Source organism: Lagopus leucura, unplaced genomic scaffold (assembly GCF_019238085.1).
Source record: "Lagopus leucura isolate 7727_CA_CO unplaced genomic scaffold, USGS_WTPT01 Super-Scaffold_1, whole genome shotgun sequence".
In the NCBI taxonomy this organism is placed as follows: domain Eukaryota; kingdom Metazoa; phylum Chordata; class Aves; order Galliformes; family Phasianidae; genus Lagopus; species Lagopus leucura.
In genome coordinates, this window is record NW_024962250.1 from 26,671,691 (window position 1) to 26,776,059 (window position 104,369).

The 104,369-nt window shown below is 36.4% G+C and overlaps 2 protein-coding genes across 2 annotated transcripts; one reads left to right on the forward strand and one right to left on the reverse strand.

The window, feature by feature from the left end:
* Positions 1–6,996: 6,996 nt before the first annotated feature.
* Positions 6,997–63,785, reverse strand: EFCAB11 (EF-hand calcium binding domain 11). Its single transcript, XM_042863283.1, has 7 exons — positions 63,613–63,785; positions 63,021–63,240; positions 62,059–62,154; positions 58,411–58,456; positions 56,095–56,196; positions 54,717–54,807; positions 6,997–7,508 (listed from the first exon to the last, which is right to left on the reverse strand). The coding sequence occupies exons 1-7, from the start codon at positions 63,783–63,785 to the stop codon at positions 7,409–7,411; spliced, it is 828 nt and encodes a 275-aa protein (XP_042719217.1). The 3' UTR covers positions 6,997–7,408.
* Positions 63,101–99,065, forward strand: TDP1 (tyrosyl-DNA phosphodiesterase 1). The gene is made up of 16 exons (XM_042868334.1): positions 63,101–63,218; positions 63,780–64,318; positions 65,819–65,862; positions 66,563–66,618; positions 67,396–67,492; positions 68,509–68,543; positions 69,367–69,459; positions 70,201–70,371; positions 71,202–71,280; positions 72,706–72,891; positions 73,079–73,127; positions 74,845–74,911; positions 78,704–78,811; positions 81,528–81,630; positions 93,036–93,150; positions 98,598–99,065. The coding sequence occupies exons 2-16, from the start codon at positions 63,784–63,786 to the stop codon at positions 98,669–98,671; spliced, it is 1,812 nt and encodes a 603-aa protein (XP_042724268.1). The 5' UTR covers positions 63,101–63,218; positions 63,780–63,783; the 3' UTR covers positions 98,672–99,065.
* Positions 99,066–104,369: the final 5,304 nt, after the last annotated feature.

Sequence of the window (104,369 nt, forward strand, 5' to 3'; positions counted from 1 at the left end):
ACACCCTAACTAAGTTGTTGTGTTTTTTTTTTTTTACACTTCCATACTGTAGCTAGAGAACTGCCACAGCAAACTGCGATAGCGAATCACTGCAGAGGAGAACCAGCACCTAATAAGTTTCAGTATTAAATGATATATTTTTTTAAAATAAATCCATATGACTCACTTTTCTTAAGCTCCACTAAATTTAGATGATTGCTAAGTTTAGAAACCTACAGCTGTTCTCATGGGTTGCCATGAATGGAGAAAAATCTCTCCAAGAAGCAGTCTCTGCCTGATCACAATACACCCAGGCTGTGGCCCTGCATCAAAACAGCCTCCCAAGGCCGCAGAGGGTGCTGTGAGGGCTCCCAGCAGGTGCTGAGTGCAGCTTTAGCCTCAGAACAGCACCACTGTGTCAGCACAGCAGAGTTCAGGACCTGAGTCACACTCCCAGGCAGCATCCTGCACAACACTGCCCTGCAGAGTACAAATGCACCAGCTGTCAAGGACCAGCCCAAGGATCTCTGCACTACAGCTCATGCTCTCAGCGAGCTCTGGAAGCAAGGTTGTCACTGTAAGGAGTGACAGATTTCTGCAGCCAACAGTTAGCTGCCCCAGTAGTTTTGCAGATTGCAAGAGTCATCTTCCTATTCACATGTGGGTGCTTAAATAAGTCAAAAATATCACTTTTTATTTGTTATTGTTACATATATATTATTTCCAAGTTGCAGATATATTTTATGATGTAAAGTTACATGATGTATGAATGAAGATAATGGAAAAAATGAACTCTAACTGATTCCTAATGCCATTTCTGAATTAGCTGTACTTCCATTTCACTACTGAATTGTCAAGTTATTGTTATGAAAGCTATAGAACATAAAAAGGGAAATATCTTTATGCCATTATATAAAGCCATGGTTATTTCCTCAATTTCAGTAGCGAGTGGAGTTCTGATCATCTGAAAAAGATTATGGAAGGACTGAAGAAATACAAAGAAAAGAGCAAGTGTGATTCAAGATGAAATCACCTGTATAATACAGGATGTAATAGCAATGAGATGTAAACCTCTTATTGCTGGACACACAGCATGCTGGAGAAGCATCACTCTCTTGTGTGACTCTTGCTGTATGGTTAGCCATCACTACTGCCAATTGAGGCTGGGCTTTAAACAGGTCCATCCTGTACAACAGATGCAATCTTCTGGCATTCAGCTTAACCTTCAGAATTCTGCTTTCCATCTTTAGGTGGTGAAATCCTGAGGCTCTGACCAGATGGGGCTTCTGCGCACCATCATCTGCACTGTTTTGCAGATGTCCCAGTAGGCCTGACTTTGGGGCACTGCTAACATCTCCAGTAAATGCTGTTCATTTTCAAAAGCTAACTATGGGAAAAGACAAAGCAAAAACAAACCCCCAAACAAAAAACCCCCACCACCATAGAAGCCTCCCACTCCCCCAACTCAATTAATTAATTCAGATGAAGAGTACCTCAGAGAAAAGATGGTTTTAAACATGCTGATAATACATTTGCTAGTTTATCAAGTGGTGACTAGGGTCAAATGGACTTAAAAACAATCTGCAACACTTAGGATCTTTCTACAGGGCTGCTCTATTTAGGCACAGCATATCAGCTCTGGAATAGTGCTTGCTTCTTCCTAAACAACATGAATTACAGAATTTCAAGTTCTCCATCTGAGGTCTTCTGAGACAGCTAAATGCATCCATGCGCTGCTTCCCCAACAGAGTAGGCGAGCAGAACTTCAACTGACGTGTTATTTGTATTCTTTTAACACTAGCATTTTATGTTACTAACTCTCAAAATTGTCCTTTGCCAGGAAATATGTGGCACTTACAAAATTAGTACAATGTTTGACTATGACATGATTCCATAGCATCTGTTACATCTCAATATGTCACTGAATATTTCACAATTATTTAACATCTATCACAGTCTTCTACTCCAAGAAAGACTAAGTATTTCAAAGTTCTTTCTTCTCTAGCATAAATGTTCTGCAGCTGCCAAGGTTTTCTCAGTGCATTTACCTTAGGCCTCCTAATGAGGCAGCTCAACCCAAGAGGTGCAGTTCTAGGTGTCTTACTTTTCAAAGCTAGTTTGTAAGGCAGATTTATCTATGCTTTTTAAAGCTTTCTTGTATTTAGTAAGTCAATAGTTTATTAAAAAAAAAACAAAAAACAAAAAACAATCACCTTACATATTAAATCATTTTAACTTGGAATGTCTCTAACAGAATTAGGTAACTAAACACAAACTTGACTGGACATTTTGCAGAGCATATAGGAGTGCTCCTCCTTATTGTCAGTGAGATTTCATCTAACTGAGACTGAGATTCTCAATGCAGCACAGATAGCAAAGAATTCTGAAGACCAAACCCTTTCTGGTTAACCCTACCTAGCAAATATCTCAGTGACAAAGCAGCTGTTCAGTATTTTGATGGCACTGGTGTTGAGGCTTGTACAGAAAGAAATTTGTCGGGTTTACTATGAACTGGAATCAGTTTGACTCACTAGATGAGGTATTCTCAGCATACATTTCATTCAAAGTTTTTGAATAGAAACTGCCACAGAACCATTCTTCCTTGTCCAGAGATCCATTTGCCCTGGGGAATCCCATGCCATCCTTCTGTCTGTCCCAGTCAGAAGATAGCAGCGTGTCACTGCTCTGCCTCTGTAACAACTCACATTGAAAAGTTTTATTTCTGATTCTGCACATTGCTATCTGACACCATGATTGCTGATTGCTAAAGTGACCCCAAACTCAGTTTGATCTACATTCAAAAGTTCACGACTTGGACAGAAGGACTGGAGCCATTGAAAACAGCTCCAAGAGGACACTGTGATGGCAGTAGCATTGGCTTTTATTTCAAATTAAAAAATAAAAGTTAAAAAAAAATAAAAAAAATCAGACATGGAGAATGGGATGCCTTGTTGCTGTGTTGTTTTTGCTGATAGCCAGCTGGAAGTTCTGGGCCCAGGAGATGAGCTCAGACCATCGCCTTTACAACAGCATATATAGAGAAGAGCATTCATAGCCCTTGAAGTGTGAGTTTTTTCCTTTACTCCAGTAGAACTGCAAGCTGTTTTGGCATCCGTTTGCCATGTTGAAAAGGGACTATCTTCCCACGGAGCCTCACAACCCCTGTCTGCTAAACCTTTCCTCCTACTCCTACAACACCACAAAGGCTCAGCAAACTGGACCAATACACAGGAAGTGAAGAAGATCAAGGGATTCACTTCAGAACTACTCAATGCTTTGAGCCAAAATGTTAATACATGTGCAACCTATATGGGCTCTTTCAAAACTCATCACTAATTTTAATTTTCTTGCAAGAAAGAGACTCAGATACGTGCCTTTAAAGAGCTGTGATTAAAATAACTTGTTTCCTCACACTTATTGCCATAAAATGGTGCACTTATTTTCTCACATTGTTATCGGCAATCAGTACACAAAAAGTTATAAAAACAAGTCTTTTTTTTTTTTCCATTAGGGTAGCTTTCCATTCAAAGAACAGTGTTAAGTACTCAAAGCAGGAACGCAGCTATAATTCATACTAATTTTAAGATGGTATTTCACTGCCAGAGACTGTAAAACTGATGTGATAGTCGTGCCAAAGTCATGCCAAAGCTTTTCTTTGAACTGTGACATTTTGTGTGTCAGTTAGTTACTGAGTGTGACTTATCAGCCACCACCCACCCAGCTGATTAAAGATAGAAGACACAGTAACACTGCCACAAAGCTAAGGTACTAAGTTTTATTTTGGGAACCTCACAGGGACACACTTGACATTCTACAATGTTGTGCACGTATTTACTTTGGATTCTTCTGATTACTGAGTACATGGATGAAATACTCATTTTCTGATACACCAGGAAAAAAAGGAAACAAAACATTCCAGTGAGGAAAGTCCTGATATTGGGCTGAGTCCTCTGAACCCTTTTTCAGTCAAAGCTGTCCTGGATTTCACAATACTAACACTGTGAAAGCTACCAGGGATATCAGGTTACCCAAAGAACACAATTTAACAACTGCTCATTCCATCCATGATATCATTCAAGTCATTTAAAAGGAAATAACACATAACTAGATTCTGAGAGCTTTAGTGAATTACAGAAGTTCCAGGAGAACAAAGCAAATACATTTTGAAAGTATGGTTATATAATCTATTTGCTTTAAAGTAGCTGCAATGAGCTAAGCATACAAAGTATCCACACGAAAATAATTTGAGCAGATTATCACTCATTTGAAAACTCAAATGTAAATATGCTTTTCACAGGTATTTCTTAACAAGCAAATCCAGCTTGTTAAGTAATAGGCATCAGAAAACAAGACAAAAAAATTGACACAACGGGAAAGCAAACATGCTCTTAAACCTGAAAAAGTCAGTATAACAGTAAAACCTGAAGACTCACCTCTGTACTGTTCCACGGGACGTATCAGTAATAACTTGCTCTTATGTTCAGCTTTCCATTTGTAGAGGTTCAGACCCAATTTGGCTCCCAAGATTCTGCCAAAGATTGTTGTTGTCAAACTAAACTTTTTTTTTTTTCTCCTGACCTTCTATTATTGTTGCTAGGAAGTATTACAAGTAAGAACATAACCTGTTGATGAGTGTATATTCCCCTTTAAGGAAGTAGCATTACAGCTGGTGAACTATGCTGATCACAGCTCTACCAGTCCTTTCCTGTTGAACAAAAAGGAAGCTGTTACATCAGCAACAGAACATATACAAAAATGAAAAGCATCTTTCATCTAATCCTTGGGTAGCTGCTGTTTTTGTTTCCCAAATCATTAGTGAGAATAATCTTCCATTTCACCCACCCCACTACATGTCATTTGTAATTTTATCAATTTGCAATGATAGCTGAAGTGTTCTGCAGTTTGCTAACTAAACTCCGACAAACATTAGCTAGTCATTAGCTTTTATACAGCTGTACAGCAGGGACTGAATCACCTGAGCCTACTCAGTTCCACTCAGCTGTGGTCATCTGCAATTTCTTTCCAGAAGGCCTCATGGGAGGGGAAGCAAGAATGCTTAAGAATAGAACTTCTCTAAAAAATCATGTTTAAAAACAACAACAACAAACCTTTACAACATGGTAAAACAATTTCATTCACCTCTCTTGGATTTTCTATTCTCAATAATTCAAGTTCATACTTTTAAAGTCTCTCAGAAATCGAGGAATGAGAGTGTATAGAAGTAAAGGAAATAGAGGGCATTTTCCTCTCTGAAGTTCCTTGCTACAAATACAAAATATTTATTTCTTAGAAGGAAAAGTATACAGAGACCTTTCTGTCTGTAATAATCTTCAACAGAAGGTTATTGTTGTACAGAGTCTGTAAAGTGCAGATATTGTCAGACATTTAGACAGAAAACTACAGTCAGGTTAGAAATATTAACAAGACATCACAGACTTTTTAATGGCTAAATGGAAGCTAATAGTGAAAGTGAGATTTCTGTAAGATAGAAACTTCACATCAGTTGCTCCTTAATAAATAATTCATTTGAAATAAATAAAATAAAACTGCACGGAATCAGTGTTTGGGACAGGTATAAGGACTGGACACCTGTGTCAGTAGACTGAAGTACACTGACCAAAAAAATGTAGTGTAAGTAATGGCACAGCAACTCATCATACATTTTTTTTCATGAATGTGTCTAGACCTGTAGCAACTTTCCCTGTGGAATAATAATTTAATCTTCTGTGTCTCAGCAGAGACTGTGATGATGTTGCTAATTAACATCCATGATGATGACTCTCTTATGAAAACATTCATCTGTTGGGAAATACCATTTCTAAGGCTAACCATCTATCTATTAGCAGGTCTTTCCATCACCTTTCAAAGGTAACACCATTTCTCTTGCACTGATTAGCATGCTATTTGAGTTACAGCTCATTTCATCTAATGGATACCTGGTTCTTGAACATAGAATCGAATATATCTGCTCATGTATTCAGTGCCTCCAATTTCATTCCATTATTTATGTACTATCTGCCTGGGAAGTAAAGAAGATTTCACTTTTTGTGTGTCTAGTAAAGTACAATTTCCAAGGAAATTGGAATAGAAAACAGATGTTATTTTATTAACAATTTGCCCATGCATTATATTTTGGAATGCCTCACTAAAGTTAGGAAGATGCTGAAGATTTCTCTTTTGATTTAACAGTAGAACTGATACTCTTTTCGTCCTATGTGATCATTATTCTTGGTTTATTTATTTACAGTAGCATTAAGTGTGTGCTACAGTCTCTAAGTTCACATGAGGAGGGCATTGCTTCTGCACAACTTCAGAAGGAATCTCTAATTCAAGCAGCTCAACAACTAGCAAGAAAACAGAAATGGAGCAACAGAATGAAAAATGATCAGAGATCAATGCCCATAATGAAATCTCTATCATCTATTACTACTAATATGAACACACAAAGGCAGTAGGAAATCAGGGATCACTGATAAAATACATTGAATAAGAGGATTTATCTCACTACAGCACTGCTTGAATGAGTGTATATAAAGTTACAGGGGGCAAGAACATCTCCATAAGCAGTAACCCAATGAAAGAGTGGGGAGGGAAGGAAGAAGAAAAAGGAAAGAGAGGAGAAGGTAGATGTGTCCATAGTGATAAATGCTACCTTTTTCTTCTTCTCAACAATTGGAAAATTCCTTGATGCTGCTAAAGCACATCCATACAAATTCTTCACTAAAAGTCAGTGGTAGGCTTGAATAGTATTTTCAGTATGCCAAATTGAAGCTCATGAAGCAGACCAAGTTTTATTCTTAACTCAATTTAGAAAATTGTTTCAAAAGGAAATAACTAATTATTCACGTTCATTTTATCTTCTTTTTTTTTTTTTACTATAAACACACAGTTCTCAATTGTTCAGAATTAAATCTGGTAGATAATTAACTAAAAACTGTTAAATTAAAAATAATTTGCAATATAAAAAAGAACACTATATGAAAGTGAAACCATAAAGGAAAGACAAATATACTATTAATTTCTAAAAAGCAAGCATTATCCACCATAATTTTAATCAGTTTCTACATATGTGAGATATTTTGGTCAGCCAACAAAAGGCTGTTGAAATATCAAATGAGTACATTTCACAATAACTGCAAATCAGAGTCAGTTCTTTTCTTTCTCAGCCAAAAAGTACAGCATTGCATTTCCTAACTAGGATGACTGGGAATCAACAGAGTTTTCAAATATTTTAAGTATTCTATGCACACATACACATGTAAATTAATACACCCAACTTGTCAACAGTAAAGCTTCAAAGGCTGTTCTTCAGAGCTACACTTACAGTCAAAGTTCTTAAAATTCTGGCTGAAACAAATGAAGTATCATTGATTTTTAAATAACTTGAGATCTAAAGTTTCCACTTTGTCTTTTCACCAGAGAGCATACTTCAGGCAAAGTACAATGGTGATACTTCATCTTGTCCGTGCTTCATTGCACATTCAAACTCTTTGAAGCTGATGCGCCCATCAGAATCCTGATCAACCTCTCTATAAGAGAAAAGAGATCTGGTTTTTAAAACCCAAAAGACATTACGTGAAACAGACATACTTATTGTAGGTATTCAACACCGACATTGTTTTGAAGAGCTCAACTTCTACACACTTGAATTCTATGCCATGAACTGAAATACACTTTTTGCATAGCACATCTCACTTGAGGAGTTAAAAGATTTTTAAAAAGAAGTATTGTTCTGTCTATTCAAGAGGAAGCAGAAGTGAATTACAAGATGAAAATTTGAATTCTACAAATTTAGCACTTTTAGCACAAATTTAGTTCTTCTACATTGTCCCTAGTTCCCCAAATTCAGTTATCTGGGGTGGAGATCCTCAGAGTTCCACAACACAGCATAAAATCCAAGACTTCTAGGTCATAAGATATCATAAGCTTACATTTAAATTTCCCCAAATTGTCCTATAACCTTTTGCATACCTCAAGCAGCTTATTTTGAAGCAAATATTGTGTTAACAAGCCTAATACTTGTAGCTGTAAGAGAAAAATGCTCTTTTGCATACGAGTATATGCTAAAGTGCATATTCTAATGCTCAAAGAAACACCTCTGAGAAGAAAAACAATTTTACTTATTTTTATCCCCATGATATAAGCTGATAGAAGACAGCAATTCAGTTAATGTCACTAACGTACAGGTCTAGGCTTTGTCAAACAAGGTTTACAAAATTTGATGTAGTGACAGATAAGGCTGACAGAATAGTCTTCTGTAAAGTATTTATCATAGTTCTGTCTACCTTTCTTACTAGAAACTAAGAATTATATAGAAGTTAACATTAAATAATTAAAAAGCTGATGAACTCTTGGAGCTCAAAATCTGCTTGTTGTCTCAGAAAATATTTTGTTTATAACAATATGCAGTCCAGCATTCCACTACTGATCTAGAATCACATTTTTAATTATTACTGATAAAATTTGCAGATGACAAAAATTGGTGGTATTATAGTTCTGCAAACTTTGCCATCACAATTAGTGTTCAATTGCAGCATTCCTACTGAACTGCAGCATGCAAAATGTGATGCATATTCTACATAGATTAAAAAGAAAACTTCAAAATAATCCAGGCTGTTTAGCAGTAGCCTCTGCTAAACAGCTTTTGAATGCCCTGGAAATTTCAAAGGGATTCTAGATCCTGCAGAGGTAGTACAGCATCTCAGTATTAAAGAAAGCCTCACACAAAGAGACAGGATGTACTACTCTATGCACATATGCTTAAACATATGCTAGAAATGAACTTCTTGTGACATGAAACATTTTCTGAACTTGGTCAGATGAACTTCAGACCTCATGGTGCAATAGTGAACCCTATAGCTCCACAAACCTATGAAATGGCACACTATCAATGCAGAAATATGTAAATGAAAGTAGTTCTTTCGGTTTATTGTTGGCTCTCAATCAAGACTAAATCATATTCATATTCTGCTGCTTTTCAGGTAATGACAGGTTTGGGATGATGATCACCCATGTGTCTTGGTGGACAACATGACAACTGATAACGGATCCTCTCAAATATCTTATGCTGTAATAGCAACAAACAAACATTCACCAGCAAGGGACAAACACAGGTCATAATTACAAAATGGAGATGCTGTCTTGGAAAGCAGTAACTGAAAAGGGCTGAGGAGTCATAAGAAGTAATCAAATGAAGATTACTTCCTACTGTGATGCTTTACATAAGAGGGGAAATATGATCCTTGAATGTGTAAGCAGGATAATATCTAAAACAAATACAACTGATTTTATTTCAGAATACAGCATTAGGAAAATTCTGAAGAAAATATTGCGTTTAGTTTCTGCTGCCCACACTTCAAGAACGATACTGAGCAACTAAAAAGAACTGAGAATAACTGCTGTAAATTACATGAGTTCTGGAAACGATGCCTTATAATGAGACATTAAATACTCAGTTTAAAAAAGGATTAGTGAACTGATTCTATCAAATCAAGTCCACAGGTATCTCCTAGGGAAAATATTTCAGATAGTAAATATCTTTTAAAGGAATAAGGAAAGACATGATGGTAGACACCAGTTGGAAACCAAAGCTAGAAAGATTTACATCTTAAATTAGGTTTGTTTATTTATTTATTTTATGAAGCTGAGAAGCTAAACTATGGGTGTATAACCAAGATGTTATAATCACAATATAATTGTGTATAATCAATAGATATCAAGATGTTATAATCTCAATATAATCAAGAGAGTAAGGCAGAGCAGACAACGATAACAAAAAGAGAATAAGTGGAAGAGCTTACCCTTGGGTTGAGCTCACCAGAAGACACCAAAAGAGGGGATCTCCAGAACAGATCCTTCCCCTCTGGTAGCCAGCTCTTCAATAGGTCCAGGAGGGGTGCAGCCTGGCTCCACCCCTTCCGGCAGCACAGGTGAATTGCCTTCAGCTGTGCTCCTCTGGCTGACTCATGGCTCACCTCAGGTGATCAATCGGAGGTTCAGGCCGTGACTCAGCAGTTCCCATACATATGGGTTATGAGACAATTTCTCTCTCTTGAAAATCAAGACTATGTAACTTTCTACAACATATATTCTAGTCAAAAGGAATACTAGGTTTAATTTCTTCAGGACAGACTCACTCTGTGGTGGAAATCGTTATTCTTTGATTTGTATTGTATGTACCTTAATTATCTATTAAATTATTTAAGCATCCTCCATCAGTATCAGAACAAAATAGGCATTTCTAGAGAATATTCATATTCATGGTTACAGATAAGTGAAACGAAGCCATCCATAAAATTCTAAGCTAGGCTTAAAAACCTGATGAGTTTTGTGATTGAATAATACCACCAGACTTATCCACTGATACATTCTTACACAAAAGACATTGAAGATGATGAATGATGGTCCACGCTTGTCTTGTTTTTACCTATACGTCCCTATTTGTATACTGGTACTTTTCAGACAAGCAGAAACTCTGTAAGAAGGTATTTGAACCTGCTCAGAGGATCTGTTCTGGACTTCTAGCTGTGGTGCGCCTGTTCGTTGCAGGGGAGTTGGACTAAATGGCCTTCTGAGGTCCCTTCCAACTCTAAGGATTCAATGATTCCATGAACAGTTTAACCATCCCAGGCCAGTTCATCCTCTTGCCTCTGACAGCAGCCATCAGTTGGGTATGTATGGAAGAAAGGGGAATGTCTAGTAACATTCCCTTGATGTATTCTCTGTACATTCATGACTTTCCTAAACCAGACATGCATGTGTGTATGTAAATATTCTTGATGCATTTTTCTTGCATGATTTTTTCTAGCAGCTTTTCAAATCCCTGTGAAACCCACAGCTTGAACACCTGTTCTATGAATAAGTACCTCATCTTATTTGAACCTGCAAGTGATTTGACATTCCCATATTTTCAAGGGTTAACTGCCACTGAAGAATACCCTGTTCTCCACACAAATCAATTCCAGTTCTCTCAGCACTCCAAACAAGACTTGTGCTCCAGACCTCTCACCAGCCTCACTGCCCTTCTCTGAACATGCTCCAGGGCCTCAATGTCTTTCTTGCAGTGAGGGGCCCAAAAATGAACACAGTACTCAAGATGTAGTAGCCTCACCAGAGGTGAATACAGGGGGATGATCACCTTCCTGCTCCTGCTGGTAACGCTATTTCTGAACCAAGCCAGGATGCCATTGACATTCTTGGCCACCTGGGCACACTGCTGGCTCATGTTCAGCCGAGCATCAACCAACACTCCCAGCTCCCTTTCCTCTGCACAGTCTTCCAGCCACTCTGTCCCAGGCCTGCCGAATTGCCTGGGGTTGTTGTGGCCAAAGCGCAGGACCTGGCACTTGATCTTGTTGAACTTCATCCCATTGGCCTCAGCCCAGCTATCCAGCCTGTCCAGATTGCTCTCTAGAGCCTTTTCTACCCCATTTATGTTCACTATGTATGTCCTCAAATGAGCTTCATTTGGAAGCTCATCTTGAAAAATTGCCCTCTTCTTTATATAGTGTTTGCTCTACATTCCAAAAGCCATCAAATGACTCTTAGAATTAAGTATCACTTTCTGAACAACCTTTCAGCAGAGATTATCAAGATATGCTGGCTGATATATGACTAATAAACCAGTAAGTAGTTAGCTTTTGTGACCTGAAGAAATGCTGTCTTTATTTAAATCTTATGGATTTTTGAAACCTTGCCAGAAGTAACCTAAAAGCTGGAATGGCCTTGGAGTGTTAAATTTTCCTTTTTTTTCCAGTTGAAACCAATGACACATTCACTCTTATGATTATGAAAATACTTTGTCACAGCATATTGATCTTTATTTCACAAACTACTAATCATTTAACAATTTTAGTACAGAGATGTTTCAAGGTATGTGGTGCTGTGGGTAGATTGTGTGATCTTTCATTGAAAATTGAGTAATAATCACCATCACAAGTTGCTGACTGTGAGATATAAATTATTCTCTTATACAATTAGGTAGTTGAAGACTCCCCAAATCACCTAAGTGTATTTTCATAGCAAACTGGATTAGATAAATGGCACTTCCCATCTGACAGGAATATTTTAACATGAATCTAAGTAGAGTAAATGAATAGCTTAAAAGACTAATGTCGGTATAAATTGCCTCTTGAAGTTTCATGTTTATTAATTCACGGAAATTAGTACTTATCAGAAAAGTATCCACATGCAAATACTGCTTACTCGTTTATAAATAATTGTATGTATTAAGCAGGCACTCCAGCTTTTTCCCCATCATACCTGAAACAATTCATACACGGTCAGATTTTACAGTTCCTAAAACAAAAACACTAAGAACAAGAAATACAGTATGCCTTCTTTTTGTACGGACTATCACAAAAACAGAACCCTTCAAGTAGGCACAAAATTTGAAATATTCTTTATCTGGTTTATACACAGTTTCTCATTAACCCATCATATTTATCTAAAACACGTAAAAGTAAAGATTAAAGATTTTAATTCTGCTCTTTGTCCCCTAGATAATACAGTATCTGACCTAAGGGGTAAATCAAGAAATTGAGAAAGCATTTCTATTACTCAAAAGGAAGAGTAGGGAATGCACATCAAAACCAGCACATACTGCCACTGAGCTGGCTTTCAACTCATTAGTTAGTAAAACAAGCCCCAGAAGTCACATAAGAGCCAGGATAAATTAAACTCTATTCAGATCACTGATGCTGTGGCCATACATCATATATATGCAAGTGAGTAAGGTGGCTTAAAACTTGCTTGGATTTCTCCACTATGAAAACATAGTTAAAGATCATTAATTATACAGCAAAGGGTAGATGGTCCTTGCTTCGACTTTGAAAGAATTGAAGTTAAACCATGGGGAGAAAGTTTTCATTTACTCTATTTTTCGGAGACAGTAGTTTACATAGATCATTATTTATTGCTAACATACAACTTTAAAATGCTTGTGATACATTTAAATGAGTAAAATAGCATAAGCAGTTACCACAACTAAGTATGAAGAGACAACTTTTTGTTCACAAATAAATGTAAAATTAGAAAATTGAGAAAGCTTACCCACTTATTTGCTAACATGTTTTGGGAGTGCTCCTGGGTATAGTTCTTTCATGCTTAAAGCCCCAGCACCATTTAGGTCTTACAGCGTCTGCCTTAACTTCATTCTTCTGATGTGGGTGTGATAATACAAAGCTCTTTTTCTATTAAAATAACTTTTCTCATTTTCCTTTCTCTTTAAGGAATTCTAATATGAACATCATAGGGAACCTACCCAGGAAGTTCAGGAGAAAGCACTCTAATAATCCCATTGCCTTTTTCATTAATAACAAAATAAGTTCAATTTTGATCTAATTCATGTTTTCAAGAAAGTAGAAGCATTGAAGAAATGCAACTTGCAGTGTGATCCACAAATTTTCCTTTACAGCTCCTCTGCTATTTCTGACACTATCCTTCCTCTGTCACAGACAGAAAATCTGTAATAAGTTTCCAAGGGAACCTGTTTCCCATTAAAATATAATCACCGACTGCATGTGCCTTGGTGATAAAATTTTACAAATTATGTTGGTCTGTATGCAAATTATATTTAATTCTATTACTGACACCCTTTTTTACTACTTCCACTTGCTCTGTTCTCCCAGCCCTCGCTTGATTCACTGTGCTTCTAAAGCAGTTTGGGTAAGTGACATCTGGCTGTCATTCTGTTGGCTCTCATTCTAACTTATTCCTTGTGACTTAAAGAACACCAGAAGATCTGGAGGGTAACATGTTGCCTGTCTGCCATGAGTCAGAGATGACTGATTTACTGCCTTTTGCCTCAGATTCAATTTCAAGAGCACTGAGTTCAGAATTATCTATTTCTCCATTTCACTGACTGAAAACTTCAAGCCTCAGTTCTTCCTTCTGGAATGACAATACAAATAATAACTTCAAAACCTTAAAAATAAGGTAATTTACAAATATTGCTCTGTGAAATGCAGTTGCCTACTGTTTGGCCATGGGTTTACACATTAATATTGGCTCCAGTAGAGAAGGATCATAAAGTAGAAAAATATGTAACATTAACTGTAAAAAGATTTTTTTTTTCCTCCCTTGAAAACTGCCTATGGAAAGAATAATGAAATGAACAGAATATTTTTTTAAACTTTCCAAAGTACCAGCCTGTGATACAGATTCATGAAAATGTCCCACATTGATACAATATAATTCCAGAGTGTAAGCAGAAATTACTTGACAGTTATTTAAGAACGAAAAAATTGAAAACAAAGCTAGAAAATGCATAAACTGATCACAATTAATTTCAACTGTCACATGAAGAAGTTTCCTCAGCCAGAGTTTTAAATCAATTATTTCCTTTACATTCAGATTTTATTGCTATTTATTTAATATTTTAAAATAAAAACTATCAGGGAATAATTAAAATAAGAGTCAATACATTCACTGCATCAGAACCTAAGCTGTCCTAATGATTGAACAGTGAGAGTAAAACTTACACTTCTTGCAAGCAGTCCCTGCCAAGGATAAAATGACCCACCAACTGAAGATTCAAGGATGACAGCTTCTTCAAAAAGTTGCCCTCTCTTCTGCTTAACCAGCTGGTTCTTCCTGTTCATAGTGCCTGCTTCTTTGTTGATGGGATTCCTGCAGAGCTCCACAGCTGTTTGGTTACTAATGCATATTAATTTCACTTCCTTAAAAACCTGATGAGAAAAGCCATTCTGAAGCGCTGAAGAGTTATGAAGATACCTCTAGTTTTGCTTCCTGAAACAATGTGGTACTAGAGTACTAGTAATCAGAAGTTTCAGACAGATAGAAGAGTTTAAGGAATCCTTTAAATTGTTAGAATCACATTACTATTAAGGTAGAAATGTGCTTCCCTTCACCTTCAGTGCTGCTCAGTTTTTATAAACGTTTTAAAGTACAGAAAACAACAAATCACTAACTGTGGGGAGAACTGTTCCGGCAGTACGTTACATTCAGTTGTTTCTTCCCTGGAAGAAATACTGCCCTTTTTTTCCGAATGCACTGCTTGACCACTTCTCTCAGTAATTGTAACATACCTTACAGTATAGTAAAGTATAGTCTGTTGATGTCTGTTCTCTATCTGCAATATTTTTTATCCATTCTTGTACAGTTTCCCTGATTTTCTTCTCCCCGAACAGCAGATATAGTCTTGGACACAATAGTTTTGCCAATACTTGTTGCTTCTTTCTTAACCAGTTCTCTTTCCTTTCAGTCTGCAACTGCCACTGCAGCTTGTCTTTTTGTATCTTCTCACTCTAGTTCACTTGGAAAAAGATATGTATCCCTTGAATGTAAATGATTTTGCTTACATCATCTTTTTTACTGTTTTTTTCTGGTTCTTAAGCTTCTATCTCTTAGAAAAGATCTACTGAAACCTACAAGCATCTACTGATTTTGTAAGTGAAGTAAGAAATGCCCTGCAGAGCTCAAGAAATAACTACCGTTTGGAATTGCTATCAAATGCTTCCATTTCTAGTGGCATTACTAGTTAACAGCTGTAGAAACATAGTTAATAAATATTTTCATCCCTGACTTGAAATCAAGCATAATTCATTATATATGACACGTTTTAATAATATATACTATTATAATTCTACACTACATAAACTAAAACATAATAATATTTAACAAGCAATACACAACATGTAATCTGTAATCTATAAGGGTTATATAACGATACAGTACTACATAACATTATCACTTCAATTATTATAATATGTAATATACAATTGTGGATTATTCACAGAATGATGCAACCATATATAATGTGGAAGGCACAGTGTTTAGATACAATTGTCTGAACTGTGCATTAAGCTTGCAAGTTCAAACAAAATCAGGGTTTACAGAGCTAAAACTAGGAGCCTAGGAAAAAGAAATGCAGATAAAATTCCTAATGGGAGGCTTATCATAGAAAGGAGATCATAAAGAGCTTAATGGAAAATCTTAGTGGAAATCTTAGTGGAAGAGCAACCCAGTGTGAGCTTTTGAGGAGCAGTCAAGACATAAATAGTGAACTCTTTTTGTGATACATAAATAAGGGAGCAGCATTATTTACTCTGTAGATGTGAAATGCCATGGTTGACATCAGCACTGAAATACTACATTCAGCTCATGCCTGGTTTGTTGTTTTTTTTTGTTTGTTTTGTTTTAAAAAGAATACTTAAAATGTTAGATGCAGAAACCTAATGTGACAACAATTATTTGAAATGAGAAATTGCCTAAAGGAGTTCAGTTCCTCCATTTCCATCAGATGCTGTTGATACGACAAAAGGCTTCCTCCGTGCAGAGGATATTTCATAACAAAGAAGTGATGAACAAAAACAGTCATAAGGCTTAAAGAGAGATTAAATGAAGAATAAAACAAAAATGTATCGGAAAATATGAGGCAAATTGTATAGCCATATAACCTGTAATGTACAAAATAGGACAACATCTTTTTAAGATCTTTTAAAAACAACCATACTTATGTCAAAAGAGTTCAGATAAATTCCTCATCTCTTCCCATTTTACTAAGTATAACTACATTAAAACCATCATCCTTGCTGAGGACTAGATTCTTAATTCTAAAGCCTACTAATTTTGCCTTAGAGTGCCCAATGAAAGCACTGAAACTGACACAGAAAATGTCTATTATCCCCATTGCACTAACTCATCAGCAGAGAACAAAACGGAGTTTAAAAATCAAGTCTTTAGATAAATCTAATGCATTTCATGTTTTCATCCTTTTGTCTACTAGCAGGTCTGAACAAATTTAATTGAAAACATGAAATACTTTACGGCTGTTTTTGTCACTAATCTTCATCTTCTGCTGTTGCTTAAAAGCCCCACTTGGGCTTGAGGTCTCACTTAATGAGAAACTATAAAAAAAAAAAAAAAAAAACAAAGCCCAGAAAATGAGCCTATACCTAAAAAACCAAGACATTTAAAAAAAAAGCGCCAAATTATATGAGAACTGGTCCATTCAAATACTGCCTAAACTGGAACTTAGGTTAAAACTTTCCAAAACTCAACATGGCAAATGGACAGCCTTCTTTCCAGAGCTGCCAGGTCATTGAGATGTGTGACTAGGCATTGCCTTGCTAACCAAGGTCTCCGTGTATCAGATGCTTACCCGCATGTGCACCCAGAGATGGTAGATGCAGAGGAGGGCATGTATGCACCTAATGCCCAGCCACAAGATGCACTTTCCCCGTATTCCCATATTTAAATAGTTAAACACCATCAAGCAACTGAATTCAATATAACAAGATGGTATCACAAAGTTTGCCTCCTCCATATGATACCCTAACATTATTGCTGAAAAAGAACAATGCTAGTTCTCTAGTTAACTTGCAGACTGCAGGGGAAAAAAAAAAAAAAAAAAAAAAAAACAAACGCACAAATCCATGTATTTCATGTTTTTTTTCTTAGTACTTAGAGCTGTGCTCTCAGATATTGCAAGCTAGATAGGATCAGATCTAAAAAGTTTTATTTAAAAGGCATAGATTGAAAAAGTAGAGTAGTACTTGCATTCCAGTACTCATTCTTCTAAGTCATACTTCAAACAATCTTCTAGCATGGACAAAGCAGATACTCTGCAACTTGAGATCTTATCTTAACAAAAAGATTAAAAGTTGAGTATTGAAGTCATGGGCATATCAATAGGCTAAGAGGTGGCAAGTTAAGCTCTCCTATTTGTACAAAGCTGAAAACCCACAATATGAACTTGGAAAGTAGTAGTAAATGTCCTTCTTGATAAATGATGCAATTTTCTCATGCTCTCAGATGTCCAACTTTCATGAACAATCTGCTTGTTTCTTATGCTTTCCAATGCATATCCGCTCATTTGTGTGCAGCTGCCCCAGCACAGTTTGCTTCCTTGAGCTTGACAAGTAAAGATACACTTGATGGGGTAGCTCTAATTGCACAAAATTCAGTCCAACGTCACACTCATAAGATATTCTTACTCAATCTTGGTTACTATATACTTGTTCCCTACACTTTCAACTGGATACTAGCAATCACTTAAACCTCTCTGATAATAATCTGAATTTATTGCAGAACAAGGAATAGAAAGAGTATTCCTGCTTCTGCCACACAGTCCACTCTGCAAACGTGAGAGAAATCTTCATTCTTTCTTTTCAATCTCTCTACAGCATTTGACATAGCTAATTAATGAAGAACTGTATGTAAAAGAAGCTGACTGCTCAGAAACTGTTCATTTCAGGAGGGTGACAACCAGAGAGAAGAAAATTGTGCCTCAGTTTCTATTTTCTTCAATCCTGATTAAAAAACAGACATAGAAACTTAAAGAACTGGAAAGGTGTTGTGAACTCCAGGTAAAATACTATGTAGAGATTATAAAATTCCATCCTTTCATCATATTGTGTTGTATATGGTAACAGTGTCACCAAACTGCATTGGCACTTAAGCTCATGGATAAAAAGTAGAAGGTGAAAGCAAGAAAAAGAGAAGTTACATTGGTGGCAGGAAGAAACACCTTAAGGAGCTTGTGGCATTATGAAATACCTTCTGGCTGATGGTGAGTCGGTCAGTCATTTGGAACTGATCTTGGACTTCCCTCTGGCAATAATGCTAAACCAGGTACAAAAATTCATCCCATCTTTGCTGTTGATGATTTAGCCTTCATAATACATGCCTTTGTCACCTTTCAGCTGGACTACAGCAATGCTGTATCCTGGGCACAAAGCCATTAGCCCTTAGGAAGCTCAGAATAGCACAAAACACAGCAGCACATTTCCACTGCAACCCAGGGAACTTTAAGCACATCAAATCTGCGTTCATCTTTTGCACTAGCTCCTGTAAAATACTGAGCCAAGTTCTGCATCTTTATCATTATCCTTAAGCTGCCCAACAGTCCAGGCATAAAATACCTACATGACTAATTGAAAATCTGCAGCTCTGCCCCATTAAGGACAAAGCTTAGCTTATGCCGTATATAGAGCTTTGACAGAGAATAGCCTAAAGCAGTTGAACAAATTCTCCTTGAATCCAAAGCATCAGCACTTGCTATTGAGAACAAGACATACTCTTTGAATCTTAACCTCACTAACAACTTCTTTCATAATAATAACACAACAGTTTGAAATTAATTCATAAAATTCTAAGTTTTTTCTTTGCTGTAGAAGGAGACAATGAAGGAAAACAGAATCACACTGTGATGTTTCCCGTGTTTGTTCTGAAAACGAATAATCTACTACATGATAATAAAGAATATACAAATACATAAATAGAAGAGCACTTGCTGTTTTTTCCAAATGAGGGGCACTGCTTGCCTTGCATGAACCAAGATATTCAATGTTGCAACTAATCTAATTGTTAAAAAAATATATACATCAGAGCAATGTGTTTTAGAAACCTTTAGAAAAAAAAAGACAAAATATTAAGCAATAATCATTCAAAATGTTTGAGGATATAAGTGTAATTTATTTTCAGTAAGACAGACCTGTAAATACCTACCAGACACAAAAGTAAAACTTGGACACATTTAATGATTTTGTTTAAATTTCATTATACAGTAACATATTTAAGGTGATATGAGAAACTGAGTTTCTCATGCCACACCTCACTTGCAAAGATTAAATTTAAAAAAAAATCCAGAAACTCTATTCAGTAAAGGAAAATATAAGTGAAAATTTCTGCAGGGATATAATAAGCTTTCTCTCTCTTTAGAAATCATCAAAGTGGAATCCATATAATATTAACAAAAGTACCAGTTTTACCAACAGAATCTGTTCTGTCATCAGTTCACCCTTTGGAATATCACCTATATATAATATAATCACAGTGTAATAAAAGCTTTTGAGAACTTCTGACTTTTCAGAGGAAGGTCCAGCCTCCCATTTAGCTTTCTTTGAGGCATAATGTTCCCATTTTCAACACTGTTAGGTGTATTCTTTCTTAATTGTATTTATTAGCACCAAAGTAGATAAGAGTTTGAAATCTTATTTCCAGCATATCATTTCTTGGTATTCAGACTGATACTCTAAACGTCACTCAAATCTCCAAGTAAACAAACAGTTGCAAGGAACAACAAACACGTTACCATTAATGAAAAGAAATCCTTCTATCTTAAAAACTATGACACCAAAAAGAAATAAAACAATTTCTATTGCAAATATACAACCACTTCAACTGAGTTACTTACTACTATTTTGAAGCTGATTATGAAATGAAAGAAATGGGTCAGGGATGATAATCATTTTATCCTTTTAGAACAACTATTACGAAGGGCTTTTTACAATGCACCTAATAGTTTTTTTAGTTTGTTATGATCTGTCTAGAAAAGAACTATAAGGATGTGGAAAACCACGTTTCCAGCAACAGAACATTCTCAATAACAAGCAGTTGTATAAAAGGAATAATCAAGGAAAAGTGACTACTTCAACCGATGGTGTCACAGAAGAACGCACCAATGGAGTTAAGACAGGGATAAGTTCAGATTTTAAGATTTGGTAAGGGTTTGTAAACTTCAGAATTAACGTAGCAGAGGTTACATACATTTGCTAGTCATGGATGCTGAGCGTTTATTCACTACTGGATGAGATAGGAGACTCGTTCTTAAGAGTGGATGAGAGACTTTGTGGTTCCTCACTACACATTCACTGACATACTCCAAATGAAATCCTAGTCATTAACAAGCAAGGTGCCTGGACAGGTGACAAACAAATACCCAAGCAGCTTCTACATGGACTATCTGAAAAGGAGGGAATTTCAAGCACTGAACAAGTGCAACCGGTTTGTCAACGTGCTGCAGACAGGCTACTGTGGAACACAAAGATAAAAGAAAGAGGCACGTTTAGGATGCCCTGAGGTCTGTAAGAGCTGTGGTGTTTTTCCTACGGAACACTAATGCCATCTTCCTCTAGAAAGAGACCAAACCATTCTTTGGTCTCCATCAATGTTCAGCAAGTGTTGATGAATATCAATAGGTGCAATTTTTTTCATATACAGGAATTCAATTTCACACCTTTGCTTCATCTGCACTTCCACATCAGATGTCATTTGATCAGAGTGCCCCCCTGCTGCCATCTGCCACATGGCAACAGAGTATAACGGAATATTGGTGGAAAGGTTCAAACTCTATTGCCATACACCAATCCACCTCTGATGCTGTGGGCCAATATAATAAAATAGGAGGCATTACTTTCAGAGCAGCCCTCAAAAGGGCATGAAAAGGACCGTATAGCCCTACCATGAGGTAATTTTTGCTGAAACCCCTTTTACATTCTCAGTTACTGCAACATACTTTGAAGAATGTTGTCTCTTACTGCAAAATGTTTTGGAATGTTCTAAGCAGATGCTCCTTTGTGGCTGAGTAAACATAAAGTTAGCATTGCGTTGCAATATCAATCAAACTTAAATGTGGTCTAAATGACTAGTTTGAAAGAAGAAAACTAGTAAATACATCACTACAGCAGCTAGCACAGCAACATATGACTGAACTTGATATGTAAGATCTGCTCTGTATACAGGCTACCAAGTATTTTTTTAATATAGGTATATGTATGTACATATATTTAAATATTATGTGTGGTCTAGCAAGTGCAGCATCTAATACAATTTATTCTTTTCAAACCGTGGAACAACCTCCTTAAAAACAAAAGTGGGAAAAGAAACAGTTTAAGGAAATGCTTATTTTTAATAATTAAAGAAGTTCAGTAAACAGGAATAGAATCAGTCTGCTCTGATGATGCATGATAAAGCTGCACAGCAAGGAATTTCAGTGCTGAAGTAGCTATCATGTGATCACATACTGAGGTAGCCAAAGTTTTCAATATTGTAAGATTTGGAAATATCACTTCAGCCACTAAGAGATAAAGAAGTTACTTCAAAATTTATTTTGTTCCATTGTGACAAGATTTCAGAAAATTTGATGTCAGTTTTTGTTCCCATCAAAAATTTCTAAATGTTTGTTAGCACATAAAATTAAAATTTCAACAATTTTATGGAGATTCGAAGTCATATAATGTTATAGATTTGATTTGTAAAAAGAATACTTAGTTTTATGATTCAGTCATAATATGCGGTCAGTTAAGCTTCTTTAAAATTCCAATAAAAACTACCATCACCTCATTTGTATCTACATATAAACAAATCTAGTGCAATAAAAACAAAATCAAGAGCTCGGGAAACTGCAAAGTGGACAAATGTCTGGAAAAGCAGGAAGTTCCTGATCAAAATTTACAACCAACAGAAGTGATTCAAGAAGAAAAACAAATTGCCTCAGAAAAATAACTTTTATCATGCTCTGAGTAGAAGAAACAAACTTAGAAGCAACCTTTTTTTTCAGTTATTCATTAAAGTTGCAGAAAAAGCATAAATTCTTCCGTTGATATGCAATCATAATGAGCCAGAAACAAATGATGGCGCGCTATACACAAAGATACAAGTTTTTACATATTAGTATATATTACAGAGCTCTAGATCTTCACCGTAACATCACAGAATCACAGAATCACCCGGGTTGGAAGGGACCCCAAGGATCATGTAGTTCCAACCCCCCTGCCTGGCAGGGCCACCAAACATACACATTCAGATCAGGTTGCCCAGGACCCCGTCCAACCTGGCCTTAAACACGTCCAAGGACGGGGCATCCACAACCTCCCTGGGCAGCCCGTTCCAGGGCCTAACCACTCTCCTAGTAAAGAACTTCCCCCTAACATCCAACCTAAATCTTCCCTCCTTCAACTTAAAACCATTTCCCCTAGTCCTGCTGTTATCAGCCCTTTTGAAGAGTTTACTCCCCTCCTGGGTGTAGGTTCCCTTCAGGTATTGATAGGCTGCAATGAGGTCACCCCGCAGCCTTCTCTTCTCCAGGCTGAACAAGCCCAACTCCCTCAGCCTGTCCTCATAGGGGAGGTGCTCCAGCCCCCTGATCATCTTAGTCGCCCTCCTCTGGACCCTTTCCAAAATCTCAATGTCTTTCTTGTACTGAGGGCTCCACACCTGGACACAGTACTCCAGATGGGGCCTCACAAGAGCCGAGTAGAGAGGGACAATCACCTCCCTGTCCCTGCTGGCCACCCCTCTCCTGATGGAGCCCAGGATCCCATTTGCCTTTCGAGCTGCCAGAGCGCACTGCTGGCTCATGTTCAGTCTCTCGTCCATAATGTTTAAACATGTATAAACATGTTTAAAACATGTATGTATGTATAAACATGTTTAAACATGTATGAACATGTTTATAGCAACTTAAATCCATACTAAACCATTGACTTATAGAAGTACAGAGATACAGCCAAAACAGACTTTATTTTTAAATTAATACTTCACTAGGTAGAACTATTGCACTGCAGATTCATACAATTGATCTCTTAAATTATGCATGAGCTGTAACATTACTTTAAATTTTTGGCGTAAACTTGAGAAATGAAACTTTTCTATAATATTTTAATTGAAAAAAAAAATATATGGCCTTTTTGTTACATTTACTTCTGGAAAAAGTAAAATGTCAGCGAGACCTCTTTTGTAAACATTGGCATTCACATGAGATTTTGTACTTCATGTGGGTTTGGTTCTTAACAAAGCATTTCGACACTTCAGTGAAAAATGAATATCTCCCAATTCATTTTATTTTTGCCAGAATGTCTCATTGTGATCATCTATTGACATTACTAATAAATCAGAACAGACTTATCCCTTTGTGTACATGAAGAAATATAGGTACTCTGGTTTCTGCAACTAGCATCACCATGAAAAACAAATTCCTCATAAGATAAATCAGAATTACTGAGGCATGCAGTCAGCCCTATACTTCTGATTATTACATTCTGCCTGCCTGAACAACCCTCTAACACTGCACACGGTAAGCCTTATGTCTTGATTCCAACTTGTTTCTTGTGTTATCATACATTTCTGTCACATTTCTCCTCAGAAGCAGCTTAACTCAATGATGGGCTAATGAGTGTGCATACCTGATTCTGGAATATGTGAAGCGATGCAAAAAATGCAGCCTTCCAAGATTACTTGTATTCCATGCTGTAAATTGTATTTTTTTTTTCTCCAATGGGCCAGCTTATTTTTTTTAATATGCTTTTTTTTTTGTTGTTATTCTTTGCCTGTATTTTGAGTTTTTATTGTTTTTTTGTTGTTGTTGTTGTTTGTTTGTTTGTTTTGCAGAAATTAAGAAACTTTAGTTGGAGGTAACAGTAAATTCTAGAAATGGTATTAGGATTTTCCACTTTTCATTGATGTTATTTGCATTTTAGTAATTTCATGTCCAATGAAGGACATCTTAGCATCAAATATTTTTTTTCCCCACAGATTTGGTATAAAAAATACGAAATGTCTTACCCAGACTTTTCCTATATACATTAGTCTCCACTTCAGATCACAGCAAATTAATTTTTCTAGATATAAAGGTCATTCTTTATATCTTTATCGGGAATTCTTTTAGGAAGCTACTTTCAAAACAAGTGAATCATAAAATCTTAGTTAGATAGGTTGTTCCAAAAGTAATGCCTCCTATTTATTTCCATGAAAACTACAACAGGTGTGAAGAGTACAAGAACACTATTTCATAGAGCAAATTATCAGCTACAACAGACCAATTTTCAACACAATTGCCAGCATGGGCTATGCATTTTCACCAGCCATGTACAAGAGTCTGAATGCTACATTCAAAAAAATCTGACCAGTGAAGGTGACCCACTATTGCTGTCACCACTGCTGAAACACCACCCACTGCCTCACTGTGCTCACGTCCACTGTTCGGTCTCCATAAATGTTCAGCAATTATTGATGAATGCCAGTGAGTGCAATTGTTCCCTTATAGAGAATTCAATTCCACGCCTCTGTTTCATCCATACTTCTACACCAGATGCCAGACTGCCCCTTTGCTGACATCCATCACATGGCAACAAAATGGAACGGAATATTGGTGGGAAGGTTCAGCCTTTACTGCCATACCACCAACATCCCCCTCTGACATCGTGGGACAATGTAATAAAATAGGACACATTCCTTTCAAAGTAGCCTTCATATAATAAAACAAAGTGAATTTCTGCTGAGTGAATTTTCTGTTTGCTTATGTAAATATTATCCAAAAAATGTATGAGGTAAAAAATAGCATTAACTGCGCATCAAAAGTACCTCACTTTGATATTTTCAGATGTTTACATTGTCTAATTAATTATTCTCATTTTTCTCCCAGCTCAGCAACTTGATTCACCATCTGTTTCAGTACAAACAAGTACGTAATGGTAGTGGAGAACTGGATAACATTAACTGCCCCAAAAGCTGCCTTGATAAAAACAGATGGAATCATACATGCATAAGCTTTAAATGTGCAGTTGCTGAAATTATACTGTTTCTATAAAAAAAGAACTTTCTGTATTTATTTAAAGAAAACTAGGCCAGCTAGCTAGACTACTTCAGTAAAGGATGTGTTACGATAGATTTTAAACATTGACTAAACCATCATGAAACCTGCATGCATCATGTGATGTGCTCTTATTTAGTCGTACTGTATTCAGCAAGCAAAGATATGCATCAAGACATAAAAATACAAATATATGCTATAGGCAGAGTTATGAAGAAAACAGATTTCTAGATTTATAGGTATGAGATTAAGATGAAATCCTACTCATTTACTAAATTTATTGAATGTTTTATATAATTACTCCACTCTAGCCAAATTTTATTTTCATTAAACTGTATATTTATATACATAAAATAAATAATGTTTGTAGAAATACTAAAGAAGAACCTTCTTTAACAAGTGTATTACTCAAGTTCTTCCAACACGGACAGCATCAACACATGCAATATCTCAGCAACAGAAGCAACATTTATAGTCAATATTCTTCAAGTTAAAAGGCTGCTACTTACCAGCCCATGGAGCTAGGCTATCTCCACTACTCGCAAGAGCTATGTTGAAAGAAGTCATTTAACCAAGTGTTAATTCCAGCACGAATACTTAATTCCATAAAAGCTATGCTCCTTGCTGCCTTGGGGGACTTGCATAGATGAATTAATTAAAAAAAAAAAGTGAGAAAATCAGACAATTTACAATGAAATTCTTTTTTTGGTAAAACCTTCTTTTTCCATGAGAGGAATCAGTTTCCTCTCTGGCACTGAGATATAACTGTAATAGCTAAGAGGTAGCAGGAAAGGAAAAACAAGATTACATTTTCAAAACAAGAATCTGATTACATTTATGGATTACAAGTTTTAATTGGCACTTCACATTTTTTCAAAAAACTGTATCCTGCTCCAACAATCTATAGACAGTCACTTCATGTTTTATGGATAAATGCTTTGTACCAACAAATGCACCCTCTAACCCAGTAAGAAGATTTAACACAAAATCTAATGCATTTACATACCATCTGAAATGAACTGACTTCCTCTTTAACCTTACATTCTCTCACCTAAATGAATAAAGAATATGAACACAAAAATCACCAAGCTAGATCAGACCGTTGGTTATACATTGTACCCAGCCTTTGACAGTTATCAAGATATTTGCTATTGCTATTACTTGCCCATAGTCCTAAGTACCGAACTAAGGCATTCAGAGGAACATTCTCCCCAGTGATCTTTGCTTTGTAGCTGCCTTATGCTCTCAGAGTCCATATTTTGTCACTTTAAAAACCATCAACTTAATATAACTTGCTGTAATTTTAACCCACACATAAATGCTTAAGCCTTTTAAAAATACCATTGAATATTGGGATTTTTATGAAAGTTAGTGTTTATACAATCCTCACTGCATTTTTTTTCAGATGGTGTTTCTTCTTTCACTACAGTGTAAGTACTAGTTTGTAGTTTCTTTTTTTTTTTTTTTTTTTTTTTTTTTTTAAAATAACCATCTCTCTCTTTTGCTTCTTTCAATCGTGTACATTCTCATTCCTTCCAAGCTGATTCCAACCTATCAATTTTCTTTCACAACCAAGTTTGCCCTTACCTGTAAAACATTTTGCCTGTTTCTGGCATTTTCCCCATTAAAAACAAGGCCCTCTCAAGTCATGAGGTAGAATTAATTTAGGTGGTCTAACTTGTCATCTAAGAGCACCCTAACAAGTTAGCTTGTTTTCATCTCACCACTGGAGAGAGGGAGAGACACTTCTTAAAGCGTGGCATACCACCCTGTTACAGGGATCTAATACAGGTGAGATGAATCATCTCCTGTAAGAAATACTTTGCAGATGAGACTTTCAGTTTCCAATGATTCACAGAGTAAGCACGAGAAAGGAATACCAGTTGACAACCACATAATACAAATATACCAATATTGTCTTTTATCTTTCTCCCTTTACTTGCCAACCCTATTTCCATACGTTACTGACTATTGGTTAACATAAGCTGAGATATTCGTTGACATTCGTTGACATTCGTTTCATGGCAGTAATCAGTACTCCCTTGAGTAGTTGCTGAGCTAATTTAGAACTTGGAATGAACATGACTATTGAGAACCACTCCTTTGGATATATAAAGGCCACTCTGAAAGTAATGCTTCATATTTATTTTTATGGAATCTACAACAGATACAAACAGAACAAGAAAATGATTTGATAGAGCAAATTCTCAGCAACGGAACACTATTTTTCAACATGCATTTTTGCCAGTGATGAACAAGAACCTGCATGCCATTATTGTAAAAATCTGCACCAGTACAGGTGACACTTCATACCCTTAAATCCTAAGTAAATTAATGAGATTCCCTTAGTTAGCAGAGAAGGTGATTTTAAAAGATCATGGGGAAAAAGACAGCCAACCTTCAATGGCGAATGAGTACGTTAAAAAAAAAATCAGAAAGTCTGCTACCAAATGGTATTACTTCACATGTGAATGTACATACTATCACCCTTACTTCTTAGAATTCTATTTTTGTATGACAAAAAGAATTCTCTGTGATCAGGTGCAACTCTTCCTTTTACTCTGAAATACCACAAACTGTCATTGGCTTTACAAACAAAACAGAAAAACAAATGAAAACCAAGTCATAAGTAATATCTCACAATTTAGGTATAAATAGTATAGTCTTTCCCACAAAAGCTTGCAGTTGCTCTATAAAGAAGCAACATCTCTTTTTCTCAAAGGAAATTGTACAATCAGTGAATGTACAGATGTTATAGTTACAAGATGTACCAGAGAGCTTGGCTACGCAGTTATTGCACCAAAGCAGAAAAGATAAGATGCTTACCCATATCCTGGGCTAGCTTATAAAACTTCAGCAGAGCAGATCTCTGCAGCTGTTGTAAAAGAGTTAAATAAGGAATTTGTCATCTTTTGGGCCAAAATACAAGACTAAATCAATCCTCCTTCTTCTGGTAAGAAGCATAAAGATATTTCCCTTGTACTGAGGAACTCTTTTGTAGTTCCTGACAGACAGAAGCATTGAAAGGTAATTAACTAGCAACAGGAAAAGAAGTAATGGCCTGAAGTTGCACCAGGATGTTCAAGTTGGATACCAGGAAGAATTTATTCTCAGAAAAAACAGTTAAGCATTGGAATTGGTTGCCAAGGGAATGGTGAATTCACCATCTACGGAGGTGTTTAAGTACAGGGTTGATGGAGCACATAGTGACACAGTTTAGTGGGGAAATACCTGCGATAGGTGGATGGTTGGATTAGATTATCTTAGAGGTCTTTTCCAACCTTAATTATTTTGCGACCCCAGTTGAAGTCTGAAAAGTGACTGGACAACCACTTGGTGCATTACTCTGCAAAGCTGACTAGAAGGGATTTTAAAATACCTATGCTGCTCCAAAAGTAATGCCTCCTATTTATTTCCATGGAGACTGCAATAGATACAAGTACACAAATGCTATTAATAAAGCAAATTCTTAGCTACAAAACACTATTTTTAATCATAGTTACCGCCATTAAATATCATTTCCATAGAAAGCATTACATTCATATCAGCTCTTGTAGATCTGTCCTTGAAATAAACAAATACTACTAACTTGAAGTTCTTCCTACTAATGAAGTAGGAAGTTTCTGCCTCACCTGGTCTCTTTTTGTGTCTCATTAACCAGCTCTATCTTAACATTAAAAATGAGAGGAAAAACTGATGTTCTGAATCCCTTGGGCAAGTTGCCTACGGACAGAGAAGAACCTGCTCATCATATTTTCAGTGACAAATGGGAGATACTTAGAAAAGTAATTATAATGCAGCTTCCATGTATCCTGGTTTTTCTCTTCATTCCTGATCAGATGCTAAGAAGGTAGAAAAATGACATAACTGTTCAATTCTCTTATTCTGAACAGTAAAAGATAATTGTGAAGGGAATTTCATGTCTCTTTCTGTAGGAATAAGAATAGTCAGTTTCTCATCTATTTACTAATGAATAGATAGTGCTTTAATTTGGAGCTCCAACATCCAGTTTCTATAAAACAAAGAACATTATAGGTTCAAAAAACAATTATGACAAATTTAGTGTAATGCTTTCACAACTGAGACACTCTATACCTAATACTACTAATACCTGAAAAATTCCCTAGATAACTGGATAAAGCAGAGAAATGAATAAATCAAGCAAGATTTCAAGCATAAAAGTTCTTCAATTTTTCCATTTTTTAAGCTAATTATTTTTTGGTGGAAAAAATCCCTTAAATGCAATATTGTAATTGAAATGGCAGTACAGTAAATTTATTTTTTTAATAATAAAACCAAGATTTTGGAAAAATAAAAATAGTATATACCAGTAGCTCATCACATTTGGATGCTACCAAATTTGTGTCAAAAAAGCCAAGGTGTTCGTGTAGCTTACAGAAAATCAGTGAGAAATAATGGTCTAAATGTTAAAAGATCAGTATTTGACGTATTCTATTCTTACTAGAGCTGTTGAAGATACCAATACACAACTTCTATAAATAATTGCATTTACATTCTTATATTACCATAATCTGACAACAGAAATGGGATTTTAAAAGGAAAAATCTTCGCTGACCATCATTCTCCAAAAATAATTTTCTTTGCATCTGACCAGCTTTATCCATTTGTGCAGAACATAGTGCATTTGGTGTATTAGAAATTACACTTTCAATCATCAGCAATGCAATGGAACAAAATACTAAAGTTAAGTGCTGAAAAGTGTATCGTGGTGTTTGAAGTCCAGTGAGTAATTATGCAAGACAAGCACCATACACTTCTTGTAAGTGATATTTGCCCTTCTTATATCCAACTATTTTACCATTATAGAGGAAAGTCATGTTTTTAATTTGTAGCTTCTTACATTTTTACTATGCGAATCAATGAAGCAATAAATTTGTTTGTAATGAAGGAATATTGCTGCACATTGAAATTTTAATGATAGCAGCATTACAATACAGATTTAACCTGATAACTATGAAAAAGAACAATAGAACCAATTTTACGTACACTCTTACATCCACAAAGAAAACAGTTTTGATAGGTACAAAATACTATTACTCCTAAATATGACTTTACTGATTAGTAGATCGCGCTCAGATAAGTTTATCGTATTTTCAAAATAGATTACTCAATTTTGTGCAGATAACATTTTGTTTTAATAATCACCTTTGTGTTTTTCATTTTTTTCTATTAACTGTTTTAGAGAAAGTTAACTTTTCTCATGTGCAAATGGACCAGAAAGCAGATACGTAAACTAATAAAGAAGAAATCAGTTTTATAACTCAACATAGCGTGAACCTACTTGCTACCTGCTTCTCTTCTGTTAACGTAGTGGTGTTTACAACCTGATTCTCCTGCTTTCATTCTTGGAGTTTTTCCTTTCAGCTGAACTCTAAATACTTGTTCAACATTCCTGACTACCTTACTTTTCTTCCTATTGCTTAAAGCTTCAATGCTGGTAAAGAAAACAATCTCCTCTATTACTCTGTCTTTCGTACTACTCCTTCCTGAATTCATAACAATAAGTTTTTGTTCTCAGGAACAGCAGCATCTATATCCCCCCTCTTTTTTTTTTTTTCCTCTAGTTGAAAACGATTTAAAAAAACGGTCAATAAATCACTACTATGCTGGTTGGAATAAAAATAATCAAGTGATGAAAATTTGAAATGTACAGCAACAACATTCTTTATCAATATCCACAGGGTGTGAGACATTGTAGGAGTTTACGATTGCCATGAACACCACTCAAATTGCTACAGGAACAATACAGACTGGTATTTCGACACCAGAACATTCTTAGGATATTTTTAAAAGAATTTTAATTCTGGGAAAATTAACAGTTACTAATGACATTTGCAGCAACCATTAACACTTTTTACATTGCGTTATGTATCTGTCTGAGCAAGAAAAAAAGCTATGCTATTTCAGCCTAAAACACACTGCTACACCAGAACTGAGGTTTATAACACACACATATAGGATTGTGAAGAAGATGGAAGAGCAATTGAGAGCAGAACTAAGACTCGCAACCAGGAGGAATAAGGAATCATGTATTTAAAATGTTCAGATAGTAAACTGAGAAATCAAGTCATCTAGCCTTCCTGCCTCACTGCTGGAGTAGAGTATCTGACTTAACTGATTTGATATTGTATCTTTTGGTAGCTTTGAGCAAGTGATGAGGCTTCTTTGTCAGCTGTTGCTCTGCTTATTTCTTTGGATATTCTATTTAGAAAGTTCTATTTAGAAAGCTCACACTAAAAGAAACATCTACTTTGCAAAAATCCAGGAAAGCAAAGTGGTAACTACTTGATATTAAATAATAACATTGCTCAAATACAGTATCAGACTGAAAAGGAAGGTCTAATGATGATATTTTTGTCACTCAGAGGAGGACTTCTGGGACATTTCCACTGTTTAGGTTAATAAGTATGTAAAAACATTTGGCCAGGGTTGGAAGGGACCTCAAGGATCACGAATCTCCAGCCCCTCTGCCACATGCAGGGCCACCAACCTCCCCACTTAATACTAGACCAGGCTGCCCAGGGCCCCATCCAGTCTGGCCTTGAACACTTCCAGGGATGCGGCATCCACAACCTCTCTGGGCAGCCTGTTCCAGCACCTCACCACTCTCTTGGTAAAGAACTTCTCCCTGAGATCTAATCTAAATCTTCCCTCCCTCAACTCAAAACTATTTCCCCTTGCCCTGCTATTACCTACCCTTTCAAAGAGTTGATTCCCCCCCCGTTTGTAGGCTCCTTTTAATTAAGAGCACTGTTCATGGCTGGCTAGAAATCTTTTCTTAATATGTGAAGGCTTTAACTAGTGAAAAGAAAATAGAGCATTTTTTAAAGATTCAAAAATGTACTTTGTTTCAAATGAGTTTCTACTTGATAGCAATGAAATTATTCTTTTTCCTTATGTTGTCTCAGAAAGTCTAAAATTCATCTGATCTCAGGAAGATCATTAATAGGTTCATGGGATTAAAACTCAAAGGGGTTGCTATAACCATAGCCTTTATGAATGAGGCCCCAAAGTTTCCAATCAATAATACCTCTGATTAAGTAAATTATTCAGTTCTTCTTTACAACTAGTCCAACTATTTTTTTTTCTTTTAACTAAGATATAGATAAAACTGCTTTATTTTCAGCAGCCTATGGGGAAGTAAGACCTGCTTTCCACGGGATAGGTATCTATATATTCATTAAGTGTTTCAATGAGCTGACTTTAGATAAATGGATGAAAGCTAGCAGCTTTAATCATATACTATTTTACTCTTGAAAACAATCTCCTCTGTTATAACCTTGAATCATATATAATTATATATTATATTATATATATATATATATATGATATATGATACTCTATACAAGCAAAGGCTGAGTAACCCGAGTCTGTTCAGTCTGGGGAAAAGAAATCTGAGGGGGGATCTGATAAATAGGAACTGAGAGGCAAAAAGATGAGGCCAGACTCTTCTTGGCAGCTACATTTGACAGTTCTTCCCACCAGTCTTATATCCTAAAACCATGGAGGCAAGGTCCGTCAGAAAGATGCAAATGTTGCTATTGATTTAATTCAGCATGGAATCATACTTCTTGCATTATGTTTCTCCTATGGTAAACTGAAATGAAAATTATTTTGCCCGAATAACAATGAAAATAGAATAAATCATAAATACAAGAAAAAGTGTAAAGTTGTAAAAAAAACTACCACCAAGACTACTAAAGATCTGGCACAGTTCCAGATCATGCTAAGAATGAAGATAAATATGTACAAAGCAAACACATACAAAAAAAAGATTCCTAGAATAGCAGAAACTCACTAATCAAAAGATTTGCATAATAATCATCCATCTGTATGAAGCACCATATGGCAAACAAGACTATAATTTCACTAAATGTGCTTTCTAGGAGAAACATGTTGCTGGTGTTTTCAACTAAGTAAAAAGAAAAAAACTCATCATAAATGGCTGATACACTCAAGCAAGGGGAAACTTTTGATATAAATATGAGCAAGGCAATGGAGGCAGCACGCTGCAATAATCACACAGCTGAAAAATGTATTTCAAGCATGTAACAGAGTATGTAACAAAATAGTTTAGCGAAGAAAAGCAGTGGGCTACTGGTAATGATTAACATGTTCAAATCTTCATAAGATTTATTACATAATTTCAAGTTTCTAACAAACTAAAAGCTAAATTCCAGCCTAGCTTTCAAGAGTTGCATCTTTAAAAAGTAACACTTTCATATTATTTTCTTACACACATTAAATAACAGAAATTGTGATCAAAATTACAAGGTGGTAAGATTCAGAACTCTTCTGCCTATGTACATGATGAGAACATTAATGTTAACATGAGAGAAAACCAACTTTTGATCATTTATATGATACATGGATCACATGTGAAATTTCTTCCTGAACTCCCAACAAAGCTTCTAACAGCAAGAAAAGAATCAAATTGTAGCAGAACCGTATAAGCTATGCTCCAGTTTATCTTTGTAATATTTAGATAGCTGTATCTCAATTAGAAACATGAATTCACTGATTTTATAGTAAAAAAATTACTTTAGATAAGCATCTTCATTCGATAAAGATGTTAGGAATGTTGTGGAACTGCACACGCACTGGGAGGTTTTAATAAATAAGCTAGCACCTTGTTTCAACCACCGCTGAGGAAGCTTTTTTGGAAATATTTTAATTACACTGTGCTTACCATAATAGTATTTAAATAAATCATTGGACTTTTTAAAATTGAGTGGCATAGAGAAATGCCAAATCAAGGAAGAAACAATCTGTGTCTTATTGCTGAATGGGTCTGTTTTGTAGATTTATAAATATAGTAAATGTGGTGGAGAGTTTCAGTCTTTGAAGAGGAGGGTAGGCAATTTTATTTCAGTAGTCATATACTCTTAGCTCTCAGGATCTAGCTACATCAGCAGAAGGCCATTCAGTCAGAAGACACAGTAGAAGATAGGACTGATTTTCATGGAATACACTGATTAAATACACTTAAATACACTTAAGCAACTCATGGGAGAAAGGCAAATAGAAAAATGATAGAATAAAAGATGGGAGAAACTATATCAACTGATTGGAACTATACAGTAGAAATACATAGAATCTGTTTATTAATCTAGCCTTATATAAGTCAATGCCTAATGAAACTTTCACCACAAGGAAGTGTCATTTCACTTTAGAAATATCATTTTCACTTTTGTTAAATGAAAGTCCAGAAAATCCTCTGAAAGATTTTGTTTAGGACACAGCGTTTTTGACCTCCCTTTTGACCTCCTTCAATTTTCGATGTTCAATAATTGAAGAAAGTTTTTCTTGAATGGAAGACATTCTTTGTCAACTGACCTTTGAAGCAACAGAAACTGCCACAGAAATTAAAACAAAACTAAACTGGAAAATTAAAGTGGAATATCTTTTCAAATTAATCATAAGAGACGTTACTAAGAACAAGGTTGATCAAATTAAAGCTTCATTTTTCCTACTGGATAAAACCATCCCACAAGTCTGGGACAGTTACAGCTGTTTCTTAAAGAAAAGGGGTGGAAAGGATAATTAGTAATATAGTAGGTAGGGGCCTCTATTTAAAGAATCTCTTTACTGATGGAGTCTTCTCAACTTCCTACATAGTTGTGTCTATCTATCATATTCATTTTAATGAGCTCAACAGAGAAGTCACGTCTTTGACCTCCAGAGAGCAAAGATCAAGTTATCAGTTATACTTCTTTCCAAAACACTCTGAAATCTATTCACATCATGGGCATTACACGACCAATTGTTTTAATTAAACTTAGGCAAATACTGAAAGAAGAGTCAAAGTGACATGTTGCCTAGAACCACAGTGTCCATAATTGATTCATCTTTAAATAATTACCATCTCACCTATAAACCTGCCAAAGTATGTTTTAGGGCTCAGGACTCCCTGGAGAGAATAGTGTTTGATTACTAATTGGTGTTGCATTAGAGAAGATGGATGGAGAGGGAGGCTAGGTTTAATGCTACTTCTTCAATGTTGGCATAACAAGCTGGTAAATCTTTTTACACTAGTCTTCACTATTTCTATGTTTCTGCTCACCTATATAACTTGGTTGCTATTACGCAACTATAAGAAAGCTGTATGTAACTGCAGGCTGATGGTTCTCCAGTGACAAAGCTTTTCAAACTACAGTACAGCAGTAATATCAGTTTGCACTTCACCTTTTCTGAGGAGAGTTAATGCCACCAAGACACACACTGCAAATGGAACAAAATGCAAAGCAGAAATCAAAAAAAAAGTCTGCTTTCTTCACAATTATTTCAGAAAGACAGCAGTAGCCATGTCATGTCTCTGAGCCTTTTCTTTTGCAAAGGTAAATACACCCATACACAATCATCAAGATAACTAAGATACTGAATGCCTTTTAAGCAATAAGTTGAAACGGTTAGCACAACAGCTGCAGCTGCTTTTGGCCCACATGACACATGCATAATACTATGCTTAAAATAAAAATGCCATGTAAAGTCTGTCTCTAAACAATAATTGTCACCAAACCTCACGTCACAGAACAAAATGAAGCATTGTTCAAGTTTTGTGTCACTGGGGAAAACCAGTAAAGAGTGTATCACACCCCACTTCCACCGTACAAGGCACAAGGAACTCAAGTAATTTAGAAAATCACTGCTAGCAAAAGCTCCTGAGCTTGTGTGCATGACCTGCAAGCACAATACAAACTCAACCTTCCCTTAAAAGTAGTGTTTCTGAAAGGTGTTGAAATAAAAGACCACTTGATATAAAATACTCAAAAATAATAGATTTAAACATGACAGTGTGAATTTCAATATAATACTATCTTCATAAGATAACTATAGTAAAGCCAGTAAATCTCTGGGATCTTATATCATTTACAAAAAGAAAGTATATATAAGCACCTGTTTCATTAGAAATGGAAATTATCTATTCATTTTATATTATATTTATAGGATATTACTGAATTATATGGTTATAAAGACATTTCACCACTTCTGCTACATATCTTCAACTGCCAGTCATTCACTTTTAAACAATACAAGACAATACAATTTTAAAAGCTGGAGGACAAAAATACTGAGTTGAAGATCTTAAAAGCAAACCCTTTATCCTTTTGCAGAATCCACTCCATGTCTAGTGGAGGCAGGAGAATAGAGACCATTGAATATTAATGAGAAAAGCACTGTTGTGCAACAAGCAAAAATTAATGCTAAGCAAGGTAATGATACAAACAGCAGTGAGGTTGGAGTTAGTACTGTAACTGTTAAGCATAGAATTGATTTTGGGGTAAAAAAGTTGATCAGTTATAACCGCAATTAATTTATGGCCGTGCATCCCCCCTGTATAATTACATAACCCATGTACACAGTAGAGTTCTTTACAATACCACTAACTAAACACAAATGACTGTCAGTAACACGAAGTTGAGGTCCCATGCAAAACCCAACACCTCATGAGCTAGAATCCCACACAACTGCAGGCAAAGCAGTCATCGCTTCCAAGCTCCAGGGAAAGTTGCCCATAATGTTTATAGCAGTAGGTATGCTCTCCAGAAACATCACAGCTGTACCCATTCTGCCCTTGCTCAGAACTTTTATCAGCAGTTGCTACCACAGAACTGATTCACGTCTTACCAGCAAAGCACATGCCTGCGTCAACTTCAACAAAAACATTTTTAAAAAAGCTCTTTCTTCTCAGAGTAAATCTTCTCTATTCACAACAGGAAGTTTGCTACTATCAGGAAGATCTCTACTAGAAAAAAAAAATGTGTTATCAAGGATGTAGAATGAAATAGGCTGTGAAGATTTTGAAAGTGCTTTTCTCTTGTATGGACCAAAATGAATATCAAAAAGTATATATCTTCAGCAAAATGAAATTCTTTCCTCCAGTTCTCTTACTACTTTTTTGCTTTACTACTTCCAAGGGACAGCAAATAAAATTATTTTACTTCATAACAGGAACTAGTATCATGCATCCCAATACAATAATAATGCTTACTGAATTAGAGCTGCCCATTTTGCAGCCTCTTCTCATTTAATTCTAAAATATATTCAATAACCTTGGAAGCTTGAAATTAATATTTATGGAACATTTTGGTACTATAATCTTCCTTGAGAATGGGATCACCTATTCATCACCACAGAATTGCTAAAGTTGGATGGGACCTCTTGTGAACATTTTGCACTTGTTCAAGCAGTGCCAGCTAGAGAAGGCAGTTCAGGATCATCTTGAGTTCAATTTTGAAGATCTCCACAGCAATGTCCAGACTCCACAAAATCTCTGGGCAACTTGTTCTACTGTTTGAAAACTCATATATTAAACTGTTTCCTTGCCTTTTTATCAACTTCAGAGAAAGCAAAAATGCATATGAAAATAATTTTCCAGTAAAAAGAAACCCAAGGTAAAAGAGGAGACATACAAGCTAAGATTAATCTCAACATTATCGTGAAGCAGAATGCAATCATTTTCTCATGATAAATATTATGAAGCATGCTGAATCCTTGTTTTCTGTGCATTCTCATCTAGTCATTACGCAAGCCTGAGCTGTCTCCTCTGGGAGACATTTTGTTGCTGTGTTTATATACAGAGTTCATTGTTTCAAGTACTCTGCAAGTCAGATTAAAGTATTCATTTTGTTTATTTCACTGCTGCTGAATCAAGGCAGACCCACATCTTGTAAGAATAGAAGTTCTTTACACTTCTACTTTCAGAGCATACAAAGTATGTTATCACATATGAAGTAATTGATTTTCCACATAGGGACCAATTATAAAATGTGAAGGAAATTGACACTGATACCACATCTTCAAGAGGACCAAGCAGAAGTAGTAACAGAGCAAAGACACTTATTTTTGGCCCCTTGCAGAAGTCTTGAAGAATTATATGTTCACATTCTTGTTAGAATACTGATACACACTGAATAAAATTTAAATGTTTCCTTTCTCTCCATCAATTAGTGATTGTGACCAGAAGGTCCCAGACCTTCTCCAATTTGTTTATTTTGGGGGGGTTGGTTGGTTTTTTTTTTGTTGTTTTTTTTTTTTTTTACTCTTTTGCTTCTACTGTAGAAAAGAAGAAAAACCTTAGCATTGCTGGCCTGTTCTTGATAGGCTTACAGAATTGGTGTTTCATGTATAAAGGGATAGCAAAGATTTTTGTAGGCATTTACAAACAGGATTGCAGGAATTGACGTTATCACACACGAGAAATCACCAATAGCTATGCAAACAATATGAAAACTGAGGAAAGAAAGCAAGCAGTATTACTACTAACAAAGTTTTCTTTTGGTTTTAGGTAGTATTGTATTCTGGCAAACAGCAGTAGATTGATTTCTTCATTGTTTTTAGGAGGGCATTCGTTTTTACATAGAGTTCTTAAAGAATAGTGGCCAACTCAGCTTGGTATAGTAATACACTGCTTATCACTGGTTTTAGATAAAGCAGATTTTTGTTTCAGCATTAGTAATACAAAATTGTATAACTAAGTTTTATATAAAACTGTTTTGCTTAAATAAATATCATCTTCACACTTAAATATGTTACATTCTAAATATCCAGAGAATTTCCTATATGTCAGTACTCTAGAGAACTGTATATTGCTGCTCATCATGACCCTGCTAAGGTCGAGACAGACAGTGAGGTAAAGGCAAACACCACTGGAACCAGAACTAGAACCTATCAAGTAAATAAACTCCACATGCAACCTGTGATGAAGATTTTATATGGCTTCCCGAGTTAACAATGGGATTTTCCTGCAAATTTATACTTGAATATACACCTATTATATATCTTCAAAAATACATGTTAACCTGCATACCTTTTGCTTGTCACCAAGTTTCTGTCATAGTTGGTTTGTTGTTTTTATGGAAGACATACTTTTCACAGCCTATTAGTCTGGAAATCCCAATACTTATTGGTGGGGTAAGACTCAAAGACATTGTAACATGAAAACAGCTTACAGCTTGATTAATCACACATTGATTTTGCCGACAGTATACTTTGTATACAGAATGGACTGAACAAGGAATAAAGCCTCACACTCAAAATAAGGATAAAACAACTACTGAACAGATGCACATTAATCGGTTTCACTTGATGATTCTGAATGAAGCCATGAAACAGGAATTCTTCCTTGAAAACAGAAAGGAGAGCAATGTGTGATTGCATAACTAAAGTCTGTTACAAAACATATGATCTCAAAGCGTCTCAAACACAACCACACAGCACGTGCACCTTTGATTCTGCAGCCATAATATTCTTTTATAATAGATTTGATAAACATAGTTTTACAGGTTTTAAATCAAGTGAAGCTAATAGCATTCAAATAAATTATGATTAGTTTGAATTTACAGCTTCTTAACAAAATATGTATACATATATATTTAAATACATCAACAACTTATCCTTGTATGAGGAATTGGAGCATGCTAATGATGTTCTAAAATCCTGCTGGGATTAGGGAATATTGCATCTCAAGATTCTTGAGATTCCAAATTATTCTCTATTTCTTGGTGCAAATTTCCAGAAGAGTACATCAGAGTCCTTCCTATAAACTTTAGATTTCAGCACCTTGTTATGCCATACCTTTGATTCAAGTCATTGTTCAATTATCAGTCATAACAAATTTATAAAACTACAGCTGAGCAACAGGACAGAACTTAATTCAGACTGATTTCTTCTGCTTAGTTGCGTATTTTTTTAAATAACTCATTAGGTACTTCATAAGAATAAAATTCAGAGAATACCAGCATCACAGGGATTGGATGGGACTTTGGGATATCATCTAGTCCAATCCCCTGCTAAATACAGATTCCCAATACGAGGTTGCACAGGACAATGTCTAGGTGAGTTCTGAATATCTCCAGAGAATAAGACTCCACAATCTCCCTGGGCAGCCCGTTCCAGGGCTCTACCAACCTCATGTAATAACAGACATATAATGCAGTATTTTGCAGCAATTCATTATATACAAATAGTAAACTTTGTAAAAGCATTAATAATTACGATACGGAAGCACTCAGTGTGGCTGCTGAGGAATACCATTTTGTCACGAGGAAACTGAGGCACAAACAGCACAATTCACAGAAGAGTGTGCAACAACATTTGGCATGTATAAAAATCAGAGATCGTTTCACTACTCATACAAGACAATCATTATAAATATATTCAGTGATCTGTGTGTTAGGCACCTATAGCATAGCTTTCTAAATCATTAGTCCAGAGGAAAAAATTCAAAATCATATTTGAAGTCACAAGTGCAAAACTGTACTACACGGAATCTTATCTAAGCACTGGGAAATTAACCCTTAAAAGCAATAACAACACACTTTTGAGAACTGAGTCAGAAGTAGAATCTTTGGGCAAACAGGATTCTGGCTGAAAGAGAATGGTACTATTTCAGATGCTCATTTGAAATAATTAAAAATTTATGTTAATTCTACATCGTACATAAGTTTTATTATTTATATTTTAGTTGTCTTTTTTCCCCACATTTTTCTTTACAGTATTCACATTGGGAAAATCTTGTTTCCTTATGGAAATTTATATTAGGGCACTAACAGATAAAGTTGCTGCCTATTTTTTTTTTCAGCTATTGTTGTGGGGAAAAAAAGTCACCAGACAATAAAGGAACTTTAATATTTATCCTAACATTCTTTAAATCTGTTCTTTCTCCATCTTTGCTTTTTCATCTTTTTTTTTTTGCATTCCCAGTTATTATACTGTACCATGTCATGCACATGCCTCTTTCCTTTAATTACTTTTTGTACTTACTTGTTCATCCACATTTTTACTGCTAGTCGCTAAGCAACATGCATAACATTAAGACATACATTCATTTATCTTTTAACACATTCTACTTCCTATTTGTGTCATTCTTTTTCAATACTTTATCCCACTCAATTTTACTGGTTTCCACATTCTTTTATGCTTGTTAAGAGCAAGTTGACTAAAAATACCTGTACAATTCTTAATATAATTCCCAAACAGCCAATATAGAATGATTTCTCACTTTTATCACTACAAAAATTGAAAACAGTTGATAAAGAAATCATTGCATAATAAAAAAGAAAGGCATTAATAACTTATGCAGAGGTATGAAATCAAAAATAGGATAAAGGCTACCAGGAATGGACCTACTAGAAGGGCAAAAGACCACATAAGTTAATCTAAGTTTCTCCTGTTTTCATAAACATGACAGGGTCCTGGAGATAAATAAAGTGTAAGTTAGATACAGTTGTGAAGAAGAAGCTAACACGGGACTTAAAAAGCAGAGTATCTTTGATAAACCAATTAAACCAAGGATTAGGAATGGAAAGCTTTGATCCTGTAACTGTTTCTTGAAAGCTATACAGAATAGCCAACAGGTTGACTTTACTGAACTTTTTTTCTGAAAGATTTTTAAGAGTATATATGGACATTACAGGTGTCTACTTGTAAGAACTCATATTAAAAAAATCAACATCTTGGTTATAAATGAATACAGAATATAAAAGCAATTCAACCATCTGTCATGTTTCCAGTCGTGGAATACCCAAAAAACCCCACAAGGTTATGGCAGGCTAAGAAGTGGCTAACAGAACCCAGAGAATTTAGTCTTGCTAATAGATACTATTAGCATCAAAGCAATTTTTTCCCTTTGAAAAACAAAACTCTTGGAGAAGAAACAAGACACTTAATGTACAGAGAAATTATGCATTCTAGCCCTCTATAAATTTCCTGTATCTATCACAACAGCCAGATTCTCCAGCAATTTTTCTTTTTACAACACTTCCAATCTCCATACCCCTCAACCTCTTCCTTTTTCTTGCACAGTCTCCTCTTTGTTTGGCTAAGAGGCAGTATACATCACAATCAATTGAAGCTATTAATTGTAACCAAAACAGTATACGAAGAAATAAAAAACAGAGGTAGCATTGGTCAGAAGTCACAATATGGAATGAGGAATCAACATGTCTGCAGACTCCAGAGTAGGCAGTATTTTGCAATTTGCTTCAAAAATTCTTGTTATTAAATATTTATTCTACTTGCTAGCATACATATAGGCCCTTCAAAAGGCCTTTGATTAACTTTGAATTGAACTGTGCAACAGAGTGCCCTCTTCAGCCAAAAGTATGTTTGAGCACTGAAGGAGCTTTATTTCTATGTAGTTTTCCTGTTGACTCCAAAAACCTTGCTTCTTTCTTAGACCTTTACCAAACCCCATCTGTTTAAAAGGGGCACAGAAGAAGGGAGGAAAGATTGAGTTGTAGCAACATAACCATTTCTGCTAACACTTTCTTTAGTATATAACGCCATTCATCATACCATCAGCACGATTCATTCTATTCCAGTGTTAGATCAATTGCTCTCCATTCCCCAAATTTTTCAGTAAATATTTAATGTCAAACTTGGTTTAAAGTAAAGCATTCTACTTTCCCCATCTCATTTACATATCAAGCTTCTGGCACTTATTTATAAAGTGCAGGTGTAAATTTTGCTGTCTTTTTAATTAAAAATATATTTATCTATAATCATTTACATATGTACATTCCTTCACTGCTGCTGCCTGCAAAGCAGGCCCTGCAGAAAAAAAGCCAAAGTCCTACACCATCAGGAGCCACAGGCAGCACCAGCCTTGCAAACAAGGCAACCAGATCACAGAATCTGTATCTTTATGGTCAGCAACAAATAAAACAAAAGTATTCAATTTTTTAAAACCTATATGGAGAACATTTTCCATACTTATATTCTAACTACCAACACTGGTTAGGGAAATCTGTGATTTCTGAACACCAGTGACTTGGCATTAGAAGCTAGTCACTAAGAACTCTACCCAGTTCTGATATCTTTATGTGTATATGTGAGGCATGATCATTGTTTACTTTCCTCTAAATGAAGGACATGTGCAAATGCAAAGAACTTGACTCCCAGAAGGGGCTGTCTATGAAAAGCTTCCAGTCAGAACAGCCAGGATTTAAAGCATGAACAATTGAGAAATGAGCCTGTACAACAGCAGCTGTGCTATATATGCATGTGAAAATAAGTATAATACACATTAACTAAAAATCAATCTACAGGAAAAAGAAGAACAATACCTAGGCGAAGGCAGGAGAACAAGTTAGTTAACTACAGTCTTGTTAATTAAATGCATCAGTGACTCCTTATTGACCTTTTCCACTAGATGGCCCCAGATCAGACTGCATTTTTGAAGCACAGTTTGTCTGGATGAAAAAGTTATCTTAAAGAATTTATTAACATTCTGACACAAGAAACCATAAGAAATAGAGGAAATAGTTGATAAAATTCTTCCAAATAGAATTTTGAAATGCCTTTTTAATTATTCTATAATGTTTCTGGCTTTTTGTTTGTTCGTTTTTTTCCCCCCAGAATTATTGATTTACCAATATAGAATTATTGTAAGAAACAATTTATTAGGTTCTTCTACTGGAATAGCAGTCATGCTGAAAAATTCCAGTCACAGTATGTTATGTATGTTTATGTATAAATAGAAGACTGCCATTAAGTATTTATGTTTGCTTCCATAGGTAAAGAACCAACATTGCATTTGGCACTGTGCTGCATGTACCATGTTTGTGTTACTCATGGGGAAAATAACAGTAGGTAAAGAGGCATAAAAAGAAGAGAACCTTCTGTCAAGTCTACTATTTAGATATGAGAGACAAACAGCTTCTATTTATTAGAAGAATCAAGAGACACTGTCAGCAATAGCAGATGAGATTAATGAAAACTATCAATCAAGAGAACAAGCATTCTTCATTTACTCATTTCCTAAAATTCTTTGATTCAAAAGATGTTAACAACACTAGAAGTTTATAACTAGACATGCACATAGAACACAGCAGGCATAGCACCAGGTGACTAGGACTATTTGAAAAGATAAAATAAAACCCCAACACAAGATAAAACTGCATTCTTTGGCTTCATTCATGGCTTACTTTCAGCAAACTCATAACTCACCTGGAAAGTAAGACTTCAAGAAGGATTGAAATAATCTCTTTACCCATTTCTGCAGCCTATTTGACATCACGGAGTGATGTGTTTACCCAGTGAGGAAGACTTGAATTTGTTCCCATAAGCTTTTGAAATATAAGAAATATGAACCTCACTTCGTAAGCAATACGTTGTTGAACACATACTTTGATGCCTTCTACCTACTTAATTCTGACAACAGACTTTCAGTAGGTTGTCAATCAAGTAACTGAATCAAGTAATTGAATCAAGTAATTGAAATATAGCCCTGCAAAATTTTAGTCTTACTGAAATTGGTTTTCAGTTTCCAAACCAATTAATTTATACTTCCTTTAAGATCTAAACATTTAATCAAATTTTGTAAACACAGCAATTTAACTGGTATATAAGATTTCACAAGGGAAAAGAATAGCACCCTAATTAAATACAAAGAGTTGGTGATTGTCAGAAGAGACCTTGAATTGTGCAAGGAAAACGGGAGGAAATCCCTCCTCTGAGCCACCAACAACCTGGATCAGGAATGTGTGCTTCAAGGCTCTAAAGCCTACTGGCACAAGATTATTGACTTGGAGAAAAAAAATCCTGAATTAGGAAGAAGCATTTTCTAAACTGTCAGAAGTATTTTTCAAAGTTCAATATTCACTAAGCATATGTAAGGATTGGGAGTAGATTGAATTCTCTGGTAAAACTCATACAGGGTGTTACCATGGTATTGGTATGGTATTTCCCATATCAAGGTAGAGAGATTATGCCATGCCAGGTAGACCTAACACAGGACATAGTGCATTGATGGTACATCATATTTTGACAAAAGGAGTTTGTGCTCATTTTTTTCTTGTTAGTAACTGTCAGGCTGAATCCAGCCATACATAATAATGAAAAGATGTCACATCAGGTTACTGAGATGACGCATCACATTATGACAGATTTGGAAACTCTAAAATTCAATAGCCTTAGCTAGGCTGTGAAAACACCTAAAATAATTCAGTTAGAAGAGTCTGCATTCAATGCGAAGGTTAAAATTACAGTTGTACAATTCAAAGGTTCGGAACCTGGATTGGGATAGTTCATAGTTGAAATGCATCTGTGAGTTTTATATGGAAAACTGTAGCCTATATTAGTGAAAAGCTCCTAAGCAGTATGAGAAAATTCCTAGAGAAAAAGATTGTCATTCTAAGGAAACATGAGAATAAGAATAGAATATTTGACAAATAGACGTCTACCTCCCCCATCTCCTTGCCTATTACAGTGGTCATCATTGTGTTCAAAATAGTAATTACAAAGCACTTTAACCAATAACATCATTTTTTCCCCCCTATATCTTCTTAATAATCAACATAGACAAAAAAAGAAAAATAGGGGAAAAAAGCAGTGAAATAATAAGGATAGGGTGAGATGGAATGAAAGATTAGAAATTATAGGACTTAGTATTCTATGAATTAGTTACCAATAGAATAAAAAAGTCACTTTTTTTGCAAAGGAAAAGAATTTAGTGTGAATCCATTACCTTCTGTATTACTGCTACAGAACAGAAACACAGCATTGAGAAAACGTAAGTTGCAATTTCTGATCAGATTTGAGAGAAGGAAATGGGGCAACGAAGGCCTTTTCACAAAAAGCTCTTTTCAAGCAAAAATCACAAGAGGATATGTTTCTCCAGGTTATGTGGCAGGTAAGCACTGTGAGGATGTATTCAAGGATGATTATTAACAAAGGCTTGTAACTGACTATCATTTCATTGGGAATATCTAAAAACTGTTCTCAGTGGGAGGAAACCGAACCCTCATGACTCCACTGAACCAATGAATTGAATAAAGCTTTTATGGAGTACCAGCTCACTGGCAATGACACTGAAGTTTTGCGTGAAAGCCACATATGCTCATTCTTATATTTAGATGCACCGTATTTGTAAGTGAAAAAGTTAGGAAAGGCATAAAGACCTCAAAAACACAGAAAGAGATCATTAGAAGAACTGGTGATAAAGCTAACAACATTTGTTAATTCAAATTATCAATGAATTTTTATCTGCAGCAAAAATCAGTGAAGCGCTCTCAAGCATTGTCTTAGCTATATTCAATCACCAGACAGTCACATGAGATGAGTGTTTCCTGGTAGAAAAAAACCCACTATCATTATCTGTTTAGCACAGGACACATTTTACCCAACATGTACTCAGGCTTGATGCCAACTACTGAGCTACACAACAGCAGTAATCCAACTCTACCATTTCAGTTTGTGCTCTACAACAGGTGAACACATTTCTGAGTCTTACGATCATTCCCCAAACCATAAAGATAATCAGTTTCACATCTCCATGCAACAATGCATGCCATAGTTCTTAAGACTGTGGGGTGTTAGATGCTTGAAATATTTTTGTCACCTAGAAAAAGAGACCTCATTTATTTAAGATGAAGAGAACTCAGGTTTTGGAATCTATTATTTCATGTATTACATTTGTTCAGTAAAAATTTTGCTTACAAAATCTCTGTGAAAAAAACAGTATTCAGAGTACTGTATACTCAGAATGTGACCCTAGTGCTTAACTCAGTCTCTCAAGTGCTACTATGACTTCTGAGTTTGTTGTGTTGTAATAGAAATCTTAGAAGCATAAAACCATGTGGTCCAACATAATTTTGAAAGTAGGGCCTTAGATGAAGGTATCCGTGGCCCTGCGAAGCTGACCATTGAATATTTCCAGTGTTGGAGGAAAGGAGATTCTACTAACTTCTGTGGAACTTATTATAGACATAACTCCTCACAGTGAAGTTTTTTCCCCCCAGATTCAGACAATTTCCCCTGAAGCAACTGTGTATAATCAATGAATATTAAGATGTTATGATTACAAAATAAACAAGAGAGTTAGGCAAAGCAGATTATGATAACAAAAGAGAATAGATAGAAAGCTTACCCCTACCCTGGGCTCACCTACAAAACTCCAGCAGAGTGGATCTCCAGAAGAGATCCTTCCCCACTGGTAGCCAGCTAAATGGGTCTAGGAGAGGTGGCACCAGGCTCCACCGCTTCTGGCAGCACAGGTGAATTGCCTTCAGCTGTGCTCCTGTGGCTGACTCACGGCTCACCTCAGGTGATCAATCAGAGGTTCAGGCCATGATTCAGCAGTTCCCATACAAGCTGGTATATATTACTCTATACCATGGTACATTCTTGTGCTATGCTGGGGCCTTTTTACTGATTGAATCATTTTCAGTTATGAAGAATCATTTTCTGTAACATTATTAATCCACCAAAACACAAGACAGAGCACAGGTTTAGCGTTATCTATAATCTTTTTTCTAGGATTCCGTAAGTAAAAGGTGATAATCAGTTTTAATCAATCTTACTTTATACATAAGTTGAAAAAACTCAGTGGATAAATTTTAAACATCAAGAAACCACCTTAAATTTAGTCACTATTTAGAGCATAATATTTTTCAAACTCATGAGGGAAATGATACAAAAACCAAATACAATCGAAATGAATCTGCATAAACAAATAATTCTGTGAATGGTAGAAACAATAATGCCCGATCTCCCATAATTTGCATCTTATGATTGACTGACTTCAGAGTCTATTGTGGAATCTTTGTTTAAATCTTCTCCGCAGTTAGGTTTTATAGGGTCTTCCTTCCATGTTTGCTCTGCTGTTTCTTAAGATTCAATAGCTCATGTAATGGCCCTCTGCTTTATTGGGGGCACCTGTAGCATCTCTCTCTTCCTCTTTGTTCCTCTATTTTTATGAAATTTGGAAAAATCCTATTATTTCTTTGATCTCAGCTTTGATATTTTGCTGAAACCAGCCTGTAGGCTCAAAAGGTATCAGTGAGAGGACATGCATTATAATAGAAGCTTTATAAGAAATTAGTTTAAAAAAAATCACAACTTCTTACCAAGCTTGATCATGAAGACTATTACAACCTAGCCAAATTTAGAAATACAGGGATTGCTAAGAGTTATTTCAATGCTATTTTGTTTTTATCAATATTAAATTAATAGTGTTTAATTATTTAATAGTAATTAATTATTAAAATATTAATTTTATTGTAAATTTAAACACAATAGTGAAGATTAAATAAAGAGTCACACTGCAATTATTTAATATATTGTAAGCATCATCAATTAACATGTTAGCATTTACTAAATCAAAATATAACTCGGCCTGTTACATCAAAAACAAGCACTGACTTCAGGTATTTCTTGCTATTAAGTTCTGTCATCATGTAACTACACAAAAACTTTTCAGCTATGCAGCAATTCTGATGTTGATTAGCTTTCTCAAAATGCAGCAAGAAAAAGAACATCTAAAGCCAAAGAAAACTAGCTAACATTTTGACACTGCAGCATTTTCATGCTGCAGAATTCTGTCACAGTTTTTTCTACCATAAAGGGACCCTAGACTTTGCAAACACTTTCTTGCAAATCTGTTGTTGCTTTCATTACCTACTATTGGTTAAAGTTAAAAAGAAAAAAAAAACACCTGTTTTTCAGTCTGTCAGCATACTTCAAATAAAAAATGCCATTTATTTTGGTAAAAATCTTTTATTCTTAACTCTGGAGAAAAATCTACATTTAATAAAAAGCGCACTCAGAGCTGAAGGAACATTTTTGCCTATAGGCTAGAAGTGCTTGAAAATTAACAAGAATTTCTCTAATCTAATGGTGATTCAGTAGTTTATCTGAAATGAGTTTGGAAGGGTCAGTCTTTTTGAGGGTTTCTATCATCCAATGCAATTAAAAATAATCAGCAAATTGAATAAATACAAGCTACTGCTAAAAACTGTTTCACAGTTGAGGTGCGTTAGCAGGTGAGGCAAAAGATACCTATTATCTCAGTTGTTATTCATAAAAAAGTCTTTCACATTGTGAATTTGGTCTATTTTATAGCTGACATACTTTAATATTTTTAATTATATGTCACAGCTTTATCCTGTCTGAAAGAAACTGTCTAAAAACAGAGTCCTGAGGATATGACCAGCTAAGCACTCACTGTGGTATTAGTACATTTTAATAAGTTGCAATCCCATGAATGTAACTGCTGAGCAGTGCTTGTACAGCAGCCAGACTTCCTTTTTCCCCCACTCTGCCTGCCTTGTGTGAAGTCTGGAGGTGGGCAAGAAGCTGGGAGAGGACACAGCTGACTGACAATGACCAAAGGGATATTCTGTGCCACGTGGTACGCTGAGGCCCTACTTTCAATATGCCTGCTGGTAGAAAGCAGTGAATTAATGCCTTATTTTGCTCTGCTTGCAGACACAGCTTTGTTTCACTCGTTAAAATGTCTATCTCAACCAACAAGCTTTTTCAGTTTTGCTCCTCTAATTCTCTGTCCCATCCCACTGCCAGGGGAGCACTTGAACCATGGAGTGGGTGCTTAGCTGCTGGCCAGGTTCAACTAGCATTACAGAACTATTTTTTCAGATGTTTGTAGAGAGGGATACAAATCGGAAAACATTAATAATTACCCAAAGTACATATCAACTTTTAGGGTCACTTCTGCTTTAGTTAGCCCACTCAGAAATATAGTTTTGGAAAAGCAGACTTTTGCATCCTGTTAAGGAGAAACTCTGTAATGTAGACATGCATATTGAATATAGTCCAAGAAAAATTCTTGAGAGAAATAATTAAATGAATTGCTTTGTATAAAGTAACTCTCCCTCCTGAGATGAGCATTTCCTTTCTTTCTACTAGTTACTTATGAAGTGGAATTTCTGCACACAAACACACACTACAGCTGTGCTGTTATAAATATTAGGTCTTATCCGTTAAGCTCTGTTCTTCTGAATCAGATACAAGACATCTTCTGATTATTTTTTCCGTTTCAGATTCTGCTCTTTATGACAGCTGTTGAATTGCCTTCACTCCACAAGTACCAACAAAGGACAGGCAAGAATATGCTGGCTTACTCTTACTTCATGTCTTCCTGGAATCACATACTGATTATAGAAAAGTCGTCTTAACTCCACTCCCCGATAAAAGACTATGAAGATGCAAAGTCAGGCCTTTTACACCTCGATCTTCAATCTAGCTTACCATCTTTTTTTACAAGTTCTAAAGCAACTGTTAATTAGTAGTGGGTATGGAACAAGCTTTTTACCAATGAATTGAAAAAAAAGAAGTCTGCATACAGATATGCATGGGTAGACCAAAAAATTTCCTTTCTAGTAGAGATGGCTCTCAAGAGGTAAAGAAAAAAGACGCGTATAGGTGATGTGTGATAATATGAAAGGCTGCAAGACAGTTGCTTAAGAAACAAGAACAACAAAGGAATAAACTACTGCAGGCACCACCAGAGCTGGAATGACATTGTACTGTGTACTATGTTTCCATGGCAACTAGCCATAGGAAAATGAATGTTTCATATTCACTGTGCTCTGCAGTATGTGTCTATAAATCAAACTTGCATAAAAGAGCATAAGATTTCCTCCATGGGGTTGCTCTGAAAACCAGGTTATTTTTTTCATTATTAGATAATTACATGAAAGAAAAACACAACAATTAGGTCATTTTGTTGTATGGAAAGTACCAATGCATATAAGAATACTAGTATACCCCCAGTGTCAGTCATCCTATCAATCTAAGAATACAGCAGTGTAAAACGTTGATCACGAATGCCTTCATTTCTTCCTTTAGATCTGATTTATGCTTGTTAGCTTTAAAAACTGAATGAGACTTTTCTGCCCATTTTTGGGCTTTAGGACATTTTTCATCTTTTAGAGACGCACTCACATTCACATGCAATTGGTTTTCAGCTCTTTTCTGTTACTATTTCCATTATCATAGTCAGGATTTACCATGCAAACACCTATTTTCTCTAAACAGATGATAAAGCTAAGACGAATATTTTCTTACCAGTTTCAATTAATAATATTGTATAATTCTAATTCATACTCACATTACTTAAATATGTTTTCTAGAATTTGAATCTACTTTTAAAGACATGCTCACTTGCAGGCAGTAATTTAACACAAATTATTACTTCAAAGGATGTGTCACATTTCATATCAACACTGCTAAATGCACAACAACAGTGTTATTATAAAGAAATTATTTTCTCTGTTAAGCATCAAAAAGAGCCCCACTATGAAAGAACATATCATCCCATATCACCACATCATTTACCTTCGCAGGTACTTCTGCAGCTCAACAAAGAATGTTGAGCTTTCACTGCACAATGGCACTTTAATGAAGTGAATACTGGGCACGCAAGAATTAAGTCCATAGAAATGCAGTATCAGCTCAAAACCAAGAAACATGACACCACTGTTAATTTAAAATTGATGCAAGATTACAGTCAGTTAATAAAATCGAGATAAACTGAATTTCACCTACATTTTGTAAAACTTCAGCAACAATTGCAGTATACTACTGAAATTTGTAAGAAAACAATCCATCAGGAGAAAGAATGCCTATATTAAATATTATTTTACAGTAAGAGATGAAAATATATTTTGCCTATTCCCATTCCAGTTAAAAAAAAAAAAACACCAACAACCAAGGCCACTTACTGTATTTAGAAACACTACTGAATTGAAGTATCTTTTGTATTTTATAAAATAGAGCACTTAACATCCCAACCTGAAGCTCGATTACTAAGTCATACTAATTCACTACATCTTTTAACATTATACACCGTTAAAGTAAAGCAGAGGCATTAACTGTGTTTCATAGCCCAGCATTCTAATAAATACAGCACATAACAGGTCACAAACTCATGTATTGAGTTCACAAAGCCTGAAAACTGAAACTCTTCTGACATTGTCCGAGTTTGCCTGCCCTGCTTGAAGCTTTCTACTTGCTTTGTCTCTAACATCAGTTCTTTTAAGGGTCAGGATAGTATACCTAATTTGTTGTTCTTGTGTTTATACAGCACAAACATAAATTCTTGCTACTTCAGTCTATTTAAAACTATGTAAAATTAAATATTCATAAGTTTACGATAATGGTGTAGAGAAATATCAACCCAGCTTCACAGCAGAGACCTTCCATAAGAAGACACATTACTCACAGCAGAAGAGCACAGCATGGAACGTTAAGATGCAGGGCAGAGGCTAACACTGGAGGACCATGATTACAAACAACTCACCAAGAGTCAGAGAAATGCAGTCAGAGGACTGTACAAATCCAGCACTACGGATAAAGAGAGCAAAGAACAAGTATCTAAAACATAATATGTGCCACATGTAATAAATTTGAATACAACATGGGTTTGCAGACAAATGAAGAGAAGGGAAATGCATAAAGTATGTCAGTAGACGTGTTGAAATGACTGGATGATAAGAGCAAGAGAAAAGAATTCATCCACATGAATTCCAAACTCCTCAAGACAGGATAATGGCAATTCACCCAACCCTGCCCACCTGGAACCTGTCACAACAGGACATGAGAGGGGTAGTGAAAGACTTGGAATAACACCAGAAAGGAGTAGACATTGCAAAGGGTGTGCGATGTATTTAACTTTATTATTGAGACTTCTCTTTAATACAGTATTCTGTATTTTATTTTTATGTAAGCTTTGGATTTATATCAGTAATTTTTCTTTGACTAGACTGCTAAGATTTCAATTTATTAACAACAGAATTTGCTTTATATATCTGGTCTCCTTTTAGCCATAACAAGATTTCAAATTAACGGTTAAACAGGTAAGATAGGAAAATAATCCATTATTCTTTAGCTCTTTATTATATTATATAAAGAAGTTTTAAGACTGCTTTAGTATTCATGAATGTACATGAATGATAAATACAAGCATTTCATTTTCAAGCTTTACACTCGTTAAAATCAGTATAAGATGTATGGATTTCTCATTATGAGCATTTTGGATATCTATAAATCAAATTTACTTGACCTGAACAACTTCAGTGGGGTGGTTCTTCTTTAGTACCAAGTGCTACTGATGTTCTCCCGTCCCTGAGTCTTGCACAGCTAAAATACCCCTGCTTTCATTTTTATGAAAAAGTATATGTTGAGAATCACACCCTAGGAGAAGTTAATTCCCTGCTCTGTATGGTAAGGGGAGAAGTAAGTACTACACGTCTTTAACTTCTTTCCCGTCTCCTTTAAACCCTTATGACACAGACTTAATTTATAAAGTTTCATTTCATTTAAAGTATGGGAAAATAATACATGGAACAGTAGCTAACATGCCTTGTAGACAGCATGCCCATTAAAGTGAAAGTTCTATAAATAAACAGCTATATTCAAAGCTATATTGCAATATGAAGCTATGTCTGAATTTATTTGACAATTCTTCACATAAGAGAAATAAAGAAAAGAATATATTAAACATGACAGCATTAACAATAACTACATTTAAATTTCTTACATAAAGAGCCTTAATATTCAAGAAAGTTTCTAATCATTTCACAGAAATATTGGTTATTAGGGCCTTCATAAAAGTAGGCACTCAAGCCTATTCATTTCTTGGCAGTGTACCAAAAAGTGATAGCAGAAACACTTGGTTTTCAAGAAAATATACCTCGTCCCTTAGAGATTATTTTCACTTAATCTATTGCATGCTTATAAAGTTCAGGCTTGAACTGCCTACAATCTCATTCCTTATTATATGATGCGATATGACTTTGTTTTTGTTATTAATGAGTAATATGAAGATACTTGTTTATATGCACCCTACCAAATGAAATAAATCATTCAGCCCTCACAAAGTGATGAATTTCCAAGCACTGCAGTTGACTATATAGGTTCTTAATGTTTTTTTCAAACAAAGGGTAACATTCATCATGCAAACATATACTTGAAAACTGCACACAAAGTAACAGATATACATGAGTAAGTTTAAAAAAAAAAAAAAAGGTACCTAATGCCATGCCTCCAAAACTGAAGGACCTCTTTCAATGGCTGAGCTACTTCCAAACAAGTCATTCATTTCACAAAAAAAAGAAAGTTTTATTGCTTGGAACACACTGTTTTCCAAAATAGTTTTGAAGTAATATTTACTTACAGCTGCTAAATGAAATTGATTTTTTTTTTTAATGATCCATAAATCACTCTCAAAATTTAATCCTCTCACTCCGCAGGCAAATTTCACCTTATGAAAGATCCCACTAGTGCACTAATTTTAATTCTAAAGCTCACGAATGAAGATTTTGTGATTACAGGAGGAATATTTAAGAGTAAATAATAACAGGCTTCCTGAGAAACAGTTCAGTCAACAGTTTACTTTTTGTATTTAATATTATTGCCTTATATGTATTTTATGTATTTTTCTACTATATTTGTGTTGCCCATATTATTTACATGCATATTGTTCATATATATTGCATTCACTATTAAAGGCATTAACACAATAACGTGCTGAAGCTCATATCTTCAATTGTACAATAGAATATAATCATTTCAATTAACCGAAATATACAAAGAAAAGACTGCTATCCAGACTGAATAAGGATTTCTCTACTAGTCTTACCTGAAGGCTTCAATTATGATTCTTTCAGATAATTTTGGAAGAACAGAATTGAAGGTTTTCTTAAAGTCTTCAAAAGTCAAGAATCCTCTATCTTTTAAATCACAATTAGACAAGAGAAAAAGAACACAGGTTTATAAAACTTACTCATACAATTATGTTTGTATAGGGCTATTCACAGTTCTGAGATGATTAAACACTAAGTTATTTTATTTGCAAAATATTTTAGAATGGCTATGGTTATATGGAGTGAGCATATATATATCCTGACAGCTCCTTTGCACCACTGTGACCTCTATTTAATAGTCTAACATCCACAACTGTCTCATTTAAATTTTTTCATTTTAAAAGTAGGCATTTTAAATTGAAAATTTCAGACTTGTGAGATTTTGAAAACATATTTTCTAAAATACGTGAAATTACATTCCAAATCTGTCATCTTCATTGACACCTTAGCCATTATAAGCATTATATATCAGAAAAACTTTCTTCCATAAAAAAAAACTTTGTTTAATACTATTGAAGATCCTGAAACATACCAGTGTGATATCAATTGATCACTTAGGCTATGAATTCACTTCCAGAGCCAGCGAGAAAATAAAGCATTTCAAGCCAGGCTATCACAGATGGCGTGCAGCAAATAGCAAGACAAACAAAAGCTCAGTGCTTGAAACAGTTAAGTCCTTTGAAATAACTCACTAAAAATAACACTTCAAAAGCTACTTTTAGTTCAGAGCAAAAAGCTGCAGTGGATGCTTATCTGATCATCCCAACATCTGATCTACCATATGTTTCACTTTCACTCATTTCAAGGGCCTTAGTCCTATCTCAGGTCAGGAAGAAATCAAAAAAGATTGTCCCAATGTCTATTTAAAGAGAGGTTCTTGATGAATTTTTCCAGCACGGTGGCGGGAGATAGTCCTTGTTTTACTCTTTGTTTTCCAGCAAGAAAGAATCACTACATCAACTTCACAAAAAGTACATGAGAAAATTCACATTACTTTGGTTTCCATTCCTTCATCTACTATGAAGATGTAAAAGAAATATCTACAGCCACCAAAGACAGAAATCTCTAAAATATGTGGCAGGAATAAGTGCGTGGAGACACATGACTAGAAGTAACAAAAAATGATGAAGTCACTGGAGTTGGAATGGACCTTTAAAGGCCATCTAGTCCAACTCCCCTGCAATAAAAAGGGACACCACAGACAGACCATGTTGTCAGGGCCTGATCCAGCCTTACCTTAAAAGTCTCCAGGGACAGGGCATCTGAGGGCATCATCTCAGGGCATCTTAATCTCTTATTTCCTTCAGGTGTTCTGCTTTACCTTATTGTTTAAGAATTAACACTCAAAATATTTATTTAGGAGAAGAAACTTACCTTGCATGTCAAAAGCTGTGAATATTTCTCTTGTTTCATCACTACACAGTTGTGCAGATTTCTTTGCACTCATGAGATTTAAAAACTTTTCAAATAATATACCTAGAAAAATTGGAAGTTCAGATAAATCTTCCTGAAAAAAGAACTGTTTTATTTTCCTCCTTAAAAACTTGTATGACTGTCTAATAATTAGGAATCATTTGGATTATATATAAAGTGCAAAAAAAAAAACCAAACAAAAAAAGGAAAAAAAGGTCTTCAAAGTTTGCTCATGCAAACATTTCACTATCTTTTAAATTTTCTCATGTATTTTCTATACTTGAAAATAATGCATCAATTTATTTCTATTTTTCCTTCTAAGTTATCTGTTATCTCATCTTCCTTTGCATTGGAATGAAATGTGGACATTTCTAAGTCAATAGAACTTTCATGCCAAGGATAAAGATCCATAGATGCTGCATAAACAATGTATCTGGCATAATTCCCAGCAGGGACGGAACTCTGAAATAATCAGATACAGATTCCTGTGAGATTCACAATAAAATTAAGATTAAATATGAATTGGTGATTAATCCAATGAATTTACCTGTATATTTATCTTATCTTTTTAATGAATAGAAAAATGAAATAAAATCCACATCTCGTTTGCAAGTCCTGTTTTAACTGAGCATTTATTATAAAATCAAATAAAACCATAATATTAAGAAACAAAAATACACCCCCACAACCTTAGGCCTTCTCATGAAACATGCAAAATTTCTGACAGAAAAATTTCGGCCGACACATTTTATTCTGGCAAAGAGAGCACATATCAATTCAGAAAGCATGAGAAAGACTGTTAAAAATATGCCTTATGCTCCTTTTTAACAGCTGAATTTTCTTAAAAAGGTGGCAGTATCTGGTGTGAATGTTTATCAAATAACGTAACAAAAGCTCTGCACTTCTCTTTCTTTTGATTCATTCACCTTCTATTCTTCCTGCAGTGATTCAAAGGGGCAGCTCCTTCAGCTCCACCTGCTGTCTCAATTCAAATCTTAAACTCCAAGCTTACAGATTTCTGGTGTTTCTTTCCTTACTTCTTGAAAAATCATACATTAAGAACTATTATAGTCTCAATTTCCAGAATTACAAAGACATGTTGATTTCAAGTGCTAGGCTCTTTATGTCCACAATTTATTTAATAACAGAGGTTGCCAAAACATACTGAACTTGTCCGCATGAACAGCTTTCCATTCAATTGGATAAACAGGAAAATGAAACCATAAAAAGCAATATAGGATTTCCATCTATTTATTTTTCTCTTTCAGGGTATTTCAGAGGAACGTATGAGCCCAGAAAATTATAGTATACATTCTTCATTTTATGGAATGACTCCTACAATAGAGAGCCGCCTCTTCATTGATCGTGAGAGTTGGCAATCTATGAGCTACTGAATGGGTTGCAAAAGTATCTCAACACAAAAAGGTCACCTTAAAAAAAAAATACACAAAGCATCTAGATATTGACAGATCCATAGTCTACCTCCATATATTCGTTCACTAATTTTCACACAGACTTTATCTTAGGAGGGAGGGGGGAAGCAAAATCTTCTTAAGGATAAGGCTTAATGAATATAGGCTTTGACATCACAGTTAGAATAAACAGATAGCCTTTACAACACCCTTCAAATGCATTGATACAAGTGGGATTATATGGCAAATGAGAAAGGGGAACTTAATGACAAAAACACCCAAATTTTTGACATTTTTATTTTTCACATGAATCAGTTCTCTACTACAATTCACCGCACAGCCCCAGAAACAGTGGTACTGGCACCACTGATAAGGTCGAGGACAAGAGGAAAAACAAAACAAAAACAAGTAGAACTAGGTAAGTGGGTGTTGCTACAGACAGATATATTTATTGAACCGTGCTGTAAGACTCGTGTATTTGCCCAAATGAACAGTGAAGTGGTATCAAAAGAAAAAACATTTTTAATGAAAATCTTTCTCAACACTTATCAGCTTGAACACCAACATTTTCTAATTACTTTTCTCTATCACTGATCTGTATAATATTAAGAAATGCTACTCTGAGAAGCAAGAAAAAGTTCAAACGTGAATTCCAAGCTAAATTTATCATAAAAGCACTAGAAATATGCCAAAACTCAATGAAATCCTATAATCCTCTTTAATAGTTATGATCAGCTCATTTATCATTAATCTGCATCAAGTTTCTCAAAACACTTTAGAGATCAGGCTTCAGATTTTATTTATTTATAAGTTAATGAATGAAAAAGGAGTAGAGATCATTGATTGATTGATGTTTGCATATTACCTGAATTTTCTGGTCTCACAGAAGACATTATTGAATCCACCTCCACCTGGAACAGAGGAGACAGAACAGTGGTTTTCTACAGAAGTGCTCAATCTGAACTCTGTATGAGGTCCAAATATCAATGTTATGTCAATAATATGTGTCTTCACTAAATACTGATCTCATAATAGTACATATTATACTACAGTAACCTAACCTGTGCTATTTAAGCAAGCAAAGATTTGATTTTAATTTTAGAGAAACACGCTCTTCCTTGGTAAGTAAACTAAAAGCACACATGAACCTAACAAAATCCTCATCAAGATCCTAACCTTAAACAAAATAGAATTTAACAGGCATGGTTAAGTTTATGCAGACCAGAGTTCAACTACACAAAAAGGATGTAATGTGCAAAATAAATTTCTGGAGAGTCAGCCTCCGACATTTTTTTCCTGTAAACAAGGAAATAATTTTCCGATTCAGCATTCAGATTGAAGTATTTCCTAAAAACTATTTTTGATCAAATTCATTTGGTAAATCAGACTAAAGCAGTAAATGAAAAAAAAAAACCCAAAACTTTGCATCATTCAGCTTGAAAACTTATCCTGAAACCAATTCATTCCTCTTTCATTTTTCTTATTATATAAATCCTTTAGTGTCTTTCAATAGGATCTTATCTCACTATTTTTCTGATAGAAAGAAAGGAATGACAGATGTTGATTAGCATGTTACCAAAATTCTCATTAGTGTGTTGCCAAGATTCACTAACAGCACAAAGTCAAAAAGCTAAATGACCTGATAAATACGAGGATACTGACTTTCTAGAATAGTATTTGGAGCTGACAAAATAGTTACTGGCAAAGGTCTTTGAAAAATTTAAGGAAAGAAAAGGGTGTGTATATCTAAAAAAAAAAAAAATATGAGTGGTGTCTTTTGGGCTGTATTTGTATTGCTTTTTAGCATGACCGAGTGTCCATGAATGCATCCTCTTCCAACTATGCTATTAGAATACAAGACTGCACATACTGGCAACACTGAAACATTTCACACAGGAAGAGATAAGGTGCTGGCAGCTTTTACTGCAATCTGAGTACAGCCTACTCTGGAGAACAGACGTGCCAAACATGCTGTGACCAGTTAACCTAAGTCTACATGTCCCATTTGGCCTGCAAAGCTTTTTTCAGACTGAGTTGGGCAAATAGATGAGAGAGTTCTTTTTAGAATGCTTTAATAAGATGTGCCAAAGAGCAGCTGGAATTTGTAAGCAGCTCTGAGCTCAGACTGCTCTTCCATACTCCAGATGCTAAGGTGCCCTGCTGTTGGCATCTTGATCAGCAGCAGATGCTGAGCCACAGGTGTCCTGATGTGAAGGGATGGAGTTAGGTCAGGGAAAGGACTGGATGCCTCTTGGCCGCTGAACACCTAGGCAAAGTGGAGAATGCTCCTGTTTAGACCTAAGTGTAACATGTAGTACCAGGAATGAAACTTCAGCTGAGAAAACAAAATGTTCTCATGACAATTATTCCTGCAGTACCTTTTCATTTGAAAGTGTCTGAACGTGCATTTAACTATGAATGAGTGTTGAAATATGACAGTGCTTTAGATCAGTTGAAATATTCTAGGGGAATACATTTTCATGTATTCATAGCTACCTGTCTCAGAAGGTCTAATTTTGAGAGCAAAAAGTTTGGAATCTCTTTGAATAAACACACAATAACAATGTGTAAATAAGAGTTCTGTTAAACTTCAACAAATTATTTAGAAAAAAAGTAAGTAGGAATGAGATTCAATTTTTTAGGGTCTACTTCCTTCAGTAGAGTTCATTGGTGACATCTTGTGGGGAAAGTCAGCATAACTTTTAATTTATGGAATAAATGAAAACATGACCAAAAATAGACAGCAACAAATTACTGAAAGTGCAGTCAACCAATTGATTACAGTTGATGATGCTAGATAACCACCACTCCTACTGAAATAAAAATTAGGTTAGCATGCTGGGTAGTTGAGTAAAAGGTTTTGCCATAACTTAAGTAACATACACCCACTGTTGCCAGTTTCTTGTAAAGCTGTTAGAAGTACTCTAAGTGTCATTATTTTTAGTGACTCCAAAAAAATACAAGTATTTTTATTGTAATCCTTTATTTCAATAATTTTGACAACATGGAAAAATGCACAATAATACGCTCAAGAGCTGGATACCAAACAATTTTTAGGTCCACACCTTCTATGTTTAGTCCCTACCTGGCGTACCAAAAGCATTATGTTTTTTGAAACTATATAAAAGCAACCAAAAACACACTAAAACATTGAAGAGATCACTTACAATGCCTAACCACCAAGAAAAAGCAAAAGGGATGGCTGTGACATAAGCCACAGTTAATGTATGTTAGAGAGAGCCATGAAAAGAAGTATCTGTCTACACAGGGCTTTTAGTATTTCATCTTAGTAAGTGATTGCTGTATAAAGGGCAGCAGCTGCTAGAATTGTGACCACTTAAGGAAACAGCAAAATCATCAGAGAACAGAATAACTCCTGGAACAAATGTTTTCAATTAATTTTTGTGCAGCTGCACAGATAGAATAATCTGTGGCCAGGTGTTCACAGCACTGTCTAGAGACACAACAGGTATGACATGGCTCCCTTCCAGGAAGAAAGGACTAAACCTACATCTCCCTTCTTCCTAGGAGTCCTCCTCTTCTACTCTCTTCCCAAAAAGGAACCAACAGTGACTTATGCACAGAAACTGCTCTTGTTTGAATGCCTTGGCAAAAAAAAAACAAACCAAAACAAAAAATCCCACAACATTCAGGGAATGTAAAAAAAAAAAACAGCAAGTTTTTAAACAGGAAGACAGCTAAGGGGAAACTGAGAATTTGCAGATTAAGTCAGCAGTTAAGATTCACTTTAGTAACCTACATTATTTTTAGATCTGACTCTAGTTCATGAGGGAAACATTTGTTCATAACTGAAATGTAACAGATTACTCCTTTCAAAGTTAAATAAAATATTTATATGATTTTTACATTATTTGATTATATACAAAAAGTTGTCTATGATTGTCTTAGGCTATTTTCTGAAAATTCGTATGAAAGAAAGAAAAAAGTATAAAATTATTCACAAGTGGTCCCTGGGGAAGAAGACTGCTCAAACTGCAGAAGAAAGGTGAATCATAATTTCTGTACTAGATTTACAGTATAACATATCGCTCCAGTTTGTGCTGTCACACTATGAGAAAAATCTCACAGACATTTTGAATTTTGTGTGTATTCTTTATATTGCTTTTGAGATGACTTACCTTACTAGAATAGGAATGTAATTTCTGAAATTGCATAAAGCTTTAAAATTCATTGAATTCATTAGAATATTGATCAATAACAAGTCCAATATATCGCTTTTTTCATATGTCACACACAGATATGAAACACAATGCATACTTCTGCTCATCAGGGTGTACAGAATAACTTCTCAGCAAGAAAAGTTTGATCACATTCTTTTGAAATAATCTCCCTAGATAAAAAAAATACTTCAAAAATCTGTAGGTGTTTATGTTCACCAGTTCTAGACCAATCTACCCCAGTTAGCACAGATCATTTAGTAAATAGCATTCTTAACAGCAAGGCATCTATATAAGCTGGATATTCAGAATTTAAGAGAAGAAAAAACACATACCTCTGAGAGCTTATAACCAAACAACATTACTACAGCAACTTCAAAGTCCTCTCTGTTCAAATAGCCTTTGTTACCTTCATCACACACTTCAAAAACCTGCAGAAACAAAGCGATCTGCATTAAAAACAACAAATATGATGCAGTATTTTTCACTTAAAATAACTGCTATGGGAAAAATAAAACAAGCACTTAGTGAGCGAACTAAATGATTAAAAAATATACATACTGAAGCTTAGTCCCACCTCTGTAATAACTGTGTTCAACTACCGTTAAGGTAGCTGAGGGACTAAGAGTAGTCCGTTTTGGTCTTTTTTATTATTTAAAATATATTTTTCTTCTTCTAAAAGGTTCCCCTCACTCCCACCCAAACTTAGGAGATACAATACAGATTTCTAGAATCAAAATACACCGAGTTTGCTCCTTCCAGATGGCCTCAAAACTGTAGTAAAGCACAAAGAGACAGAAACGAGTGCAAGCGCCACAGCTAGCTTTCTAGCTGCACTTGCTTGTTTTATCACGGGACGATAACAGGTACTTAGTTGTTTAACTGCAGCCACAGCCCGTAGCAGAGAGGCACGACAGCCCCACGCTGTGGCATTTCGCTCTGCTAGATAGAGCACACTTTGATGACGCCCGTGCTCTAACTTATTTTACACCTGTTTCCCTCCCACACCCCCCCTTGAAGCTGCCATGCAGTTACCTCATTAGCAGGGCGCTGCCGCTGCGGTAATTAACACCGAGCTGAAAGAATCATTATGCAAATATCGCACCTGCCCTGAGTTAACACGGGGTCCGACGCCAGCATTTCGCATAAACTCAGTGAGGTAACGCGCGGCAGCTTCACTAATTACCAGAGGCACACGGGAGCTGCCCGAGCTCCTTGGAGGGGCGGGAAGGGCTCCGCTCCGCACGCCACGTTTCCCAGGGACACCGCCGCACCCCGCAGCAGCCCCGTCACGCACCCTGGCGCAGCGCTCCCGCAGCGAACCCATGGCGGCGGCTGCCCGGCAACGGCGCCGTTGTGCGGGGCGGAGCGAAGGCGGCACCGCCTCCCTCATCTCCTCCTCCTGAACTCGGTCCCCGGCCCGAGCGCTTGGGGAAGGTGCCGTCCTTCCGGAACGGGAAGAGGCGGGCGCAGGCTGGCGCGAAGAGGTGCTGGGGTGAGCGGTGGGCTTGGGGAGTCTTGGTACCGGCCGGTAATGTCGCTATGGCTGCTGCCGTGAGGGGTGGGACTGGCGGCTAGAGTCCCACCGCGGCGGTCCGGGCGGCACCTCGCACCTCCTCAGCTGGCCGCGGTTCCCGCGCGCTGCTGCTGCTGGCCCCGCCCGGCCGCGGTTCTGCCCGCCTCGGGGGCGGTGTTAAGGCGGGCGGTGGTTGGTGTGGCGGGTGTGCTCCGAGCTCTCGTTCTCAGTAGCAGTGTGGGCTGCGCCTCTGAGCGCTGGGTTCAGCGCGAGAAGTGCTGTGTGATGCAAATCCTGCTGAGTGCTTTGCTGCACGTGACCTTGCTCGAGCTGGTTTCTCACGTGCAGGTTTCCCTGTGCAGCTGCTTCCTACTTGGTAGCCGCTTCTGTTGCCCGCGTTTCTTTGTTTCTTGGGAGCAGCTTTGTTGTTATTGCATATTGTTTTGTATGTGAGGACCGTGTCAGATCTGGGGGGTGGAGGTCACTGTAAGAGGCAAGTGGAGGCTGGGAAGGGAAACAGTGTGGTCTCTTCGTTTGTAGCAACATGCTTCAGGAAGGCGCCCACGGGCGGTGGACTGTGTCTAGCAGTGAGGACAGCGCTGAAGAGAATTCTGACAGCGAAAAGCCCTCGACGTCCTCGCTGCCGTGTGCCCCGCGCAGTGAAGCGGGCGCGCCGCAGTACCCCTGCTCTGAGGCCAGGAGGGCTGCTCACAAGAGGAAGGCTTCTCCGCTGAAGTTCGTTGACACACCTGCTGCGCATACACCTCCTGTAGAAAAGCAGAGGCCTGGCCAGGAGGGCTTGGGATGGTGCCTTTCTAGTAGCGATGAAGAGCCTGAAGACCAGGTGAAGCACGCCAGCAAGGAAACACCGAAAAAGTGCGATGCACCCAGAGAGCAACCTCGGAGTCATTGCAAAGATGAACATTCAAAGGATGTGAAAGCAGAGGACTATAATGAAGCACCTGGTGAACCCCAAGATACCTGGGATTTGCTGAGTGGAGGGAACCCCTTTGGGTTTTTTCTCACCAAAGTTAGGGGAATTGAGCAGAGCTATAATTCTGGAGCCCTGCACATAAAAGGTGAGGAAGTGGCTCTTGCAGAAGTGGACTTTTGGATGGGAGGGTCTTGTGTGCAAGTGGACACTTAATTTTTAGTTTATGGGTTTTTTTAACGCAAAGATTCCTTGGTTTAAATGAGGCTTTGTACTCCAGGTATGAATATCGTAGGAACTGGTTCTGTTACCTCTTGTTTGTGCTTGTCTTTATGCTGCTAAGTGGTTTGGACCCAGTAAGTCACTGTTACTTGATGTAGTACACGGTACTGCCTTGTGAGTTTCTGTGGCTTGAGCTCACAGTCACGTGTCAGTGCAACTGAAAGTGAGCGTAAGTCAGAGGTGGAGTAGGATGTGGTGTATGACACTGGTGGTTTGGAAATGCCAGGTGACTGAAATTAATTTTACTTTATATAAGGGTAGAAAGCAGTGTGCATCTGTAGCCATTTCTACGTTCAGAGAAGCCTCTTGCATTGCAAGCCCTCAAGCCCAAAAGCAATCATTAATAGGTGATTTGTGCACAGATAGTAAAATGAAGTAGGAAACTTCTGTAGTTCCTTGTGTGGATCCTCAATCTGTTTTTGTCATGCAACTCACCCGGTAACTAACTGTTCCTCAATCTTGTGTGTCCCCTACAGCAATGGCTGTAGGCAGCCTTGTGTCTGAGGCCTTGGTTGCATTACTCCTGTACAGTTTTACCTACCTTGTGAACTCTCTGGCTTCTGGGCAGTCTTTCCATAAGAGTAATTATCTTGTTATGCGATTGCTTGAGCTGGTACAGAGGCTATTTCTTTGTTTTAACTTGCAGAACAGTTCCTATAGAGAAGTTCTAGTAAAGACACAGTATCTCATAACCTATTTGTCAGATATATTTTGTAGTTGCAGCTGTGCTTTCAGTTCATGAGGTTTTAAATCCTCAGTGTGATTAGTGTTCTATGTTCCCATTAATAAAATAGACTAAGGATACACATATCCTGCAATCATCCTGCAGCCTTCCCCACGTAGTTAAGTTTCTGGTCTGTGTATCTCTGAGTGACAGGGTGTCAAAGCAGTGGGTAGTTGTATTCTTCCTTTCTCTTTCCCTGAAAAGGAAAAAAAAAAAAAGCAAGGAGCTCTAGGACTGCTGTCAGTACTAGCACAAATGACCTGCAGCAGGTAACTCTTTAAGTGTTAACTATGCCCTTTCTGTTTCTAAGTTGCCACAGTTCTTCAAGACCGTCTATAGGGGAGAAAATAGCTTGTCCCTTTCTTTACTTGGTCTTGGTCTTTCTACTAGTAAGTTTTTGAACTTGGTGCTCTGCTTTGAAAGGGGTGATGCTATTTAAAACCATAAGACAATAAGCATAGAGTCATAGAATCCTTAGCATTTCATAGCAGAACCAGGGATTTGAATGTTCTACTCAGTAAACTTGTCAACATCTGTTACACTCAGTCTGTGAATCTAGCACTTGCAGTAATCGTGCTGTTCAAGGCAAAAAAGGTTCACTTAAGCTTTCTATACTCAATTGTGTCTTAATGTTTTTAATAGATATTTTGTCTCCTCTTTTTGGGACCCTTGTATCTTCTGCTCAGGTGAGTTTTCTATTTGCCAAATTGCCATTGCTTACTTATTTGCTCTATCCTCAAACCTGTACGTGATAATCCATTTTTTTGCCATGTAGCTGATTTCAGCAGGGAACTTCATTAAAGTACCAAGGGAGCCCTGAATGCTTTCAGCTGCACATCGATTTATTGAAAAATAAAAATGATCCTATGTTCTGCTTAGAAGTCAAGCAAATGTGAAACTTTCTCTCTTGCGCTCAGGAAATGCGCAACCGAAAAATGCATCTTCATGTAATTGAATGATAAAACAATGTGTTTTGCAATCTAAGCATGAGTTTTTTGTTACTGAATGGAAGCTTTTGCTTTTGTTCTTGGTGTAAACATGTGGCAGAGGGCACACTGCATTCAGCTTTTACATTATGTGCGTGCGGTTTTTTTTGTCTGCATTCTAAACTTTATGAACGCTACATGCTTTGGAGTAACTTAAATTTGTTCTTGAATGAAGAGATGTGAAAGAAAGCATTTGAAATTGAAAAATGAACCCACTGTTAAAACATGCTGATTGCAGTTTTGTAGTGTCATTGTGTGATGGAGCATCATTATGCGTTTGTATAATGTAAGTGATAATGAACAATAACTTTGTGTAGAAAGTATTTTTTTTCCCATACTCGATCGTTCTGACAAACTGCTGCTACTTTTTAATGAGCTTATTTTCCTTCTTATGTACAAGTTTAACTACTGTATAGACGTGGCATGGCTTGTACGACAGTATCCACAGGAGTACAGGTATGTTTACTTGTACAAAAATGAAATAATACAATTTCCAAATCACTCTGTTCATGTAAATTCATCTTATAATTGAATGATAAACCAGTGTTTCTTGCTTGTGTGCATATAGGCGTGTTCCACACTTATTGCACTATATTTCTCTACTAATTTATTGTCCTTTTATGAGTCAGTGTAAGGTGCTGACAGTTCAGTATGGCTGGTTTTGATTTTTTTTTTATTAGGTAATGTTTAAGTCACCCCATTGCAGGCCAAGACAGCAGTAGGTGAACTGTGAAAACAGAATGAAAATTTTTGTTGAGGAGCATGAGAGAAGTGTGTGAAAGAGATTGGAGTGATATTTAATGGGTAGAGTTGCTGTATATTGTTGTGGAAGCAGCTCTTATTTCCTTTAAATGACATTTTGACAATGGCAATTTATCACAGATGACGTACACTTATGATACTGAATTTTCTTTTCTATTTTGCATTTTACTGAAAATTCGGTAGAGCAGATTATGTGAAACTGCTGCTGGAGTAGACCTAGCCTTCTCCTTCACATCTTCTCTGTGAAGTAACATTGTCTTATAGATCCAAACTCTGTGTTCTTTTCCTATTTTCTGTCTTTCTGTTGAAGAAACCATTAAGATGTAGTTAATGTAGTTAGTATAGTCTTTAGTGCCATCTTTCTAATAGGTCATTGGATTTAGGGACCAGAAGTCATAGCTCCATCAAAGACTGTTTCGGATTGATTACTAATTCAGTTGATGCTTTCATAATAATCTTGTTTTATTTCAGGAAGAAGCCATTGCTGATAGTTCATGGTGAAAAGAGAGAGTCCAAAGCTGAACTGCTTGCACAAGCACGCCCTTTTGAGAACATTAGCTTCTGTCAGGTAACTGACATCTGTGTTATCCTTTGGTTGAAATTAAGCCATTTATTTTATTCAATCTTCTTGCAAGAGGAGAAACACCTTGTATGGAAAGTTGAGAATTTATTATTTTGCTTTAAGGAATATACTTGTTAGAACCGTAGGAACATGTAAACTATGGTCTAAAAGGTGTGTAATTGCACACCTGCCACCCACAACAAGTTTGCACAGAATTGCTGCCTTCAAAAAATGTCTTGGTTTACGGAAGAGGTGCCTGCTGTCTCCACTGACACACTGCACTGTAATTCCCAGTATTGCTGAAAAGGAAATACTGTTTGTCGAAGGCACAGAACATAATGCTTGTGTCACTGTGATCTTAAGTTTAATCTAAGAATTATTTTTAGTCCAGATAGGTCATAAAGAAGAAGATATTATTACACATAGCCTCCATCATAAAGTTGTTGGCTTCAGCCTGAGTGAGTGATATGGTTATAGCAGCTTGCTGGGAGAGCTACACAGTTGGTAATGGGGATATCTTCTTTGAAAACATGATATTGATCTTCCTTTTTTTTTCTCAGATGGTCTGGGAAATATGAGCTTACTGGAAATTGCAGTATTAATGCCATACTTAGTGAGTTCTCAAGGCTAAGTTTTCTGAGCTGCTGTGTGCTGTACTAACTGGGTGTTAATGCTAAATAGTAGACTAGAAACTAATTTTTTGATGAGATTAAGATTTCAAATATGCTACCAACAAACCTGGTTTTACATACAAAGCGTCTTTTTCACAAGCACACCAGAAATTGAATGTGATGCCCCTTATGATAGACTTGCTAGTTTAGTTCCTAGCAAGTGATAGGGACAAATTTCAAAGGTGTTGAGAGGAAAAATAATGTATTTTGTGATCTGTCCACTAGAGAGCAGTGAAATGAAACAAAATGAAGGTGAAGGACCCTTCCCTCTTTAATAATAATGTTACATACTAGAAGTACACAATAGGAATTTTTAACTAATTTGTAGTGATCAACTCTTTCATTTTATAGGCCAAGCTGGATATTGCATTTGGAACTCACCATACGTAAGTAACATTTATGAAGCAGAAAGCTCCCTTTTAAAGATGACACAGTTACTGGTATTTAATGTCTGAAAGTATTTAGAGGACAGGAAAATTACTGGATGTGAAGACATAATTTTGAAGGAATGCCTAATGTGTATTGATGAAATTTGAAAATAATCTCTATCTTGTTTTGTATGTGTCTATTTCAGGTGTGCAAATTGTTTTAAAGCTGTAAAACTGACTTTTATTGGAAAATTACTATTTTATTTTCTGTTTATAAATGATGAGATTTTTCTCCTTTGAGGAAACAAATGAAGTGTCAATTATGCAATTATGCAACTAGAGTCAGTGAACTGTAGGTACTAGCTCTTAATAACTCATCCCTTAATACCAAAACTATAGCGCAGGCTTTAGCAGATCAGTCAGAACACTGGTTTACAACTCTGTTCTTGGAGTTAATGTTAGCAGTCTGGAAACAATTACTGATAAATATATTTCTTTTTAGTCTTTTCAAAGCAGAACTTGGGTTTGATATTGTGGGAGTGTCATGAAGGGAATGTTGTAGATAGCAAGTAACTGCTAAGAACAGATTAGATCTTATGTTCTTTATAGAGAAGATCTTTGGTTTCAGGACAATGTAGTATTTATTTATCAATTAATCATTTTGTAGAACTTTTTTTTTTAATATGTGAGAGGATATCTTGTATCTGCAAAGGAGTGAGTGTATTTAAAAGAGCATAGCAAATAAAGTGTTCTGCAAGAGTTCCTGGTTGCTTCTGGAGGTTCGTCTCAAGATGATGAGCTGTGCTCTCGAATAAATCGTATTATATGTCCTATTTTTAAGGAAAATGATGTTGTTATTATATGAAGAAGGTTTTCGAGTTGTGATACATACATCCAATCTTATTGCTGAAGACTGGCACCAGAAAACTCAGGGGTAAGCAACAAGGCTTTAGTAGGTCTTTTGATTCTCTGCTATTAAATAGTGAGTCTGTATGGCTTGTTCTGTATTAGTCTGTTTTCTTGTTTGTGCTAGATACACAACTTTTCCTCTCTTTAAACGCTAATTTCAACAAATAATTTGAAAATCAGACTTTACGTGAGTAAAAGCTTAGTCACCTGGTTTTCACTGTTTTCTATGTGAATTAAATTGAGCACATATATTGTTTTCTAAGACAACCTGTGTGTCAAAATGTTTGAGAAAATACCGTTTGGGCCTCTTTACTGGAAAATAAACATTTAGACCATATTAACATTAGCTGAGCCGATAAAATGATAGATAAATGATAATCCTTGTGTGTATGTGAAAGTCTGTTACGTTGTAGGCAAAGTCTCCTCCCCCATGGAGTTCAGGGTGCGGAGAGGTGAAGGCTGTGGTTCTTATAGTCACTGGAGCATTTCTGATGATTTTAGAGGAGTACCTTTATGCCTGAGCCTGGCCTTTTCCACAGCAGTGAAACCTATAAGCATCTGCATGGATAAATGTGTTTAAATTGGTTATTTCACTTGAAGTCAACTAGTGTTGTGGTACTGGGTGAAAACTGGGTGAATCTGAAAAGTTGCTTCAGAGTTAGTAGCATCGCAGTAAAGTAAATATGTCAAGTCTTCACATCTACTTTTATCACTTAAACCTTTTGATAACATGTGGTGTCCTTGTTTTTGTGGCTTTGTTTTTTAGAATATGGCTAAGCCCTTTATATCCAAGGCTACCTCAGGGATCATCTGATTCTGCTGGTGAATCTGAAACTAATTTTAAATCTGACTTAATAAGTTACTTGATGGCTTACAATTCTCCTGTGCTCAAGGAATGGATAGATCTGATTCGAGAACATGATTTATCAGAGACAAGGTATAGCTTATGCTTATAATAACTTGCATGCTTCCCCCCCCGAGCTTATGGAATCTGCTGTTAAGAGCTGTTAGGCAATTGATCAGTTCTGTAAGATTGCTCTGTTTGACACTTAAGTGTTCTAATGTGTGTCTAACTTTAGGCAGTTTTCTCTGGGGCTGACAGATTTCCTGAGATGTTCATTCTGAAAACTAAGGAACACAAAGTGGTCCAAAGCAGATTTACTCCCACAAAGTTTGGGTTCTACTTAAATAGTTTAATTTCTGTGTTTTGTGTAGAACACATTTAGGTTATTTTTTTTTAAGTTTGAAGTTTTGAATCGTTGTATGTGGGTAAATTATCACTTCAGTATGCATGCATATTGTTTTTGTCATTCTTATTTGTAATAGTGAGTTCCATTTGAATCTCTTACTCAAACATGTTGAATTGATCAACTTCTAGTTTTATAAGCATATGTTTTAAAGAAATGAAAAAAAACTGAATCAGTAACTTGACAGAGATCTCCTTAAGTGATAGAGATGCAAAGTTTCTTTTAAGTCAGTCTGATGTTTGCTTCATAAAATTACTGGTAGAAGAGTCTGAGTTATAATTTCTCTTTTATAAGGAATATCTATGCAAAAGATATTATAATGAGGATTATATTAAGAATAGGCATTTTCACTTTATACAGAGCACTGCATGCAGATATGCTTCTGATGCTAATATAAGGCATGGCTTTCTGCTAAGAAGTGCGCTACCTTTGAATTCCTGCACGTAAAGTAGCTTTTCCCATTGATTTGATTTCCACTGTTGGCTGGTAAAGCTACAGATATTTTTTTTTCTTTCTATAGAGTGTATCTGCTTGGTTCTACCCCTGGACGATATCAAGGTATTGAGAAAGAGAAGTGGGGTCATCTTAGGCTCAGAAAGGTACTGGAATGTTTTTTATCAATACCGTTTTAACTGTAAATGTAATTTGAGAGCATTCATTAGTTCCTCCTAATTTTGCAGCTACACAACGATATTTTAATACGTTGATTTTAAGTTAGCAAAAGCATAAGCTTACAACAGTGTAGATCTTGCACATCATATTCCTCAGCCCCGTTACCCAGGTCAGCTTGCAGTCCAAAGTGTCATTTGCTTGTGTGAAGATTCACCATCATTCAGATGGCTTCCTATATTGCTATTTAAAAAATTGGACACCAGTCTTCTGTGAGTAGAAGTCCAATATCCGCACAAGTTTTCTTGCCAGTAAGATAAGGAGTGAATACAGAACAAAAAAAGTTGTAAAGGAAAAAATGTTCATATGGCATTGTTTCTGTGGTTTAAAAAGACTAATAACAATGTAGGTATATCTGGTAACACTACACTGACTAAGGCCCTTTAGTCATAAGCCTCTTCTATAGAGGAGGGGAAAGAGGTTTCTACTACACATAAGTTCATATGTGCTTATATCCATCTGTTTTTAATGTGATATTTAAATTCCATTCACAGCTTAACAACAACATAAAAACAAAACTGGTTAGTTTTCTTTTCAATTGTTCTGTTTTCCTCCCATTGTGGTGTGGGCGTTAGGGTATGAATAGAACTTTAAGATCAGCTATCACCAAATGTGAAAAGACTTGTAATTACAACTTCTGAAACTCTTGTTTCACAGTTATAGGAAGAGATCCTAGCATTCTTTTTACTGGTTACTTAAAGGTTGGCTTTAATGCTTTTGGATAAAATGTTAATGTTTCATCTTCTCCTAAAATAACAGTATGTTTATTTGGAGGTCATAGAATGGCTTAGGTTGGAAGAGACCTCACAGATCATCAGGTTCCAACCCCCTGTCACAGATAGGGTTGCCAGCCACTAGATCAAGTACTAGATCAGATTACCTATGGGGCCTCATCCAACCTGGCCTTAAACACTTCCAGGGACGAGACATCCGCAACCTCTCTGGGCAACCTGTTCCAGCACCTCACCACTAAATCAGTTAAAAACAAAAAACAACAGCAACAAAAACGAACAAACAACTCCTTCCCCCTAACATCTAATTAAATCTCCCTTTCTCTAATTTAAGACCATGTTCTGTCACAATTGTTCTGTCTTGTTCTGTCACAATCTACTCATGTAAAAAGTTGATTTCCCTCAAGTTTATAAACTCCCTTTAAACACTGGAAGGACACAATTAGGTCTCTCCACAGCCTTTCTCTTTTTCGAGGCTGAAAAGCCCAAGAACCTAATGGGTCTGACTTAATTACCAGGTTGTTGTCAGAAATGACTATGGAGGATATTGGAAAAAATATCAAACCCTTACTTAAGGTTTTCTTTGTTTGTTGAACGTCTTAATGTTTTACTTTTCCTCAATAGCTTTTGAAAGAGCATACTTCATCAATAGCAGCACAGGAATCTTGGCCTGTTGTAGGACAGTTCTCAAGCATTGGTTCCCTGGGAGCAGATGGGTCCAAATGGCTGTGCTCAGAATTCCAGGAGAGCCTGGTGGCTGCAGGCAGTGGTGTGGCAGCTCTTCTTAAATGTGATGTTCCAATTCATTTGGTATGTCTTTTAGGTACTACCTTTAAACTCCAGTGTGATTTTATTTTTGAAAAAAATGAAGCTTTTAATGGTTGGATTGATAACAAGTTTTCTTTAAGGTGATTTTTTTGTTGTTGTTGTTGTTTGAAAATTAATCTCATGTACATTTAAAGCTACGTTATTAAAGACAACTTTTTTCTCCATGAAGGTTTATCCTACTGTGAACAATGTGAGGCAAAGTCTGGAAGGCTATCCTGGTAAGCAGATGTGCAAAAGGAAATCCATTTTATTAGCTTTTCGTGGTAACAATGCCTTGCAAAGTCATTTCAGTGATTGCTGTTGAATGAACCTTAAGTTGCCAACTTGCTGACAACTTGGCTGAATAGGTGGCAGCAGAATTCTTCTATTTGTATTAATGGGATTCTGACTCCAGTGCTATTATGTTTGAATTAAAAAAAGTGTTCTTGGTATTGGTGTACATGTAACATGTAAATCTGTGTAATCACATTCATGTATAATCATATAGGAAAATGCAACTCTTGTCCAGTGTTTTAATTGCAGTCATACTTTGATTTTGGCAGAATGTTCAGGTTTTGTGAGTTTGTACTTATTCCAAGTTTATCTCCTGTTGTCTTCACAGTGTCACTGTGTACATCAGTTATAACAGAGTGTTTTTTATGGCTCATGAGCCATTTTTTTTTTTATAATGCAATGTGCAGTTGGTCTGTTCAGTCTTCCTACATTTATCTTCATTAAATCATTGCATTTGTGTAGAAAGCATGGTCTCAGTCAACCTGAAAGAGATACTGTAATGTTCTGTTTGATGCAGTAAAGGGAGCTGTCTAATGTCATTGCTGATGATTAGCCTTCAAAAGGTCATGGCAATTGGAAGTCTCCTGAAGACTGAAAGGAAGGAATTCTTTCTTGCCATCAGGAAGAGTAAGGATAAGGAGGGGAGGATCTGGGGAATCTCCCAGTCAGCCTTCAATTGATCCCTAGGAAGGTGATGCAGTAAGCAATCCTGGAATCCATGTCCAAATATGTGGATAAGAAAATAATAGGGAGTTGTCAGCATGGATTTTTTTATTTTAAATGAAAAATTGGACTTAGCCAAGCTTATGTCCTTCTGTGATGAGATTGACAAGCTTGATGAATGAGAGGAGTGCACTGGATCTAGATCTGAGTCGTTTCTAGATGAAGTATCTTCATGAAGGTTTTCAACATCATCAGATAAACTGATGAAATTCACACTAGATAAATGGGCTGGAAACTACCTGAACTGCCAGGCTTAAAATATTGTGATCAGTGGCATGAAGGCCTGCTGGAGATCCAGTGGTTGTGCCAAGAACTGATACTGGTGTCAGATGTTCAGTAACTTCTTACCAGGATAATGGGGTGAAGTACACTCTCAGTAAGCTTGCAAGTGATAGAAAATCAGAGGAGTGGTTGATGCAACAGCTGACTGGTGCTGCCGCTCAGAGGGACCTAAATACTGGCTGGAGAAATTGCAACATGTGCTAGCCTAAGACAAGGTACAAGACATGCAATTTCACCTAAAGAGTTCTTGCTTTTTAGAATGTTTGTTGTTTTTTTTTTTTTTTCTTAATGCTGCTTGTTTTATTCCCTCTAGTTTGTGTGAGTAGTGACTGCAATTTGTTAATTTTTAAAAAGCAGTGTCAAAACAAAAAATTACCCACATATTTATTTTAATAGGACTTAATTCTAGAGGCTCCATACCGGTTCTCTTTTTTTTCTAGTGTATATTTACTATTTAGTCTTTGGGGACTTGTTCCATTGTAAAAATACTTTAAATTCTTCTCTGTATATTCAGCTATATTCTACTTTATATTTCTGGAGCATTTAAGTTTTCAAAAAATGAATAATGGGGACAGTAGGGATAATGTTCGTGAGTCCCTTGCTTTCAGAATGTCTCTCAAAAAGCAAATACTGTATCTTTTTTTTCTTCTCCTTAAGCTGGTGGTTCCCTTCCATACAGCATACAGACAGCACAGAAACAGCTGTGGTTACATTCCTATTTTCAGTAAGTGAAACTTCTTTGATTTTTCTTAGGTAATGTGTTTAAACTTATGCTGTTGTAGTACTTGTGTGTTAAAAGCAAACGTGGTGAGAAGTTGAGGTAGCATTAAACTCCTTAAGATAAAAGCTTTTATTTCCTTATCTGTTTTTATCTCCAAAGTATAGTCAAAAGGTGCTTTTTTTTTTTATTCCAAACTGTAAAAATTACATGCAGTACTGTTGCTGATGGAAGACGCTGCCAGATTTTGCATTCCGTAAGCCTCTATTAATACTTTCCTTCTCTGAATTGGATTCATGTTACTTTTTTAAAATTCAGCTGAATTTCGCTTTTCTACTCGTGCTTCAGTCTTCTCAGAAGTTCAGCTGAGACACAGCAGGGTTGGGAAGGCTTTGTTTGTTTCAAGTGTTGCAGTTGTACTGCAAAATTCACAGCTAGTTATGGTAATACCGTCTTTTGTTAAAGGTGCCTGACATTTTCCATTAAAAGCTTCTATTTTCACTTACTACTAATTTTTGCCATATTCGAAACATCTGAAAAATTCCATGCCAGATGTTTCCCTCAGGCTGAATTTTTTAAAAAATGTGGCGTTGTTGTTTTTGAGAACAATAGGGAAAAATTGTTTTGCACAAACCAAAAAATAAAAATAAAGATCTGGTAACCTCTTACAAGACCACAGCTTTCCGTTCCTTTCACCAGAAACTGTGACTGTTCCAAGTGGAAGCTGCTCTGTTAAGATACTTTACCCACACTCGTGTACAGTCAGGGTTGGTAAAGATGCATATTGAGAAGGTTGAGAATACAATTGCTAGTTGCCCAGAGCATCTCCTATTCTGGAGCAAGCATGATTGCTGCTGTGAGTCTTGCTGGCCAATGCCCAGCCTTAATTTGTGTCTTCTGTGATAAGCACATATTTCGTGAGAATCTTACTGGAAAAAAATATATATTTTCAATAAGTCTCTTATGTAATGAATGATCTCATTAACAAGTTATGTTTTATTTCTGCTCAGTGAGAGCACTGCTCATTGACCATGTTCATATCCTGCTCTGACAACAAAAAGGCTGTATCAAAACCATCTGGTTGTGGATGACAAGTGACCTTGCATAATCTGCTCTTCAGTGACAGTCTAAGTGTATATTCTTATCCTGTAATAATACAAGACACTGCCCCTTGAGGAGAGCCTGCATGGAAGTTGTTAACATATCCTGTGTTTCTTATCTATGGTAGTCTGGGAGAGACAGACAATGGTTGGTCCTGTTTCAGTAGTATTAAATACAAGATGAGCTTGATACAGTAACAGGACTTCCAGAAGCAAAGAGAATAGAGGAATTTGTCTAGCTCGTTGGAAAATAATACAAAACTTCTAAGAAATGAGAGGGCCTGCCAGGGTTAAAAGAGGAAAAATATTTTATGCTTAAAGAAAGGGAGATGGGTGTCTCCTTTTCAGAAGGAGAGAGGGATTTACAGAGTAGGAAAATGGTGGTCTATATTCTCACCTAAAAAGGCAAAACCTCTTTCCCAGATATGTGAATCTTGTCCTGTCTGCAGGCTTTTTCTAACTCTACTGATAGTTGAGTGTATCTAACCTGGAGTGCAGCTCTGAATTGTGACTTCTTGGAAGTAATTTCTCAAAAGAATGAGAACCCAACTTAGTACTGATTTCATTTTTCTTACAATAGCAAATGAATAGCAATGTCTAGCAAACGAATGCTAGACTTCTTTGTTAAATTAGCTATTGTGTAAGTGGTATATATATTTTTTTTCTGTGGTAGAGCCACTTTTTTTCCTTTCAGTATTATCCATTGAAAAGGAGAGAAATATAATCATCAGTGATTTGTTAATTGTTACTTTTTTTGAAGCAGTTGATCAGTCTTAACAGTGCATAAACCATTGTATTTTTAATGCTTATTCTAATGATAGACATTTTTTAATGTTTATACAGTTTGCTTGTCAAGTCTTTATTTTCAAGACTTTGAAACTGCTCAGGGGGCCTGCAGTGCTATTATGGTGGGGATTAATGCTATGAGTTCTCATAACTGTAGTTAAGCCATCTTGTCAGTATCTTAAGGTAGAAAGTCAGTTAAGATGTATTAGTGATAAGGAGCTCTTGTCATAGAAGTGTAAAAGGATTTTAAAAAGCTAGCACATCTTACTGCTCAAGTAGTTGATTTTGTAACTCCTTTTCATCACTCCACACTTGGGTCACAGAATCACGTAAACCAAAGGCCCATCTGTCACTAGGATAACTGATGTAAGCTGTGGTTTTGCTCCATAAAATTTCTCAAAGCTAGTTTCATTTAACTTACTGTATTTATAGTGAACTGAACTTTGTGAGTCTGAACCCACTCAAAATTTACTGCAACATGAGCTCAGTACTTTGAAAATCCTCTGCTAACTACACTGATGAAAAGTTTACAGTTTTAAACACTTCAAGTCAGTTTGACTTGAACTAGCCTGGCTTTTGTTATTATGTGCTCTCTTCTACATTGTGCAAAACAACTGATCTTGTATCTTCAAGTCTTCTGTGATTTTTTTCTAAAACACACCTGGACAGTTTTGTAATGAAGTTGAAATTTAGCTTTATTAAATGTCGGATGTTATGCTTGTTTGAAACACCTAGTTTCTTTTGTCACTCTGTTACATAGTTCAGAGAGATGCTTTCTTTTAGGCTGAAGTGAAAAGATATCTTTAGCAGTTATTTTACTGAAAGCATCTGAATAATTATATTTGACAATTACATATATTAGTGAGACAAACATCAAACACATACACACATACATACATCCATATGAGCAATGTATACACGTGTGAATTAGTTCTTGAAGTCGGCCTCAGAAAATAAATAATTCCTCTTCTTGAATCTTCTTAGGCCTTTAGGTGAACACAGTTCACTCGATGTTTTCCAGAGCTGATAAACTCTTCTTGATCAACTTTTTAGAAAAGAAAGCTAAATTAGGGAAACGAGATTGGAACATAACATGCTCAGCCACAAATCCAGGGAAGGCAAGTCTCTGATTTGATGTAGGTGTATTTAGAAGTCCTCTCGCTTCCATATTTTTAAGCAAGGACTTAATGGTTGCAGGTAAAAGTGCTTATAGTTACCATGGTTACACACCTTCAGTTCTATACATTCATTTATTGTTTACTGATTGTTTGCAGTTTAGTTCAGTAACATTAATGTTGTAATACTCCAGCAATGGCGTGTTGTTTAAACTGGTTTATGTATGACCTCTGCTGCCTTAAGACCTCGAGTTTCTCTGTGGCTTAGGGGCACAGGAAAGGGAAGCGGAAGAGTAGTGTCAGCAGTCTGCTCTGTGCCTCTCCTTCATTTATAAATACATTGTAATAAGTTTGGGGAATTCTGGAAGGGTTAGTTTGGTGCCAAGACAAAGCTCATTTGCTTCAAGGCATAACCATTTATCATTTTCAAAGAAGAAAAATTGGTTGGAAGTTTGGACTTGGTTTCTTGAAAGCTGGAAAGGTGGAATGGAAAACTTGTTAGGGGTTCCTTATACACTGGGAATGTTTGTTTTTAAGAAGAAGAATTTTCTCTGGCTTCAAGTATTTAAATACATAAATTTAAATACTAAAAAATGAACTATTTTTAGCCTTTTTGTGGGGTACACAAGTATTAAATGTAGTATAGAAGTATAGCATTATCAGAGAACATGGCATTGTGTGCCATGTTCTTTGTGCACGGGGGGGGGAGGGGGAAGAAGGTTATTCTTGTTTTACATTTTATATATATATTGTTGTAGAACAAAGAAATCTGAAAAACTTTCCTTTTCTATTTCTAGCAAATGGTCAGCAGAAGTCTCTGGTCGAAGTCATGCCATGCCTCACATCAAGACATACATGAGACCTTCTCATGACTTCCAGAAGATTGCGTGGTTTTTAGTTACAAGGTAAATGACTAATTATACACTTCTCATTTTATGTTTAAAAGAAAGAAAAAGATCTCATCAATTGCAGGCACAGGTAAGTTACTGCCATAATCCTCACAATACTGTAAGTAGTGTAAAAAATTCGTCTACGTTTCCTGCTTCATTTCAGTTTTAGAGACCTTCTGTAGAAAGTCTTTAGATCTTTTTCCTGCAGATTTAAATGAAACTTTCAGTGGAAACTGAACAGACCTTAAAAAGTAGGGCCAAAAGAAGTGTGTGTACATATACATAATGTGTGTGTGCATATGCACATGTGTAAGCATGTATACACATACGCACGCACATCCATAGCTTAACAATAGAAATTTTCCATTAGAAAAATGCTTAATAAATAAAGCAGTCTAGCTTTTCTAAGTAGCACAAATAATTGTGGGAATTTAAATGTGGGAGATGTTTTGACTTTGGTCTTTCTTGGCAGAAAGTACTTAATTTTAAATATGTAGAAAGTCTGTAAGAAACACTTTAAATTAATTTCTTAATAGTAGATCAGCAGAAGAAAATAAATCTTATGCCTGTATCTTGGGTGCTACCTTTATTGTTTCTTTATCTTTCTGCAAGTCTGTATTTGAGCATGCAGGGTGACGTGATATGACCTTGTTCTGTGTGCTGCTGTGCTTTCAGAAACTCAAAGAAGAGAAAGGTGTAGAAGGGCAGGGGTAGGTAGGCTGAAGGAGTAGTTGTTTACTCCTATTACATGTAGTTCATTTTTTGGGGTTTATTTATCTCTTCAGTCAGGTGACCTTGTAATTACAAGTAAAAAAAATTGTTATCACAAAATAAGTGCGCTAAGTACACAAAGCAAATCCTTCTCTTCCTTTTGAGGAGGTGTTACAGTTTTTACAATTGAATTACCAAGTAACCTGGATGTGAGAGGGACTTCTGTTCTTCAGCTTCACAATTGGACTAACCCAGTAGAGTTCTTTCTCCTATGACAGCAAAAAGGAAGTGTTATTTGCAAAGAGCACCTGAGTTTAGCCATTTTTTGCAGTTTGTTGTGTTGCGTTTGCTCAGATTGGGGAAATACCAATTTTACTCTCATATCTGCTCCTTTAATGACTTCTGTCAACTTAAGCTCTACCTTAGTCCATTTTCCCCAAACTGAAGTTTCTGTTGCTTTAAACTTGGCTTCCTGAAAAAAATCAACCTCAACTTCTTAAACACTTCGGTTGCCTTTTTCTACTTCTAAACTCCATGTGTTCTTGTGAAGCTGTGTAAAACAGTACTGCGCACAGAACTTGAGACATGGATGCACCAGGGCTTGATATAGTGCAAAAATTGTTTTATCTTTTTTTATCAGTACCCTTAAGGCATCTCTTTTAGTCTTTTGGGGCTGCACATTGAAATTATGACCTCAAAAACCCTTGGCAATGGCTCCATAATCTTCTCTGGGCTTTAGCTTCCAATTTCAGGGTCCAGCATCAACTGAAGTAATAAAAACTTCCTAAACCTTTGGCTGATGTTCCTTAATACACGGTGTTTGTGGATTGATGTTGGATACACCAGTTTGTTCATTGACTGCAACAAAATAGAATAAGTTGAGGCTTAGTTTATGCTTGTGCTGCCTTTTTGCTATAAAACATATAGATAGCTGATATTTGGTGTCTGACCTTTTGTCAGATTAAGCTGTGCAGCAGTCTAGCTTGAAGTATGGATGTTTTCAGTCTATACTTCCATCTGCTAGTTTTCTTCTTCTTTTTTAAAGAAGTCGAAAGGATCAGCGAGTAATTCCTTGATACAAGGGAAGGTTTTGTTACTGTGAATGAAAAGGTAGATTTCAGTTCTATGAGCAGGGGTTTTTTGTATAACCCCAAAACAGTAGCTTATCGTGTTTGTATGTTTTCTTTAAATGTTCAGTTACTCAATCTTTTTTTACTTTGGTTTTTTAAATTTCATTGCTTGTTGATGCTGTTGTCTACAATAGTAGCAGTTAAGGTGATTGTTAAAGTATTTAATCATTCAAATGTGATGCTTCTTCACCTAATGCAGAAATTCATTGTTGGTTTGACTTTTTTCTCTCCCACCATATGCTACTATTAGAAAATATTCAGCATGCCTTTTGGTTAAAATGTATTGTTCAGACCTGATATTATTCCATAGAAGTCAGTTTTGAGAACTTTTGCATTTTTTGGTGTCAACTTTATCTACTTTGTAGCAGATAGTAATGAAGGATTAACAATGACATGGTGCTAATCCATCCGAAACAAAGATAAGCTTGTTTGATATTTATTTGTTTATAAATGTATCAAAATATCTCTTGCTCTTAGCCTTTTGTTCTGTTTAGCACTTGCAAAAATGTTCTATGCTAAATGTCTTATAACTAGTCATAATTTAGCTAGCCTTTTATTTTTTAATGTTATCACACTGAAGCATTTACCAATATTGAGTTTCTATCTGAAATGTGCAGAGTAGATTCAAAAGGCTGACCTTTTCTTTATAGATCTGTATGATATGAGCAAGCTTGTATAATTTTTCACGTGTTCTATCAATGTCCTTCTGAGTATTGCCTCTGCTGTTTCCAGTCTGCTGTAAAAATAACAGTTAGGAATAATACTCAAATTACTTTCATTAAAAACTAATGTGATTTGAAGTAAAATCCTCCTGCCAGAAGTGCATTGCTACAGCTTCAGTATTTTCTGCTGTGAAGGGTATGCCTTACTGAAATGCTTTCTCTTTGCAGTGCCAATCTATCTAAAGCAGCATGGGGAGCTCTGGAGAAAAATGGCACCCAACTGATGATCCGTTCATATGAACTTGGAGTCCTTTTCTTGCCTTCAGCATTTGTAAGTTCATAGCTCAAGTCAAATCCTGAGATAAGTTGAGAATCTCCAAGTACTGGCAAATATCAAACACGACTGAATAAATCTAGTTACTAATTCCTGTGTTTCTCTGTCAGAAAGCTTATAGTATTTCGAAGCCATGTGACATTTTCATATGCTTTCTGTTCCGAGAACAAGGTGGTCTTCTAGTTATTTTCTAATATTATTATGTGGATCTAAGAACTTCGTAAGTAAGAGTTTAAATGCTGAAGGAGTATACCATCCAAACTGGGGATAACACTCTCAGAACATTGAAGACAAGTTTTACCCCAAATATCCATTAGTTTAGCCTGTGGAGCTGAGAACATGAGGTTGATCTATCTTGCATCCAGTGTGAATGCAGCCCTTATACATTATGGGGTTTGCTGCAATAAACACTATGCAAGTGATTATCTCTTTAGCATGTGTTCCCAATGATGTATTTTGAGCATTTTTCAGATGTGTTTTTTTTTTTAACACATCAGGTTCATATCACTCTTGCTTTGTTTCAGTTGTCACAAAATCCTGTGATGCTGTTTTCTGTAGTTTAATCATGCATTGTACTTGAGGAAAGTGATCCATTTTTTGTGTAGGTTGTTTTTTCTTTAAACCTGCTGCTTAATATTGGGAAGATAAAAATCTCTTGTTCCTGCTGCTACTTGCTTCTTCCTTGTGAACCTACTGGCACCAAAACATTATGAACAGCAGATAGCTTAGGATCAGAAGCAATTCAAACTTTTTCCTCTGTAAAATTTTTTCTTTTTCAGAGGATTTGTTGCAAGTTTCTCTGAGAAAGTTTGTATGCCAAAAGTCATTTAGAATATTTTTCTAAAGGATACATCTTTCCTAGATTATGTTCACGAATACTCATACAATGTTTAGTCACATCTGTTGATCTGTAATGCAATCCTAAATGAATATTTACTAATTCTAGAGATTTGGCTGTGGCTGAAGAACTCTTATCTTCCTCTTGACACCATTCCTGTTGTAGTGTGGTCTCTGTAAGATTAACAGTGTCAGTCTCAGGCATCATTCTCCAGCCATGGTTTCTTTTCTCTGGGTGACAACTTTTAGAAATTGATTAATTAGAGACTGAAGCAAAAAAATCTGATGATTTCCTACAGTACGGAGCATTGGTGTTGATAGTGTTGCACCCTAACTCCAACACCACAGGAGTAAACATTTTATACAATTAGTAATACTTTAAACATTTAATAAGGCAGTAGTGAAGAATAGTGCAAAAATAATTTGTGGAAGGGCTTTTAAATCCTGCTGACCTAAAGGGACAAAACAACATACTAAGAAGTTGGCTGTGGTCATCTCCAGATGCTGCTGAGCAGAGAATTTATTGTAGTAGCGTAATTGTTTTTAGTGGATATATTTTTGTTGTTTTTTTAACAACCTTTACAGGTCAGATTGAGCAGCCATTTAGTATAAAAGCAGTATTTCTGTTCTGTGTCTGGTTTTTCTGTTGATTACTAGCTTTTGGAAAACGTACATCAAATGGGGAGAAAACAAGGAGTACTTGAGTTAACATAAATCTTTTTGCCAAGAGTTGCCTGTACCTGTTTCACATCTGAGTGATCTACAAGCTTTAAGAAGAAAATATGTATAACTGTGACAACATCAGGCTTACATTCCATTCTGAACCTTCTGTTCTATGTAGAATTTCTTGTACATGGAGCAGTATAGAGAGGATCACCAGAATTTCTCCCAGAAATAAAATTTATGGAAAAAAACTTGAACCTTCTTCCTCATTCCTAAAAATTAGGATCTCCCTTCTGTCAGGTTTCTCTATAAATAACTGTTTCATTATAGAATCGAGCTTTATTTTAATGAAGCGAAATATACTTTAAGGAGCATTTAATGATCAGAAAGATAAGATTCTTAAGCAGTCACAAAGTTTCAGCAATTTGAAGTTATTTGAATTTGAAGTGTTACATTCTTGAAATTAGTTTGACCCACCTGCCATTAAACACCTAGAATTACGAGTCGTCATTCTGATGAAAATTGTTAAAGCTTTTATTTCTGCTGGCACCAGTCTTAGCAGCTGAAACAAGATGTTTTTAGCCATTTTTCAGAAACTGAGTTACTAAAAATAGAAATATATTTTCATTCCTGTACTGCATCGAAAGGACACTGGATTTAAGTTTCAGTCAAAGCAAAGTTTACTGATGATTAAAAACACATTTAATACTTGTTAAGCATCTGCTCCAGCCTTTAGCAGAAGCCTGTAGGCTTGTTTACACAGAAAATTCAGTTATTCCACTACAAATCTTATGTGAACTGTAAAGAACTGTTTTGATAACTATTCATGGGTAAACAGTTCACAATGTAGCTCAAGCCTTCTGGTCATCAGGTGGAGAGGAGAAAAAGGCATTGGTTAGGACTACTTTTTTTCTTCTCTGTTTAGGGACTGCAGAGAATTCTGTTCCTTATGAAAGGGAGGTTATATTGCATTACATTTTCATTGAAGTTTTTACAGTAGTTTGGTTGCATTCTTTGTTCATGGGCACACTCTAAATTTGTTTATAAAGGGCTCTCTGGGGTTAATTTTATAATGTGTAAAAGCCATTTTTCTGCTAAATCAGTCTGTTTTTGGAGAAAATAGTCAAGGTATTCCTGTTCCTTCTGTTCCAATCCCTGCTATGTTCAGAAGATCAGTATCTCCTATTGTTGTGTTGCTCTGCTATTTTTGCCATTAGTTGAAGTAGCAAGCAGTGTAAACCCTTCCTGCAATATGGAAGAGCCATTGTTGAAAATTCAGTTTGGATGAGTAAATAATGGGATGTAAAATGTTTGTTTTGTAATGTTTGTAGTGGCAAAAGGGAAGAAAAAATGGTGATTTTTCTATGCACAGTATCTCCTGGTATGCCTGTAAGTTTGTATCATATTGAATAGACAAGTGTAGGCTGTCCACTGAAGCTACTCCACTGCTCCTGGTATCTGCTGGGGCTTTCCTGTATAAAAACAGGCTTCAAGTCTGTGGTAGTTGGTCATGCTGTCTTACCTAACACTTGGAATTTTGTCAGTCTTCAATAGTGAAGTTCTAGTTCTCATCTTAGGAGTGTCCACCTCTCAAGAAAAAATTCTGTCATGAAAAAACACAGTTTCTGTGCATTGTTGTCATTTATTTTTGAAGTGGAAAATAAATGTTGTATTTAATATTGACAGCTTCAAGTGTGAGACCCGGGGGCCTGTACTCATAATATTGAACTCACACTTGCATACTGAACGTGGACTTGAAAGTGTAAACATGCTGTATTTTGCAGTGGGGTGGGAGTAGTTTGGAATGGAATGTGGTTGTTTGGGAACCTAATGGCTTTGTGAAACATAGTGGCAAGATGAGTCACTGTCCTGAAGTGAATAAGTATCACTAAAAAAAAAACAATAAGTTTTAACTGTAGGCATCAAGGATTTGGAACCTTGACTGATGTGTTTTTTGTTTTTTATTGCAGTGTGAATTTATCCTTGTGATGCATGCACAGCACAATCTTATATCTGAAAACCAAAAATAGTTAAATGCATGCAAGATGTTTCTTTCTTGAGAACTGCCAGTTGGCAGTTATAGCAGCAGAGTGTTCAGAAAAAACTGCTGAAACTTTCCACGAACTGGAGCTAATATGGAGCTGTGACAGGTATTATAATTACCATGCTAACAGCCTCCACACTAGTTTAAAGTACTTTCTCAGGTATACCTGTACAAGTTGCTGTCACCACTGTAATATGCTATTTATTAAGTGCATTTGTAATATTGTAGTAGACAGCAATGCTTTTGGTGACTTTTTTCCTTTTATGCGGCTTCAGGAGCATTTCAAGACTCTGGTTCCAGATATCTCTAAATGAGAGTTAATTTAGCATCTGTAACTTGAGATAACTTGTTCCAAGGCTGTTTTTCAATTGAATTACTAGATTCTACAGTGAGAGAATCTCACTCTTGTGATCCCAGACTGAAAAGTCATTCATTCCAATGGTATCATTAACCTTTGAAGTTGAGAATATTGCCTGTTGGCTCCATTCTTTGTCATCAGAGTTTATAGACGTTTTGTAATTGTATTTGAAAAAAAAAGACTAGCAGAAATTTTAGTACTTTCTCGGAGTAAAAGAATCCAATTTCTACATGTACAGTAGATCAGCACCACAATAATTACTAATACAAACGAGGACAAGATCTTGATCTCATTGAGGACTGAAAGGATGAGCTGAGATTTGCAAAGGATGCTGATCTTGGGGTCATGGCAGTCGTCATTATTTGTTTGCTGTTTGAGGCCTCTCTTAAAACTACATCTGCTGCAGGGAGGATCAGGCTCCCAGAAGCAGAAGAGTACAGAAAGAACTTTACTTGAACGTTTTGCTGCCTCTCCACATTGTGCTCTGGTGACAGGTACAATTGCTATACGTGACTCAGCAGACCAGTCTATTAGAGGATTTACCACCTGGAAAGGTAGGTTGAAATCTGTCTCAAACATGACTAAGTAATAAATTAACTTACCACGCTTAACTACATAATTGGTTGGTCCTACTATGATTGTAGCCTGTTTGTGGCTGTCTTCATTCCCTTGTTTGTACCACTATTGGTTCTCAATGGAGTCCTTGTGCTTTTAATTAGCTCAAACTGAAGAAAAGCAATGAAAACTTGTGCAAATTGCATTCATAAACTCAAAAATGATCAGGTGAATACTGATGCAAGAAAGAAGGGAAAGTGAGCAGAGAGGTGAGTGAGTATAGGATAACCAGGATAACTTGTAGGATATTCAAGATGATATTTTGGTATGGTTTTGGAACTACAGCCTATGGAAAGGGCTGATCAGAGGTTTGGAGGAAAATAGGTGCGAATGTCTGGGGGTTGGCTGTAGAAAAGCTACTATGCCTGTATACTGTATAGCCAAGCCCCTTAGTCTTTCCCTTTCCCCACACTGCTGACTCTAAGATAGCTGCTGGAGGAGTAGAAGGCAAATGGCTTTGTCTTATCAAAAATACGTTTGGAAACTCAGTGGCCAAAAGCAGGTGCTTATGGGGAAGAGTGCAATGGGCAGGCATGTACATAATAACATCTCTAAAGATTTCTTGAGCTAGAGACCATGTAACAACTTCTTTATAAATGCTGTAATCATCTAGCATTCACAGCATGCCTAGCTGAGTTTAACAACGTCATATGAAGCGTGCATTTTGAAACCTTGGTTTCATTTGATGGCTTACCCTTCTTGTATTGGAAGAGGCAATAAAGACTTGATCCATATTCACCTTTTCTATGCTGCTCTTTCTGTAGACAGTCTTCGTTTTTCTAGGCTCAACAGTCCTAAACCTGCTCAGTTGCTTTCTTGAGTGGAGCACTGATCATTCTTATTGCTTTTCTGTTCTTTTTGTTTGTTTGTTTTTTCTTCTATACTACTTGAGTGAGGAAAAAGTGCACATTAGATGCAGATATAAATCTGTGGCACACTGATGTTATCAATGTTCTTCTCACTCATTAAGACTGCTTAGCCTGCTGTGCTTTTTACAGAATGCTGTGTAGTAAGTTAGTCTTTCTTGCTAACTTGTTGAACAGAGTTGTTCATCCAAGACTGACAAATTGTATAAACAAGAAGCAAACATTTAATTTCTCTTCATTTTGAAGTTGATTTTGTGTTAATAGTGTGATTAAAATATATGCAATATAAAGATTCTTCGTGCAACCTAATTAGTACTTTCTCTACAGACCTTTCAATTTTTTTCCTATTTGTTTTACAGAAAACATGCAAATGTGCAAATGTACAGGTGGCTGTACTAAAATTCATCAGCCTTTGTGGAACAGTTTCATGTTTGAGTTTCAGACCTCAGAACACAACTTAATTGCAGCAGTTTTTCCTGTCTTTACTGGGAAATATCTGCAGAGACAAATATCTATACGTATTTCTCTATCATAGGGATAAATATCTACACTTGCATTTGAGTATCAGATAATTACATGTATGTAAGTTACACTGCAGAGTGCGTACATACAGTACTTTCACAAATTAAGCAGAGTTAACTCTGCATTAAAAAGCATTCTTTAGGTAACTTAGTTTGGTGTGAAGACTTCTATTGGTTCAGTATGGTCTTAATATATTATGTACTACAGTAGTCTAAACGAAAGTGTCAGAGGTAGAAATAGATTCACACATTCACAGAAAACAGTATTGTTTTAAAGTTTACCACTAGAAATATGTGCAACACAAACTGGATTTAAGTGCTTTGAAACAGAACAAAAGCATTCCTGCATCTCTAGAGTCTCAAAACCCTCTAGCTGTTGCAATGCTGTTTTAATGCTGCTGATTCCTGATAGTTCCGTTTCTTGTGGCTGTTTAGTGTAGTTTAGTTTTAGTTACTAATTTTGATAGAAGTTAAGGCTTGCCTAGCACAAATGTAATATTCTTAACCTTAAAAACTCCTTTAGCAGGGCGTGGACTTAAGGACCTCTTGAGGACCTTTCTAACACTGCAATTGTGTGATTCTGCTTTCTGCTGAATACAGATTCAGAAGTAGATCACTTCTCTCTTGCCATCATTTGAATGCTAGTTTTTTTTGTTGTCTTGTTTGTTTGTTTAAACGCTTTCAGAACTTATGCTTTGAGGCTGGGTCTCAGCCTGGTGTGCTAATGTAGGCTATCAAATATGTTGGGAAGTTGCTCTCAACACCGCTGCAGCTGTCATCACTTACATTTTTAGTGTTCAGTGAAAAATCAGCAGATGCTGACATTAGATCAAAAGCTTCTCTTGATTAAAAAGCAACGCTTACAGAATGGCTGTATCCTGGTACTGGAACAGCATTTGCCTTTATCTCCTGTTCTCACCTCTTACATCATCTTTGTCGCTCATTTTCAAGCTTGTTCCTTCAGCTCCTGGGGATTCCTTTCCAAAGGTTGAGATAAATTACACCTTTAATATGTACAATATATTGAGAGAACCCATCGCCTTACAGTATGGAGTTGTTCTGGAAAGCATGTTGAAGTAATAATTTAATTAGACACTCCCAGAATACTTATAATTTTAGTAAATAGTTTATCTAAAAAACTGGAGAAAGTAGAACTTTCTGCAGTCGTTCCTTGTGTCTGGTAAGGTTGTAAGATAAAACTGAGCTAGACTCATAGAATGGTATAAAAATGTTTGTGGAATTCTTAAATCTTTTGAATGGCCTGTTGAAGAATGTGATACTAGCCAGTGAGCTGCTGGAAATATAAACTCAATTATAGTAGTTGCTATTAAACAGGAAGGTTACCCATTACTGCTGTCTTGTGGTACTGGATGCCACAGTTGTAAATGAATAATCAGCACAGGCATCTAGAAATAGCACTTCAGATTCTGAAATGCCTTATTGATGGTAAATATTGGCTGTTTTGTAGTTGTTTGTGGGGAGAGGATTACGCTGAAAATGGATTTGATAGCTGTCAGTCATTTTTGCTGAACTCAAAGTGAACTGAAGCAATTTCAGTTGTAACTTAGAACTGACTTGCAGATTAACGTAATGCATCCAGATAAACTGAAGAGTAAAGTTGCGCTGTGTAGAATTGATTGTGGGCAGAAAATAAATATAAAATATTGGTTCACTCACATTGTATGTGAACTTAAGGGCATTAAACCTTGCTCAGAGTGTTTGTAGAACTGCTATAAGGTTTTCAAATTCAGAAGTTGTAAAGACAAAACCATGTTTTGCAAGCAAAGGAGCTTTGGATGTAGGTACCCAAATTTCATTTTAGGGCTCTTGGGAATAAATAAGCTATGGCACAGTTGAATAAATGTACTTCAGTATTGAGAAAAGGTTTCCGTGTGTTCTGGCCAGAGAATTACATTACTGTAAAGCTTCTTCGTATTCCTAATTCTTTACTGCCCAAACTAGTGAATTTTAAAGCATTTTTGCCAGAAAGATGGCTCTTCTATTTTTACCTATATGGGGAAAAAGTAGGCCCATAATCATCCAAGTAATAAAGACAGTAAAATCATCAGCAGTCTCTAGCAGAAGTTACTTCAGTAGTGTCTAAATACATTAGTGTTTATTCCCACTTTAGTAGGGTTAGCAATTTTACCTTGTCTTGTGTGTTGTTTCTTATAATCTCTGATCTATCTTCTGTTTGAGTAGCAAAAACTTTTAAAACTATTCTACTTCATTCTCCCTTTTCCCATTCTTCCTACTAATGCCTACTTTAACAACATATGTTAAGGTAGTAATAAAATGCATGACTGTATCTTAAATTTTGTAAGTACAAAAATGCGTAGTTTGCCAACTGAGAAATGTGTCTCTTAGCATTTCAAAATTTACTGCTGTGAGCATACATGTCAAAGAACAAAATCTTGCTGTAGAAGAAAAGTTCTGGAAGAACAGGATTTGTCTGAGAAGCAAAATGTAGAAGGCAGTGGGGGTTTTTTTTGTTGTTTTTTTCTTCTTCTTCAAGATCTTGCTGATTTGTTTTTGGAAACGGTGATGGGAGCTGTCAGCATCCAGGAAATGCTCAAAACAGAAAAAAGTGTGAACAGTGTCAATTTCTGTGTGCTCTTCTGTGAAGATAGACATGAGAGCTATTTTTGAAAACAAGTGAATCTCCTCAGAGAGCCTGAATGTAAGAATGTATTCTATAACCTAGACTTTCATTCCAGGACGTTTTTTGAGGAAAACTTGTAAATAAAATTTTGTTCAGTGTTTTCTGAATGGAACACTTCTGTGGGTTAAATCTTGATGGCTGAAGAAAGCAATTCTGAAATGAAGTCTACTGATGATGTGGGACAGCATCAGAGAAATAAGGCTTAGAGGAGGGGAAAATTTATCTGGTGACTGGAAATGGAACAAGAAAGAAGACAACGGAGGTGTAAAACAAAATCTGAGAAGATAAAGATGTATGCTGAAGTAATAACAGGACAAAGGGGGGTTGTGGAAGAAATAAAGCAGAAACGAATATTTATTTCTTTTGGGGGGTGGAGGGAGGAAAGATTAAAAAAAAAAAAAGGACTAAAAATATGCTAGAATCTGTATAATGTACATTCTGTGGTGTGTTTTCTCTTATGCTGTGTAAGAAGCACCCAATACACCCCACTTCATAGAGGAATAGATGTGGCATTTGTTACTGATTCTTGAGTTACATTCATAGAGATTACTGACTATGCTTGTAGAAGTAGTTGTTCTTGTACACTGTATTCTTTGGTAGCAAAGATTACTAAAAATTCTAAATTAAGATGGTGTCAGACAAGGGTTTAACTTCAGTGCTCTTGGTCTGACACGTATATAAAGTTTATTGTGGAGTAGGAGAATCAACTTGATACACCAGGGAAGCACTGTCTACCATTCCACAGTTCTGTTATCTCCATGTGGAAGAATAGAAAAAAGCTCACAGGCAGCTGGCTTCTGTGAGACTTGCTTTCCCTGTTATAGTTTGCAATTAGAATGTTAACTTATTTATGGTGTCTAGGGATGCACCTTACCCAGCTTCCTCACTTAATGAAGCAGAGCTACTGTGGAATGTGGAAAAAAGCTTTCTCCACCACTGCGACTCCACTTATACAATTCCTGTGCTTTGATCTATAGCATTGTCTACTTCATGTTCTTTCCACTACGTGCATCAGTGTAGCTACGTGACTGCTTACATTTTTATATGAAGTTTCTGTCAATCCCTGAATGACTCTGGGATCATTGGTGGTAAAGGTGTACAATTGTTGCATTTTTTTTTTTTCTAAGTAACTCTGGATTTCATGTTTAATTATTCAATTTCACGTCCTCATTTGTAAAGTTTTAAAAACCTTAATGTACCTGTGTGTTGGTATACTTCGAATGGACTGCTTGATATGAGGAGACTAATCTCTACAAAAGGCTGTAGGTTAGCTTTAAAGAAGTTTATCAAAATTCCACTGACCTGAAAGGTGTAAGAAATGTAAGTTCAAAACAGATCTTGGTTCATGTGGTCATTGTTTATTTTTTTTTCTCATGTTCTTTTGTTGGAAAAACAGTGGGTTTTAAATCTAGTCCTTGAAGTAATATACAGTATTTCTTCATGTATGGGAACTGCTGAATCATGGCCTGAATCTCTGATTGATCACCTGAGGTGAGCAATGAGCCAGCCACGGGAGCACAGGTGAAGGCAATTCAGCTGTGCTGCTGGAAGGGGTGGAACCTGGCTCCACCTCTCCTAGACCCCATTTAAGAGCTGACCACCACTGGGGAAGGATCTCTTCTGGAGATCCCTCCTCTGGAGTTTTGCAGCAAGCCCAGGATGAGGGTAAGCTTTCTGTCTGTTCTGTTGTTATAATCTGCTCTGCCAAACTTTCTTGTTTATTTCATAATTCTAACATCTTTATATTCATTGACTATACACTTTATAACTAGAGTTTTCCTGTTACTTTCAGTCATGAAGTAAAATAAGCTTCTGTACTCCCAGGGAGTGTTTTGGACTGAATTGCCAGAACTGCTGTGATATAGCTTGATGTTGTCTTTGGTAGCTCTCCCTTTTCTCTACTGCTGTGTTTCTTGAATATTAGTTGAGAAGGTGTAAAGCTACTTTGTCTTCTGTGCTCTGCGTGGTCATATCAGTGTTGCTTCCTTTGAATTTATAAAGCGTTGGGGTCGTGTTGATGGGGACAGACTCTTTTCAGTGTCGAGCAACAATAGAACAAGGGGCAGCAGGCAGAAACTGGAACTCAGAAAGTTCCATACTAAAACAGGGAATAACTTCTTTACTATCACTGTGACGGAATGCTGGAACGGCCTGCCCAGAGAGGTGTTGTGGCCTCCTCTAGAGAGATTCAAGACCTGTCTGGATGCTTAGCTATGTAACCTTCCATAAGGAGCCTGTTTTAGCAGGGGGGTTGGATTCAGTAATCTTTAGAGGTCTCTTCAAATCCTTATTTTCTGTTTTTACAACACTAATTCTTGATGAAGTAAAAGTTTGGTATTGTTTAAAAAAAATATTGTGTGTAGGTGGAGCTGTCAGTTCAGCCAACAGTGTTATGTGAATAAAATAGAATTACTTAGTACAACAAAATATTCCTCCACTGAGGTGTGCTGCTGCCTGTGATGTACCAGGAAAGGAATTTGGATAGAATTGTTCACAAGTCAAGTCACAACTCTATTTACCTGCTGAATGTGGAAATAAGTTGGTGGATGTGAAAGCAGCTGAGAATGTGGAGTATATTCAGTTTGAATACCTTTGGGGCCAGGCCAATTCTATTTGAAAAAAAAAAAAAAAAAAAAAAAAAAAGAAAGCCTGCAATTGTAGTGGTAAGAGCAGCTGAATTCTTATGGAAACAAGGTGCTCTAGTAAGCGTGTTATCTCAGTAACAGAGGCAAAACTTTGTTTCTTAAAGTAAGTTCTGCTATTGAGAAATCTACTGTAAATTGGGTTTGTCTCCTAAAAAGCAATGGTTTTTTTTTTTGTTTCCTATCTATTGTAGGGATTGGACAATGGTTACTTCCATGTGAAAGGGAAAATGCTTTCGGAGGGTAAAGATTCAGCAACATCTTTTCCTGTACCATTTGATCTGCCTCCAGAACAGTATGGAAGCAAAGGTAAGGTGTGGCTTTGGAAGACAAATAGCGTATTATATAAGCAGTAAGCTCATCTGAGTAACTTTAAGTTGGTTTTAATGGAGATATGTTCCAAAGCTTTATTTTAACATTATGGCGGCTTGACTTTGCGTTTGAAATGGTAGCACTCCTACATTCTGTTTTAAGAAAAGAACTTAATATTTTGGTTCTTATTTTTCTGTATTGTTATCTAGGTTATGAATTCATCTTTTCTCATGCTGGTAGTGGCAATCATACCTGCATTGGGAGATCTTGCATCTTTTTACCTAGATTCCACAGGACTTACTATAGTTACGATTTGCAGGAATGTGGTGCATGTTACTTTGGAACTTGCAAAGATAATGTATCTGTTTTATGAGCTTCCTTCATTCTTTTACACTTAAAGCTATTCTTAAATGTTACTCTGTCTTTCCTAGTGGAGAAACTACTGGCTTACTGAAGAAATTATAATACAATCTACTTGCTATTGTTTCATCTAGTATAGAACACATTTAAATATCAATGTCAGAGAGGGGTGATGAATTGTGCCTCAGTTACTTGCTAGCAAAAGAGAAAAAATATTTTATGTATTGTAACTATTACTGTCCTGACTTTCGACTCTTCCTAATTGTGTGGTTAGATATTAGCTGATGTTCCATTAAATGCAGTGAACATCAATGCTTATGGAAAAATTTTGAGATAGTGCCAGTTGCAATTTGTTGTGCTTGGGGATGCATATGCAGCTGTACCTGATGGATAACTAATGCCATGCTGAAACTTTGGAAATTTTAAAGCTAAGATTTTTAAAAATGAGCCCCTATGTGTATTCTCAAACGCATGTAACGTACAATCTTCTTTTGACAAAAATGTGGTTGTATATTTGTACGTCCCTGCATTCAATCTAAGGTGTTAGTGATCCTCATGTGTCTTTCATATGAATATAGAGGCTTTTTTTTTTCTGAATAATTTTTCATTTCCTGCATGGAAAAAAAAATCTTTAGTGAATTTGCTTGTCTGTAATTCAGCTTCTGAGTTTCAGCATTCTCCTGTGAAATAGATGGATAGAACTCAAGTTGTTTGGGCTTTGGCAGTTGACGCAGAGTCAGCAGCCTATAGCTTCCCACATTTTTCCCGAATATTCTGTTTCAATTCCTCAGCCTCTTGGTGGAAAAAATGTGTAAAGAATTTCTATATTAGGGATGGACTCATGAAATAATCAGCCAGTAACAATGCAGTTATCAACTCCCTAAGTCTCCAGAGAGTAGTGTAGATTTATTTTAATGAAGTCTTGAGAAGCAGAAATGCAAGTAATTATCCTTTCCATAAAGAAGCCATATTGACTGATCCCTGTAATTGAAAGAGAAAAGGCTCCAGGGATTTTTCCATGAACTCAGATTGTCTAAGCATGGGAAAGCAAATCATACATAGCTTTCATAGAATCAGAAGACTCCTGTTAGGAGCAGGAAAGAAAAGAAATGGGAAGCATAGTAAGCAGATGGTGAGGAGCAGAGCCATTTGTTTGCCATATAAAGCTCAAAGTAGAAGATAGCAATACCAGAATGCACTCTTTTTTTCCTGTTTGTAGAAATTCCAGTCTTGAATGAGATATGCTTAGTGATACAGAATTGTAGTGTATAATTACATAACAGCGAAAGAAAAGCAGTCCCTTAGTGTGTGGAAATAATCTATTTGTAGTGGTCCTTCTTTGTCATTCTGTCAGAATGACTTTGTTATATTAATGGGTGTTCATCAGATAGGACCTGGCTTCCAATGTGGGAATTCTTACACTGTAGTAAATTCATCAAAAGTCCTGAAAAACAGTAAAATATTTCTCACAAGATACAGTGATGATCTCATCAGTAAATGATGCAAATTATCTATCTGGTTTCATCCATAATTTTAGTCTTGATCCACAATCTTTTAAAATTTTGTGTTCATAACACAATGATCTGGTGTCTGTCCTTTTCCCCTCGTCTATTCTGTCACATAGATCTGGCTTGCCTTGTTAGTTAGACAGCAGACTTCATTCTGAAACTGAACCTTAGGCATAGCACAAAAAAGATTTCTTAGAGAAACGATCTTGAAAACATTCTTGCTCTTCTTTTAGTAATTTGAACAGTGTAATTTCAGATCATTGTGAGGAAGATATCTTCTTGTTTTGCCTTGCCCTGCTCTTTCAGAGAAATAGTTGATTCTTCACTGAAATGTCATCATAGGTCACTGAAGTACGTGTTGATGTGGCTTAAGATGTTGCCGATGGAGTAATTCCAGTGTATTACCTCAGTGGTGCACACGTGAAATTTTCCTGTTGCTTTCTCTTAATTTTCAGTTGTACTTCAAGCTTGCACATAGGTGCACTTTATAATTGATCCGCAGTTAAATTACGCCTGCTTGTGTTGATCTTTAATTTGATCATAATAAACACGGAATAAAATATAACACTATTTAATGTAGCTGGTAGCAGTGCACTTCTTCTGGATTGAAGTGAGGAGTTTGTAAGATGGGGCTTCTCTGAGGGAAATCATATCAGAAATATTTTCATGTCACATAGCAACTTGATTTAACTACACAGAATTGTTTTTATATAGAAATTAACAGGAAGTAATGATTGTACAGTGAACTAACCCAATGAATCAGGGAATCTGGTTTACTTCATGCTGTAGCGAGTTGCTGTATATTTTTGCTATCTTATCTGCTTCGCTTCTTAGTGAATTGCACTTTCCAGATATGTTTGTGTGATTAGTTTTCTGCTTTAGTGGTTCTACTTTCCACTTGTTTGGGGCTTGTTTTCCAAAACACTTTTCTGTATTGCTGTTTTGCTAGATTTCTGTAATAAGTGTGTGAGATTAATAAATCTTAGAGCTACTTAGTACTAGGGATGTTTTGATGCAACTTGACTACTGCTGTGTCCAGTTTCTTATCTTCCCTCTCATGCGAGTATGAATTCATAGTGGTTGTGATGAGAACATAAGTGATACTAAAGGAAAAGATCTTTCAATCTGGAGGCTACTTAGTACAATTGACAGGTAAACCTACAGTCTGACCGTGGCCACTGTCTGTTGTTCATCAATATTTGAATTAATGTATATTGTCTACTCCATTAATACAACAAACTCCTGGTAAAAGCTACTGCTCACTGTCATTGCATCTTGTTTCCCATGTAATGATCAGTTAGTATGGGAATCTTTGAGTGAACTGACCAAAGATTGTCTTTGTGTAAAACTAAGATTTAATGTCCAAATTATCTTGAGAGCCTTAGGAAGTCAACTCAGTGCGTAGAGTTCATCCATTCAGGCATAAATTCAAAGCTTCATCTCTGGTTTCTGCAACTTTGTAAGACTTGCTGGAGTGAGAGTTGATTGTTTTTGTTTTCCTCATTGAGTGCTCATAGTCCTGGCAATCAGAATTCTATTCTTTGGAAATATTGGAAATATATCCAACATGTATGCCTGGTCTGCCTTTTTCCCTTTACTGAGACCTCTCAGGTACAATTTTTTTTAATTGAGAGGAACTGAGAGGACAAGAAAAATTGTTTTTAAGTATCATGTCCTGCTCCCCTCAACAACAACAACAACAAAAAGAGGGACAGAAAAGAGAGGCTAAAATAAATTGGCATTTTCTGCAAGAGGGATTAAGTTTGCTGTTACTAAAATGTGTATGTAGATGGCACAGTTTGAAGAGTTGAAAACCTTGACTGTAGAATCACCTTTCTTTATGTGTGACCACTTATTTCTCCAAAATGAATTTTCTAACTGGAGATCTTGTGAAATGTTGTGAAAGAGGATATAAGTATCCATTCTGTGTTGAGAAATCAACAAGGAATAACTCATCCAGATCTCCATTTGCACTGCAAAAGACACTTGTATGACACTTTAAACTCTCAGGAAAGAATAACAAAGATGCTTTAATTGTATTTTTATACTTTATTCAATTGTACGTTCCTTTAATTCACAGACTTTCTGGATTTGGCTGTACATACTGTACTGCCATCTGTCATACGCCTGAGAACATGAAGTTTTAAGATGGCTTGCCTACATGCTGTTGACCTACACAATATACTGTATTTGCAAAGTCCTGTATTTTTAACATCAGATAAGATTTAATTTTTTTTAATATCACTTAATGAAAACCTGCAACAGCAAAACAATGTTATTGTACCATTGCCAGCTCATCATTTCAGATTCTGTAGCATTGACTCAAAGTGTGTGTGGGGGGAGGAGGGGGGGGGGTTAAGGTATTAATTAGATGTTACTTGGAAAAAATTGTTTTTTCTTCAGGGCCCTTCTATCTTTGAATTGTTATAGTTTATTCAGTTGTGAGAGAATCTTCAGTAGTCTGCCCAAATATAACTGAAATAGTGCATGGTCTGAGATTTCAGGTAATCTTGGAGTAGCAGTGGGGTAGAAATACCACATTTGTTTAATTGTGAGCTAGCTGTAGTGTCAGAGTTCTGCTGCTTTATTAATGATCCAAGGAAAAGCTACATTGGGTTAGACAGTGATTCCAGTAAGGGGTAGTTGAGACAATGAAGCAGAAGTAAAAGACTAGATTTCAGAGTTATGAAAAATGAGTGTTTTGAGCACACTTGAAAAATGCATAGTGAGGCTATAAATAGGGAATAGTTCATCTTTGTTGTTTTTTTCCTTCAGAAAATCAGCAGATTTAATTTTCAAAAGCTTGGAATTGAAAACTTTGAAAAGCTTGTGAATATACATCAGTAAGGAAATAGGGTCCTATGGCATTTGTGTATGTGGTCATTGTCTTTCTCTTGTTGCTGTTGCTCCTATTAAGTGATATTAAAAAAAACCTAAATCTTACCTGATGTTAAAAATAACTATATTGTAATTTGTTTCACCAATAGTTTCACACATAAAATATCAGATTTCTAAGAAAAACAGGCTAGGATTATGTAAGATTATTTGAGGAGAAAAGTCATTCTGAAAGGAAAGAGGAGATTGCTCTATTTTAGTAAAAGTAGCCTGAGAGAAGTAGAATAATAGCCTCACATCAGAGATCAGCGGCTTTTCTGCGACGTGTACATGGGAGGAAAAAGAGCCTACAGCAGGCTGCAGAGCTAGCGATTGTCTCCTGCTGCTTTGCTGCTTTTTCTTCCTGAATTCTTCCTTCCCAAGATTTGGAATAGCTCCTGTATTTTGAGAAGTGGAGAGTGGGAACAGTCTGCTCCAAACCTGTTGCTCATCTGTAGATGTAACGTTTTAAAAAGTGAGGTGTAAACTTGAACATTTTAGAGTTCATGCAGGGTTATTTTTAGGTATCAAAAATTAAATCTTACTTCCTTTTTTAAAAAATAAATGAATTGGTAAGTTGAAAATCTGCGTGGGAACTTTTATGTCTTCTATCTTACAAAGGGAAGAGATGAAGAGGCAGGTCAAAATTTTGCATTTAGTAAGTGAATTTGTCACAAGTATGTTTCTTGTTTTGGTTTACAGACCAACCGTGGATTTGGAATATTCCTTACACTAGTGCCCCTGATACGCATGGAAATATGTGGGTTCCGTCATGAATGTTTCCAGTGTTTTGTGATGTTTCACTTGCTGACACTGAGCCTGCAAGACTAATGCAAGACTGCTTATTTCTTTCTTAAAGCTGTAATGTCTGCTAAAAAGGCTGTGTTGAAGTTGAAAGGTAAATGTTGATAATGGAGAGATTCTTGAAGAATTCATAACAATAAATGAACTTGTAACTGCATTTTTAAAAGTAACTTTTTGTATGTCTTCTCATTAGTTCTCTTTCCAGTATACTTTTCAAGACTGAAAGCAGACTGTCCTCAGAGATTCTCTCAGTATTTTTAGCAGTAGTGGATTTAAATGTTATTGTTTTGAGAGTCTACCAGTTGGCCTCGGCACCTCTTAAAAAAAATTGTGTTAAGTTTAAATAAAGTCAACCTTGTTTATGTATCCTTTGTTCTGTCTTTTGTTCCATCTTCCAAGAGTATACACTTGCTTTATTAACCATCACTTCTAGTGCAAGCTCTACTACTAATGGGTTTGGCTTCTTGCAGCATGTCACATCAGTTATTTACTAATCTCGTGGGTTTTTTGGTTTTTTCCATTTGCAGACACAAGTGCAGTCAAAAACACTAATTTAAGCAAGCTTGGGTGCTCAAAAGTAGTCTTAAATATGTTATGGTCCTGCAGCCCCAAAATCTTACTTCACTGTGCGCTATTTCGTTCATTATTCCCTTTTGATTTTAAATGATCTGACTAGGTAACAGTTCCACTGTTGTCTCTTTCTTTTTGTATTATCATTCTCCAGGGTGATGTGGGCTACAATGGGAGGTGTGCCTAATGTCTGTCTGTTTCATTCAAGAGTTATCATAAAGTAAGGTGTGTTTTTACAAAGGCATATAGCAAATGCTATGAAGCGCTGCTGCTTTGCTATCTTAGGAACTCTAGGAACTCGGCGTGTTTCAACTTCAGCTTTCCAGGGCTCATCTAATCCACTATCAGAAGATCATTCTGAAGCCCTTCAATGGGAACAAAGTGATCCGTTCTGTTAGAAAACTCATTAAATCTTTTTATTGTGTGGCTGTTATCCAAAGCAACCAGAGACGGGTCCTTACCTGTATCTTGTGATACCTTAATTGTTAGCAGCCCTGCGCCAAGGGCATGGTTCATTGCACCTCATTGTATGAGCAAGGCCTTGGGCATAGCAACTAGGCTGGAGAGGAAGCTGGGGGGTAGGGGGGGGAGAAAACAGTTAAAGTATGCTATCTGAGGCACTGCTGGGTGGCAGACTTGTACAAAAGAGTTGGTTTGCTTACCAGTATGTGGTTTAATGTTCCAAGTAGAGTTTGAGCTCAGTTGACACACGTGCATGTAATTTGATTTTAACTTTCACTCTCCCAGAACAATAGGTAAAACTTGTTTTGAAGAAAGTGAAGTGCCAAGGTAGTTGTGTGCTTTTGCAACCAGTCCTGTGCATCCCAAACACGTATGGACTTGATGGATGACGTGTTAGAAGTGAACAGAAAACTTCTGAGAACACCTTTAGCCAGAAAATACTGATCAATCAGAACAAACTTGAGAACATTTATTGTTCTCTTAAGATTCCATTTTAACAGAGTGCTTTAAAATTCCATTTTTCCTATCACTCTAATTGTTTGTTTCATGTATTTTTTCCCACAATTTTGCTGTTTTCACATCAGATTCTCTTGAATCTAGTAAGTAGCTGAACTGCAAATAATCATTTTTATCTAGAAGACTGGATTTCAGCATTGTCTGAACAAAGTTGGGGCCCTAATATTCAGGAGGTGATGCTATGAATGAAGCAAAGGAGAAAACAAATTAGCCCAAGCTAAAGCAGCACCTGACATATGTAACTAAGTTTGGCTGGGTACTGTTACTGTTCTCTGTAATACTGTAATCCTATTTGCATTAAAGAAATTGATGAGATTTTACAGTTGTAGGATTAATCACTGTGACCCAAACTGTCAGAATTTTAGGCAAAAGATGGCATTAGTCACACCACTACTTCTCTTTACAATAGAATTTCTTTTATTCTGACCAATTATAAATGAAGGGCAAAAGCAGAAAACATAGTGAAAATGCAGAAAGTGTTGAAAGGAGATGAGTACAATCAGAGAAATAATTCTCTATTTAATGTACAGGTTTTATCCGCCTGGCTTTTTTTCTCCTCCTGTAATATATTGGGTCTTCTGCTTCATTTATCAAAATTGATTCTACTAATGCTCTGACTCTGTTCTGACTATATGGAAGTTGTTTTGTATGAAGAGGTTTCTTCCTTAACATGCAAATCACCACTGTACATGATTTCAAGAGCAATCTGGGAATCTTTTTGGTGATTTTTACATGATCTCTGGGCATTATATGTTGACTAGTTGCCTAACTCTAATTTCTTTTAAATTGCCTTTTTCTTTCAAATACTTTTGTAGTAACTCTTGCTCCTATGGTTCTTAAAACAGCATCCTGCTTTGTGAAGTTCTGACTGTACTAAAATGCACAAAGTTTTGGCACTAACTGCATGCATCGTGCTCTCTCCTTGTGACTTTCCTTCTGTTCTCTTGAAGTTGGAAAGAGTAAAGTTGAGGTGATTTGTTTGGTGCTTTCTTTTATAACCTATATAACACGTGTATGTAAGCTATTACAGCGCAACAATATTCTGCAGAATAACAAAACAGTCTGTACTTTCTGAAAAATCCTCTGTGGAAGCATGCATCCTTCTTGTGATGCCTTGTGTGACCACATGTTTCTCTTCTTGCAGAAATAATTGTTATATGTAGTGGCTTTTTATTATTTTTACTGAATTCTGCCTTCTTTCCTTTCTACTAAGGCTATTACTAGGAAGTGGGGAAGTAAGCAACTGTGAAGCGGCTTCCAAAAAAGGTCTGGTTGTTCTTGAGAAGGGCTCTTGAGGAATCTCTTGTGAGGACTATTGAGTCCCGACTCTGCCTCACATCCTCTGTACCAAGAGGTAATATTCAAATGAAAATATCTGCTATAGCTCTAAGCACAAATGAAAGATTATCTTCTCTAAGTCTAAAATATCCTTCCATTTTAGTAACTGATTTTAAAAAGACGGATGATGTAGTCACATTTCTCATTTCTGAAAGTCTTTTTGTACAACCAGGTTGTCATATTTGCTGCTAAGCATCTGCTTTGTGAAAGATACAAATAGGTAGGTAAAGGCAAGAAGTGATACCATGTTCAGTAGGACTCCCCCAGAGATGCAATCTCTTTGAAACTTAGCAATGCAACAGGCATATTGAAATGTTTAGCCTACTTTATGCCAGTGTCACGTATTTGTGAAGGCTTTCTTTAGTTTCAGATTTTTTGTTAATGTCAAGGTTATGAAGTTTTGAAATAAGTTTTGCTCAGCCTCAGAAGTAGCGGAGGTGGGACTATTTGCTTTACTTCCCTAGTAAGGTACTTCATTACATATAAAAATTGCACAGGAGTAAGCTGCAGCTCTTGTACAGCTTCTCCAAAGAGAAGCCATGCATTTTAATTTAAGCTTATAACTTCTGAATGTGATGCTTAGTTAAAAAATATTGCCACTATCAGTGAGATACAGAAACCAAATCTCTGAGTCTTATCATTTAACAATATCAACAGACCAAGTAAATACCTTGGGTTTTTTGTTTGTTTTTTTTCTTCTACTATTTACAATTATAATAAACCTCACTCCACCGATTGATTTTATCTCTAAAAGCCTGCACAGGTAAACACAGTAAAACTGTGTTGGTGGTGCTGAGGTGTGTAAGGCAAACGTAGCACATTTCCTGACAGCGATACCACAAATGGGTATACTTAACTTAATCACTTCAGTCTCTCAGCATGTTAATTTGGGCTTGGGGTTAATCTAATTATCATCAAGATGTTTCGTCTTGTTTTTTATTTTTTTCTGAAGCTAAAAGATATCTTATGCCAGTGAATACACTGTATTTTTTAATTCAACTGTGCTTAAACACTCAAGGTGAGCAACTGCATGACCAACTGCATCTTTGCACTGTTCCTATTCCACTCAAATTTTTCCACCAATGAGGAGAGTGCCTTATTATTTTTTTTTTACAAGAAATTGTTATTTAAAATAAAAGCACCTTAATTTTAAAAATGAATGTAAAAGAAGAAAAGGAGCTTAAAACAATAAAAGGTGTCCTACCTGTGGTATCTGTTATCCATCTTTTCATTTTCCACGTCAGGGTTCCAGTCCTGAAGCCCCATATTTGCTCAGTCCCAAGTACAAAGAAAATCCTTAAAAAAGGCTGCTCTCTCAAGAGATTAAATCACCACACAACCTTTGTAATACTTTAATTTAGTGAAGATTTCACGTTTTTATTAGATTTGACAAAACTTGCAATTTTTGATGCCCAGTGATAGTAGTACACTTCATTGTCTCTCAGGAATATGCCATGTGTTCTCTACCTGTATGAATGTAATGATCTCTGTACCCAGAAGGCCAACACAACACTAACATGGCAGTGGATCATTCTTTGTGATTGTTCTTCCCGTTCCTTTGATCAGTCGATACTATGGATATGAGCAGGTAAAGGCTTGTGCTCCTACTGTGCTTATTCAAGCTACCTCAGAAAATGGTGGATAGAAATGGGATGCTCAGTCCATTCTGCTGCCCCTGCTAGGACAGCACTGATGTTGGGCTATCTGCTTTCTGACTGGCAGAGCAAGGCAATAAATTTATTTTCCTCTAACAAAAACTGTCAATAATATTAAAGGTACAGTGGCATTTCCTACAGATGCATGTGGTTACCTTTTGCACTTGGTACAGTTGGGTAAATCTGGTGTTTAGTCTTCCCCTTTTTAGCTGTCTATTGTCTTCTAGCATCACTACTAATTTTGACTGCCAAATGCCAGTGTGCTCTGAAGACTAATGAAGAGGGGAATAAAAACAACCCTGCAATATGAGTTACATGTTGCCTATGAGCAACAATACATAGGAAAAACAAAGAGGAAGTTTGGATCTCCCTCATCCTCAGCTGTTGGTGTGTGGTGCAATGTGGCTCCTCTCTCAAAAACCAGGACCCAGGCCCAAGGTGCAAACGCAGCCCGGGCCCTGAGCAGGGATGCAGCTTACAGCGGGTGTGCCACTGCCTGTTGTTAAGGGAGTTGTGGAACCACCCATATCTGAATTCCTATCGCACTTGTGCTGCAACGTAATTAGTGGGAAAGGGGGGGGCAAAGAATGATAGGTAGTAATATCTCGCTAATCTACTTTCTAAAATAAAATACACGCATCACGTCTTTCACTGGAGAGAAAATGTGGTACTATACAAATATGTTCTGCAGAGCTGAGTGCCAACACCCCACTATTCTGAGGTAGGATTCAGCACCGTGCTTATTTCTACAGAAGGTTTTGATCGTGAGCGCTCCGACACCGAAAACAACACAACTCTGCTCTGCACTCGAGTTGAAGATCTGCGTCTGTGTTCCACACACGGCTCCCTCGAAGGCAGGGCGCGGGAAAGCGCAGAGAAGTTGCTGAGGAGAGAACCTGTAACGACAGAGGCGCCCTCTTTCGGCAACGTGCAGTACTGTTTCGTGCTCTCACGGCACGAGGACGCCAACTTCGGGTTCCTGCAGCAGCCCCGAGGTGCTGCGGCACTGCACGGCGCCCGCCGGAGCACTCACACCCGCGGGCTCCTGACAGCTGCCCGAGCCCTCAGCCAGGCAGCGGCGGGGCGGGGAGGCCGCCCCCCTGCGGGCCGGAGGCCGCGGGGCAGCGAC

Coding starts and splice junctions, on each gene's coding strand:
- TDP1 (XM_042868334.1), top strand. CDS start 63,784: ATGCTTCAGGAAGGCGCCCACGGGCGGTGGACTGTGTCTAGCAGTGAG. Junction 68,544..69,366: donor GCATTTGGAACTCACCATAC/GTAAGTAACATT, acceptor CCTATTTTTAAG/GAAAATGATGTTGTTATTAT. Junction 81,631..93,035: donor TTTTCTTGCCTTCAGCATTT/GTAAGTTCATAG, acceptor TATCTATTGTAG/GGATTGGACAATGGTTACTT.
- EFCAB11 (XM_042863283.1), bottom strand. CDS start 63,785: ATGTTGCTACAAACGAAGAGACCACACTGTTTCCCTTCCCAGCCTCCA. Junction 58,457..62,058: donor TTGGTTATAAGCTCTCAGAG/GTATGTGTTTTT, acceptor CCTCTGTTCCAG/GTGGAGGTGGATTCAATAAT. Junction 54,808..56,094: donor CACAGCTTTTGACATGCAAG/GTAAGTTTCTTC, acceptor GTGATTTAAAAG/ATAGAGGATTCTTGACTTTT.